The sequence below is a fragment of the Eupeodes corollae genome, chromosome 2 (assembly GCF_945859685.1).
Source record: "Eupeodes corollae chromosome 2, idEupCoro1.1, whole genome shotgun sequence".
Taxonomy (NCBI): domain Eukaryota; kingdom Metazoa; phylum Arthropoda; class Insecta; order Diptera; family Syrphidae; genus Eupeodes; species Eupeodes corollae.
Window position 1 is genome coordinate 84,649,409 of NC_079148.1, and position 144,179 is coordinate 84,793,587.

The following is a 144,179-nucleotide window of genomic DNA, read 5'->3' on the forward strand; positions in this document are numbered from 1 at the left end:
ATAATAAAAAAAAATTGAAATCTCTAATGGCCGGTTTTCAATTCGAAGTTTAATCAAAAAAAATCTTAACCCGTCTTCGATTTATTCGCAAATTTGGGATATACAATCCTCTTTTGTCACAATCAAGAATAAAACTTTAATCCCCACTTGTACCGCCCTCGCGAAAGAAATTTTGTGCGTATATATATCTGTAGGTATATTTGTGCATACAATTATAAAAATTAAAAATAAACTCACCCTTGTCCTTCTGTTCGTAGTGGCCACTGCTGCAGGAGAATAAGGAGGTATCACTTTTTTCTTCTTTTTTTTTTGTGCACGTTTTTCTGTGCCTTTGTTATACACACGATATATATATATATAAGTACAAATAAGTTAATCGCGGATTGAAAACTAACACACGGTTCGCGCAATTAAAATTTTTGATTAGATTTTTGAATTTGAATTTTTACTATGACCACTTCGAGAAAAATTTGAATTATTGAATTAATTAATTATAGATTGTAAAAACAAAAAAAAAACGAAAAATGAAATAAAAAAAATTTTTTGCATATCTAACTCGATTTGAACCGAACTCGATTTTTCAAACTGTTAAGTTTACCGGAGCCTTATCACCCACGGCTACCGGTTCGCTCCAATTCCGCTTTCTGCAACGCTCTTGGATATGCGGCTAGTTTCTTTTTTGGTTTTTATCTTAACTGGATTTTTTTTTCCAGACAGGGAACTTAAATCAATCCTCCTGTCTATGAACTCCTCAAACTCAAGCTCCTAGATTTTTTTACGACAAAAAAAAATTTTTAATTATCTATATCTATGTACACACATAATATATATATTTGTATACATAAGTAAATTGAAAAATTGTTCGTATATATTCTTTGTTTTCTTTACCTCTTTTGTCTCTACAGTGGAATTGCTTTTCTAAGTTATGTAGTTTCCTTTTTTTTTTTTATTTTTTTTTTGTGTGGTAAAAAAATTTAAAATTGGTCGATAGACACCCGTATCAACAGCTTATTTCAAAGCAAAAGGCCTTGTTTTGTGGCTGGTCGATTTCAAAAGAAAGAGATTTGAAATTTTCTTTTTCTTTCGGCCGACACTTTAACCGTCAACATTTTGTGCTAAATTAGCAAATACCATTCAGCCAACCAGTTCTCTGGATACATTTGATGCCCTATCATCCCCCATTCTCCCAAAAGAATATTTATCACTCAGATATCTCACTGAGATTTCTCATTGATTTCATTGTCCCCGTTCTCACTCTCTGAACCTATCCTTAGCTCTAAATCTGACCTGCATTACCGACTCCTAATATCGTAACCCTTGATGTCATTTATGTCAGTTTGACAAGTCAAGAATTACGATCATTTTTTTTTGTTTATATCGTCGGTCGTCATCGTCGTTGTCGTTGTTGTCGTAGTCTTTTGAGAATTTAATAATTTAATAAATAAAGAAGGTAAATAAATGGTCAATATGTAACAATATACTAGACTAGGGCTATGGTCGGTGCGGGCGTTGACGTTGAAGATGTCACCGTCGCTACAATTAATCAGATGCTTTTAATGCAACAACACCAGCACCAAAGACCTCACCAGAGTTACGAATTCAATTCCATATTAGCGAACATCCTCAGCTATGCCATCGACTTTGTGTGACTTTGTGAGATTCAAGTCAATATTACAAGTGACAGCTTCGACATTAATAGTCGACCGCCCAGTTTTGACTAAACAGCAACGACTGACCCATGCAGGCAACTCAGGTTAATTAATTAATTTACTTACGAGTAATGTAATCAATATTTTATTTATATATTTGGATTGAAACCTTCATAATGCAGAAAGTATTTACAAGTTTACTTCATTTAATAAAAAGTAAGTCAAATTGCAGTGAAGAGGTGTAAAACGAATCCATTCGTTTTGCTCCTAAGGATCGCACTGGCTTACCGGTGGCAATCATTCGGAGGCAAATGGGCTGGCCCGACAAGAATCCCCAACAGGCCAAACACATTCAGATCAGTCCCTCTGCAGCTACTGAATCCATCCATCGATTTTCACATTATTCACATAGAAAATCAACATCAAAAACAGTAAGTCAACTTCCATTTGAGATTTCCTTATATAATGAAAATTAATTTCTTTATAGTCACTACAATTCAACAGCGTCACGGCCAACCTGCCGATCAACCATTCACAGTGGATAACCTCTATCCGCAGCGGAAGTATTTATGGATCGAACACAATGTCATAAAGCCGGATTACCATCCGGGATCGGTCAAGTACCCCATACAATTGTTCGCTAACTACCTGCCAACCGAGGAAGAGGAACGGCGAATGATCGATTTTGAAAAACAGCAACATCGACTTTATCATTGAACACGAGTCTATCGAGGCAGACATCACTGACCGAGGAACCACGTTGTGTTAAGAGTCCCACCAACGCCATTCTACACATGTTGGATTCTTAGTTTGTACTAAATCAACGCGACGATTCAACGGAATTCGATGATGAAGTTCAAGTTCAGCGATAGAAACCAAAGTAAATAACAGAACAATCTAATTGGAAATTCCTATTCTATGTTGTTTCACAATTTTTTTTATAGATTCATCACTTGGAGAAAGTCCAATAAAGTAACAATCAAATTGAACTTTACACCTGAAGAAGGACTCAAACTAGGCGATTATGGTACTGTTGGTTTCTTGATGCAATATACTTATGTGAATACAGTCACGAAGACGCCCGAAAAGAAAGAACCTCAGGAACACGTATTATCATCGAAAGTTGTATTTTTTTTCAAAATTGTTTGTAATTTAGTATAATTTTTGTTTTTAAAATTCAATGCTATTATTTATTTTGAATAACAAAACAGAAAACTAGACTAGTTATTAAAAAACACATTAAATATTTCCCAAAAAAAAACACCTTATTTTTGGTTTTCCTAAATTGTATCTACTCAAGTCAAATATTAAATTAGTCAATAGCTAGGTACATGTAGTCAAACAAAGAAATACTCGCATTCAACATTATTTTTATATTTTTTTCAATATATTACAAGAACTTGATTTTATAATCTTAAGACTACAAATTCGTAATATCTACCCTTCTCATTCCTACAGTCGAGTCGGGTTAAAAATAAGAACATAAAATGCCATCGGAATAGAGCGATTTGATTTCCAGGAACATAATTTTGTCGACAAGTGTAATTTTAACTAAACAAATCAAAATAATATTCATATAATTTGAGTTTACAATTGACGTAACTAACACAATTACCTAGATTTGGTACCTCTTTGCTCAAGAATAAATAAGTCGGCTTCCTTCTCGGGAGATTACACTTTTCCTGTTGCAACATTCTTCTTGGTTTCTTCTTTATCTAAGTGAAAATTCATTATATATTTTTTATTTCAGTTAATTAATATTTTTAATATTAATATTTTATTTTATATTGTTTTACCTTCATTTGCATTTGCATTACTGGGAATGAATTATGTTTTGTTTACATTTTCGTCGAATTGTCAAAATACTCACCTCGCTGTTAATCTGTCAAAACTGGGCTTAACTCAAATTAGGCCACGTTTGCATTCCAGTATGGTGCGCCTATACTTTCTGCATTATTTGTTCTATTTTTATCGAAAATTTCCATAAAAATAATAGAATTTGTGTGCCAAAAGTAGTCAAATGTTATAGTAAAGTTTTCACCTAAAAGAAGTATCAAAATTCATTTTTCTTCAAATATTGAATTAATTTGTCAGTTTTAAAATCCAACGTATCTTTTTTTGAACGGCTGAGTTCACCTCACATTTTTTTCCGCTAAGTGTGCATACCGAGCCCCAAAAGCCCATACCAACTACATAGAATCTGGATTTTTCCATAATAAATGCACGGGACAACTAACACATGCTTATGCTAATGGGCAAATTGTGCTCAGTAGCATAGAGGAAATATATTATCTAGAGTCCCGACCGGTACCCGTCCTACCTGAAACACCCTCAAATTTTATTCGAGGTGAACTCTCCCAAATTCGAGGTGAACTCTCACAAATTCTCTATCTGTGAATACATGTGAGTGGAGAAAAAAAAGCAAAATGGGGGATTGGGCTAAAAAGAAACTTATGGAATTTTTGTGACCTGTCAAAAATGACAATCAATTTTGCAAAACAAAACAATGGGTTTCGGATTTTTAGAGTAAGGTTTTGTTAATTGTTTTGATTTTTAATATAATTTGATATTTTTCAGACCAAAATTCTTTATAATGCAGAGGGTATATACAAGTTCACTTCATTGAATAAAAATTAAGTCAAATTGCAGTGAAGGAGGTGCAACAATAATGGATTTATTTTATATTTTAGATAGTGCCAAAATGCAGGAAGCAATTTCCTTTAAGTAATTTGGAAAGCAAACCAAACAAGGCGCTGATTTGCAGGTAAGTTTTTTGTATATTATATTTCTCTTAACAAAATAATATCAATGTTTTTAACTACAGATACTGTCCATTGTTTTTGTATGTACTTCTCAACTGCAATAGCTGCCGCAGGTGTTGACGGCGGAGGTGTCACCATCAAAACCATTAGAAACAACACGACCAAGTCAATGATGCAAGTGGAAGTTTTGCCATGTAATAGTCGACCGCTGACGCCCTTCTCCATCAATTGTGTAAGTACGTAGCGAAACATTCATATCGTAGTCAACTAGCTTAATCTTCATCTTCTAGGTGTAAAGAGTACTACCAGTCTGCAGTTCTGCAAGAGACGCAAACAAAACAAGAATACAATCGCAGGAAGACTCCAAAAAATGTCCAACCCTGACTGTAAGTGAGTTCAAATTTTAAATCTACAACGAATAGATGCATTTTGCTCCTAAGGATCGCACTGGCTTAACGGTGTCAATCATTCGGAGGCAAATGAGCTGGCCCGACAAGAATCCCCCAAGAAGCCAAACAGATTCAGATCAGTCTCTCGGCAGCTACTGACAATGTCGGCGAATTAAATCCATCGATTTTCACACAGAAAATCAACATCAAAAAAAGTAAGTCAACTTCCATTTCAGATTTCCTTATATAATGAAAATTAATTTCTTTATAGTCACGACAATTCAGCTGCGTCATGGTCAACCTGCCGATCAACCATTCACAGTGAACAACCTCTATTCGTAGCAGAAGCGATCTCTGCGTTGTCGACAATGCGAACACAATGTCATCAAGCCGGAGTACCATCCAGGATCGATCAAGTATCGCATTCAATTGTTTGCTAACTACCATGTGCCAGACGTTCTGCTTGTGCGTTGTGAAAAGCCACTGAAGCCTGGCACGTCCACTGAATTGATCCTCAAGCTAACTAATCCAACGATGTACCATATGACCACAACCATTATGAAACTGCTAACCAAGGAAGAAGAACGGCGAATGATCGGCTTCGAATAAAAGTTCAACGAAAGGAACCAAAGTAAAAAACAAAACAAATCGAATTGGAAATTCTTATTCTATGTTGTTTTTCTTATTTTTTTTTATAGATTCACCACTTGGAGAAAGTCCAATAACGTAACAATTAAATTGAACTTCACACCTGAAGAAGGATTGAAACCAGGCGATGATGTTACCCTTAGTTTCTTGATGAAATATACTTTTGTGAATACATACACACGCCCGAAAAGAAAGAATGTCAAAAACACGCATTATCATCGAAAGTTTTTGTAAAAGTTGGTCAAATTGAAGCCTAGATTTATTTCTATGTATATCTAGAAAATAATCTTTTTTGCAAAAAACTTGTTTATTTATTTTGAGTATTTTGAGCTATACTGTAATTTTGTATATATTGTATATTCTATTGTTTCTTTGCTGACTAGGATCATTTTTATTGAAAATTATTTATGATTTACTTTACTTTAATAATAAAGGAATTTGTTTTGAATTCAAAGATGTTGGTGCTTTTTGCTTCAGAGGACTTACATAACTAAATGTTCGTTGGAAAAACGTATAAGCTGTATAAAGTATATTTTTCTTTATTGAGGAATACAAATTTAACATTTGTAATACTTATTCTTCTTATGTTTTGCTTCATCACGTTCGTGTGTATTCTTTCGCGATTCCATGTGGTTAACAGACTCATGAGTTTCATTTGATTCTACCTAAAGTATTGAATTGTAATACTTTTATGGTTTTAAAAAGTTCGTGAGTTTATTGTTGATGCTGATTACGAATACGAACTTCGATTTTAGCTAAAAAAAACTATTTTTCAACATTATTTTTGTCATTTTTCAATTTACTACAGGAACTTGATGTTTTATCCTAAGACTACAAATTCGTAATAAAAAGTACGAAACAAATTTGAACGAAATACTGAGGAAAAATTTTGTAGGTTTGAAAAAACATACATAACTAATTTTTTTGTTTTGAAAAAAGCTATTTCATGAATTTAGATTAAAAAGTCTACATGATTTAAATAATTCCTTATCACAGAAAAGAATACAATATTATTGTTAAGGACTTTTAACTAATGTGAATTTTATTTGTATAATCTAAACAAATTGTTTTTATTCATATACTCTTCCTTGCCAACAAAAATGGAACATTAACCATTTTGAACGGATCGATTCAAAATCGAAAACTATGAACAAAAGAAAACATAAGAAATTAACAACTTGAAAATCCAAAAAGCCAGAAGTTAAGCTGCAACAAAGCATTAACAGCACCAACAGTAAATAAATGAACGCTCATAGAATGAACTATGCCTTCAACGAACCATTAACTCGAAGTGTTAGAGAAATTAATAACTTATCAAATAATATTGACTTTAATTTTCATATTAATAGAAATACCTTCAAATATATGTATGCTTAGTTTATTTTTTTTAACTTTACATTCTTAGTTTATAATATAATATTTTAAATAAAACTTGTCATATTCATTAGTCTATTTGAGTATACTCTTAACTCTAATTGATGTAATAAATAAATAAAATACAAAACATATGAAAATGGGAACGGAACACATAAACTACATTTACTTTTGATTGATATAGAACCCTCCAGTTGTGATGATTCTGATCGCATCAGCTGAAAGAAGAATTTTAATTTTAAAATAAATTACCTGAAGCAAAAACTTAACACTTTTCACTTACTCTCAGTTGTAAAACATTTAGCTTTTAGTGCCAGATCAAGAATGGATAGTCCAGGCTCTGAAAAAATCTCAACGATCGGATTTCGTTGTAATTCAGTTCACCTAGTCCTTCAACATTTCCTTTATAGAGCGCCGCTGTGACTTTTTCGTCTTGTTTTAGACATACCTCTGGAATGAGAAAAACTTAAATAGCTAAAAGAAGTGATTTATTTGTTTATTAAAAATCACCTCCATAGACTTGAAGCGTCACATCTTCTTTGTGCTTTTCTCTTCTCTGGTAATTTTTTGTGTTCTTCAATGAGAAATGCAATTTCTTCTTTGTGGGATAAAAGTGAACAACTTGAGAAGCTTCTCGACTTCAGAATCTGGCATTTTCAAAAAGAACTGATAAAGAACAAATGGCGACTTTTTTCTTCGTCCAGCCAAATACCATTGCCAGCAGATTTTCCGAACTTGTCTTCTCCTTCGTTGATCACTATTGGAAGTGCCAATCCAAATACTGATTTCTTTTTTTCTACTCTGCTGATAGTTCGTGGCCAGTCATTAAGTTACCCATTTGTTCACTGCCTCCCATTTGAAAGCGACAATTGTATTTCTGAAGCAAATGCAACAAGTCATAACCCTGGAAAATTTGTTATGTGAATTCGGTAAAGCTCATTCTAGCTGCACTATTAATTCGCGACTGGACTGACGATATTGAGAGCAGTAATCCCATTCGAAAGTGTCTTCCCATATTGGCAACAAAGTCCTCTACATTCAGATTTTCTTACCATGATGCATTGTTGACGACTCTGAAAAAAGATTATCAAAACGATTGAGTTTTTAAAGCGCTTTAGGTTTCTATTATAGTTACCTAATTTGTCTCAATGACCGACAACCCTAGTTTATTTCGTTTTGTTTTGCCACTAGGATTACCGATAAGACCCGTATTCCAACTAACGCAATTGGATTGTGTCTTTCTCGATGCCATGCAGAAGTCCAATTATTACCAGGAGATTGCCAACGTTAGACTATCGGCAGCTTGATCAAAGCCGGCGTAGATTGATTGTTGTTTACCTGTGAAAAGTTTTGCCATTTCCGGACTACCGTTTTAAGAAGAACAGAATATAATTCATTACAATATACAACTTACCCAGCGGTGTCTGGAAAGAGATCCTGAAAGAATCCTCTATCAGCTAGAGCCAAGTTACGTAGGGAAATACTTCTTCGGATATGATGAAGTCACTTTTTAGATCGATGAATTAGTTGACTCTGGATCATTTTGTATAAAATTATTTATATAATATAGATAAAACATTTAATCAGCAGTACTATTAACAACTTTGTTTTATTAATTTTCACTATTGTTTTGATTTATTTGTTTTGATTTATTTAATTTAATTTTCGCTGTCAAAATACTTACCTCGCTTTTGATCTGTCAAAACTGGGTACAACTCAAATTGCGCCACGTTCGCATTGCAGTTCTAGGGTGCGCCTATACTTTCAGCATGATTTATTCTGTTTTTAGCTAAACTTTTCACAAAAATTATAGAATTTGTTTGCCAAAAGCAGATAAATATTATTTTTAGCACTGTTTTCACTAAAAAGGAGTTGCAAAATTAATTTTTCTTAAAATATTGCATTTATTTTTCAATTTTTGAATTCAACGGATCTCTTTTTTGAACGGCTAAGTTCACCTCAAAGTTTTTTCCCCCGTGGTCGAGCAATGTGGGCACAAATTCCATAACAACTACATTCATAATGGCTTGGTCCCATAAGAAATGCACGGGACCACTAACACATGCTTATCCTTATGGACAAAATCCTCCCAATTTAGCTTGTAGGCCGAAAGAGAGCAAACCCATTAAGTCGGGACTCTAGATAATATATTTCCTCTATGCTCAGTAGAGCGGTTGTAGGTCGAAAGAGAGCAAACCCCATAACCATAAGTCGGTTCTCTTTGTAGATATATTTCTCTATGGTTGAAACCAGAGAGAAAAAAACTAAACGAGAGAACCAACTTCGACGGTTGCTCTCTTTTTGCCTACAAGCTGCGATTTGCACATAAACTTGCATATGTATTAACTCCATATAAAAAAAATGTGGGGAACGAATACTTATGCAAGAAGATGTGCATACTCCCCACATTGCAAAAATTGGCGTCCATCTTTGAAAAATGGCGTCCACCTTTGAAAAATGGCGGATGCAGTCAGCTGTTCAGAGGTGTTCAAAGAATATTCAAAATTGTGGATGAACAATTTTGTGGTACTCTCATTGTGTTCGTTTGGGAGTAATATAACACATCTTTTCTCGTTTTGGTTGTTAATGCCATCTATCTGTAACTCAATGAAAGAGAAAAGAAAAACAAATTCACCTCAATCTTCCGTTTTAACGTTAACCGTAATTCATTGACAAACGAAAATTGTTTGCTAGAATTAATTTGTGAGAACCAGAGAGAGAAAGAAATATCAAATGTCTCGATTCTCTCTGCTCTTCGAGGTGAAAACATGTATACACCGATACGAATTCAACACGCTATAAAAAATGAGAGTAAGAGGTTCCAAAGGGACGGAGACGAGGAAATTTGGCTCTCTCATTTAGTTTTTTCTCTCTGGTTGAAACTGTGGTGTCTGTCATTGACACCAACTAAACGAAATCAAAATTCACCACAAAAACAAGTGATCAAAGCAAACACTGATATTTAATTCAACAATTTTATTAAATAGAATAACAATAGTAATTAAATGTCTAAGTTATTATTATATTAAATTTAAGTAAATGTGCGGTGGGACATAAGAAGAAACCAGTCCGAACTCAAAGAGAACAAAAAGAAGAATATTAAAAAGAATTCAAATTGTATCTGCTCACTGTTGGCAGTTTGTTTTTATACACTTAGAATCAAAAATTGTTCTGTTCTGGAATCTTCTATTTTAACTTCTTTATTAACAGGTAGAGGTGCCACCATCGTTACAGTGTCGCCACAGTCACTCCCCCTCGAGTGTCTTTTCAGCTGGATGATGAAATGTCACGGTTCTTTTCTGGTGGTAGGTACGTTGTGGTGGATCCATGGTGGAACCCCAAAGATGTGGCTGGATTCGTTGGTTTGTTGATTGTTGACTGTATGCAGGTGAGTCTTCAGTGTATTCGCTGTCGGTTTTGCTTATGTAGCAAGGTTTAAGTCGGTCTATAGAAACATGTTTTTCTTGATTATTAACAAGTATCTTATAGATTCTGTCCGAAGTTCGCTCGAGGATCTTGTAAGGACCTTGGTAAGGTGGTTCAAGTGGCGCTTTGACATGATCGCACCGCAACCAAACATGTGAACAGGTGTTCAGATCTTTCAAGATGAACATTCTTGATTTGGTGTGATGAGCTGTCGGAGTTGGTCGAATTCCACTCATATACTCGCGGTGTTTTATTATGAATGTTGACGAGTCTGGTAGTAGATCCGATGACACGAAGAATTCACCAGGTATCCTCAAACACGTTCCATATAGCATTTCTGCTGGAGTGGATTGGATGTCTTCCTTGAATGATGTCCTCAAACCAAGTAAGACTGTTGGCAGTATGTCGATCCAAGGTTTTGGTGAGCACATTAAAGCTGCCTTCAATGTTCTGTGCATTCGCTCGACCATTCCGTTGGATTGTGGATGGTATGGTGTTGTTCGGGTTTTCTTGCTTCCAACGAGATTGGTAAGAGCGTGAAAGAGCGCTGACTCGAACTGTGATCCTTGATCCGTTGTTATAGTAACAGGAGAACCAAAGTGAGCAATCCAATGGGTGAATAAATTTGTTGCGACAGTATCTGCGGTCATGTCCTTGATGGGAACTGCTACTGGCCACCTCGAAAAACGGTCTATCATGGTGAGGCAGTACTGGAACTCTTGGACCATTGGGAGAAAAATTATGTCGATGTGAAGATGGTTGAATCTGGAGTCTGGAACAACGATGTGGTCAGGTTGAATTTTGTTGTGACGATGTACTTTAGATCTCTGACATGCTATGCATTCTCGAGACCATTGTAAAGCATCTTTTCGAATTCCAGGCCAAATAAATTTTTCTCTCAGCAAACGTGATGTTGTTCTTCCACTGGGATGGGCGTTGTTGTGGATGATTTCGAACGCTGTTCTTCGAAGTGACAGAGGAATGTATGGTCTGACTATGCCAGTAGAAATGTCGCAGTATATTTTGACGTCTGGTTCTGCTTGCAGTTCATGTAGATGTAGAGTTGATGCACTTGTAACTAGATCATGAAGATGTTCGTCGTTGCGTTGTTCGTCTCTAATTGTTTGTGGAGACAGTATTGTTGGCATGTTGATAGTGTTGATCCGAGACAAAGCGTCTGCAACTACGTTGTCTTCACCCTTTACGTAGACTATGTCCGTTGTAAATTGTGAGATGTAGTCAAGTTGTCGGATTCTGCGCTCAGGTGCTTTCTCATGCTTCTGTTTGAAAGCATAAATCAGAGGTTTGTGGTCTGTTCTGATTTTGAAGGTGCGACACTCCAACATGTGGTGGAAAAATTGTATTGCGGCAAAGATGGCTAGCAGCTCGCGGTCATATGTGCAATACTTCTGCTCACAGGGACTGAGTTTTCTGGAGAAGAATCCAAGCGGCTCCCAGGTGTTTCCATTCTGCTGCTCAAGTTTGGCTCCAATAGCAGAAGATGATGCATCGGTGGTGAGTGTCAAAGCAGAATTTGTTGTAGGATGAGCGAGGAGTGTGACATTTGCTATCTTCTCTTTGCATTCTTCGAAGGCCTTTGTTGCCTCCTCAGTCCATTGAATCTTTGTTTTGTCGTTTTTTATTGAACGTTGGAGGTATGCATTGAGCGGAAGTTGTGATTGTGCAGCATTATGAATACAACGTCGGTAGTAGTTTGTCACTCCAAGGAATCGTCTAAGTTCTTGTATTGTCTCGGGTTTTTTGAATTTCAATATTGCATCTACTCGATCGCTTGATGGTGCATATCCCTGAGCGTTGATGTTATAGCTCAGGAAGTTGATTTCAGTTTGACCAAACATGCACTTTTTGATGTTGATGCTCAGTGAGAAGGCTTTCAAACGTTCAAAGACTGTCCGGAGGTGGTCGATGTGTTGGTTTTCGTCTTTGGACATTACGAGTATATCGTCAATGTAGACAAAGACGAAATCGAGGTCACGGAATATGGAGTCCATGAATCTTTGAAACGTTTGAGTTGCGTTTCTGAGACCGAATGGCATCACCAGATATTCATAAAGACCCCATGGTGTGATGATTGCCGTTTTGTGGATGTCTTCTGGATGCATAGGAACTTGATGGTAAGCTCTGTTCAGATCCAGTTTTGTGAAGACGTGGTTTCCATGGAGGCGAAGGAAGAGGTCTTGCACAAGTGGAGGCGCATACTTATCGCTTTCGGTGTTAGTGTTAAGCTGTCTGTAGTCCCCGCAGAGTCGCCAATCATTGTTTTTCTTTCTGGTGAGATGGATAGGACTCGCGTAAGGACTTCTTGATGGTCTAATGATGCCTTCTTCCAGCATCTCGGAGATTTGTGTCTTTGCGGCTGCTGCTTTTTCTCCTGCAAGTTTGTAAGCACGTGAAGATACTGGAGGACCTGTTGTTATAATGCGATGAGCGTACTGTACATTGGTGAGGTTTGGGCTATTGATCGGTTTGGTGATGGAAACGTATTCCTTGAGGAGCTTGGCGTATTGTTCGGGAAGTGATCCGTCGATCGTTGAAACATTGTAAGTTGCCGTCTCAAGTGTTTCACCTCTGGTTGAGAACGAAGTGAGTGGGTCGATCAGCCGTTGGTTCTTGAGATCGACGAGCAGGTTGAAGTGGCTCAAGAAGTCGGCGCCAATAATTGCAGTTGGTATGTCCGCAATTATGAACGGCCAAGAAAAACTTCTTCTGAGGTTTAGGTCTAGTTTTAGTGTTTTGAAGCCGTAAGTGGTTATAGGGGTTGAATTCGCTGCATAGAGGGTGAGCTGTTCTTGTTCCGGTCTATTGTTGAGGAAGTTGGATGGAATAATAGAGACCACCGAGCCTGAGTCGATGAGGAATTTTTGTTGGGTTGAGTGGTCGTGGATATGTAGACGGATTTCATGCAAAGGTGAAGTAGCTATGCTGTCACCAACTGCTCCAATTAGTGACAGCATTTCTAGTTTTCCTGCTTGGACGAACTAGGGGTATATTTGCATGGCTGAGTACATTGTCGAGCCTCATGACCCCACCTGTTGTGGTAGTAGCAAATACCATTGCGGTTGGGTGTAACGGACCTGCCTCTCGAACGACTTCTCTGTGCGTACTGACCTTGCTGCGTGTTTTGTCGTTGTGGCAGCGCTCCACTGGACGATGGCTGTTGGTGTCGAAGTTGCATCTCCAGTAGCTGGTTTTGGGTCTGTTGATGCGCCAGGTGTAAACCTTGAAGTTCGTTCTGGAACGATTTGACCGTGATGGTTAGGTCTTGAATTTGTCGTTCCAGTCGAAGGACATCATGTGAACTTGATGTTCGTGTTGTTGGCGAAGGCATGATGTCTCTTGAACTTACAGCCATGATCGAAGCACCACCCAATGCATCCATGATGCGATCAGCAGTCTCCGCTAGGGCTTTAAGGTCACTTAAATTGTCCGAAATGACGAGCAGAGGACGAATTTTTTCCGGCAGCCGTTCTGTCCAAAGCTGATGTAGCACTTCGTCACTCACTGCATTTTTTGCCAACTCTCGCATTTCTCTGAGAAGCTGAGAAGGTTTCTTGTTGCCGAGGACCTTCTCTCGGAGTAGCTTTTGAATTTGTTTTTGGCGTGATTCAGAGAAACGCTCGAGGATTGCAGTTTTAAGTGTCTTGTATTTGTCGTGTGCTGGAGTGTTGTTTACAATATCAATCAGCTGGCTGGCGATATGCAGTGGTAGGGCTTTAAGGAGCTGATTATATTTTTGAGCATCACTGCTTATTCTGTTTGCCGTGAAGTCAGCTTCTGCTATGGCGAACCAGAGGTCTGGGGTCTCCGGTGAAAATTGCGGAAGATGCAGATTGACGGCGTACACATACTCTTGCTGCACGTGGTTGTGGTACTGAGGCATAAACATTGCACCAGGCGGTATTAATGATTTAGGGTCAGAGTTTTGACGGGATCCGTTATATGTAGCACCAGACAACGGAGGATGCAAAGGACCACTACCAGAAGATGCGTGATTGAAGTTGTTAAGTAATGGATCGCTGTCTAAGTCAAGTAGGCTTTGATTTAAGTTTTCACCGGCTGGGGTCTTGTCTTCTTCAGCCGTTCCTTCTGACTCCAAATCTTTTGTTGGCGTTCGGGCAATCATTTTAAAATAAGGTTAAGATAAAATGACTTACGTGTTCTGGTTATTTTTGTATTGTTGTGTTTGCTGTTATTGCTGTGATGGTTGGTTGATGGTTACTGTTTTGTGATGGTTGGAACTCAGTCAAATCACGTCGGGGTCACCAATGTGGTGTCTGTCATTGACACCAACTAAACGAAATCAAAATTCACCACAAAAACAAGTGATCAAAGCAAACACTGATATTTAATTCAACAATTTTATTAAATAGAATAACAATAGTAATTAAATGTCTAAGTTATTATTATATTAAATTTAAGTAAATGTGCGGTGGGACATAAGAAGAAACCAGTCCGAACTCAAAGAGAACAAAAAGAAGAATATTAAAAAGAATTCAAATTGTATCTGCTCACTGTTGGCAGTTTGTTTTTATACACTTAGAATCAAAAATTGTTCTGTTCTGGAATCTTCTATTTTAACTTCTTTATTAACAGGTAGAGGTGCCACCATCGTTACAGTGTCGCCACAAAACTGTGGCGGTCCTGACATCTATGTGACAACTCTGATGACTAAACTCAAAGTCACCGCTCACTCACAGGAGGCTCTGCAATCGGTTGAAAGCAAAATTCAAATATTGTGACCAACGATTTTGTCTCAGACTGCAGCTGCCGATTTTATAATTATAGACATTCAATAAAACTTCGATGTCCAGAGTAGTTCAGTTTTTGTTATATTCCGAAAAATAAATATTTTAATTTGTAATTTATTACATCTTGTGTTTCATTGGTACAACACACCAAAGTGGTGACCCCGACGTGATCTCGTCATAATTAAGCACAAGTCTACAATTTATTTGCCTTTCCTTTTTTCTCTTTTTAATTTACGAGGACATGGTGGATCAGGATCCTGAAGCAGCTGGCCAAGCAGCAAACGCTGCTGCACGGGCACCATTGATAGCAGAAATCGCAGCATTGAAGAACCTCAAGATTCCACCATTTTGGAAGATAAACCCAGCCTTGTGGTTCGTGCAAATTGAGGCGCAATTCCACAACAATAGGATCTCTTCAGATAACAGCAAATTCAATGCTATCATCGCTGCCCTGGACCCTGAGATTTTAAATGAGGTTTCAGATCTGGTGCAGACACCACCAGCCGTCGACAAATATCTGGCTTTTAAGAGACAACTGATTGCGCGGTTTACTGAGTCCAAAGAGCGGCAACTGAACAAACTAATGACGTCACTCGAACTCGGCGACAAGCGTCCGTCAAGTCTCTTGAGAGAGATGAGAAGGCTGGCAGGAGAAAATGTGCCCGATGACATGCTCTCCACAATTTGGATGTCGAGGATGCCAAATCATGTCCGTGGAATTTTGTCTGCCAACCTAAACATTGACCTCGTCACCTTATCAGAGATAGCAGACAAGATAATGGACAACATGTCAGCAACAACATCAAACCAGGTCTTCGCTGCGAATGTCGATGAGTGCCAAAACAACTTAACTCTTGACCAACGCCTGACTGGGGTGGAAGCTACGTTGGCTAACTTGACTACGATGGTACAAAGCCTAAAAGCCGACCGAAACAGATCTAGAGGCAAGTCTAGAACCAGATCGTTTTCTAGAGACAGGAAGGCCTCGTCAAAAGGAGTATGCTTCTACCACAGTAAGTACGGCGAAGAAGCGAGGAGGTGTGACAAACCTTGCAGTTTCCCCCAAAAAAACTAGCAAGTCCGTTGTCACCCAAGGCGGTTGACAACAGCCCACAGATTTGCAAGGAAAGCCGCCTTTTCATTTTTGATAAGGAAACCCATCAAAAGTTCTTGCTCGACTCTGGCTCCACAATATGCGTTTTGCCTCGCTCCAATGATTGCTCAAACCAGAGAGGAGAAACAACACTTCTCGCGGCTAACAACTCGCCAATACATACTTACGGCAACAAAACCCTCACGCTCAACATCGGTCTTCGGAGAGCCATCACTTGGCCCTTCATAATTGCAGACGTCAAAACAGTAATCATTGGAGCAGATTTACTGGCACACTATGGCCTCTTGATCGATCTTAAGGCTAAACGCATCATCGACAGGACAACAACACTGACGGCGCTTGGGAGAATTGAGTCGACCGACGTCACCAGACTACTTTCCATTAATGGACCTGATACCTACATTAGTCTGGTGAACCAATTCATCCTTGCCAACAATAACAGTTCCAAACCGAAGGCCACTACGATGCAACACCATATAACAACCACAGGTCAGCCAAACGCCGAACGTCCGAGACGACTCTCTGGAGAAAAGTTGAAACAGGCCAAAACCGACATTGAGAACTTCGTAAAAAAGGATATTGTCGCGTATCCAGTAGTCCTTGGGCTAGTCCCATCCATCTCGTAGAGAAGAAAACCGGCGGATGGAGATGTTGTGGTGATTATCGCCGCTTAAATGCACAAACTCAGCCCGATAGATACCCGATACCACACATCATGGACTTCACCGAAAATCTGCACAACAAATCTTTTTTCTCAATTTTGGACATGGACAAGGCGTACTACCAGATTCCAATGGCACCTGAAGATATCGAAAAGACAGCGATCACAACTCCTTTTGGATTGTTTGAGTTTGTGGTAATGCCATTTGGACTGAAGAATGCGACTCAAACATTCCAAAGGTTTATGGATATGGTTCTTCGCAACTTGGACTTCGTTTTCTGTTACATAGACGATATTCTGAGCCTCAAACTCAGAAGAAGAGCACAAACAGCACGTCAGTCAAGTCTTGCAACGTCTCCAAGAGTATGGTTTGGTAATAAACATATCAAAATGCCAATTTGCGAAGTCTGAGGTCATATATCTTGGACAAACCATCAACAAATTTGGTTGCAAGCCACCAGAAGATCGAATTGACGCCATTTCCAACTATCCAAAGCCAAACACCATAGCCGAACTACGTCGCTTCCTGGGAATCATTAATTATTATCGTCTACATACCAAACTGCGCCCACATGCAAGCACCATTGAATGGACTCATCAAGGATTCAAAGAAGAACGACAAACGGCCTGTTCCTTGGAACCCTCTTGCTAAAAAGGCTTTCCAAGAGTGCAAAAACAGCATCAAAGAGACAACTCTGCTTACACACCTCAACCAAAATGCATCACTGGTACTCACAACGGATGCTTCAGACACCGCAATCGGTGCCAAGCTAGAGCAAAAAGATTCCGACCAGAACAAACCCATTGGATTCTTTTCCTCGAAGCTTTCGAGTGCTCAGACTCGGTATAGTACTTATGATCGGGAGTTACTTGCCGTCTACCTTGCCATACAATTCTTCAAGCACATACTGGATGGTCGTCGCTTCGTAGTGCAGACTGATCACAAGCCATTAACCTACGCTTTTCAACAACGCTCAGACAAAGCTCCTCAACGTCGATTGAGACAATTGGATTTTATATCACAGTTCTCTACCGATATAATTTACCTCCCCGGACAAGACAATACCGTAGCTGATGCGTTATCACGAGTGAATGCCATATCAATGCCTTCGCAGTTCGATCAACGGGAATTGCATCTTTCACAACTGCTCGACCCCGAACTACGCGAACTTCTAAGGTTTGGGAACACTTCCCTCAAACTGACCAAATTGACCTTGGAACCTGGTGTTAAAATCTACTGTGACATTTCGGACAACGCAATTCGACCCTACATACCATCCACTCTGCGTCGAAAAGCTTTCGAATCCATACACAACTTGTCTCATCCCAGCGGAAGATCAACCAGTCGACAACTCAGAGAAAAGTACATTTGGCCGAACATAAAAAAAGATGCACTGGAATGGTCTCGCACTTGCATCCAATGCCAACGATCGAAAGTGAGCCGACACACTAAGCTTTCACCTGAGTCAATCAACGTTCCAGACCAACGTTTCACACACGTACACATCGACCTGATTGTTCTTCCACTGTGCCAAGGAAACCGATACTGCCTAACGATGATCGACCGATTCAGCAGATGGCCGGAAGCCATACCCCTACAGGACATGAGTGCAGAGACAGTCGCAACAGCGTTCTACAACCATTGGGTTGCTCGATTTGGTTCACCAACTACTATCACAACCGACCAAGGCACCCAATTTGAGTCGGCCCTCTTCTCAGCACTGATGAAGATGATTGGAACAACGAGGATACGAACTTCACCTTACCATCCTGCCTCAAACGGACTAGTCGAACGATGGCATCGTTCCTTGAAGTCCGCGCTCATATGCCATGAGGAAACCAACTGGATACAAGCGCTTCCAACAGTGCTAATAGGTCTTCGAACAACGTACAAAGAAGACATCAAAGCGTCCGCAGCCGAAATGCTTTACGGAACGAATCTGACGATTCCTGGTGAGTTTTTCGTTGACCAAGACATTGTTTCTGACCCACAGGTATTCGTCCAAAAGCATCGTGAAGTCATGCGCAAGTTTCGTGCATCTGCGACATCAAATCACCACACGAACTTGAAGTTGTTCATTCCACCTGATCTTCAAAAATGTTCACACGTTTTCCTTCGATGCGATGCGGTGAAGAAGCCACTCGAACAACCATACACTGGCCCTCATCCAGTTTTAAAACGAATCAATGACCGTCTCTTCACTATCAACGCAAATGGAAGAATTTTAAATATCTCGACAGAACGTTTAAAACCAGCACACATTTTTCCCGAAAACTGCGCCAGAGAAGAACAACAAACACCATCATCATCAAGTATTGGTCATCAAACACGAATGGAACCACCACATACATACTTTAGTTGGTGGAATCTTTGGATATAAAATCTATAGTACTATTTTCGTGAATCTTAAGCTGGCGGCCCCTAGTGCCTTCTGCGCCGCGGCATTAGCTATTGCATTTTTTTTTGCTAGAGGTCTTTCTGATTGAAAGTTTTTAATTTCCTGAACAAGACATTGTGTATTATGTATAGAAAACTTTTTTTTATTTGGTAGATATGTGCAAATAAATAATAATTATAGCAATTCCATTTCTGCAATGACTCGCACACAGGAATGGCTAAGAGTTGTAAGTCACTAGGCCCTGGTTCTCTACGGACTGTTGTGTTTAGAGCGAGGAAACATTTATTTCTATTTTAAATTAATTTTCAAAGTTTACTTTTTCACATACAAAACACGCAAAAATGGCTGGTTTTGACATTTCTTATCTTATTTTGTTAAGTGTTGCCATACTTATTTTTTTTGTTGTTGGGGGTTCTTTGATTTAAGTCCTCAAATGTAAAATGTACTTCGCATATACTCGAACTCGCACCCACCCTAAATCCTATAGTAATCTCAAGCAGGGGGGTTGCATACCTAGCTGTTAGTACGCCGCGCCGCCGGCCGTGGTATCAAATTAAAAAAAAACTTGTTTTTTTGTATGACTCAAATGTGTTTCCTCGCCTTAATATTTGAAACATGTTCTATTGAGACCCCTACCTAACTGTAAACAAAAAATCAGAAGAAAATTCGTGCTGCGGTAATAGAAAGTCGCCCCAGTTTTAACAACTTCACTATAATTTTTGTTTTTCAAATTAAGAAAAAAAAGTTGATAATTGTTTTTTTTTTTGGTTTTTTTTTTGGTTTTTTTTTTTAAATTAAAATCAAACGAGAGAGAGACAAGGACGTGAGACAAGACAACAATTAACTCGATACACGACGAAGAACATGATTCTCCTCACTCGAGCTTTCACTTAAAACTGAATACAGGTCTGATACAGGATAGAGATAGATTCGCAGTTCCGCTAATCTACCACGTCAGATGATGAACCGGATAGGCGACTCCTGTGCAATCAGGACTACATGGCACAAGGCGGAGTAGAGCTCTTAACTGGATTGAACTGATAGGGTGAAGCAAAAGAACCAGTTTTGGTGGCTTCAATCGCTATTTTATAGTTGGTAGTCGGGATGGGGTTTTAAGCCTTGGTCGGCTTACATACTTGTTTTACAGTTTTAGATTTTACAATGAAAAAGGAAAAAAAAGAAAACAAAAAAATATTAGATAGTTAGATTTGTTGCTGTGGTTATTCCAGTTTTAAGTAGTTTATAGGTACAATAAGTAGTTTAAGTTAGTTGAACTTAATTTTAGTTTTCATTTTATGGACCTAATTTTAAGTATTTCATTTTAAGGACCTAATTTTAAGTATTTCTAAGTAAAAATAAAAAAAGATGTGGAAGTTAGTTTTTTTTAAATTAGAATTAAGTGCTTTTGTTTAACTTAGAGTGTCCGTATGGTACCAATAAGTTAGTTGTAAGTTATGGTTAATTAGGCTAGTCTTATGAATTTTTGTCTAACTTTAAGATAGGTTTGAGAATGAATTAATAAAAATGAATTTGAAAAAAATTGCGATGGACTGTCTTGCCAGAGGTCTTGGGTTCGATCCCTGTATGTGCGTGCCATCCAAGTTTTTTCATGGGTACTGGAATTGACATATCCTCCAAGAATAATTCTTGTCATGAAAAGTGTTTTATCAAATAAGCCGTTCGTAATCGGCTTAAAACTGTAGGTCACCTCTATCCCTGAAAACATTACTAGCACACAGTAATGATTGAGAGCTGTATGTTACTAGGCCCTTGTTTTCAAAGGACTGTTGCGCCACCTAATTCATTTATTTTTTACACCACTAGCTGAAATAAGAAAAGGCACATATTTGAACTGAATATAAGGATATTTGTGTTAAAAAAGTGGAGAAAGGCATATTGATAAGATATATAAAAGGGTATTTATAGATACATTTTTCCATAAATACAATAATATATAAATAAAAAAAAAACTAAGAAATCGATTTAAATTTTATAATATTTAATAAAACATACTCATCTTTTTAAAAAATATATTTGTACAGCAATAATTGAAAACAACAAAATATAAAAATGTACATATGCATGTAAATAGGTATGCAAATTAAAACAATGGATGATTAATTACAATGAATGTCTACTACAGAATGTTAATGTCTTTCCTTAAGTAAAATTAAAACTGTTTAATACCACACAATACATACTATATTTATAAAATTTTTGTGAACATAATGATTTTCGTATTAACTTTAAATAATGATAACATATCGCTTTTACCAAGCCTAGTAACATTAAAAAATTGAATTGGTAGTTACAAAGCCACAGATTTCAGTACAATTTGCAATAGCAATTGCATCAAATCGTGAGAGAGTGATATATAATTCGCTTATACGAGAAATTCATAACTCTTAACAAATGTACTCGTATGTACATACATGCATTTATATAATTGACTTTTTGCAATACTAGTTGTATAAAATATGAAATTCGAAACGTCACTAAAACTATCTTCGTCAATTGAAATTTTTTCGTCATGCTTTAATCAGTAATTATCAGAATAAAATTGGTTAATAATTTTTAAAAGAAAATTATAGTAGATTAATTGTTTAATGAAACAGAGTGTTGAGGAAATAATAATGTAAAGTTTACTTTTATAAAAATTTTACATGTTAGAGATTTAATAAATGCAAAGGTGATGATTTTCTTAAATGAAAATTTGAAAAATATTTTTCAAAAACGTCCTTTACAATAAAGCAGTTTATTTTATTTTCGGAACATATTGACACGTATTTATTGTTGCTAGCTGAACTCATGTTTAACAACAAAATTTTAAAACTAAACTTATAATCAAACTAAATCACGAATTCGTCAAAATTAATTATTGTTCAATAAAAAGATACATAAAATTGAAAGTGTACAGAAGTAGAAATATAAAAGTCCCATTTCATTAAAATTATTAATATGATTTGTATTAGTTTAAAAATACATGCATCCATAACAACGAATTAAATTTAAGAGCAGTGCGCGTGCTTTTCACAAATTTAAAACATATTCTTAAGCATTAAAATTATATCTTTAATAAATATTATTGATGGATTAGATTCACATAGGAGTGAGGAAACAAACAGTCCAAAACGCTAAGCATTTTAATGTTGGTGTATAAATATGTTCTATAAGATGATATGAAATGAAAGAAATAGCAGCATCTTTATTGATCTTTACATCATTTGTCCATTATTTTCTTTCGGTTGGGTGTTAATAACTTAAGCATTGTCACAACTGGGGCTTCAAACGATAATGATACAATGAACGAAAGAATCCAAGAGCACACGACAAGGCCAAAAAAGGTGACAATCTGAAAAAGACAATTTTTAAGGTGGTTTAAATTAAGATTGAGTTAAATAAGTATATGCACAGCATTATTATACAGTATTTTATTAACCATCCCTTACTTATACGATCAAAAAATATTAGCATGTAATCTTAAAAAATAGCAAAGATATGGAGTTAACGTCTTTCTTATCGAATAACGATAATATATGTATCGTTAAAAAGGTCTTTGTTGTAATCACTTTTAAAAAAAAGTTATAGACGAAAGAATGAAAAAAAGCTTATTTATATGAACAGCAGTTCACAATCCATTAAGTGCAGATTCTAATAATCTAAGTAGATAACATATAATGTTAAACCAAAATCAACTTTTAAAAAGAATCCTTTGTTTTATTTAAATGTTGATATGAAAAAGATCGTGGGTTGCTTCCGTCACGTGTAACTTGCCATTGGTGCTTACTTACTTACTTAAGGTGACGCTACAGTCTTTGTGGGAACTAACTAACCTCCGTGTCCTTTCCCTTCTGCGCTGTCCTGTGGACGTGGATTCTAAAACTTTTCGGGCTAGACGCTTTTGGAGGACGGGTTTCGATGTGTATAACGTAGTTTGGTGCATTATTTGGTAGGTTGAAACATCTTTTTACGAAAAAGCTTTGAATCTTTTTACATTGTACATAAATGATCTGGCGGCTGACTCATGGACTTTAAACTTTGCTGAATGAGGTACTAACTTATTTTTCTAGAACCTTTACCAGGTTGGGTTGATTGCATTTTTTGATATTGCGAGCATCTTTGTTAGATGTTCACACCAAGACATATTATGTGTAAAGACGAGGCCAAGATATTTATACAGGTTTGTTATTCTTACTTCCACACCTTTGAAATTCCAATTTTAACTTAATGCTCTTCGTCCTCCATTCCTGAAAATATTAATTAAAGATTTGTCAAGATTAACTTCAAGGCTCCATTTATCGCAATACCTGCTGAACTTGTTAATGTTTTTTTGAAGTAAAGCTGGACTCTCAGCCAAAATTACAACGTCATCAGCATACAAAGGAACATTCTTTCCACATGTTTTCTAATGGGGAGTTCAGAATGGAGGACATTTAAGAACAAGACAAAAAGCAGAGCGCTCAGAACGTTCAGAACGCAAGATTATTTAACGCCTTTCCTCTTTCAAACAAATTAGAGGTACTGCTTTCATCCCAGACGGCGAAAACTGTATCTTGGTATAGAAGTGTAATAATTTTAACTAATTTCGTCGAGATGCCCAATGTAATAAGTTTGTGAAAAAGAGCTTCTCTGTTAATATTGTCGAACGCAGCTTTTAAGTCTACGAACTAAGCATATAGTTTCTTTTTCTTCTTCTTCTTTTCTTTTGGTGTGGTAATACTAGAATTGACTAGAAAAGCCCTGGTAGTACGAATACTCATTTTCTTTACATAGGGTTTTAAACACCATAGTTTTTCCTGCTTGCATCGATATTATATTTTCGAGAGTTTTTTCACAGCAACTTCATCAATTCTGTTTATGTATTGAGCTTGTCCATGGTAAACTATTTTCGTATCTTCAAAAGTTGTAAAACCTTAAACTAGCGGTATGTAGTCCGAAAAGGTTTTACTATCAATTAGAAACTTTCAATCATTTCCAACGCAGCAGTGTCAATCACTATGGCAATGTCTAAACAAAATTTGTTAATGTAAATATTTGATCGAATGTGGGCTTCCCTGATGAAGAGATAAATAAGGACCTATCAGGTTGTTAAAGAAAGGCGCAATTAAGAGACTCGATCGAAGAAGGATAAGGCGATCGCTTGCGACTACATAGTGCTACCTTTGCTACAGCAAGGTAGTGGTCCAAGTCGATTTTAGCTCCTCAGAAAGTTCGGAAATCCATAATGCTGGAAGCGTGTCGCACTTCGATCTTTGCTTTGTGGATGTTGAGGTGCGGAAAACGCGTACTAGCTACTATGACTTTTCAGTCGAAAAACGATCAGTCTGAATCCGCTTTTGGAAATGTTATCGTGAAAGCTGTTTTTTTATATATTCCATCAAAGATGTCTTTCCTTCTTAGATTGGCATTAAAATCTCCCAAGACAATTTTAATGTCATATCTTAGACAATTCTCATATGGTTTGTCTAAGAGCTCGAAGAACATATACTTCTCTTCTGTGGGCGAGTGGGCATATTGTGCTAATATTGTCGAATTCAGCCTTGATGCGAATGGTCATGAGGTGCTTGTTGATGCACCTATCGCTCTAAAAGTGTTGTCTCAGAATGGCTCCAATGAAAAAACCGCACAGAGATAGGCGTTGTTGGTTTAGTCGGTGTCAGTCATTATAGTGTATGACGCAGTTTTTCTTCCCCTTTTTTCCGGTCCATCCTATCGCATTTCCTAGAAGACGGCGATATTTGCTCTATAGCAGTCTAGAGCCTCCGCTAATTGTTTGGCTGCCCTCGGTCTATTTATAGACCGAAGTTCGTTGTCCTAAAATTGTTTGCTTCGAAACCTGTTTCTTCTGTATGTGCCAGGAGGACACCCTGACGCACTGCTGTCTGGATAAAAGATGGGTTGTGTAAAAATACCAATCCTCCCTTTTTCCCGTTTGCTACTCCCAACAACTTTCCACTGGAGTTGCAACCCAATCTCCAGTTGAGATACTTAATTAATGAAGCCAATTTGTCGCTTTAAAATTGAAAGTTGTTTTGGGTCATGCTCAAAAATACTCCATTACAAACAAAAAAACAAAAACATATACGTAAAACTCATTAATTTGTTTTCATTATTAGCAGCATTTTCCAAACAATAATAAGTAAACTTGAACTTTGGTAACGAAACATTTTTAAGGAATGAATGAAAATTGTATTTTGCGTTAAACTGTGGGAATTCACTAAAAGATAGTTCTGTACGTCAACATTCATTTCGATTACATGATCTATTGAATGAGTTGTGCATGAATTTAGAACGATTTTTTGACGTTTTCATTTCGTGATAAACGTCAAAATTTGCATTTTATTTACTCTGCATTTATTCAACAAGTTTGCTATAATCGTTGTGATTATTTTTTTTAAATATTGGTGTTCCTTTGAATAATAATTTTTTTTGATAGCAAATACGTATGCTTCCACCAATCAAGTATGTTATGGATGAGGTATTTTTCGATTATAACACTTTTTTAAATTTAATATTTATTAATCAAAAGGGAATTGAAAAATAGTTAAATGCTTGAATCATTAAAAACAAACTATAAATATAATTCTATTAATTAAATTGATACAGATTTGCAAAAAAATATATGAATTCTTGATGATCTGAAGTTAATTATGAAATTAAAAAGTGCCGCTAGCCCACAGCATCGTTCAAAGTGCCGCTAGCCCACGGCATCGTTCAAAGTTCCGCTAGCTCACGGCATCGTTCTTTTGTTTTTTTTTCACATCTATTCATGGACTAATTGTCAAAATTACAAATATAACAATGTAAACAAACGGGTTTTGGAGAGTGAAACGTACGAAAGATTCCAATCTTGGTAAATGGAGTATTTTTGGTCATGCCATTCGGGCCGTTAGGTTGTTTTTTCGTATAAAAACTGTCAACTGTATACAAAAAATTTCAAATGTAGAATATTTTGTATAGAATTTTGAAATCAAAACAATGCTTTGTTTTCTAGGTAATTAAGTCTAAAATCATCTTTTACCTTTTCTTATTTTCCAATTTTTAACACACAATGATTGTTTTTATTTCAACGTACATAGACTAAATAAAAGGTTTTAAGTCTATGTGTTTTTTATTACATACATACATCAATAAGTGTGAAAATAAATAAGTTAATGTATTTTTACATTTTGAAGTATATAAAATCATTGATTTTGAAAAGACATTTGCCTAGAAAAGCCGGCTTAGAAAATACGTTTTTAAAGATCTTAAACACACAAAACTTGTGCAATGAAGAAGAAAAATTCATCTCATATGTACAAAATACGTATCATTATTATTTAATTAACTTCCCATAGGAAGTTATTGCCTTGGGTCCGATTTGTCAAATTGAAAATTTTGACATTTTTCGACGTTTCAAGGTCCTTAAAGTCGAAATAAAAGATTTTTTGAAAGATGTCTGTGCGTGTGTGTGTACGTACTACCGTACGTTCCTGATGTTTTTTTCGTTGTCCATACCTCAAGAACCAGAAAAGATATCTACTTCGAATAAATTTTGTTATACAGATAATAATGCAGAAAGATGCAGAAAGGCTCTTAAGAAAATTGCGTGGGTGGTTTTTTTTATCATACCATTTTGAAAAAAAGGTGAAGATTTTGGTTAACCATAAATATCTTACGAACCAAAAACGCTAGAGACTTGAATTAAATTTTATATTATATATTGTAACGTGATACCAAACAAGCACATTTAAAAAAAAAAAACAAAATAAAGATTTATAAATAAAAAAAAAAACTGAAAAAAAAATTTGTCACCTCGAAAATTTTACGAATACAAAATGATTTTATCTTCAAAACAATTTTGTGCCACGAAAAATAAAGTTTTTAACATATGGTAAAATTTTGAGAAAAAACGAGTTGAAAGTTTTTTTTTATAAAAAATAAAAACCTAAAAAAACATTACTCAAAGTTGGTAAAATTTGAATTTCGACTCAAATATCTTTTCAAAAATTTGAGATTATGGGTTTCAACTTATTGCATGTTTTAAGAAACATTGTCTTCAACATTCTGAAAAATTTGGAGAAAAATCGAATCGACAGTTTTTTTTACAAAAAATAAAAACCTTAACAAAAAAAATAATAAAAGTTGCTAAAAATTGATTTCGACTCAAATAATTTTTCAAAACTTTGAGATATTGGCTTTAAACTACTTTTATACTTTAAAAAGTATGGTTGTCGACACTCAGTTAAATTTTGAGAAAAATCTATTTTTTATAAAAAAATAAAAACGTAACAAAAAAAAACAATATTAAAACTCTCTACTTTCAACTCAAAAAACTTTCGAAAAAATAAAAATATTGTCTTCAAACCTTTTTAATTTGACAGGAAATTTTGTTTTCGTCGATATACAGCAGTTTTTTTTATAAAAATTAAACAGTCCGTTTTTTTCATAAAAGAATATCATCTATGAAAAATTGTACTTAAATTTGGTATAATTGATGTTTGGTTCTTGGTATCTCTCAAATTAATTTCATTCATCTAATTTGTAACAACTTAAGAAATGCTACTAAAATTTTTAAACAAATTTTGTTGAATAAAAATATTTTTAAAAAAACTAGATTTTCAAACTAAACTATTTCTTTTTATGAAAAATATTGTTGGTAATTTTAAAATTTAAGAATAATTCAACTAACAACTTTTTTAACCAAATACTAAAAGATACAAACTTTTAAGCTGGACAAATTGACAGACGGGATTGGAAGTTATCAGAGTGGGTCGCATCTCAGCTTCTTTTTATTACTAAGCTTTTGTGTATTGCAAGATATGAACAGTTTCTTCTTACTACAAATACAAAGACTTTATTTTTCGTTGGACTTTATTTTTTTTTACTATAATCTTAAGAAACAAAATTGAAACTACTTTAACTCTAGAACCCTAACCAGGGTGCTGTTTCACCCTTTTTTAACAAGTGCTAATACCCATATGTGGTAAGCTTCAAACTAAAATGTAAGCCAAATGTGTTGAATAGACGTTTTAATAAGAGTTTTGTTTTAAAAATGTAAAAAATACTATTTTCATATTGATTTGAATTGAAAATTTTGACATTTTTCGACGTTTCAAGGTCCCTAAAGTCGAAATAAAAGACATTTTGAAAGATGTCAGTGCGTGTGTGTGTACGTACTACCGTACGTTCCTGATGTTTTTTTCGTTGTCCATAACTCAAGAACCAGAAGAGATATCGACTTCAAATAAATTTTGTTATACAGATAATAAGGCAGAAAGGCTCTCAAGAAAATTGCGTGGGTGGTTTTTTTTTACCATAGCAATTAAAAAAAAGGTGAAGATTTTGGTTAACCATAAGTATCTTACGAACCAAAAACGCTAGAGACTTGAATTAAATTTTATATTATATATTGTAACGTGATACCAAACAAGCACATTTAAAAAAAAAAAAAAAAATAAAGATTTATAAATCAAAAAAAAAAACTGAAAAAAAAATTTGTCACTTCGAAAATTTTACGAATACAAAATGATTTTATCTTCAATTTTGTGCCACGAAAAATAAAGTTTTTAACATATGGTAAAATTTTGAGAAAAACCGAGTTGAAAGTTTTTTTTATAAAAAAATAAAAACCTAAAAAAACATTACTCAAAGTTGGTAAAAATTGAATTTCGACTCAAATATCTTTTTAAAAACTTGAGATTATGGCTTTCAACTTATTGTATGTTTTAAGAAACATTGTCTTCAACATTTTGAAAAATTTTGAGAAAAATCGAATTGACAGTTTTTTTTACAAAAAATAAAAACCTTAACAAAAAAATAATAAAAATTGCTAAAAATTTATTTCGACTCAAATAATTTTTCAAAACTTTGAGATATTGGCTTTATTATATTTTAAAAAGTATGGTTGTCGACACTCAGTTAAATTTTGAGAAAAATCTATTTTTTATAAAAAATAAAAACGTAACAACAAAAAAAAACTATATTAAAACTCGGTAAAAATGTACTTTCGACTCAAATAGCTTTCGAAAAAATAAAAATATTGTCTTCAAACCTTTTTAATTTGACAGGAAATTTTGTTTTGATATACAGTAGTTTTTTTTTATAAAAATCCAACAGTGGGTTTTTTCATAAAAAAATATCATCTATGAAAAATTGTACGTAAATTTGGTATAATTGATGTTTGGTTCTTGGTATCTCCCAAATTAATTTCATTCATCTAATTTACAAAAACTTAAGAAATGTATTTGAATATTAAAAATGCAAAAAAATACTATTTTCATATTCATTTGAAAAAAGGTATACATTATACATAAATGTGTATTTTATTTACTTACCATTGATTCTGCTCCAAGGTGCATTGGAGAATCGGAGCTGAGGGCCATTGCCCTTATCACAATCGGATGTACGAGATAAGCACAGTATGTTACTCTAGAAAATGGATAAAGGCAAGGTGCTGAGAGAATAGTGTTCACAAATCCACCATATCCAGTGGAACAAGCAATAGTTATCCAAGCCAGAGACATTGCCCAAGCTGAGTGGCTTAGAGAACTATACGCAGCTGCTGTCAGCCGCGAGAGCTCTGTGTTATGAAGACCAAAAACAAGAACCAACAAGTTTGTCATAGCTAACGTCCACGCTAGTGAAACTATTTTTTTTGAAAAACGAATTTTGCAATTTGTTTTAAATAGTATCCATCCCACCGACATGCCAATCAAGTAAGGTCCCAATCTCGTCCACGGTTTATCATATATTTTGTCAAAGAGAGCTAGAGGATCATCAGTATTGGGTCTGTGGTTATTTTTAAAGGCGATAACAGCTGTGGTTATCCAAGATGAGAATAAGAAGACAAACATAGTGCTAGCTGCTAGCTTGAAGTGACGGACGGCAACAATCAAGATAATAGCTCCAATAATGTAAAACTGCGTATCATTAGCAAGGTACCAACTCCAGAGCATGCACTACAAATATAAAGCAATAATTGAATACAGAAACGATTCATTTTTGCGTGAAATTAGTAAATAGATTAGGACTTTATTTTCTTCAATTTTGTGTAAAGAATTTCGAGATACAAAATAAATCATTAAACTTAATCATAATCAATCGGCCAATACCTCGCCGATGAGTTCTTTAAATTGTATTTTATATTAAAAAGTAAATCATAAATCCTATTATAAATTAAGGGGCTTCAGGTACTCTATCGTCTTAATTTTCGGAAAAAAATCCATTGATTTGTAGGGTTCATTGACTATGAATTTTTGTATTCATTCAAAAAAATACTTACCATTTGGTCAACAGGAAATAATGTGTTTATGTACAACAAGTTTCTCCACCAATAATTCGGGCACGTGACATGATCCATGGTTGGTGGTTCAAAGATTGAAAATGCATCTAAGTACTTCATTGTGACTTGAACAACGAAAAGTACATACATGTAAGGAGCAGTTAATCTAAAACAGTGTGAATAAAAATGTTCTTATCAGCAATGCTTCAAATACAAGTAACATTTAAAAATATAGGTGCAATTAATACAAAATTATATTGTTATCTTATCAAGTCATTTGAAGGAATCTTATGTAAGAAAAAAATTCAAAAGTGCCGTTCATTCCGCTGGAGATTTTATAAGGCTTATTATACCAGTTCTTCCTTTTCTGTGTTCGAAAAGCAGAACCTTACAGATAACATGAGTGACAAATAACTGCTGGAACAAAATGGTGACGGAGCCGGAGTCGTAACCGGAATACCTGTCAAAATATTAAAAGTACGCAAATGGAGATGCACGAACATAACTTGACGGAATTGGAATCGGAGCCGCAGCCGGAGTCGGAAGAGTTGACCAACTTTTAACTTTGACGTACGAAACTTTTAACGTCTATCATTTTTGGCACATCAAATTTGATTTCGTGGCTTGTGTTTGTGCATTGAATTAATAATTTTCATTGCGGTTGTTTGAATAAATAAAAAAAGTTAAATTAAATCAAATAAAAGTTAAAATTATCCAAGCGGTCAGTGAAAAGGACGTCCTTGACACTACAAAAACAATAAAATCAAAGCAAAGAATGGGAAGTAATTGCCCAACAGTTGAATATGCCAATTGTGTTTAATGTGCGATGTTGTTTGTTCGTCAAAAAGTCGTACGACACATTGTGTTCGTACTTTCTGTGAACGTACAACAAGCTGTGACAGCTATTCCGACTCCGGCTGCGGCTCCGATTTTTGCATTGTGTTCCAGCAGTAAATATGAAGAGTTCGTCGCGTATCATTTTGACCCAATAACATAGGCAGGGAGATTGGATTTTCATAACTGGTAATAATAGAATGAACAACAAATAAATATGATCATATTGACACAATAACAATAACAGATAGGTTGGATTTTAGTAACAGGTAATAGTATAACCGATATGTATATATCCAACATAAGCAATGATCCCCTTTCATATAAATTTGATACGGTTTTTAAACTACAATTGAATAAATACCCTTAACCTTTCTATACTCGCGCATTGGTCTCTCAGACCGACAAATCATTAATTCTTTGTTTACTTGAAAAATAACATCCGTGCATCTTTGAAGTTCTCAGTAGCTTCCTATATATGTATTCTCTTTCGATTAGCTGGGCGCAAGGACACTTGCCAGGTAGACGTGTTGTGTTTTTTACGTGTTTTCGGTCTGTCAGACCGACGCGAGTACAAGTGTTACAATTTTTGGGTAAGTAATTTTTTTTTATTTTAGAACATTGGTGGGTGAAAAATATTGTTTTACTTTAGGGATGTTTATATTTTACATATATAATATGGACATATACATATGGACACAAAAACAAGCCCCAGAAAGTTTATTGAAAAACTGTCATATGATCTAATAATGCCTCATCTAAAATACGGGCATTCATTTTGAGTCTGCCACGAACATTGAGACTGAGGATTTTAGAAGTGTGCAAACTTGATCAAACTAATCCAGGATCATCTGGAAATAATCAAACAGGGTGCTGTTCATTTAGCTCTTCAAAAAAAAAACCGAAAAACAAAATACAACTACATGAAATGCAAGAAATATTTTTTTCTCGAGTATGCATTTATGGTATTTTCGGATTGCTACGCCTTACAAAATTATAAAGACTGACTCTTTTTTTATACTTTTTTATAATTGATGTTATTTGTTTAAATGAATTATTAAGTTTTTGTTTGTTTTTATTGAAAAAAAATATTTATTTTTATTTTTTAAGCTAAGGTCCTAAAAAAACTAAATTTTTTGAGAAGCCTGTTTAAAATGAAATTGCTACCAAATAAAGTATAAAGTTCCTATGTTTTTCTATTTGTTTTATTTAACTTTATTACTTTCTTTAAAATAAACCGCAAAACTAATTGGAAAAAACATATTCGTGAACGTAGAGACGAGATAAAATCTCGGTCTGAGAGACCGTGCGCGAGTATATGTGTCTTGTCAAAATGCGCGAGTACAGGAAGGTTAAAAAATATAAAATAACTAGCCGACCAGTGCTAGCGTTGCTTCGTAAATTGTTACCACGAACATTTTTTTGAAAAAATTTCTACTGAGTATATTTTCTACAATAATATTAATTTTATTTGGTATGTATATACGTACCGTATCTAATTAGATTTCACACTTGAAAAAAAAAAGAGTTTGTTCATGTTTGTACATATTATAAATATTTTTTTATTTTAGCCTCCGGATATACAATATTTGCAGTTATATTACTGCGAGGAAAAAGTATGTATTGGTTGCTTTTTGAGCCTACCCTGAAAAAAGCAACATAAAGCTGTTCATAAGAGAAGACATTTTCCCTAAGGTCGACTCCAATAAATTTAAACGATTGACCCTGAACCTTGTTAACTGTCATACCAAAGCATGGTTAAATGGGAAATTGCACACGTTTAAATTGAAAACGGACATCTGTCCGGTAAGAATTTGGACTTGTATTTATTTTTTAATAGCTTTTTGATTTGGAGTCGTGTGCCATTGCACAGATTCGGAGGATTGAGATTTCTTATTAGAATAATTGGGTTACCAGTTTGTAAATTAAGTTGATATGGCGGCAGGCCTGCTGGGTTGAGTGAATTTGAAAACGTGTGCAATTTTCCATTTAACCATGCTTTTGTATGAGAAGTAACAAGGTTCAGAGTCAATCGTTTAAATTTATTGGAGTCGACCTTAGGGAAAATGTCTTCTCTTATGGACAGCTTTATGTTGCTCTTTTCAGGGTAGGCTTAAAAAGTAACCAATACATACTTCTTCCTCGCATAATATAACTGCAAATATTGTATATCCGGAGGCTTTAAAATAAAAAAATATTTATAATATGTACAAACATGAACAAACTCTTTTTTTTTTTCAAGTATGAAATCTAATTAGATACGGTACGTATGTATATACATATCAAATAAAATTAATATTATTGTAGAAAATATGCTCAGTAGAAATTTTTTAATATGCTAATACTAATATTCAAAAAATGTACGTGGTTACAAGCAACGCGAGCACGGGTCGGCTAGTAACTTTATATTTGCTTTAAACACATTTTGAGGGTGCTTCCGGCAATAGAGCTACCAGTCGGGTCTAGATACTTGGGTGTTACTACGTAATTAATGTTGTTGAAATTAACTCTTGTAGGGGAGTTACCTTTTCTTTATTTTGTATTTATACAATTATCTGCTTGAGAAGATCACCATACTGTTTCTTGTTGACATTGAATTGGAAACATGCTTATACTAAATAAATTGTCATTTTTTGACCTTTTGATGAACATTTCTGGTTTTGGGTTGCACCTATGCTATTTTAACAAAATTTCAAGATTTCTTTCACCAGTTAAAAATCAATTTGTTTCGAATTTGCTAAAGATTGTAGTTGAGTATAGCTTATCCTGTGTACCTATTTATTATCCGCTTAGCAATTTTTCTTCAGAAATAATAAATTTTACATTTTGAATAATTTTTTTTGTTATAACTTGAAACTGATGTTTGTACAAATTATATCAAAAATTCATGTATATACTTCATCAGGGCAAACGATTAACGAATTAAATTTCTAAGTATAAAAATGTAAAAACGACCATACCTGACAAAGCGATATCCAACCAACCCCGTAAAATGTACCAAGCCAGCAGTGAATTCATTTGCTCCCTTCGTCAAATTATTTAGGTTTCCTTTAGCATTCGTCCTAAAGTAAATATACGAAACCAAAACCCCACTCAAAAAAAAGAATGTATCCACACTAAAAGGTCCATTAGTGATTGCCTGGAAAAAGAAGTTCTTCTCGACTTCTTTTCGCATTTCCATGTTATCAGAATACTTAAATATCACAATACAAGTATGCCCCAATATAATCCAAGCCATCGAAAATGCTTTAAGGCCATGGAATGATGGGATGGTGTCCGGGCCTACATTGCGATCGCAAATGGCATTGAAATTTGTTGTCACTGAAAACGATAATAAAATTTCTGACCAAATGGAAAGTTTTTCTGGTTCATGAAGATGACCTTCAAGGTGTTCATCACAATTGTTGGTATTAACTGAAGGTACTGCGTTTGGGAGATTCAAAACGATTTTTAAATCCTTTAGATCTTTTTTTGGGTCATTCATGCCTGTTTCACTGTAATCGGAAGCCGCACATCCAATTCCTGATGATGTTTCACTGTTATTCATCATTTCTTTGTCTTGTTCCCGCAAGGCTATTTGAAGTTGTTTTGTCAAGTATGCTTCGTAGATTGTTCCAGTAATTATAAATACAAAAACTATAGTCGAAACAATACTGAAAAAAAAAATAATACAGAAGATATATCTATGTATTTTGTGATAAACCCCTGCTCAAAATGCTTTTCCAACTTTTAGAATACTTTGATTGCGATCATTTTTTAATGAAAAAAAGTAACAGCCTTTTAACCATAATAATGGAATGAAAATATAGGAGCGTCTAGTGCACGCAGCGTGATTATTTATGCCTTTAATAAAATACAGACATATATATCTTGTCATACATTTTGAGCAAGGGCGCACAATAAATTTATATTACGTTAGTATCCAAAATGTTCTGTCATGGAATAAGCTGTAAGTTTTAGCAGTTGGGTGTCGAATTTCAATTAATTTCACATTAAGATCTGACAATTCCGATTGAGAGCTTGTGACAATTGTATGCATGTCTGCTATGGAGCAGGTGGATGGAAAACAAACACCAATGTATATCGTTCGCATCTGAAAAATATTGGTCATTAATAAAATTTGTTTGGATGAATTAAGTAAAGTTAATAAAATATGTGGCTAGTTATTTTTTATTGAATTGAAACTAGGTGTTAAATTATGAAAAGTAACTGCAAGCATGCTAGTCCGTGCACTTTATTGCCATAACGAAAGCCACGGAAAGATATTATTAACTGAGGAGCTTATAAACAACAGGTGACAATTAAAAATTGAATTAGGGGGAAAATCCGTTAAGAACTAGTGCCTAGTGACTTACAACTCTCATCTCAGCCATTCCTGCGTGCGAGTACTGTTGTCAGAGATGGAGGGGACCAACTAATTTGAGACAGCTCTTTTCATGACAAGAATTACTTACTATTAAGATACGGGCAAAATGTGACCACTATACACAACTGACAAATTTTGAAATAATTTTAATGCGACGTGGCGTTGGTTATATTGATTATATTGTAGTTGTTCAGTATGATTTGAAATCGAGTGTGTATCCAATAGTGTGCTTTTACTTTTTGAGAGCGTTAACACCTACAAATCTCAGTTTTTTTTTTAGACGCCAATCAAAACAAAATGGTGCTCACATAATAATAACTGTATTGACATCTTAATCAAATTTCTTAAAAAGCAAAACGGGAGACCTTCTTAAAGCCAGTTTTTATGTAACTAGTCTTTAAGAGAGTCAATAATATGGGTGTACGAATTGTATTTTCTGATCTAAAGGTTCTAGTTTAACCAGGTAACATTAGATTTTTCATTGAGATATGCACTTCGAATAGAAATTTAAATATTAGTAACTGAGCCGTTCACTCTTAAGTCATGTAAAGAGTGTCCCAAAAGCAATGGCTACAACTGAAGCCATTAGATTTACATTTATGGGGTCACATGTCTATGTATGTATATATGTAAGTGTACAACCACGCGTGCATTTAAGGAGGATATTCAATGATCTTGGAACATTTCGACAAACAAGTGCAAATGTGTATGCAATGCCGTGGAAGCCGTTTTTCCAATGTGTTATTCCATAAATAATCCTATTCTTTGTACTTTATGATTCAATACAAAATTACAATTAAAAGATTTAAACCTGTGTTTTCTATTTAATTCAAATTTCGCGTTAATGTTGGTACACCATTTATATAATCTATATAATTGTGAGAGAAAGTCTACGGTTGAAATGTTTGCTTTGTATGTATGTTTTAGCAAAATGAATAAATTGCTTTAAGCTAAAGTTTTAAGCTCAATAACAATGAATACAAAAGTTGTCCAAAAAATAACAAATAGTGATCTTTTGGATCTTAGTGATTTTAAAATTGATTGGAATTCACTTAATGACATTTGAGGAAAATGTTAATTTACATAATAAGAATTCATTGGTCAACAAGCCTTGTTCCTGGCAATTAAATTGCACCGATGAGTTTTGATGGCCTTTAATCAAATCTCGGCAGGTTTTTCAGATATTAAATGTAGATTAAGATAACTTTATTCAAATCACTCTCAAACTTATTTATTCAACACTTTCAATTATTACTTTTCTTCACTTTATCGTATTTCACAATCAATTGACCCGCTTCGCTTCCGAGCGCCTATTTATATATCTCAAATCGGTTTAAGAAACTACTAGGTTCAATTGCAAGAACTTCAACAGCATTATTTTTAAATAAATTTGTTTTTTAAGCGATTTCTGGTAGTTCACATTCGCGGCTGCACACTGTACTTTACTTTTCACTATGCTGCCTACTTACTGTGTGTTCTAAAGTTTTTAAAGCTGCCCATTGATCTGAAAGCTTTTTGGCTCCTTGACCCATAATTTGATTTATCGCCGTTGAAAATAGTAAGACTTTTAAATGCTTCTAACATTTTGAACTCGTGTCTGCTGTCGTTTTGTTTTTTTTTCCTCCACATATACTTTTCACTGAGAAGGTATATTTTTACCTGCTTTGTTAATAGATAGTTCTTGTAACCGGCAACGCGAGTGTTTTGTTTACGCGAGATTTCACTTCTTGTTCTCGAGGTCCGCACGATTGAAGTTAAAAAGTATATTTAACCTCCTGGCAGGATCGCCAATGAACACATTTGTTTTGCACTTTTAAAATTAAAAGAATATTTTACTATTTTTCAAAGCTTTTAGCTATAAACTCTAACGAATTGATTCTGAAGCGAGCTACACGGTTGATAATGATAATGATTGTACTCATCAAAACAAGAGAAGCATCAAGGATCCCATAAAATGTTTCCTCATAAGATTTCAGTTTTGTCAGAAGCTAGAAGACATGAAGCCATTCCGTGTTTCGCTTACATTATGTGTTCGATTCAGAATTTAATTTATCCAATTTCAACACCAAAATATTGACTTCCTTAGAAGTTCTATATAAATTGGTATATAATAATCTGTCGTTCACTATGGTAAATTAATGGTCAGTATAAAAGGTCTTTTGTTGACCTTTTTGAAGATGCAAATTAAATTCGTCTCATTTTCAAACTCATTATTCATCTAATACAGTTTGATTCATATGTAGGAAGTACAGAGAAATAAACAATCCAGAACAATCTATTGTTATATTCAAGTATTGAAACCTGTATACAAATGGCATCCAACTATGGGGCTGTAGAAAGAAAACAGACATTAACCTATCCACAACAAAGTCGTTCGTGCAATAATAATTGCATACACAAAAAAGCGTTCTGCATCATGACTTTCAAATTAAAATGGTTAAAAAACAAAGTCATAGAAGCTCCTGTCTTAAAAGTGAAAAATTCTTTTGTCAAACTTAAATAGATTCGTTCTGTTTAACTTAGGTACTCGGTATCGATTTTTTCCGTGTGACTTTTAAAGATTTTCACCAGATAGGGAACACAAATATGAACCATACATACATTTTTAGTGCTTAAAGGATTCTTTTTATAATGCCGGCAGCCACTTTAACATAATTTTACATAACCATATACACTGTCTATCGGTTTTTTTAATCAGCACAGTGTAACAACTGTAAACTTACCACGGAAGTAATCATAGTGTTGTTCAAAAACATTTTCAAAATATAAAATCCCGGTTGAAATGGTGGATTTTCATGACGCACTGAACTGTAGAAATGCTGATGGGCGGCTGCAAATGGCAAGCCACTATTTTTCGATTTTGTTTTATTGTCCTCTCTATTGTCGACATTCTCCAAGTTGTGAATTGATTCACATAATGACATCGATCCCATCCAATAGTTGTTACCATACAAGAATCCCGATGTATAACGTCCAGACGCATCATCCACTAAAAACAAAAATATTATTATTGAAAAGTTGTATACAAAAGAAAATACAACATTATGAATAAGAAAGCTTAATGGAAGCTATATTTTACGACCAAATAATTTTCAACACAAAAAATGTGCTCATCTGCCTCAACTCAGTTATTAAGAAATAAAACGAACTCCAATAACATATTACACTACAGAAATACAAATTGCAAAAGTAGACAAAGGAACAACAAAATTAATATTATATTTTAGACACTGGTCTTTAACATTAAAGAAGTATTCGTTTATGTTTAAAAAAGTTTAGTCATGCGAATAAATAGGTCATGTATTAATTTTAATTGTAAACTTATGCAATTTAACAAATCAGGTGCATTAATTACACCAGTTAAAAATTGACGAGTAAAAACTATGGATATTAACTTTCCTTTGCAATATAGGCTGTATTTAAAGAAGCTTTTCCAATGTTCTTTTTAATTCATAAGGAAGAAGGTTGATATTTTATATTTTTGTAAATCTCAAAAATGGGATACTAAAATTCTTTACACCAACGTTTAACAAATCCTTCCAAAGAGTTGGGTTGGTTGGTGAAAGAACTTCTGAACTTAACCTATTTTAAAGAAAAGAAGAAATTCAAGTGATAAATTAAGGAGGAATCACAAATGCTTTCAGCCTAAATGTATTAATATGAAAAAGTTGGTCCTGTCCTTAAAAATACTGCAAATATGTCGAGAAGGGGAGATGCTACTACCGATTTACAATTTTTCAAGACTGGATGAATTCCATCATAATCATCTTTAAGTAAGATTTTATCTAACGTCATTTGAACATTATTAAAAGTAGGGCAATCTCGCGATTATAGAAAGATTTCTCATCTATTTTTAAGGGAGTGTCAATGAAAGTTATTAGCAAACGCGTTACAAATTCCTGGAGTAGTACCTAAATTATTTGTATTATAAGTAAGAAAGCCATCATATTTTCTTTTTGTATTGCCGAATGTTTGGAGCCAAGCTCAAGAGAACTTAGATATTTAAAGATATCAGAGGTATAAATAATTGGGGCAGGTTCTTCAAACTTTTCAATCCTTGTTTCTTTTGTTTCCAAGCATTTTAAGTTCTTTCGTATACCACTTCTTACAAAAACTGAAATATTTGTATATGATTTTTGCAGGGTTTCAATACATTGTAAAAGTATATAACTGTAACATCAACATCATTAAAAATTGGTATATTCTCAATATCAAGGCAGGTAAATGTGGAAAAGGTTGCCGAAAGTTACCTTTCCAAAAGTCAATAAATTATGACAGTCATGCGAATTAAAATTTTTAAAGAAGTAGCAACAAAACCTAAGTGTTGCATGGTATGTATCTATATATTTCACATAGCAGAGATTAATTGAACAACTGTCGTAATTATAGCGTCAGATAAAGGAACAGTTAACTTGTTATAAGCGTATGGAGATAATATAGTCTAATAACAGAAACTCCTGTTGAATAATAATAAAATATTATTATTATTATTATTGTTATTATTATTATTATTATTATTATTATTATTATTATTATTATTATTATTATTATTATTATTATTATTATTATTATTATTATTATTATTAGTATTATTATTATTATTATTATTATTATTATTATTATTATTATTATTATTATTATTATTATTATTATTATTATTATTATTATTATTATTATTATTATTATTATTATTATTATTATTATTATTATTATTATTATTATTATTATTATTATTATTATTATTATTATTATTATTATTATTATTATTATTATTATTATTATTATTATTATTATTATTATTATTATTATTATTATTATTATTATTATTATTATTATTATTATTATTATTATTATTATTATTATTATTATTATTTTTATTATTATTATTATTATTATTTTTATTATTATTATTATTATTATTATTATTATTATTATTATTATTATTATTATTATTATTATTATTATTCTTATTATTATTATTATTATTATTATTATTATTATTATTATTATTATTATTATTATTATTATTATTATTATTATTATTATTATTATTATTATTATTATTATTATTATTATTATTATTATTATTATTATTATTATTATTATTATTATTATTATTATTATTATTATTATTATTATTATTATTATTATTATTATTATTATTATTACTATTATTATTATTATTATTATTATTATTATTATTATTATTATTATTATTATTATTATTATTATTATTATTATTATTATTATTATTATTATTATTATTATTATTATTATTATTATTATTATTATTATTATTATTATTATTATTATTATTATTATTATTATTATTATTATTATTATTATTATTATTATTATTATTATTATTATTATTATTATTATTATTATTATTATTATTATTATTATTATTATTATTATTGTTATTATTATTTTTATTATTTCTAACATTAGGTAAAATTTAAAAAAAAGATCTAACTGATTTCTTTTTTTCAAAGGGGAGAGTAGATAACTCAGGGGAGAAGGTTTAATGACGGATTTGTATAGAACAGTTAAAAACAAGCAGTTTTTTTACTATAGGAAGGGAAAGGGTCTATCTCCCCCCCCCCCCCCCTTTAGGGGCACTTTAAATTAGTTTTTACCTTAAATAAAAAAAAAAATTAAATAACATTGGTAATACTAACAACTAAGTCTTATCAAATTTTTTTAAAGCCAAGACTTTTGTATATTAGCTTGTTTTTAAATCAAGTCGAAACTATGCACAGTTTTTGAAAAAATTGTTTTTAATTAAATATGTGTGCAAACAAAATTAAAAAAAAAGGTTTAAAGTGTAACTTTTTAAAACCTTAAGATTATCTTCTATTGTTTTTTTTCTTAGAATTTATTGCTCTCATTTGTTTTTGATCGTTAACTGAAAACTAGATAATTTTTTGTCTTCTAGTTCTTGAGAAAATTGAAAATTACCAAAATAAAATATTTTAATTAAATTACTTTTTCCTTGCTTAAGTATCTATACGTAGTCTTATTTTGATAGTTATAATTAAATATGGATTAAGATATACCTAGGCCAAATACATCTTTTTTAATTCCAGCTTATTTAAATGCAAAAGAAACTTTGCATGCACTACATCTTGCACCCACCGCACCTTGCATCCCGGCTTCTACCTTGCACCCACTCTACCTTGCACTCACCTCAAATCCTATAGTGTATCCAAACAGGGGGTTGCACATCCTATTTTTGCATACATTCGAACTCACACCTACCATTATAACTATCAAAATAAGACCACTCAAGCAAAACAAAAATAATTAAATTAAACTATTTTTTGTTGGTAATTTTCAATTTCCCTAAGAACTAGAAGACATAAAATCATCTAGTTTTCAGTTTTTGATCAAAAACAAATAAGAGCAATAAATTCTAAAATAAAAACAATAGATAATCTTCAAGTATTAAAATTACACTTTAAACCTTTTTTTTAAACTTTTTTTGTACTCTAATTTTAAGTTTAAATTTTTTTTGCAAAAAATATACATAGTTTTGACTTGGTTTAAAAACTGGCTGATATAACAGAATGTTGGCTTTAAGAAAATGTATTATTCTTATCGTTTTTTTAAAACTATTTTTTTCATTTTAAATAATATTTTTTTTTAATTACCTCTCCCGCCTAAACGGGGGGAATAGACACCCTCCCCACTCCCATAGTAGAAAATTCTTGTTTTTAATTGTTCTATACAAATCCGTTAAAACATCTTGTCGCCTAAATTATCGGACTCTTGCCTACTCTAAATTGCTCCAAATTATTATTTTATAGTAATTTGGTGGTTATAATACGACATTAAAATGAACTGAAATTGACGAGTGATGCAAAGTAATCAGATATTGGTACAATTATAGTAGAATAGTATGGTACCACGGAACAACTTCAATACAAACAGAAGAGTTCATCAAATTATGGGGGTATCTTTCATTACATATTGTTGGTAAATATTATGTTCACATATTTTTGTCGGTGCAAACCGACAGACACACATTAATCGTCTGTTTAACCATTCATTGCCTCGTGCTGTGCGCCATTCTGCGGAACACCACTGATTGTACTATGTGTTATGAATACCTTCCTATATTTCAAACAAAAAGTAATACCAAAATACCCACCATCAGTAAACAAGCTACACATGAACTGAACATATAGCAACTACAGAAAAGAGAAAGTATTTATATAAAAGTTTTGATTTTGAGCATATAACCGTTGTACTACGAAATCTTACATTATTTACATTCGTACTATATAACAATTGGACTCCAAGCCATTCCAAGCAAAGTATTACCACTTTATTTAATGTTTTAGTTTTATTTAAGTTCCTTCTTATTGAGACATTTGCAAAATATTTAATAAGTTACAATAAAGCGATTTTATTACGCTCTTATGGCCGGGCTAGAGATGCATCGCTATATGGTGGTGTGTTATGCGTTTGAGGAATAAGGTACAACTCTTTTATTGATTGTGTGATTAACTTATTTTTGTTTCCAAAATAATAATAACGCGGTAAAGTGTATGAGACTTTCACTCTTTCAAAGAATGCAGTCTTACTACATTTTTCGAAAAGTTTATTATTCATACATACATGCTTAAGCGCAGACATATTGTTGTTGTTAATTTGCTTTTTTGTTATGAGGTTGAGGTTCTTACGCAGTTCACTCAAAATTGTATTAAGATTGGTAAGGCTTAAAAGTTGCAAGTAACAACACTCAGCTTTTCCTAACATAGCACTGTTGGTGATAAATTCAGATCAGTGTTGCCGGATAGAAAATTTTGCAACAGCCTGATTTTTTTTAATTTATTAAAAATGAAACAAAAAACTCTTTTTTTTTGTAAAATAAATTATAAATTTATCAGCAAAAAACGCGGTTGAATCTACAACAATTACATCATTGCTTTCATTTCTTTTTAAATAAAAAAATTGCTTTTGATATATTTTTTTTACACTTTAGAATTTTAGAATTTTCAGAATTTGCAGAATTCTGAGATAGATAGATAGATAGATATTTTATTTGCATTTATCTATGAAAATAAAATATCTATCTATCTATCTATCTCAGAATTTGCTTATAGCAAACGTCAAATTACGATCAGAGGTTCATCATAAGTGCATTGTGTTAGTTGTTAGTAAAAAATAATAAATTATTATCTATTACAGAACAAAAAATAAAATAAGAACGTTTACGATGGTGGAGCACTGGTTCTAAACATTGATTTTAATCCTACCTTATTTAAATTTAAATCAATTTATAAACAGTTTAAGTTATGTATATAAAATGTTCATTCGAGTTAAATCTTCATTCTTTCGATAGTTATTTCTATGGAAGTCAATATGAATAAAGTCAAAAGTACGCAGGTGATGAGTTTTTTTTACACTTCAGAATTTCAGAAAGTAGTAAGCTTATAGCAAGCGTCAAACTACGATCAGAGGCTCATCATAAGTGCATGTGTTAGTTGTTAGTAAAAAATAATACAAATATAGCCTAACACACGCACAAAATACAAAACAAAATTAGCATTTAACTATTACAGAACAAAAAATTACGATAGTGGAGCACTGGTTCTAAACAATGATTTTAATCCCACCTTATTTAAATTTAAATCTATCGATGAACAGTTTAAGTTATATAAAATGCTCATTCGACTTAAAGCTTCATTCTTGCCATAGTTAGTTCTATGGAAGTCAATATGTAAAAAATCAAACGTGCGCAGGTGATGAGTTCCGCCCCGGTAATTCAAATGTACACAAGATAGCAAATAAGGTGCATCAATTTCACCATTGATGAGTTGATGAAAAAATACTAAGTCATTATTAACACGCCTTTGATGGAGAGATTGCATTTGAAGAAGTAGAATACGATGTTCATAGGGAGGCAGATCATAGGGATCTTCCCAAGGAAGACCTTTTAGAGCAAAGCGAATGAAATTATGTTGAATTGATTCAATACGTTTTCTATGAATTTCGTAATAGGGAGTCCATACCTGCGAAGCATATTCAAGATGAGGACGAACATGGCAATTATACAAAGAAAGGGTAACATAGGGATCATTGAACTCCTTTGCCCAGCGTTTTATAAAACCAAGCATAGAACTTGCCTTATTAACAATAACATTAATGTGATGTGTAAACTCTAAGTTGGAACAGAAATGTACACCTAAATCTTTAAATGTGGAGACACGACAGAGTTTTTGCTGTGATATACAGTAGTCAAATACGTTACTGATTAGTTTTTTAGTGAAAGTTATAGTCTGGCATTTTAAAGGGTTGAGTAAAAGGCTATTTTTCCCACACCAAAATGTGAAACTATCAATGTCGGCTTGTAAAAGAATACGATCATGGTTTGACTTTATTATTTTGAAAATCTTCATATCGTCAGCAAAAATAAGAAGTTCACTTGAGCGTAGACATGACGATACATCGTTAATAGACAGGATGAACAGAAAAGGGCCAAGATGGCTTCCCTGGGGAACACCAGATTGAGCAACAAAAGGTTCAGAATGACAATTTCTAAATTTTACCTCGTAGGATCTGTTTTCAAGGTATGACTTAATCCAAGCTAAGAAAAATGGTGGAAAACCAAGAGCCTTAAGTTTAAATAAAATAATTTCGTGGCTTAGTTGGTCAAAAGCTTTAGAAAAGTCAGTGTATACACAGTCAACTTCATAACCTTGTTCTAAAGCGTTTGAACATATGTTTGAGAATGTGAGGAGATTAGTAACGGTTGATCTTTTTTTCACAAAACCATGTTGCTGTTCGCAAATGATATTTTTACTAAAATATGCTACGCTTTCACAAACAACTTGTTCAAATACTTTAGGAATGCAAGAAAGCTTTGGAATGGGCCTGTAGTTGCTTATATCCGACTTGTTACCTTTCTTGAAAATTGGTGTAAGAAATGACTTCTTCCATATACTGGGAAATTTGCCTGTTTTTAGGGAAAGTTTGAATAAAAACGTAAGGGGTTCAACTAAAACATTACTACACTTTTTTAGTACTATCGGGGGAATACCATCAGGACCGGCTGAGCAGTCATCATTCAACGTAGATAAAAGATCAAGGACCGTACTCTGAAGCACAGGTATGTGGCTACAGCTAGTTTGCGAAAAAGTGTGATTATTATGAAAATATACTTCATCAACTTCTTGAGGGCTATTAACAAATGACTCACGGAAATTCGTTGCGAAAGCGTTACAGATATCAAAAGCTTTATCTAACGAAAGGTTCTTGTAATTGAAGATAACTGGAAAGCCATCCAAAATTTTTTAGGATTCTCTTTCAAAGAGGTGCCCATATCAGTAACATAACAAGCATATAAATAATTAGAAAGAGATTTAAATTGGTTAAAGAGTTCAACATAAAAAGAGAAGTTGACTGAAGACAGAGTTTTGAGATACGTTTTCCATGCCTTATTTCTTTTGTTACGCAGTAAACGCAATTCTTTCGTGTACCAAGGATGGCTAAAGTTTGTATTTCTTGATTTCTTTATCGGTACATTTTTTTCAAAACAACAATTAAGGATCCTATAAAAAGTTGAAACTGCTTCGTCAATGTTAGAAAATGCTAGTGTATCAGCAATTCCAGAAATGGTTAAATCTTCAGACAACTGCTGGAAATTGGCTCTTCTGAAATCAAAATTATATAAGCAATCAAAAGAATTACTGTGATTAGTAAGGTGATTACTTAAGTCAAAAAAAATGTCCAAAGGGGGGTGATATTTGTCAATATTAGTAATTCCTGATCTAGACTCTAGAACAAGAGTACTAATAGCGTCAGAAGAAAAGACTAAATCGAGAATTCGATTTTTTGAGTTTTTAATACAGCTTGTTTGCTGTAAGTCAGTAAGAAGGACTTGATCGAGAAGAGATAGTTCCATTTGTGAAGAAGAAGGAGAGGCTTCAAGGCAGGATTCGTCTTCGGATGGAATCCAGTCAATGTGTGGTAAATTAAAATCACCTAAAAGTAAGATATTGGTGTCAGAGCTGGACAAATTTATAAGATAGTCTAATGCCAAGGAGATATCGTTATAAACAGACTCCAAACTTTTTGGAGGAATGTAAACGTTTAAAATGAAAAAAGTCTTAGTCTGTACCATTAACTTTACACATACCAGTTCAATTGATAATACAAAAGGAAAAGATACAGAAGAAGAGAAATATGTATTTTTTACCGCTATGAGAACACCTCCACCTAAATCCTTTGCATTACCAACATGACGATCTTTTCTGTAAACTTCGAACTCTTGACTAAAAAGTTCTGTGTCGGAAAAGCTTGAATTAAGCCACGTTTCTGTCAAAACGAATACGTCGTGTGGAAATGATTGGGAGTTAAGAAAAATGTCAGTAGTCTTGCTACGAAGTCCCCTTACGTTTTGGTAGAAGAGCGTAAGCCTGTTAAGTTTTTTGATTTGTTTTTCAAAGAAACACCCTGTTTTTGAATTTGAGTAAATTCTTTGACTAAAGTCTCTTCGGGCCATATATTTGGGTTGCAAATAGAATCAAAGTAAGTGGGATTCGTTATTAATTTAAAAGAGGAAACAAAGCTTTTTGGTTTACTGATCTTAGTACACCTGATAGATGAGCTGGAAGGTATGCTCTTGGTAGATACTAAGTGGGAAGTTATATCTTCTGGCGTTGTAACTGGGTCCAGACGAGATATAAAAATTATTTTTGGTTTGGATACAGCTTTGATAGGGATGACGTTGTTTATTACAGTTCCTGTAACGGTGTCACTATTGGAAGCTATATCTGAGGCAAAAATTTGAGGTATATTGGGAGTTCCAGTGGGATCTGTAGGTATTGGAGTGATGTTGACATTTGTTCTTTTTGATGGTGGGGTAGAATTTCTAGCAGGTTCAGAGTTTTCTCGGCTTCTTTTCTTAGACTTTTTCTTTTGTTTCGCAGGTACACTTTCTGCGTTATTAACACCAGAACCTGATTGGGCGAGAATATCTTCACATGTAGAAGAGAAAGTAGTGGGAATAGGCTGTGCCAAATCATTAGTCGAAGTAGAACTATCGACCATGATATTGGTTACAGAGTATGCATTTAATTTGCAAACTGCAGTGTTGAAAGACTTCAGTAGCTCTTCAAAATCTTTAGAAAGTTTTAAAATGTCAGCCTTAAAAGAAGACATTTTAAAAGCTAGTTGAGATACAGAGAGCTTACGGCAGTCGTGACAGTACCAGTAAGCAAATTTCGAATTGGCTATTTTTTCAATGAAAGCGTTGGTTGAACCAACACATTTTGCATGGTAAAGATTACCACAGGGTCCGAAACAGGCAAATAGAGGATTATTATTAGCACCCTCTTGGCAGTTTTTATTGTAGCAATCCATATTTCCTAAGGAGTGTTAAAATAAGTAATAATACAAAAAAAAAATAGATACAATGGTATTTAAATTAAAAATAATAAAAAAAAAAAAATACCACGGGAAGCGGGAGTCGTACCTACGTGCTTCAAACAGAAGTCTCAATTAAACCAAGCTTTTACTTACTGGCCTACAAAAATATAATAATATTAAACTAATAAGGTGGAATCAATTTAGTCAAACAAAGAAAGTAGGGGAAAATCAAATATAAAATAATTGAAAACAAAAAGCACTCACACATGGACAAGGGAACACTTTGGAAAAAACAAAAATACTGAACACCTTACCGGGGAGAACTTTAGTTTTAAACAAAATAACACAAAATTTAAGAAAATTGAAATTGATTAAAATGCTAATGTAACACAATATTTGATAAAATTAATGAATAAAACAAAATTAAGTACACTTATTCAGTGAAATTTAAAACCACTATAAATATCTAAACACGATTTATATAAGAAAAAAAAGGAAAATATAGAGCCTATAAAAACACGACTAATAATAAGAACCAGTGCAACCACTTCTGTTCAGTTCCGACTCGGTTAATCAAAACACAAGTTAGCAAATGAGGTGCATTAATTTCACCATTAAGGAGTTGATGAAGAAATATTAAGACATTATTAACACGCCTTGGATGGAGAGATTGCATTTGAAGATTCAGAATACTATTTTCATAGGGAGGCAGATCATAAGGACCATCCCAAGAAAGCGAATGAAATTATGTTGAATTGATTCAATACGTTTTTTTTATGAATTTCGTAATAGGAAGTCCATACCTGCGAAGGTATGATTTGATCCAAGCTAAGAAAAATGGTTGAAAATCAAGAGCTTTAAGTTTAAACAAAATGATTCCACGGCTAAGTTGGTCAAAACCTTTAGAAGAGTCAGTGTATACACAATAAACTTCATAACATTTATCTAAAGTGTTTGAAAATATGTTTGAAAATTTGAGGAGATTTGTAACGGTTGATCTTTTTCTCAAAAATGATACACTATCACAAATAATTTAGGAATGCAAGAAAGCTTTGCAATGGGCCTGTAGTTTTTTATATCCACCCTTTTACCTTTCTTTAAATTGATGTTAGAAATTACTTCTTCCATACACTTAGAAATTTGCCTGTTTTTAGAGAAAGTTTGATAAGAAGGTAAGGGGTTCAACTAAAACATTATTACACTTTTTTAATACTATCTTTCAAAAATGTGTCGATATCAGTAACATACATAACATATACCTACAAAATTAGAAAGAGACTTCAACATAAAAAGAAAAGGATTGGAGACAGAGTTTTGAGAAAAGTTTTCTATGACTTATTTCTTTGTTACGCAGTAAACGAAATTCTTTCGCGTACTTACGATGTCAAAAGTTTGTATTTATTTATATCTTTAAAGGTGCATTTTTTTCTAAACAATTATTAGGGATCTTACAAAAATTTGCAATTGCTTTGTCAATATTAGAAAATGTTAAAGTATCAGTAATTCCAGAAATGGTTAAATCTTCAGACAACAAGTGGAAATTAGCTCTTCTGAAGACAAAATTATATAAGCCCAAGGAATTATTGTGTTCAGTTAGGTGATTACTTAAGTCAAGAAAAATGTCCAAGGGGAGTGATATTTATCAATATTAATAATTTCTGATCTAGATTCTAGAACAAGAGTGCTAATAACGTCTGAAAAAAAGACTAAATCGAGAATTCGATTTTTTGAGTTTTTAATACAGCTTTTTTGCTGGAAGTCAGCTAGAAGGACTTTATCTAGAAGAGATAGTTCCAATTGTGAAGAAGAAGAAGAGGCTTCAAGGCAGGATTTGTCTTCGGATAGAATCTAGTCATTGTGTGGTAAATTAAAATCATCTAGAAGTAAAGTATTGGTGTCAGAGCTGGACAAATTTATAAGATAGTCTAATTCCAAAGAGATGTACCAAACTTTTTGGAGGAATGTAGACTTTTAAAATGAAAATAGTCTTAGTCTGTACCATTATCTTTAAACATACTAATTCAATTGATAATTCAAATGGAAAAGATACAGAAGAAGAAAAATATGTATTTTTTACCGCTATGAGAACACCTTCACCGTGTAATACTGCGCAAAGACAATACGGGAATTGAAGTTGTTTGATGATACTTAGTCTGGTATTACACAGCGCATGTATTTAATGCGCAATAATCGGTTATTTTGTTTTGACGTGTCATTCGGTAATGCGCGCGTTATTACACGAAGACTTTTCGGATTTTTAAGTCTGTTCATTACGTTGAAAGATATCTTTTATTTTTACTTTCGTTGCTCGCTCGGTGTACCCAACCCACGATTGCCACATTGGTCATTACTTTTTCACTTGGTCAAATGGTCATTTTTTATTCCATTTTGTCATATTTTTCGAAAACGAAAAGAGATGTTCAACAATTTGAAAAAGTAATTTGGGTAAACACAAACAACGGTTAAGCTCATTTAAGCAACTTTGTGCAAATAAAAACTTTATTAAAAATATAAACTTATAATCTGAATTGGACTTTGGGAACAGCGAGAATTATCTACGCATTACACAAGTCGTAAAAATTCTCAAAATCAAACCTTACTACTTTTAATAAAATTATTGTAAAAAACATTAATTTAGGTACAAAAAATATATTTCCCATAAGCGCTTCCTAGATTTTGTGACCTTATGTATTTTTTATATCACATTGCCCAAATGTGTTCTTATGATAACTATTTCGAAGTTCTTAACCTTCATACGCAGCGTTTTTGAGATGAAGTAGACGAAAGATTTGTATAAAATTCCAGTAAAATAAGTGTTTCATCTCTAAATGATAGAAACAGTTAATAATTTGTATGGTTCGATGCTGTAATTTTTAGTGGAAGATTAGGCTACTGCGAAGATTAGGCTATTACGCGTTGAACTCTTCTTGCGCTCTAATCTAAACGGTGTACGGTATGAAAAAATATTCCGACTTATTGAATTTTATGCTTGACTACTTCAGTAAAAGTATTAAGACCATTGGATCTATAGAAATGGACATAACAACGAAACAGGTGTTTTCGCGACTTTTGAAAGTCTATAACTTACGACGCATATAAGAGAGCTTTTGGGAGTTTTTACACAATGTTAAGAACACCAATGAAGATAAGATAAGGAAGACTTTTAAATACCATTCCCCAAAGCAACGTTACAGCCGTCCAATTTATAGTTAAAAAATAACAGTAATACTTACAATTAAGTATTATACAACACTTGTGTCTATTTTCTTGTTTTTAAATCAAGAAAAACCTTAAATCATTAATCATTAAATTAGTCTGATAGCTCCCTACCTCATTGTTATTATATCGATATATAAACTACTCAAAACAAAATAGAGCCCACAAAGTTTTTTGGCTTTCGTTTGCAAAAAAAATAAGTGTTTAAATTGTTGTTTTTGGTTATTATGTTTCAGTTAAGTATTAAATTATAGTATACACACTTTTGCCACGGCCAAAAATTCTTTATTCAAGTTACACTAAAAAAAACATTTTTTATAGGAAAATTTACAAAAAATAAAAAGAAAATAAACTCTACATTTCACTATTTTTTGTTATGATTTTCGGCTTATTTCTTTTGCTTAGTAGCATGTAGGTTCTTGTTTACTCTGTATGCACTGTATATATAGGCTATCAATTAGATGCCTTAAATTTTCTTCGGGTATAAGATCCAAACAGGCTTTTAACTCGTTTATAAGCTCCTGTGCAGTCCTTTCACTATGGTGGCTTTTTTGTATGCTTCTTTTTAACTGGTCCTTTCATTGCGCGATCGGATTGATGTCTGGGCTCTGTATTGACGTCAGAAACAGCCGCTTGCGTATTACGTCTCATATGCGGGTGAGCATTGTTATAAATAACAACAAACCCATCGTCAATCTTTGTAAAAATGGGATCACAACACCATAACTATGTAACTGGCGGCGGTTACAGTGCCCTCATCTAAAATAATCAGCTCGGTTTTGATTGGCAAACTTTTTCAGCCCATACGATAATACTGGGGCCCCCAAATAAGCCACTTCCGTGAACGCACGGGTTGCTAAAATGTTCACCTGCTGTTGTGACAACAACAGAAATAATCTCACAGAGAAATCGTCGTTCTTCACACTCGTACTCGCTCATCATTACTCAAAAATTTGATTTTGCATTCGTGTGTGAAGAGTACAGACCTCAAGTTGTCTAAGGTTCCATCTATTTTCTCAAGGGCGGACCTTAAACGCGCTTCCCGATAGGCCAGTGTTAGTTTGGGCTAAATAGCACACGATCTAGAACGTTGAACATCTTAGTGCAGTCGACCACTCCAATCGAAAGACACCAAATGGCGAAAATATCCGATACGGTGAAAATATCGAATAGTGTGAACCGGCTGTTAGCAACACTCCTTGCTATTGCGTTTTCAGTATCCAAATGGCGTCTAAGACCGGGCATTGTAATCACGTTTATTCACGAAGAACAACAATTAAATAAAGACAAACTTACCAACAACACTAGAATCAGACTGAGAAAACATATGCAACAATTTTTGCATTGATTGTTTTTTCGAGAGACCGGCTTTTTTCCTTTCACGGGGTATTGGTAAAATTGTTATTCAAGGGCTTCGACAATTTTCACCAAATAAGTATTTTTTATGTTAATACAAAATAAATCTTGGGTGGGCCCTATTTTGTTTTGAGTAGTTTAGTTGTATAGCCTATCTAAATAAATCTGAGCATATATACAGTATTCTGTCTTATAACTAGAAATTTTGTTTTTCATGCTGGTTCCTCTACTATAAAACACACCCATAGGATAGCTATAACGCCAATTTCCAAAAAAAAAAAAATGTTTTAAAAAAATACTTTCACCTACGTGATCGAATCATTAAGAAGTAGAAGTATCTTAATTAATAAACTACATTGGTGGCGAAGATCAAAAAATAAAATAACATAAAATAAATGCTTTTAAACCAAAACTTTTACGTGATAAAAGGTGAAGGTAAACTTCTTATCGGATGTAATATGTACATAGAATAGACTTAATGTACTTCTTTCGCGAGATGTCATTGTAGAAATAAATAAGCCAGCAAAATGGATCTCTCCGGTATAATTGTTTATTCCATCGTTTGTATATTAATATGCGTCGTGCTAATAAAGCCATTGAACGAGAAAATTTCCCACTTCCTACAATAGAAGATTTGTTGCCACAGCTAGGAAAAGGGAAATCCTTTTCAGAGCTTGACGATAACGCATTGTATCAGGTTTAGTAGTGCTATAATAAAAAAAATGTATGGTTATCATTTTAATAATATATTGTTATATTTATACTTTTTTGTAATTATTAGAAAATTTAAATATTTATTTAATATACATAATGTAGGTACATAGTTTGAAACATTTTCTTTCAAAAATATTGTTATTATTTCACACTGGAAACAATATTTAAGTATTCTAAGAGAATATAGACTTAATTTTCTGGATTTTGATTTCATATTGATATTGGCAGATTCAAGAGAAATTACTACCTTTATTACTTGAAAGGCGTTATTTCGCTACGAGCAATTGATGTTTCGTAAAGTGTGTGCGCCTGAACTTTTCTAAAAAAACCACGAACAAAATATTGAGTGGATGTGATGTATGTTTGGTTCAAAATTTGTCCTGATGTTGAAAACAATATTTCTTATAAGTAAAAATTAGTTAGAAGCTATTATATAAAATTTTTGAAAAAATATTTGAGTCGAAAATCAATTTTTACCAACTTTTATTCATTTTCGTTTTAGGTTTTTATTTTTTGTAAAAAAACTATCAATTCGATTTTTTCAAAATATTAAATACAATATTTCTTATAAGTTAAAATAAGTTTGAAGCCTAAATTTCAAGTTTTTGAAAAGATATTTGAATCGATATTCAATTTTTACTAACTTTGAGTAATGTTTTTTTAGATTTTTATTTTTTATAAATTCGATTTTCTCAAAATTTTATGAGATGTCAAAAACATTATTCTTCGTTGTTTTGGAGATGAAATCATATTTAAGTCGTAAAATTTTGTAGGTGACAAATTTTTTTTTTCAGTTTTTTAATTTATAAAAAAAAAACCTTAAATGGATTTTTTCAAAAAATATATTTCTTTGATATCACGTTAAAATATATTATATAAAATTTAACTTAAGTCTGTAGCGTTTTTGGTTCGTAAGATATTTAGGGTTAACCAAAATGTTCACCTTTTTTTCAAACTGCTATGGTAAAAAAAGCACCCACGCAATTTTCTTGAGGGCCCTTTCTGCATCTTTTTGCTTATTATCTGTATAAAAAAATTTATTTGAAGTCAATATCTCTTCTGGTTCTTGAGCTATGGAGGACGAAAAAGACGTCGCGAACGTACGGACGTACAAACGTACGTACACACGCACGCACAGACATCTTTCTAAAAATCTTTTATTTAGACTCTAGGGACCTTGAAACGCCGAGAAATGTCAAAATTTTCAATTTGACAAATCGGACCCATTAAAATAACTTCCTATTTGAAGTTAAGAAGTGATGAATTCTAAATATATTGTAATACAACAAGATTCAGTTGTTAAATACTACTCCACTACTCCTTATTGGCCCGAGCACAGTGGTAAGTTGGAAAGACAACATAGGTCCATCGTCAATAGGCTATTTATCAGTCAAAACAGAGGCAGATATTGGATACATAATTTGAACGAACATTTACTGATGTATCGTTCAAACGCACATTCGATTACCCAGAAACCCCCATTATGCTCTTTGGATGTGTCCATAGAAACATGTAGGAATAATGGTAGGAATTTTCTAAATCAATTTTGGGAATGAATGGTGCAATATAAAATGGTTTGATTTTAAATATCACCGATTGTAAGGCAATGTGTTAGCGAGGTTCTAAATTTCAATCGAAATCGATTAACAATATAAAAAAAGTTCTAAAATTCACTTTCAAAAACTATGTTGCGACAGCATAATCTTTTCCAACCGAAATGTTAAATAACTGTATATCGCAAAAAACTGCAAATCCGCATCAAGGAAATGCAAATAATATAAATAATATGTATTGTATATTTATTTTATTGAAAAGCACAGAACAAATGAAAACATACGAAATACATAATGCAATTTATGATAATCAATAAAATTGTTTATTAACAGTGGCTATAATTTCACTTCAAGTGGTTTTGAAAACTATTCGTAGGTATGAAATCACTCGATTTTGGGAACCTTGCTGTAGATGCTAAATTCGTCGCGTTTGAATGTAGAATCCAGTTTATCTGACCTTAGTGTTGTACTAGACTCAAAATTAACGTTCACTGATCGATCTCTTTAATTATAATACTATATATAATATAATTTATAATTGTATCTACAAGTTTATTATTTATTGATAGCATAGAAAGTATCCAACGTAGATTTTTAAGATTTTGTCTTAGTTTCTACCCCTGGCCTGATAGAGTTTTATTACCTCCATACGCTCAAAGGCTTCCCTTGATAAATCTCCTATCTCTTTCTAAGCATAAAAAGTATTTGTAGTTCTGCTTTATATCTGACGTATTGAATGGAAAAATTTCATTCTTTGTCGATTATATTTCAATTTGGGTCAGGCTAGCTTAAGAAGCTATTTTTAGCAGATCTTAATAATTTAATCAGTAATAGAAGTCCGAAACTTTTGTAAAATTGTTTAACATATTTTCCATATTATGCAGATCTCAAAATCAATAACAAACTTATTTAAATTAGATTAACCCAAATAAAGGTACCAAAACATGAAAATAAAGTGTTTTAAGATGAGATTATAGTTTATTAGCTTAAGAAAATGTAAATATAAAAACCTAATTTTGGAAAATCTATTTTGGAGCTCAAAAGCTGGCAGATTATCAAAATTAAGTCAATTCCTTAATTTTCAAACTTAATTCTAAGAACATTCTCTTAGCGGCAGCTGAGCTATGGTAGAAGAGTCATCAAATTATAAACCAAATTATTTAAATTTCCGAAACAATACTCATTTAGACAATGTTTTAAAAAACTGACTTTTCAATAAAATTACCATCATTTTATCGTTAAGATTGTGATTTTTAGGCATCCTCCACTACTTCATCTTTGGGATAACCTTGAACCCATTTAGAAAAACAGTCAATAAAATATGATATTGAAATTTCGACTAAACATTTTTTAGAGTTATCATGGATTTCTTACATCATTATTACTGAGATGAAATCTTAATAGCTAGTGACAGTCGTTTTAAAAGCTCTAAATTCAAATTTAAAGGGTTTGTTTTTAAACTCATGTTATTAAAAGTAGTATGGCTCGATTTTTAGAATTCTTACGGCCTTGCTTCCAATATAAACATTTTTAATATTTAGATAATTCTATACCTTAATCAAATGAAGATCAAGAGTTAATATTTTTAATAAAGTTATTATTTACACAGATTTGCTTAAAATAAGTTTAACCGTTGTTGTTATAACGTGATTTTTTAAAAGCTCTAGGAAAAAAAAAACAAATACAATTCAGAAAAATGCATGAAATCTTTATTGGAATCGATAGAACGGTCCATATAATATAATGCTTGAAAATTATTTCATGCAAATGTTGACCTTGACTGCTCCTCAAATGTTTCATCCGCTTGGTCCAATTTTGGCATACTCTTTCCAACATCTCGGCCGGTATCTAAATAATAAATGCTTCAATGTTGTCACTGCGTCAATTGAAGCGGGCTTGTTTTTATAGACATGTGCATTAACATAGCCCCACAAAAAATAGTCTAAAGGTGTTAAATCGCAAGATCTAGGCGGCCAATTGACCGGTCTTGAACGTGAAATAAAATGTTCACCGCACTCGCACCGTCTTGTTGAAACCACATGTCATGCAAATCAAGCTCTTGCATTTTGGGCAAAAAAAGTTGGATATCATCTCACGGTAGCGCTCACCATTCACAGTTAAGTTACGATTCGCATCATCTTTAAAGAAGTACGGTCCAATGACGCCACCAGCCTGCTTATTTACGTACCAATTGAACCAAAAATGAGCTCGTCACTCGGTGGAAGAAGCGCGCGATAAACTTTCTAAACAGAGCATTTGTTTTGATAATAAAATTCAATAATTTACAAGCGTTGTTCGTTTGTAAGACGATTCATTGTTAAATTATAGACCAAACTGAAGATGTTTGATAGTGCAACAAAACACGAAACGTGTGTCTAAACCAGTGTTGTCAAAAAGATAAATGCTAAAGACAACCAAAACCGGGGTTTTAGGATAAGTTAATGCACACAATTTCATAACAATAATAAATAATAATGATTTTGTAAAATACAAATCTTTCTCGATACAGTTAATTTTATTATCTCACTATGTTTTCGTAATTATTAGTAGTTATAAGATTATTTATGAGTCTTTATTTGATTCTATCTGAAGTATTGAAAAACCTTTTATGTAATTCCCTTACGTTTTTGAATAATTCATTTTAGAGTAAATTTCTAGTGCTGATAACGAATTCAAACTCCAATTTAGGTATTACACTTCAGAATTTTGAGAAAGTAGTAAGCTTATCGCAAGCGCCAAACTACGATCAGTTGTTAGTAAAAAATAATACAATTATTAACTATTACAGAACAAAAAATAAAATGAGAGCGTTTACGATACTAGAGCACTAGTTCTAAACAATGATTTAATCCCACCTTATTTAAATTTGAATCAATCGATGAAAATGTTCATTCGACTTAAAGCTTCATTCTTTCCATAGTTAGTTCTATGGAAGTCAATATGTATAAAGCCAAAAGTACGCAGGTGATGAGTTCCGACTCGGTTAAACAAATGTACACATTGTTTTTTTTTTTGATTTTTAGTAAAAGTTATCGGATGACAATTTAAAGGGTTAAGGGCAAGGCTATTTTTCTCACACCAAAATGCGAAACTATCAATGTCGACTTGTAAAAGGATACGATCTTGGGTGGAGTTTAATATCTTGAAAATGTTCATGTCATCAGCAAAAATAATAAGAACCTCACTTGAGCGTAGACATGACGACACGTCGTTAATAGCTGAATAGAAAAGGGTCAAGATGGCTTTCCTGGGGAACACCAGAATGAGCAACAAAAGGTTCAGAATGACAATTTCTAGATTTTACCTCATAGGATCTGTTTTGAAGGTATGATTTGATCCGAGCTAAGAAAAATGGTGAAAGCAAGAGCTTTAAATTTAAATAAAATAATTTTATCGCTAAGTTCGTCAAAAGATTTAGAAAAAGTTAGTAAAGCGTGATTGTATTGAGACTTTTGTTGAAGCACGTACATATGTACGAGTCCCGCTTCTCGTGATTATTGTTTTTATTTAAATACATTTGTATCTATATTTTATTTTTATTATTTATTTTAACACTCCTTCGAAAATATGGATTGCTACAATAGAGCCAAGAGTGTGCTAATAATAATCCTCTTTTTGCCTGTTTCGGACCCTGTGGTAATATTTACCATGCAAAATGGTTTGGTTCAACCAACGCTTTCATTGAAAAAATAGCCAATTCGAAATTTGCTTACTGGTACTGTCACGACTGCCTTAAGCCCTCTGTATCTCAACTAGCTTTTAAAATGGTTTCTTTTAAGGCTGACATTTTAAAACTTTCTTAAGATTTTGAAGAGCTACTGAAGTTTTTCAGCACTGCAGTTTCCAAATTAAATGCATACTCTGTAACCAACATCATGGTCGATAGGTCTACTTCAACTAATGATTTGGCACAGCTTATTCCTACTACTTTCTCTTCTACGGGTGAAAATATTATCGCGCAATCAGGTTCTGGTGTTAATAACGCAGAAAATGTACCTGACAAGCAAAAGAAAATGTCTAAGAAGCCGAGAAAACTCTGATCTTGCTAGAAATTCTACCCCCCCTCAAAAAGAATAAATGTCAACATCGCCCCAATACCTACATATCCACCGGAACTCCCCATATACCTCAAATTGTTCACTCAAATTTACCTTCCAATAGTGATTCCGTTACAGGAACTGTAATTAACAACTCCATCCCTATCAAAGCTGTCTCGAAACCAAAAATAATTTGTATATCTCGACTGGACCCAGTTACAACGCCGGAAGATATAACTTCCCAATTAGTATCTACCAAGACCATACCTTCCAGCTCATCCATTAGGTGTACTAAGATCAGTAAACCAAAAAGCTTTGTTTCCTGTTTTAAATTAATAACGAATCCCACTTATTTTGATTCTATTTGCAACCCAAATATATGGACCGTAGAGGCTTTAGTCAAAGAATTTACTCAAAGTCAAAAACAAGGTGTTTCTCTGAGAACCAAGTCAAAAAACGTAACAGGCTTGCGCTCTTTTACCGGACATCATCATAATGAGCTGGAGTAGGACACACTCAGGCTCATTGTGATGCATATGTAGGTACAACATTATCAACAAAATTGTTGTTTTTAGATAATTTTGTTACCGTATAAAACAAAATGTTGACATCACATTGAATTAGGAAAGGACATTTGTCAAAAGGTTCATCAAGAATATAGGTCAGCATTTAAATCAACTTTTCTATCACACCTTAAGGCCAAATTTAATTGTCTCAAAGTTGCAGGCAAAGTTGGTATTCCTAGCTCCAAACTAATCTTATAACATTCCTCCTTTAAGACTGCATTACATAAATTCTGAAATTTTTTAGGCATATTAAATAATAATCCAATAAGCCAATTTATGAAACGTGTTCCAGGAAAATTATATACTCACTTCGAAAAAATGTGACAAAAGTAAACTTTGAAGGAGAGTTTTATTTTAACTTTTTAACATTTTTTAAAAAGTACGCTAAATTTTACGAAGAGGAAACAATGCGTCAGAGTTGCAAGGGATGATGTGCAGTTTTATATAAATGGATAAACATTGCAGGTGATTCTATGCAAAAAAAGTAGGTACTTTTATCTATAAAATTGTTAGATTTGAGGAAAAAATGTGGAAATATTAAAATGATTAAAACGTGATCAAAATATAGATTTAAGAACCCTTCAAGTACGAGTATGTTACTAAGTTAAATGGATGATTTTAGTTATTAGAAATGATTTTATGACTTTACAATCCTTAAATATTTTATTAAAGTTTAAGTTAAAAAGTTGTCAAAAATTATCAATGTACTAATATGGCTTTCGAATTTCTTATATTCCGGTCCTTTTAATGGTCTGTTCAGCAGATTTAGGTTTGGTTGCTGTTTTTTTCTAACAACTATCATTGTTTGGATGATTACATGCATTGGTTAGACAATGGAATGAGTTTTATTACTATACATAAACACAATGATAATTAGAAAATTGTTAAGATTAGTAAAATGGGAAGATTTGATCATGTTGGAAAGTACTGAATCTGAGACCTCAAAGGCACCTTTTAGTGAGATGGAGGTCAACTTTATTCGAAAACATTTCTACTTACTTTAGGTAGCCAAAAATTAAATTTATAGAAATCCAGTCCAAAGCTTTTAAAATTTCCTAATATTGATGTTTAATGCAATATTTACTGCACACATACCATCAATGCCTTAGTATTATAGGTTACGTCTTGTTAAAAAGACCACAAAATTATAAACATAGTGTGAGTTTGAACCTTAATTATAAAAGGTTTTTTTCAATCATTTTAAAATTTTGATTAACTCCGAGTAATCAATTTTTCACTTTGAGTTTAAGTCAGGGTTATTCTGTGGTAGTTTGTATATTTAGTACATAAACAATTGATTTTTGCCGACGATTTGCAAGAGATAGTTTTTATTTAGCCATCCTACTTTAAACTTAAACAAAAACTTGAGCTGACTACTTACTTTTAATGGCCCATATCTTTCTTGCATTTAATGCATTTAAAAAACTCCAAACATCTTTCGTGCAGTTTTGTGAAATTTCAGCTAAAACAATTTTATTCCAATTCATTGCAATGTTTTGTAAATCGAATATTTCCAACGTATCTTTCAATCGAAGAGTATTTGATAAATTTATTTGCTCACTCATATTACTTTCACTCCCGAAGTTATGAGATAAGCCTGCTATAGGTTCGAATTTTGATTCATTTATATGAATTTTACCTTCATCGATTTTAAAAACAACTTCGGCATTGATTACTTCTCCCCGAGTATATAGTAGTAATATGGAAAAAAACATCCACAGAATCTTAAGAGACCTATCCATATTTAAAAACTTAACGAACAATAATGTTTAAAATCGTATTTGTGTGGTTGATTGGTTATTAAAAGTATTTACTTTTGAAACCACGATCTCAAAAATACTATTGCATAATTCACCACTTCACTCTTAACATTTCAATTGAACAAAATAAAACAGTCGCGTCAAAAACGGATACACAAAACAGTTCCGCTGTTAATTTAAGTTCCAATAAGAGGAAGCGTTTTTCTGTAGATAACTTTTACTTTCTTTAAGTCTTCAGAAGATAACAAAGAAAATACACCTAACAGGTTAATCTTAACCACCGTCACGTCTCGGTCAACACGTATTGCTTTCCATCGACTATACAAACGAAAAAGTGATGACAACAAAAAACCAATGAGGAACAGTTTCAAATATTACAAAATATGTATATATGTACATAAAGAGTGACTTAACTACTTCACAAACGAAAGTGAACTGAAAATTTACTTCTTTGACCAAGAAATTGGAAACAGTGCCTTGTGTTGAAATACAAGTTTGGTTGAATTGGTGGGGCAGGAAAAAATAGGTAGAGTTCAAGCCGTAGTCACAAATAAATTTTGAGGGGGTCTTATTTTTGGCAGATTTGATTAAAAAAGCAATTGAATGATTTATTATAAATGTCTATATATTTATAACGTGTGTAAGTAATTGGTTAGTTTTTTTAAAAATATAAATTAGGCCAGTATTTTTGTTAAGAAATTAGGAAACTTGTTGGAATTTGACAGGTAACCTTTCTTTCTATGTATGCACGGTTATGGCTTTGGTTTAAAATAATCGCTAAGCATTTTTTCCTGATTCGATATTCGATATTTAAAAAAATGCAAACATAAAGATTTTATATTCAATTGCTTTAATTATAGTTTTAATTTGAATATTTAAATTCTACATATAAAGTAATATAATTTTCTTATTAATCCCCCTTACTTATACAAACAAGGGTGTTTTTTAAAGTTATATATATTGAAATTTGAAATTTATTTTACTAATTCTAAAGATATTAAAAATTAAAATAGAGCAAGAAAATAGTCGCGCTTTAAAACATATTTTTGTAAGTATGTATTGGTTTTATTTCAAAAGGCTTGAAATGGTAGTAAAAGACAGTTATAAATTGAAATGTCAAATAGTAACAGATAAACTCGGACTATGTTCAGAGCTCTATTATGAGTTAAAAAAGAAAAACGCCTATTGTGTTATAAATTCAATCAGTTTTCGTTTTCCATTTTCAAAAGTTAGTTTAATAATTGTTCTTGAAAGATATTTTGCAATATAAAATATTTTTTACAAACAAAATAACGTCATATTTTCTTTATTTGTGACTTATAGGAACTATATTGCAATTCGTAAAAAAATCGAATTTTAATCAAACTTGACATTACGATTGTCGATAAGTCGAAAAAATGGGTCTTCCTATTTCGTCCGTCTGTCTGTATGTCCTTGTCCTTACAGTACAAAATTGGGGGACGAATTGGTTAAAACTTTGACGTTAAGGTTTAAAGCAGATTCGCGTTACGCGTTTTTTTAAATTTTTTTAAGCAACTGTAGTCCTGTAGTAAAATTCGAATTTTCTCAAAAACAAACCGATTGATTTTTTATTACAATTTCTTCTTTGAATAAAACAAATATTTTTGCATTGTTAAGTGGCTTCCGGAAATTACGCCAGAATTTTTTTGGAAAAAACGCCAAAAAATTCTTCATACAAAATTCTGGCTTTTTATCCTAGGAAAAAATTATAAATTTTTCTGGCAAAATTTCGGAATTTCAGGCATTTTTTCCTACAAATTTTCTGGCGTATTTTGTATAAATTGTTGTAATAAATAAACAGTTTTACTACACATTCTTTGTCTCTGTCATCTATTGCAAGAACTATTGTTTAGTTGCTTTCGCGAATTCATCATTGACACTTGACGTTGTGAAAAAAAATATGCAAAGTTATGCACTTTTCTAGATTCTAATGATGTTGACACTAACGTTTACTCTGACGAGGAAGAAGAAGCTGAGGAACATCCTGAAGACGTAAAAGAAGCGGATGTAATATTATGTATTATATGTCAGGTCCTTCCACCAAACGTTGTGTTGTTGCCGTGCAGACATATGAAAATATGCTCAGAGTGCAACTTAAAGTTGCAATCTCAAGCAGTTGCAGATTCAAACGAAAATAACCAATGTCCATGCTGCCGGGAAATCGTAGCAGACACTTTGCAAGTTTACATTTAGTAAAAATATTTTGTTCTTTCCTATTTTGTTCAATAAATTGTTACAAATACAAAAAATTATTGAAAACTTTAGTAATTTTTTGCGTGGCAGCCACGCCGCGCCGCCGTAACCCCGGCGGCGGCCCGCACCGCGTCCGCAACGCCATGGCCAAGTGCGGCGGGCCGCGCCCGTGCCCGCACTGACATGGCAGCACCGCGCCCGCGACCGCCACCCACTCCGCGAGTGCATGTCAGGGGCTGTTTTTTCCTGTTGTGATAAAATGTCTACAATATTGACCAAGTAGCGACTTTTAAAATGCAAAACATTTTCTGGCTTTTTTTCCAAATTGGTATTTGGAAATTAGGCCAGAATATATCAATTGGTTTTCTGGCCTAATTTCCATTTTGGTTTCTGTTTTTTTTTTCCATTTCTGTCTGGTACAATTTCCAATGTTTCTGGCTTATTTTCCACAATAAGCCTATCTCTTGTTCTATCCATTTAGAAGCTTTTATAAAGCCTAATATTCGGTATAGATATAGTGGTGGACATTAGAGCCTGTTCACATGTCATTGGTGGTAAGCCGCATTTTATTTTAATGGTAACCCAACAAGTTGTGACCTGTTAAAAAACATACTCAAAAGCAATTCTAGACATTTTTTGGTTTAGATGCATAATCGAACGCTATCTATTTTTATTGATTTTGGGCCATAATTTCCTTTCTGTAGAACGGGTTTTGATACTTTCCCATCTTTCATTGGTTTTTTGAAGTATCTTGTTTAAGTTAGGTGAAGTCCATTTTCAACTTGTGCGCGCCACCTGACCCGCGGTCTTCTTCTACTGCGCTGTCCTGTGGGTGTGGATTCGAAGACTTTCCGGGCCGGTTTCCATGCCCTCTACGTGACCCAGCCATCTAAGTCGTTGGACTATTACCCTTCTGGCTAAGTCTAGGTCGCTGTACAGCTCTTCGTTCCATCTTCCCATCCACTCCCCTTCTATGCATACGGGACCGTAGATCACACGAAGAACTTTTCTCTCGGAACGACCCAAGGTGCTTTCATCCGCTTTTATCATAGTCGATGCTTCTGCACCGTATAGCAGGACGCTATGATGAGGACCTTATATAGCAACACTTTAGTCACTCGGGAGAAGGTTTTGCTACTCAATTGCTTTCTTAACGGAATGGTAAAATAACGAATGAGTAATAAAGAAATGTAAAAAATGAGTCGTGCAAAATTTGAGCCGCGACTAATCTAATAAATTCTCTTCTATTCCATTTTTTCGAATTTTGTATCTCACTTGCACCAACGTAGTTCGAGACGAGTCGCGACTCAAAATATAATATCAGGGAGGGGTTGCGATTTACATTAAAAAATAAATAAATTGGGTGGCGCAACAGTCCGTTGAGAACTATTGCCAAGTAACTTACAACTCTCAACCATTCCTGTGTATGAGTACTGTTGTCAGAGTTGGAGGGGACCTAAAGTTTTAAGCCGAATCCGAACGGCTAATAAGAAAGCACATTTCATGGCAAGAATTACTCTTAGAGAATTTGTCAATTCCTCGCAAGAAGCAGCATCCGCGAAAAAAATTTTAGATGGCATAGGTAGGTATCGAGCCCAAGACCTCTGTAATGACAGTCCAACGCACTAACCATCATGAAACGGGTACTATCGTCCAAATAAACACGTTGATTTCTCACCCATGTTTACAGTATTAGAGAGCATTAAACTTTAACTGTAAGGTGCTAAACAAAGTAACGTCAAAATCATTTATTGAATGAATGCAGCCTAAACTTATATACAAATAATTTTAGTAATGCAACTTATTTAAATAATGATAACGCAACATTCTTAGACTTATTCTTTACCCATAAATCGAAAACTTCTTGATCTACGACCAGCTTTCCGCATCCGCCATTTCGAAACATGATTTAATTTTTACTATATTTTTTATATTTTATTCGTTAAGAATGTGAAGCTCAAAACAAAGGTGGCCAAGCACAAGCACAATTTGTGGTTTTCTCTTGAAATTAAGGAACTGATGAAGCAAAGAAATTAAAAATTAAATCTAAAGCCATATGGTTTGATAAAATCCTCCCCTCGTTTATTAAAATATTACTTCCTCACATACTTCCCACCCTAACGAATATTTTCAATACAATCATTACTTTAAGTTGTTTTCCTCATACCTGGAAAGTTGCATAAGTAATTCCTGAGATCAAGAAACCTGCTACTCGCTTAACATCTCCCAAATACAGACCAATTTTGATTCTTCTATTTATTCCAAAAGTGTTAGAAAAAAATGTATATAGCCAGATCTCGAATTATTTAAAAAAAAACTATCTTTTGTGTGTTAATCAATCCGGTTTTAGAATAAATCACAGTTTTGTCTCTGCTATCATTAAAGTAACTGATGATCTAAGTTGTGCTATTGACCATAATCAAGTATCATTTTTAGGAAGTACTAGAAAAAAGTAATCCAAAGCTTGTAAATAAGAAAACAAACTGGAATGATTTTAGAGAAAGGCTTTTAAGTTTTATACAATTAAGATCTCCCATGGATACAATCGAGCAAATTCACCATGAAGTGGGACAAATTATTGCTAATGTGCAACAGGCCGCTGAGGAAAGTACTCCAACATTTTCTTATAGAAGACAAAATGCAATAAAATATCCTTTAGGGATAAGAGAGTTGATAATAGAGAAAAGAAGAGCTCGAAGAAAATGGCAAAATACTAGATTTCCAGATGATAAAACAACGTTTAACCGTATAAGCAACAATCTTAAAAAACAAATTTACAAATTCAAAAATGATTCACTCAGTACATTCCTAAGGAATTTACCGACCGATGCTTCAACCGAGCAGCCAAGCGCCTGAAAAGACCGCAGTTACAAAACTCGGCCTTGAAATCTCAAGATGGGAAATGGATCGGTAACCCGAAAGAAAAAGCTAACCTTTTCGCTAAACATCTTGCGAATGTTTTTAAGCCTTACTCATCAAACGCGACTGAAAATAACTTACAGTTTGTTGATAAGATAGATGAAAGTGAAATACCAATTGTTAGACTTAAAGAAATAAAAATATGTGTTTACATCAACTACCAAATAAAAAATCACCATGTTACGATCTAATTACTGCTTAGGTTATGAAAGAAATGCCATTTAAAGCCTTTATAAAACTCCAATATATAATAATTGAATGCCTTAAACACCGGTATGTCCCGCACCATTGGAAAATTGCTGAAGTAATTGTCATACCAAAGCAAGGTAACCCACCTACAGAAGTGACGGCTTACAGACCAATATCGCTTATACCAGTTATGGCAAAAGTTTTTGAAAAATTGCTTCTGAAGAGACTTAGCAAAATCATAGAAGAAAGAAGGTTAATCCCAAACCATCAGTTTGGCTTTAGAAATAAACATTCCACGATAGACCAAGTTCATAGAATATCGGATGTAATAGAAAAAGCATTAGAAGAAAACAAGTATGTTCAGCTATTTTCTTAGATGTTGCTCAAGCTTTGGCATGAGGGACTTGAGTACAAACTGCAAAGGGATCTTCCCAGGCAGTACTTTGAAATATTAAAATCGTACATCTCAGACCGATTGTTTAGAGTACGATCAAGAATACTCGGAATTGAAGAAAATAGAAGCCGGTGTACCACAAGGAAGTGTCCTAGGTCCTACCCTGTATTTACTATACACAAGGGATATTCCAGTTGGTAATCACACCATAATGGACATTTTGGTACCCGACAAATGTGTCTCTAAGGCACCAAATCAAAAATCAAATGGGGTGGCGCAACAGTCCGTTGTGAACCAGGGCCTAGTGACTTACAACTCTCAACCATTCCTGTGTGCGAGTACTATTGTCAGGAATGGAAGGGACCTACAATTTTATGCCGAATCCGAACGGCTAGTTTGAGAAAGCACTTTTTCATGACAAGAATTACTCTTGAAGGATTTGTCATTTCCTCGCAAGAGGCAGTACCCGCGAAAATTATTTTTTTTAAATTAAGGTGGCACAGGCAGGGATTGAACCCAAGACCCCTTGCATGACAGTCCAACGCACTAACCATCATGCCACGGGTACTCTAAGGCAGCAGTAAAACTAAAAAATGCCGTCGACACAGTGAGAGCTTGGACCGAAAAATGGCGTATCAAACTCAATGAAACAAAATCTTCACATATAAACTTTACAAATAAAAAGATAAACAATATTCCAATAATCATTAATAATCAAGCTGTACCTTACGCCAATACGGCCAAATACCTTGAAATGACTTTGGATGCAAAGCTTAAGTGGAAAGAGCACATCAAAAAAAAGAGAAGAACTAAACTTGAAATATGGAAACATTTACTGGTTGCTTGGTAACAACTCTGTTTCCTGTTTCGACCTACGGAATTCAATTATGGGGCTGTACAAAGAAAACAAATACTGAAATCATCCAAAAATTCCAAAACAAAGTCCTTTGTGGAATAGTTAATACACCATAAGAAATACCGATCTACATCGTGACTTACAAACAGAAATGGTTACAGAAGTTTGTTAAAAAATACGCTGTATCGCACAACCAGAGACTGCAAAGTCATACTAATTCTGAAATGGAGTCCTTCTTGAATATAAGAAACCATGTTCGGAGATTAAGAAGAACCAAGCCTCATGAGCTTATGGTCCAAAAAAACACATGGGAAAGTATTAAAAAAAAATTTTAGGATCACTTGATTTCTCGAAAGCCTTTGATACGATTAATCACAGCGTTCTTATTTCCAAAATGAACAGGCTGTTCCGATTCAAAGATTCAGCTTCCGATTTAAAGTTTTCTTACCTCTCTGGGAGAAAACAAGTTGTCGTTGTAGATAAACATGATTTAGTATTGCTGGATCTTTATTTCGGAAATTCACAGGGATCAATACTAGGACCATTGCTATTTTGCATGTGTATTAATGATCTTCCAACCCAGATGCATTATTCGTCCATTCATTTGTATGCATACAATGTCCAGATTAGCCTAAGTTGTGTATTGGACATGATTCGAAACGATGATTGGAATGAAGACTTGTATAGAATTTATCGTTTTGGAGTCATAGCTCAGAATCTAAAAGAAACCTAAATGTTGCCTTCAACAACATAATTCGATACGTGTACAATCTTAAGTGTTATGATCATGTTTACGCGTATAAGATAAATTTACTTGGTTGTACATTAAACGCATATCTAAGTTACAATACTTTAAAGACTTTAAATGGCATCGGTTCAAAGAAGCAGCCATCTTATGTTTATAGAAAAAAATGTGTTCTCTGCTTTCATCCGATCTTTTGTATTTATTCAACCAATATTCACCCTTTTATTTTTTGTATAATTTTTTAAAACTTAATTCTTTTAATCCATATTAATGTTATTAAAAATTTAAAAAAGGTTTAAATGTAATTTAATTAATTCTTAAAATTGAATCTATTAATAGATATAAATATAATTGTTCGTAGTTTTTTTTATATAATGCTCTTAGTTGAAACAATTTAAATCTAAATTTGGATAAGCTTGTTATAGTGTAACTATAGTATATAATAAATGTAACTTTTGCTTCTATAGACTTAATTCTACTATAAAAGATGAATGAAATAAATTAAATGAAATGAAATTAAATAAGGTTATCGTCTTTGCTTTAAACAAATTTTCTTTTAAAAGAACAATTCTCTTCAACACAGACAGGATATTATTTAACACTTTTAGGATCCCGCACAACCAGGGATGTCTTCTTATTAAAAGTTTTAGGTGGTGCATTTATTTTCCAAAAGTAGTTCAGTAATTCATCGTTAAAACATATAATAATAATGTAACTTGTGTAACTTCATAAAATCATTTTATATTGTAATACACAAATAATTTATTTGTTGGTACTTTGTGTCTAACTTCTTACCTACATTTATAATTGATCATAAGTATCTCATACTTAAAACACTCCATATTTCTTTTATACGGCTGTCTAACAGAATAAATAAAACCAATGAACACAGATAAGTGATGATACTAAATCCAATAAACATAGTAAACTGTAAAAAAGGATTGAAGTTAAACATTTGTATATAATTGACAGCTACGTATTCACGTACCATTATTCCCTTGTTTGCATTGAAAGGAATTTCACCAGCTAACACAAATGTCCTTATTACAAATGGTGCAACTATAAGCGGTGTATTCGATAGTTTTCCAATTACGTTAATAAAATGATGTGAAAATAGTTTTCGGAGAAATGCTGGAAGAAAAGAATTAATTGCTTTGTTTATTTACCCAAATATATTATATATACCCAAATCCAAGAAAACATACGAGTTATTCAAATTAGTCAGCTAAAATAACCTATAAAAATAACTGCAAATACTTTATTGGAACGTTTCAAAATATTTTGCACCCAATTATATTCAGGCATCCCAGTTTCTTTGTTAAAATTTCTGTCTGATTGCTGAACAATACGTTCAATTGCTGCGAACGAAGAAAAATCGTTTAATTCGGATTATCTTCAACGATTGCACCTCAGCAGTAATATTTTTTACTAAGTGTGAATTCCTCACAACATGAACAAGGAATCCGTTTTTTTCCACACTGCTGTTGTTATTATTATACTTCAATTATCATATTATTGTTTAAGTATATTTCAATCGTTTTATCATTTCATTAGGAAAAATTTCATAAAATAAAATAAATAAATAAAATAATATTGAGAGCAGCATTGATAGATAATGCTAATTTCATGGATTTAAACAATAATAAAGGAACTGTTTTTTTTCCTTTTGTTTTGCAGTTAGCAAATGCACTATAAAGTGAATAATTGCTGATTGTCCAATAATTATTACCAACTTTGCAAAACAAGCTTAGCGTAAATTCTACTATTTGTATGCAAATTTAAATTTACAATCGTCCCTGGTGTATTTTTTTTATTTTTAAATCCAGTTAATCCCATTTTTGCATATTCCTTGACTAAAATATCCACTTTGGTGGGTTAACTAAGTAGCAGATATTTATTTTATTAATTTGGCTGTAAATTTAGACTTCAAATCTTATAAATACATGTATTTATATTCGCAAGCAAAAATATAAACATGTTTTACATTTCTTGCAGTGTAAAGAAGAAGTTATTTTTTATATTTGAATACATTTTCTTCCTTATTTTAAAAGGAACAATTAAAATATTATAAAATATGTTTTGACCATTACGGTAAAATCTCTAATTTTTGCAGTACCGGTTTTGAAAAAATTCTCTTATTCTTTGTATATACCCGCTATCTCTTTTGGCTCATTTTGGACGGTAAAATCCTCTGATTTGACATCATCCAATCTCTTGAGATTTATACACAATATTATTGATTGTTTGTGTATAAGTATATGATTCACCACTTGTATTCTAAATTTTAAATAACAGAGTTTTGGGATATCTTAAGCAAATTTAAAATAATACCATACAATTTAGTTTCTCACTCTTTTTTAGCTAAAAGATATTTTTAAAACTAAAATTCAGATAGCTTACTTTTAAAACTACATAATTTTTAATCATTGATTAAGCTTACACCTTTGTGGGTTATTTACAAACAAGTATATTTTATATTAAAATATTCTTTTCTTCCAAAAAAGTCTTAAATGTACTTTAGGTAAGCTGTTAAGATATAATTATTAAATGAGTTTTTGTATCTTACCTCCATATTGTGTAGTGCTTGCTATAATAATCCAAAATATAATCATTATCCACATGATGTGACCCGAAATTATTAAGCATGCCCTTGCCACGGGAGTAGATCGGAATAGAATGAACTGATATCCAAATAGGAAGAAAGATATTATAAGTAGACATGCTATCCAACCTAAGGATGAACATTATGTTTACTTAAAACTCCATGTTCCTGATTTTAAATTGAAAACTTACCAAAAATAAAAATAATTACATTTATTCGAATTTTTCCGTTTGTTTTGTGAAGAATATATCCCAAACACATTCCAAGAATGTATAATGGAATTCTCAGTGAAACTTGATCATAGATTAAATTGAACGTTATCAAATCATCTTTCTTTAGTGTTTTTATACTATATAATAAATAAATAAAAATAATTGATTTGTATATCTTAGATAGAAGATAAACCAAATGTGTATAAGAATTGTGAAATGAACGTGCATGAACAAAAAAGTACTAAGAAGAAGGTTAGCGTGCGTTAGTTTTTATTTAGTTTAAACATTTTAGAAAAATTGCATGTAAGGATTTTAAGATAGTTGAGATTAAGATACAAATTTTAGTAACAAATAAAAACATCACACAAATCTTTGAGTATAGTTTTTGTACCTCGTTATCGATTTCTAGTTGTATAGTTTGTCCTTCTGAGTACAGGAATGCTTTTTTTTATGTGTTTCTTTTCATTACACACATAATGGCCGCATTAATTTGCAAGATGCAAATCAAAACCGTCTGTAAATTTTGAACCAAGAAAAGGTGAAAGCCATTCTACTCCAACTAACATTCAATAGTTAGAGCCTGTCATAGGTTTGTTAAAAGGTTAGGTTAGGTTAGGTTGGAGTGGCTGTCCAGATATCATTGACACACGTAGACCTCAAGGGTCCATTGTGATACCACTAATGAGGTTACTCATGGGAGAGTAATGAATTTAAACAAACCATTTTGTACTTTTAATAAAGTTAGAGAGACGTTTTGTGTCAATCGTTGCCAGTTCACTGGTATTATCGAAGAAGGGTTTACCGAGAAAGTAATTCCTTCTAATGGAGAGTGCTGGACATGTACATAGAAGGTGTTGGACTGTTTCCTTTTCCTCCTCGTCCATGCAGCTTCTACAGAAGTCATTTGTGTAGACCCCTAGCCTCAGAGCATGTCTACCTATGAGGCAGTGTCCCGTTATTACTCCAATTGTAGAGCTTATACTTTGTCTGCTTAGTGATATCCAGCCTTTTGACCGTTTTAAGTCAATACTTGGCCATATTTGCTTGGTTGCCAGGCAGGTGGTACTTTGTGACCATCTAGTATTTGTTGTTTCTAAAGCATATTGCTTGAGACGATATTTGCATGTAGCAAGTGGTGTTCCTATGTTATGTCTTTGTCTAACATAAGGCAGAAGTGTTCCGTTTTTGGCGAGCTCATCGGCTTTGCAATTTCCCGGAATGTCTCTGTGGCCCGGCACCCAAATGAGGTGAATGTTAAACTGTTCCGTCATCTCCTTCAGAGATGATTGACAATCGTGGACTGTTCGAGAGTTTGTGGAGAGAGACGCGAGAGATTTAAGAGCGGCTTGGCTGTCCGAGAAGATTCGTATATCCTTACAAGATATAACGTTTTCTTTGAGCCAGGATAGTGCTTCTTTAATCGCCATTACTTCTGCCTGGAATACACTACATTGATTGGGAAGTCAATAGGATAGACTGAGATTCAGTTGTTCTGAAAAGATACCACTTCCAACTCCGTGATCGGTCTTTGAACCGTCAGTATAGAAGTGTACCGCATCGTCTTCCAGGGGTCCCTCTTCTTCCCAGGAGGATCTTGAAGGGATGGACACATGGAATCTTTTACCAAATACCATTTTTGGGGTGGTATAGTCTAATCGATCTGGGATAGATCTGAAATTGTCTAGAATAGTTGTATGTCCAGTATTGTTACTGGTCCAATGAGAGGTGGCTCTAAGCCTTACACATGAGTTGGCAGCCACCTTTTTAGAGAAGATGTCAAGTGGTGTTAGGTTTAAAAGCACTTCCAATACTGCGGTTGGTGTTGTGCGAAGTGCTCTTGTGATGCACATACCTGCTGACCGCTGGACTTTAATGAGTTTATTTAGATTTACCATCTTATCCAGTGCGGTCCACCATACGACGGCTCCATAAATAAGTATCGGCCTGATTACCGAAGTGTATAGCCAGTGGGTTATTTTTGGGGAGAAGCCCCATTTTGATCCTATGGCCTTTTTACAAGTAAAAAGCGCTACAGTAGCCTTTTTGACTCTTTCATCAATATTTGCTTCCAATTTAGTTTTTTGTCTAAAATGAGGCCCAAATATTTAGCTTGGTCGGAAAAGCTTAATGGTATTCCTTTAATCTTGGGTGGGCTAATTTGAGGAATTTTATATCTTCTCGAGAAGAGTATTAATTCTGTTTTGTGTGGGTTGACGTCCAATCCACATTGATTAGCCCATTTAGTTAGCCTGCTTAGGGCATTTTGTAGGAGTTCCGAGAGAACTTGGGGGTGCTTCCCAGATACGGATATCGCAACGTCGTCAGCATAGGCAATCACCTTGAAACCTTCTGTTTCCAATGTTGTAAGTAAGTCGTTTACTACCATGTTCCATAAAAGAGGCGAAAGGACTCCACCTTGGGGAGTGCCTCGATTCACCGATCTAGTGGTAGTAAAACTTCTCATGTTAGAAATTATTGTCCTGCTTTTGAGCATGAGACTTATAAGATCTATGAGTGACTTCTCTAATTTCAGCTTATCCATTGCTGTTGTGATCGCCTGGTAACTGACGTTGTTGAAAGCTCCTTCAATATCTAGGAACGCTACCAGGTTATATTCTTTGTATTCGAGGGAATGTTCAATAGTACGTACCAGTGAGTGAAGTGCTGATTCTACTGATTTTCCCTTAGAGTAAGCATGTTGAGCTGTGGAAATGAGACATGGTTTTAAATTATGTCTGATATAAATTTCAATCAATCTTTCCAAGGTTTTAAGAAGGAAGGATGATAGGCTGATTGGTCGTAGATCTTTAGGGTTAACGTGTGAGGGTTTCCCTGCTTTGGGAATGAAGACTACTTTTGCCATTCTCCAGGCTTTGGGAATATATCTCAACCTTACACAGCTTGTCAGAATGATTTCCAATGGTGGAATAATCATGTTTGAGCATTTTTGTAGTTCGGCCGGAATGATTCCATCTGGTCCTGGAGATTTATATGGATCAAAGCTGTCTATGGCCCATTGCAGTTTTTCCCGCGTTATTAGATCAACTAAATCGCTTGTAGAAGCTTGAGACTCTGATGTTAAGTCGTTGAGTATGTTAGAACTACCTGGAAAGTGGGTGTCTAATAACAGATTAAGAGATTCTTCATCTGTGATAGTCCACGTCCCTGCTTCTGTCTTTAAAGCACTAGGTATTGTTGGATTTTTTGAGAGAATTTTCCTGAGTCTTGAGGCTTCTGAAGTATTTTCTATTTTACCACAAAAATTTCTCCAAGAAGACCTTTTACTCTTTCTTAATTCTTTTTTATATTGCTTTAGAGCTTGTTTGTATAAGTCCCAGTCAGAAGGAGATCTAGTGTACTTAGATCTGTTGAAGAGTTTACGACAGCTCTTTCTGAATGGTTCTAATTCTTTATGCCACCAATAAGGTTTCTTTTTACCCTTTAAAATGGTTACAGGGCATGAAGATCTCATTGATTCATTTAAGACTTCGGTGAGATGATTTACAGAAAGGTCTAGTTCATCTTTACGCTGTAATTGGGGAGTAAAAATATGTTTAAGTCATTTTTTACTAACATGCATGACCTTGGTTCACCTTTCTCCGATGCATACAATATTTTATAGCCAGGAGTCCTGAGACCTCTGATGATCGAGTTGGAGACCCACGGCTCCTGTATTAAGACGATGTCTTCCTTGTTCATATGCAGTCGGAGTATCAGGTTGTTCGTGGACATGATGGCGTGATGGAGATTAATCTGTACTAATCGCAGCATTGCTACTATTAGTCAGATCAACCTCCACCACTGTTTTGTCGGCGTTTTCCTCGTCTGAGGAGGACCTAAGCAGGTCTTCCTCACTCTGGGTGATGCCTAAGGTGGCGTCTTCAGTCTCCATGTCGGAGTTACTGTCGACTTTAGTTTTAGCCTCCACGTCGGATGGCTTATTTGGGGCAGTGGATGTCGATGGTTCCACTTTTGGTGTTGCATCGACCTCCATTTTCGTTGCCAATGAATCGCTTCCCTCCGCTGAAGAGGCTTCTGTGGGGGTCGTGTTTAGCGTATCTTCATCTTTTTTGTATATACGCATCATGATTTCATCGAAACCATACCTAATCACACCTTTGGTCGCGGCCAGTGGAGCCAGTGATTCCCTATTGATTAGCACGAGAGCCGATCTATAGTGACCCACTGTCTCCTTCTCAACCTTTGGTACTTTCCAGTCGTGAGTAGGCAGGTCCGGATTACTTGTTTTGATCAGTTTCATGATCATGTCTGGACAGTTGTGAAGAGCCGGGACCATTATACGTGCTCTTGGCCGGCAAGGAATATTCTCCCTTGCAACAACCTCGAGCTTGGCACCCGGCCAGACTTCTGGCAAGCCATTGACAGCAGCCCTGTATAGATCGAAAGATCTCTGATCACCACAGGCGATGAGTTTGATACGATTTTGGTACCATCCTGCATCGGCTGTGTCTGGGAGAGGCCCCGGATTTTCCTCGATTACAGATAAAAATCTGAAACCGAGGTGAGCCTTGACCTCTGCCCAATGATCATGAGAGATGTTACCATCCACATGACTCCTGTCAATGACCGCGGCAATGATCTTACCTTTGAGCGCGTCGCTGAAGGAAAGATCTTTGTTGACGGCTGATGTGCTGTTGGAAAGCACCTTCTGCCTTTTTGGTTCGGGCTTGTCACCCTCGAAAGACCTATCTCGCTTTGACGTTGAGTCGCCGCAGGTCGGTTTAGCTTTTTTGCTAAGAAAGCCACTAGCCCACTCGAGTTTACGCGTTTGCTCTGGGGTTCTTTCCGCCGCCGGTATGACACCGACTGCGGCTAGAATCCTTTCGGCATTGCGTTGGTCTCGATTGGCCTGTGACTTCTTGGACTTCTTTTTGGCCGGCCCAGAGCTATGTCCGTGTGTCACAGATGTGGGTCCACCTCCAGATTTAATCGCTACCGATGCCAATCCGGGTGTGCCCTCACCCTTTGAGTCAATTCCACATGTCGCTTGCGACGTCCTAGCAGGAGCGGGGAAGAGGTGGGGTGTGGAATTTCCGCCATTGGGACTGCCGAGCGTCACAGCTGTTCCACTGACGGGTAATTCCTTCAAGTATATGTTGCGGCTAGTAGAGGGAGAAGGACTCTCGCCACTAGTAGCAACCACAGGGTTGACAACACGTTCACACACCTGATTTGGCTCGACAGCCTTTTCAGGTGATGTGACCGCATTGGCAGCCTTGGTGCGATTTTTTTGTTTTATGATAGTTTTGTTTGTTTGTTTATTTTTAAAATTTTTCATTTTATTCCCACGAGTAAAGCGGAAAGACGGTCAGCCCCGGCAGAGCCGCTTGCCGGGGTAAGGCAGAAATATGACGGACCTTGCCACAGCATCCGAAAGAGCTCGTTAACGGCTGGTTTATCCCCCAGCCTTTCATTCTTCGGCACGGTTTTCGTACTAGTACGCTCACACCACCACTGAAATTAGGAACCTCTAAACTATGATTAAATTGGGTTTCCGAACGTTGCACTATTGAGGAGTTACAACAATTCAGCGATCCAACTCAACCTTAGCTAATCACCATCCTGCCAAAAACGCATAGGACTACTGTGGTGATCATTGCCCGCCTGGCACCCACTTGGAGGGTTTGAATGAGGATTTTGCCGGGTTTGTTAAAAATTTATCATAAATTTCTTCCTAACATATAACAATCAGTTAAATTCTCCCAAACATTAAAGTAAACATTAAAATGATCAGTCAAATGAGAAACTGATTGAAAGCAATGTGGAATAGTCCTTAGTCGTTTGGATTTTCAAATTTTTAGCAACTGTCGTACAAGGGGTAAAAAAGCCAGTGTTTTTCGCTTCATGCACTATGAGTGTATCCGACGGAACTATTCTCATTTAAATAAAGAAGACCTCGGAGTGGTTTTCGCGATAAGAAAATTTAATAGTACAGTTACAGCCATACATTTGTTTTGTGTACTAATATTGACTATCAAGGAAATTTTTAGTCCTTGCCAACATTATTCTGCGGTGCAGCCATTTATATTTTCTTTGATGTCATCCTTTGAATAGACTTACTAACGAGCAGCGCCTGCAAATCATTGAATTTTATTACCAAAATCAGTGTTCGGTTCGAAATGTGTTTCGCGCTTTACGTCCGATTTATGGTCTACATAATCGAACAAGTGAGCAAACAATTAATGCGATTGTGACCAAGTTTCGCACTCAGTTTACTTTATTGGACATTAAACCAACCACACGAATGCGTACAGTGCGTACAGAAGAGAATATTGCGTCTGTTTCTGAGAGTGTTGCTGAAGACCGTGAAATGTCGATTCGTCGCCGTTCGCAGCAATTGGGTTTGTGTTATTCGACCACATGGAAGATTTTACGCAAAGATCTTGGTGTAAAACCGTATAAAATACAGCTCGTGCAAGAACTGAAGCCGAACGATCTGCCACAACGTCGAATTTTCAGTGAATGGGCCCTAGAAAAGTTGGCAGAAAATCCGCTTTTTTATCGACAAATTTTGTTCAGCGATGATGCTCATTTCTGGTTGAATGGCTACGTAAATAAGCAAAATTGCCGCATTTGGAGCAACCAGAAGCCGTTCAAGAATTGCCCATGCATCCCGAAAAATGCACTGTTTGGTGTGGTTTGTACGCTGGTGGAATCATTGGACCGTATTTTTTCAAAGATGCTGTTGGACGCAACGTTACGGTGAATGGCGATCGCTATCGTTCAATGCTAACAAAATTTTTGTTGCCAAAAATGGAAGAACTGAACTTGGTTGACATGTGGTTTCAACAAGATGGCGCTACATGCCACATAGCTCGCGATTCTATGGCCATTTTGAGAGAAAACTTCGGAGAACAATTCATCTCAAGGAATGGACCGGTAAGTTGGCCACCAAGATCATGCGATTTGACGCCTTTAGACTATTTTTTGTGGGGCTACGTCAAGTCTAAAGTCTACAAAAATAAGCCAGCAACTATTCCAGCTTTGAAAGACAACATTTCCGAAGAAATTCGGGCTATTCCGGCCGAAATGCTCGAAAAAGTTACCCAAAATTGGACTTTCCGAATGGACCACCTAAGACGCAGCCGCGGTCAACATTTAAATGAAATTATCTTCAAAAAGTAAATGTCATAGACCAATCTAACATTTCAAATAAAGAATCGATGAGATTTTGCAAATTGTATGCGTTTTTTTTTTAAAGTTCTTAAACTCTTAAAAAATCACCGTTTAGATCAAGTTTCTATTATTTATTTGGGTTGAGGAAATTTAATCGATTTTACATTAGTTCAAGAAGAAACCCTCAAAGATGCATGCTTGCATTGTGTTCAGCCAAAAGTAATTAAAGAAGTACTTCGCTTATTGTTTTTGAAACGCGGTCAACTTTGTGTTTAGAAGGCAAGTGTGTTTTTGTAGTTATCAATAACAATTTTAGCATCGTGTACAATTTTTAAAAGAATCGAATCGGCAGTTTTCTTACAAAAAAAAAACAAACCCTACCCGGTACTAATAAAAGTTGGTAAGCATTGATGTTAGAACCGAGTATCTTGGCAACAATTAAAGATGTTGCCTTCAAACTAATTTTATATTACAAAAATATTGTTTTTAACAAAAAAAATCTATATAAAAACTAGCTGACCCAACACACGTTGTTTTGTCATAAAAATTGCTAGAATTAATTAACTTATTGTAAGTGTGTAAGGATGTGGTATATAAGTGGGAGAGATTTAGAGCACTGTAAACGGTAACAAAATATTAAAATAAAAAATTACCAAAATTAATTAATTTTGAATTATTAATTAATTCTTTAAAATTATATACATATTGCTAATTATGAAAATACTACAAAAAAACAATATCAATTTCTTAATGCAACAAAGTGTACACTATTTTTTGTGATCCCATCTTTCCCCAATACAAACAAACTGGGTGGTGTGCCCACTCGAGAGCACGCCACGTATAATTGTCCGTTTGAAAAACATGAAGTGCTCAAATCTAATTCCCATGACAGGAACAGTTTGGCCTTAGTCCTTGCAAATGCCAATCTAATTGGAAATTAAAACCTTTTGAATTGAAGATTTAACTTCAGTTGTAAATTATGCGGTGGCATGACCTGAAATCCAATGAGTTCAAAAACTCAGTTGGATAATTTACAGCGTCATCGGTGGCATCACAAATTGTATCAATATATTTGTATGACACCAAGTCTCCTGGTAACAAATGTTGTATCTTGAGATTTTTACATTTTTGCTGCTGAAATTGCTCTTTCTGCCCGCCACTAATGATTTGTATATTGTCTGTGTACATCGGGAAATATCTGGTCAATGTGAGCACCTTGTGAATCAATAATCGTGCAGAAATCGACCGGTAATTTTATGCATCCAGTTTCATCTGTAGTAACTTTTCTGTCGCCTTTATCTAACAGTTGTTTTGAGAATGTTTCAGCGGATGGATCTTGAAGCATTTGAACACGCATATTTACTTTCAGTTGTACTTTTTCAACATTACGCAACAGTGGCGATGATTATAATCACGCGTTGATCTTATCAGTTTTTGTTTATATACTTCAATGTCCTGTTCAACGGCTCAAGCGAATGTTTGCGTGCCATAGTGCATTCATTTCAGATGATAATTTTACACTGTTTCAGCACTGTGGCCATAGATGATTGGTTTTTTGTATATTGCACACCGCGTCTGTGTTATTTTGAATATTTTGGCAGTTTAAATATTGAATGAGAAGTTCTGCCTCCATCCAAATCCAAAAAAGTTGCCGCAATGACAGAAGAAGCAACAGCCAATGCGATGGCATTATTTAATAGTATTTAAGCAAGAATTATCGAAATAAGAAATGTTTTGCCAGTTCCACCTGGTGCATTTAAAAAAAAGAATACTGCTTGTCCTGATAGAACTACGGCGAGCATGATTTGGTCATAAATGGTTTATGTTCTTAATTCATTAGTGGGACATTGCGAGCAACAATCTGCCATTTCTACAGTTTTGTATTGTAGTTTACGATTCAATTTTGAGTCTATTAAATCAGATGCATTTCGATTTGGTGAATACCAAAATGACTGAGTATTAAGTTGGCAATGGTAATGCAAAGATGCTCAATAGCAATCAATGGTACATTGTACATAGCGTCACTGAATACTATCGTAAGATCGTTGCACCGTGTACGATTCTGATGCAATTAAACAATAGCACTTGGGAATATAAAAAATAGTTAAAAACATATTTTTAGGCCTACCCAAATTATGTGCAAAGTTTCATTGAAATTGGCTAAGCCGTTTCGGAGGAGTATGGCAACTAACATTGTGACAGGGGAATTTTATGTAGTAGATATTACGTACATAATATTGTTGAAAACTGATGTTCGACACAAATGAATCAAAAATAAACAAAGGCATGGACATCAAAATATCATTACATGCAAAGTATTGTTGTTAACATACGGTAATTTTCTTAGAAAAATTCATTCGGGGAAGGCCGGGACGGCCACTAATAATATTATTATTTGTCTTCGTTTGTTAAAAACAAGATATGATTTTGTAATATAAGGTGCAATGTAGGTGTATGACAATTTAGTGAGCTACCCGTTTTGTATTTGGTTTTTATGACAAGTCTAAAATAATTTAAAAAAAGCGTGCTATATATTGCAATGATTTAGTTTCTTTCTTTATTTCAAGTACCTGTAGGGTTTTGAGTATTGCTTAATTTCCAAATATGTAGACGCAGCAAGAGATGTTAAAAACAGCACTGAACATATTATGACTGCATATTTAGGATGAATCCGCGCCAAAAGTAGAACCAAACACCCAGCAACGAAAAAATGTACTTGAACTGAAATAAACCATGTCCAAGGCATACACTAAAAAAATAAGAAAATAATGAATTTTGAATCCATAAAGTTACAAATGTTTATTATCCAAAACTGATTTCATCGGGGTCTTTTAACGTTTCGGTATATTTTAAATCACTTTTTAGACCCATAAAAAAAAACATAATACATGCATATATTTAGAATGTATCAATATTTTTTTTAATTTTGAATTTAATTGTCATATTACCAAGAACTGAATCCTCTCAGCTGGATAATAAAAATCAAAGTTATGAGAACTTACCCTTTGCTCTAAAGGAAGAAAAGTATCTAGGTACAAAATGTTTTTCCATTTGTTTGTTTCGCATGCTTGGAAATCATATGAAGGAACTTCTAATACTGTATTAAAGTGAAAATACTTCGATGTTACTTCAAGAGCAATCAAAACAATTGCGTACGACACAGAACCACTAACATAAAGCAGTATAAAAAGAATTGATTAGTCAAATTAAAGTGCTGCCTTCAAGAATAAATACAAACAAAATTAATCGAAAATGACAGTGTGAACTAGGGGACTTATGAAAAATTCGACAGAATATAATTTAAAAAATGGTACAAAGCTGTGATTGGAAATTTTATTTAAATACTATATTGGTTTTATATTAAGGGTTTAAGGGGCCACAAAGATCGTGACATTTGGCCTAGTTAAACTTTTAAGTTTTATTAATCCACTTATGCATACATGTCTTTGCCAAAAAAAACTAGCAGTGCTCCGAAAGCCATCATAATCAACCCAATTTGCCGATTTCAACCTAATTTAAAAAATTTGCTGGAGTTTTAACAAAAGCGTTCCAGTTAATTCAGAAAATGTATATATTTTAATGAGCTCAAAATTGAAATATGTTGTATTAATCGTCCAATAATCAATTATCAGCTCAATAATCACCATTAACGAATTTTTCCTACATATGCTTGCACTATGCACAAACAATTTTTATTATTTAGTACTTTATTGAATCCTTTTGATGGTTAAGAAGAATGTCTATATCAATTATTATAAATATTTTAGAATTGTGTATCATTGATTAATATTCTTTAGCTAAGAGTGATGTGGATATAGGAAGCAGTTTTAATCCAATTTGTACTATCGTCAAGTATTTTTACCAGCTTAAATTCTTATTTGGCTGACTACATAGTAATTCCTTTAAGACGGGACAGGAGCCAAGAAGGGCCACAGATTAGTGCAACATCTTCACGATGGTGCTTGAGCAGTTCTCGTCCCACTCGAATTTACCATAAATATTTTGCATGTTACACTTCCAAGCTCTTTTATGATGACACAGGAATATCTTTAAAAACATTTGATTTCGGTTGTAGGGACCTTGAAACGTCGATAAATGTCAAAATTTCCAATTAGACGAACGCGACCGATTAAAATAACTTACTACGGGAACTTAAAACAAGTGAAACATTTGGTTGTCCCCAAATATCTTTTGAAGCAATAACTAAATAATAATAAAATACAAATACTTTGCGAAAAAGTGAAAGTTTATTTACAAATAAAGCAAAACCTACAAAAAGTTGTCAATTATTGATTTTCGAATTGAATATCTTATCAACAATTAAAGATATCACTTTAAACTAATTGTTTATTATACAAAATATTATTTCGTAAAAGTCTTAGAAAAATCCACATTTCAATACTTACATTAGTAATACAAATCTAATTAAAAAAAATACAAATTGGTAAAAACTGATGTTCAACTCAAATAAATGAATAAATGAAGTTATGGGCTTCAACATTTTAATCAAATTTGAGTTTCATTTAAATAATATAAATGGAAACCACATAACTATATACATATACAATACATACAACAGTAACAGAAGCTAGAAAAAAAGATGAAGAAAGATGTACATACATACATATGTACATATGAACAGAGTTATTTTTTAAAGAAAGAAGAAATATTTCTCACCTTAAAAATTTGTCTGCAAACATAGTCATTAAATGAACAAGCTGCTCGAAAACATTCCAACTTCCATGAGGTATTTTTTTAAAAAACTCATAAGTCAAAAATGAACCACTAAATAAAATAAATACAAAATTCAAAGTAGTAAATGTACATAAATGTATCACTAACACCATACCTTATAAAAAAGTAAACATCAAATAAATAAGTTGCGTGATTTTGAATAAACGTCTGAAAACTTGTGGTATCTCCCAAAAAATCGTTTCGGTTGTTGGAAATGAAGTTTATCTCACTACAAGTATTAATATAAATTAATACAATAGTAAGTATTGCCATAACCCCCCTCATAGATTGTTGTGAATCATTTTCTCTTTTCAAAAGTTCAAAGGCAATATTTCGAAAAGATATTGCTTTGTTAAGAATTTGTATAAAGTTAATTTTATCTAAATAATTCAAATAAATACTTTTATAGATTAAAGTTACATACTTTATTTGTATAACTAACCTGTTTCGTTGATATGTCTGTTTGTTTCTATGTTGGTGGCGACAATGGGATTTTGAACTGTTGGCTTTTGGGTAAACGTCGCTCGATTGATACGTCCACGATCATCAAATTGATGGACATTCAAGTTGATATTTTTGCGTAGTTTTTCGTATTCTTCTAAAGTTTTTAAATTAATATTGAAGTTATTAGATTCGGAAATACTTTCTTCAGATTTATCCCACATTGGCCAACATTTTGAGAAGTGTGAAATTAGAAAAGTTACTAAAGATAATCCAATTACGATTCTAAAACAAAATATAGCTGATATAAGTGAAATATTTTTGAAAATGACCAGTTCACATTTCTAGGATCTCTGTTTTCTCTAGAATACAATCAAAAGGAGGATGGGCAACAATATATGAGACCAGGTCCGACGATAAGTGTCTTATGAAAATGGTTTCATGGTCTTATGAAATGGTACTGAATAGTCTACCAACTTATAATTTTATACGCATGTTTATCATGAATTATGTAGATCGTTCATATTGTCTGCTTAGTGTATGAATGTTTTTGATTTTGGGCCAAACATAAACACCGCAAAGTAGATGTAACGTACCTACTATATGAACGTTCTGCGAAACACGAATGTGTTATAGGGTACATGAACGATGAACAATTTGTTTTATTTAACATACATAAGCTTTTTAAATTGCACAAGTAAATATTCCACACTGTTAAGAGAATTATAATTCACCAACCATGATGTTAAGCGCTATTATTGATCATTGGTATAGTAGGTACAAAAATTAATTTATTTTGAGGTCTATTCAGTTCATTTAATTAAAGTAACCAATCCTTTCATTTCAAAAGTAAACTATTGCAATAATTTTTTTGTTTCTTATTGTATCCTTTGATAACTTATCATGTCTTAACACCATGGTTTACAGCTTTGAGCCCACACAAAAAAGGATTTATGTACAATGGCTTCACTTTTCAACGATAAAATGAAAAGTGTTTCAATTGAAAAAAAATCAAATTTTTTTATTTCTCAAATTTAAGTTACATTTAAGCATCCGGTTTCCTGTTTTTATTTAAAATAATTTTGACAACAGAAATTTAAATTAGTTCCATAAAATGTTGGAATTTTGAGTTTAAAAATCTATTTTTCAAACTATCCATATCCACTCAAACTTTTTTTAATAAAAATGTTGAGTTTTTTTTTAAATTTAAAAAATAAAATTCAATAATGGGTTTCTGGCTTTTCAAAATGCGTAGCGTTACCGGTACTTCTTACAAACGTGTGACTTCCGCCGATACGGGGTGAAATAGAACACCAACTCCCATACAATTTTTATCTTGTCTTAAACCAACCTACGCGCTCTAGGCTTTTAGCACAGATAATAAATTAAATTCTCATCCCTGCAGAAAAAAATTAAACATGTTTTTCTCTTAACAGACAAGAGCTTTTAAAAATAAAGCTGAGAAAGCTCTTTTTGCCTTGCATATTTTTTTTCTTTCTAGAAACTTTTCTCTTCTCATTTTTCATTTTGTTTGCCAATGAATACAAAAACAAAGTTTGGTCCGTTGCAAACAAATGTATATCTTTTTTTTTATGCGCGTTTTGGTGTGTAAAAGAAGAAAGAAAAATATTATTCAAAAAATTGAATTTCGACTCAAATATCTTTTCAAAACTTTGAGATATTGTCTTTAACCTACTTTTTAATTTAAAAAAATGTTGTTGTTAACATTCAGTAAAATTTTGATAAAAATCGAATTGATAGTTTTTTTTCACAAAAAATAAAAATTTAAAAGACAATTCACCAAAGTTGTTAAATTTGATTTTCGACTCAAATATCTTTTCTTGATTTTCTAAAAATATAAATATAAATTTATTATCTATAAATTTACTATCTGTGCTTTTAGTTAACCTTATACAAATCATCCTGTACATCTCATTTGTAAGCAATAGGAAGACTTCTTTTTTCTCAGTTAAATTTTGTTTGCAAAACAAATAATTGGGACTGAATTTATTCAAACTGATTTTTACAATTTTGTATTGGAATTAGTAAAACCAGGAATAAAGACAAATTCGGTTCATATATGCTTCTCTTTTATGAAAATGTGAGATTACTTAAAATTATAAACTGGCCACTTAAATAAATAATAATATAACAAAAAACACAAATTTAAGGCTTACATTATAGTTAAGAAACCTGCATCTTGAAGTATATAAAAGTCTTCCTTGACAATACGATGTTTGATGAATGATATATTTTTTACAATTTGATTACTTTGGAACATAAAAACGTCTAGCAATTGCAATAAATCCGGATCCTTACATGATTTTGGAAGGCAAACCATTTGTTGAATTTCTATACTCTGTAAATGTAAATAAATCAGCATTTACTAAGTTTAAAAATAATAACAGCTCAACTATGAATTCTACATCAATGTATATATGCATGTATATGTGCTGGGCTTTAGAACAACATTTGTGCGATCTTATCTGTTAACTTAAATAGGTATTTGGGAAACGAAATAATAGTAACAAAAATTTTTAGAAATAGAGCATAATGAAACTATTGTTTCATTGTTTATCCCTTAAATCTAGAAAACCCAAAATCTAGAATAAAAAAAGTCAAAGATTGAGCAAGTTTTTTGTATCAGGCTTATTCTGCTATTCATCGGGGGGAATTTTACTTAAATTTTCGCTAATCATTATCCTGCTATTAATTCGAAGTGAATCTTTGTATGTCAGTAAAACTGCCCGGTATTCTTCTCTTCACGTGAAAGCATTCATTGCAAACAATTGAGATCCGCATATAAAATGCAGCGGATTTTTCATTTGATGTCTGGTTTGTTAATTTTTGTAAGCAAAATGTAAGCTAAAACTAATTTATTGCTAAATTTAGAATATTTGTTTTACAAATCAAAGAATATTTATGTTTTTAGGGGAAGGAAGAGGATTCTCTTATTCCTCTACTTAAAATTGGAATAAAAAGTCCAATACCGCCCATTTCCAAAAATTACACAAATTATTCTGTTTAGGTGGATTGATTAAACTTAATTTTTGTATGAATCAAAACAATTTATCCAACATCCCCAAGATTTTTATATGAACAGCTGTTTATTTGAATGTCAAATTAATTTGGGATAATGTATAGTTTACCCAATGCATACCAGAATGCAAAGGCAGTGTGAATGGGAATCGATTGGGTGAATCGAATATAATATGTACGATCCACGTGAATATCAGAATAGGACTGATAATTTTCGGATTTCCTTTTCGGAATTAATTTATTGGTTTAAAAGCTAGTTCGCTTTATCGTCGCTTTTAAATTAATCTTGCACTTTACTGAATTAAATCTAAAATCCAAAAAAATATGATAAGTAAGACTATCCACACGTTAATAATGTTTTCTAATTATTGTAAGAACCTAATTTAAATTGTGTTGTTCATATGGGCATAGTTCAATCATCATAGAGTCGAAATTGTTTTTCTACAGATAATTGGATGCTTTTGGTGCCTAGAATGTGTTTTCATTGAATATTGTACTGTTGTTATGAATTTTTATTAAAAACGTCGTAATTGTTGAGTGGAACTATACATCATGACATTTTTCTCATTTTTAGTAGATGTAGTATTTAATCTTCTTAATGGATTAGAAATAGTTATATACAATTTCATAAAATGTGGAAATTGCCTGATTTACAATTTTTAGAATTTTCTTAAGACCATATGTATGGTTTTATTCTTTTTTAAAATGTTAGATTAGGTTATAGTGGCTGTCCAAGATGGACACACTTAGGCCAGTTTAATGTGATACCACATGAATCTTGAGGCTTCCTCCTAAGCTCAATGGAACCAGCTTGAGTCCCTTATGAACCGTAAGAGGCTGATTATACCGATATGATTTAGATCGTTAAAGAAGAATTCTCCGAGCTAGAGCAGGGCATGTGCAGAGAAGATGAAGAACCGTTTCTTCCTCGTCCATATAGCTTCTGCAGAAGTCATTTGAGAATACGCCTAGTCTCGGGGCGTGCTTTCCTATTAGACAGTGCCCGGTTATGACACCTATTATCGAGCTTATATGCGATCTGCTTAGAGAGAGCAAGAACCTTGAACGTTTTAAATCCAGTGTTGGCCAGATGTTTTTTGTGACTTGACAAGTGGTGATGATGTTCCACCTGGTGCCTGCCCTCCTCACAGTGTCTTGCATTAGCAGCAGTTTACAAGTAGCGATTGGTATGCCAGTACTTGCCAAACGTGGTAGGATGGGCTGTACTGTACCGTTCCTGGCGAGTTCATCTGCCTTACAGTTACCTGGAATGTATCTATGGCCCTGCACCCAGTAAAGGTGAATGTTAAACTGTTGCGCCATCTCCATTAGAGATGATCGACAGTTTTGGACTGTTATAGAGTTTTTAAAATGCTGCTTTGCAGCAAATGAATAGGTAAGATATGGAGGAATGCATGAAATTATTACTATTGCTTTTGTGTACTCATTTTCAGGTTCAATTGTCGTCATCTGTCTCTGATTTTTTTGGTGAAAACCTCATTCATTATCTCGAATTATTGGATTTACCGAGCTGGATCTCATCATCTTCGTATATTTGAATTTCTATACGTGTTGACATTCAACTAATGATCTTCATAATCAAACAGGTGTTTAATTGATTTCCACAGGAATTCGAAAATTAATTGAGAATTTCTTAATGAACTGTGATATTTCTGACAACCCATTGGTAGTGCAATTAAACATTTAAAAATGTATTTATTTATTTTTGTTATTTATTACTTATTTATTTATTTATATTTATTGAAATTATTTATTTTTAGTTACTTATTTCCTACTATTGATGGTTATTTATTGTTTATTATTTATTATTTGTTATTTATTATTTGTTATTTAATATTTGTTATTTGTTATTTATTACTTATTATTTATTAATTATTTAATTTTGTTTTTAGATTTTTTATGCTTAATAAAATGCTTGTTGTACTTAAATGAAGGTTTTTGTCCTATTTTCCTTTAAAATATAATTTTTTTTTGAATTTGTAATTATAATGTTGTAAAAATATCGTATTCAGTAGAAAGGTATATTTTTGATATCAAATCTCTGTGTGAACTGAGCGGTAGCAAACCATATAATATTTTAAGAAAGAAATAAAATATCTATCCATCTATCTATACGACAAGAATGAAGTTCTCAATTGTATGAGAATGCTAAATTAATTTTTCAAGCATTTTTTTTTAATAAAGAAAAATATATTTCATTTAAAAATGCAACTTATTACTAGTTTAACAAGTATTGATGTTTATAGTTGCGGGGTTGGAATCGGCCTGTGTGAATGGCAACATGATGTTCATGACAGCGGCCATTAATTTTAAATTATCTAAAGGAATAGAGTAGAAATGTTTAACTTACCCGTTTTTTTTTTACTTTTATATAATGGAGTTTTTTTTCCAAATTTTGATCAAAAGATCATATGCTAACATTTCCTCAGATCGTTTGGGTAATACTTTACTACTGCAAATATTATGAGAATTATTTGTATATTGTGAACTAGGGTCATTTTTTGATATTCAAGGGTGCCCTCATCCTTCAATTAGCGCTCGCACTCTTTGTAGGTTACAACCCCTTTAATGCGTGGAAATTATTAAAAATGAAAATACCATATCCGAAATGGAGATTGTTGTGAATGTAAGCGACAATATTCGGAAATTAATAATATAACCGATTCCCATGGCCCGATGGTTTAAAAGCTATGGGAAAGAGATTTAAGTTTGAAAACAAAAGTTATTTATAAACTTTGTAAGAAACAAACACTTTGAGGATTTGTATCCAATAAATAAATATGTCCATTTAATATATATACATATTTATTTGCAATTTTTTTTTTAAGTACCTAGGAATCAAAAGATCTTATAATACTTTATTATAAATAAATCGTAAAAAATTCGTGATACTATTGGTATTACCTGGTAGAAATTTGAATTCATCATTTCGATAGTATAAGTTGCAACGATAATAACAACTGAGAACGGAACTACCGTTGTATTAAATCGCACATTCCAATGCTTTCCAACCATATCCATGTATTCCGATTGTAAGTTGCGGCACAATTCAGGATTATAAATTCTAAACATATTTCCACCGTAAGCCCCACCTCCGTAGTAGCTGGTTGCATCGTAAACTTAAAAAGAAGAAAACAAAAACGATATACATATGTACATACATTCACATATTTAAAGTTTAGAATTATATTCCAAGATGACGCAAGTTTGGACCTCGAATTTTAGTATTAATTTTATTTTTAATGGTATTTAGTCTGCATTTTGTATGTTTCGAGTTCAAAAGAATCCATGGTTTAAAAGAGATGCCTGTTTGTGTGTGTTCATAATACCTTTTTTGGACCTCCATTTCCCGAGAGCTAACTAAATTTTATATATTTATAAACAAATAATAATATCATAATGTGTTAAAAGGTCTTTTAAATACATTTTTTAAGTTTTTTTTTATAATACTAAAATAACTACAAAAAAGTGTCAAATTTCAAAATAAAACTTTTTAGAAAAAACTGCTAACGTACATTTTTATAGTTTTGAATGAAGCTAGGCTACGATCATCATAACCTAACAGTTCGAACTACAAAACAACTAAATGAAAGTCATTTAATCCGATGAGACCGATTAGGTCTCATCTATATATATAAAAATCAATGCCACTATTCGTTGTAATGTTATAACTCAACAATACCTTTACCGATTTGGCTAATTTTGGTCCTGAATTATTTGTGGAAGTCCAGAGAAGGTTTGTACGTAGAGAAAATTAAAAAAAATGTAAAATCAACATCTTTCTATACTCCCATATACAAATAATTTTTACTAATAGGCACCAAATCGTGAGATACATAATTTTTTTGATCGTGAATTGCAACGTGAGAAGGAGTTCAATTCTAATGATTTACGTTTATTTGTACAATTAAATATAGCTAAATTGAATATTCAACAAAATCATGTGTATGACACAATCTTGACCTGGTGGTACAGGCAAAACTTTCGGTGTATCATTGATTTTAGCGACTATTCGATCAGAACAGAAAATTGTATTGGCACTTGCATCTTCGGGAATTGCTGCTACATTATTAGAAGGTGGTCGGACCGCACACTCTGCATTAAAATTGCCATTGAATGTACGGGTGATTAAAACTCCAACTTGCAATATTTCGAGAAATTTTGCTATGGCAAAAGTTCTGCGATTAACGTCAATTATTTTACGGGATGAGTGCACAAGAGCGAATAAGAAAACAAATGAAGCATTTAATCGAACAATTCAAGATTTACGCGGTAATCAACAGCTGTTTTGGTGCTGCTCTGATATTGCTGTCAAAAGACTTTCGCCAAACGTTGCCTGTCATTCCTCGATCAACTTGAATTTTTAAATTCATTGGACCCAGCTGGTATACCACCGCATTGCTTGAATATGAAAATTGGTTCTTTGATTATATTATTGCGAAACATTAATCCACCAAAACTGTGTAATGGCACCAGATTAGCAGTGAAAAAGTTATTGCCAAATTTGATTGAAGCTACAATCTAAACTGGTAAATCAAAAGGAGAAGTGTGTTTGATACCGAGTATCCCTATGATTCCAACTGATATTCCATTTGAATTCAAAAGATTACAATATCCTGTGCGTTTATCATTTGCGATGTTCATAAGTAAGGCCCAAGGGCAAACACTTCACGTTTGTGGTGTCAATTTGGAGGAATCATGTTTTTCATATGGCCAACTTTATGTTGCCTGTTCCAAAGTCCGTACACCCAACTGTTTATTTATTCATGCTCAAAATGGAAAAAATAAAACTATTGTTTATCTAACTGTTTTAGACTAACCCATATAGACCCACCATAGTAAGAGTACAGAAATCTTTTTTTATTTTTTAGTTTTTACTCTTTGCTGATAAATATAATATAAACAATATATCAGTTGGGTTATTTGGACTTTTAAATAGCTAGCAATGTAAAATATTTTTTTGTTTGACTAAATGAACTTAATTATTTTTTTTTATTCCTATGCCTTATACGTAGCGAAGCACGTACCGAGTCGCTAGTATTCTTTAAATAATCAAAAATGTGCCCATTTGTTTGTTATTTTTTTTAAAATATTCAGCTCTATCCCAAATTCCATCGTAATCAAAAATATGCTACGTTTCTCGATTGAAGTATCACAAATTCTATCGTAGCAGATTCGGAGTGAAAAAATCATTTACGATTTTCGAAGTTCGTATAAATTGGTATCACTGAATTCGAATGGAATGGAATGAAAACAACTTTTTCCCCGTTAAATAATTTGTGTGGGACGCTGAAAGAAAACGTTTATTTTAAGGAAAAATGTAAGTAATTTTACAAATTCTATTGTTTATAAATAATTATTTGATTTTAAAGGGCAAAAACGACAAACAAGGCGCAATATGAAAGGCTCTATGAGCTAATGAGCGAAAGAGCAGATCTGGCGCAAGGCTACACAAAACTGCCAAAAGAAGAAGTACAAAACTTCTGGGAAAAAGTCAAAGGCGAACTGAATAGTCTTGGGCCACCTCTAAAAGATGCCTCAATATGGAGAAAAATAAGTGGAACATTCAAATGCATTAACCACGTAAAATAATATTGCATTTTATATATAAGGTATGGTTTGATTGGAAGTCCTATATTAAAAGGAAGCTCGTGGACAACAAAAAAGAAACAAAAGCAACTGGTGGTGGGGAGTATAGGCAGCATTCCTTCTCAAAACTTGAAGAAGCTGTTATAGAGCTCACGGGACTAAAAACATCAACAGCAGGAATCAAGAACACTCATTCTTTTGGAACTGAGATCACTCGCCAGTGTCCCGAGGTTGAAACCAATACGCAAACGGAGAAGCAAAGTCCTGATAATACGGCCGAGCTCATAGATGTTTCTATGACATCCGATGGAGGAGTACATCGGGAAAACGTCCCTCGAAAAGTTGAGGATTCGGCAAATCTTTTGAGGCAGCAGATAGAACTCCAAAAAAGTTTTTATGCAAAAACTGAAAAGTTTTATGAAAACCAATCAAAATTGGCAGAAGATGTGGTGTATAACACTAAACGGATGTATAGAGCTCTGGATAAGCTTTCTGATATAAAAGAGAGACAAGTTGCCGAAACAATCAGACACAATAAAGTGCAAGAAAAGCTCCTTGAGCAAAAATTCGATGTCAACCTAGATGATTTAGACTAAAAAAACACGGAGAAAATATTTTTAAGAAAAGTTCTATTTATTTATTGTTACTTGCATAAATTACTTAATTGAATTCGATTTGTGTACTGTTTTTTTGTTTTAAATAAATTAAGTTATCGTATGTGTGGTTTTCTTTTTATTTTTCATAATTTATTGAACAAATGTATTTTTAATGTTATCTCTCATAATTTGTGCTGCATTCCGGCGAGTATTTGTCTCTTCTCCGTTTGTATTCTCTGGAACAACTTCCTGCTCTTCCAACTCAGGTAGATTAATGTTTGTATAGTCTTCTACTCGATATGTAATGCAAATGTTATGTAACGCACAAACAACGTTTATAATCTGCGCAGCTTTGCTTGGACTATAATGAAGTTGACGTGCACCCTAGATGCACCTAAATCTATTTTTTAAAACTCCAATAGTCCTTTCTACAGCGTTGCGAGTTTGCTGTGTCTTGTGTTGTAATTGCTTTTAGCACTTTCGGCTTCGGCAGACCGATATGGCGTCATAAGCCAAGGTTCCAGCGGGTAGCCAGCATCACCTTAGTATAACACATACAATTTTAGCTTCACAAAACCTTGTAATAATTAAATAAATACCTAGAAGCCAAGAATTCCTATCGCCTTCCTGATATTTTCTTTGGAAATATGTTTTTGCGCTGCTCAAATTCCATATGTGGGAATCGTGGTTTGATCCTGGATATCGAGCGTCAACGCACCTTATTTTCAAATTGTCGTCACAAATCTAAAACAAACCAAAGGAATACCTAAACCTATGTATACAGTTTTCTTTGTTTAAAATAGTTTACCAACATAGCATTAATACTAAATTGACCTTTACGGTTATAGTATAATCCCTTTTCTTCTGATGGAGCAACAATATTAATGTGGGTCCCATCAACACACATAATCACACCCGGAAAACTTGCCCTAAAATAGAATTCCCTTTTTGCTTGTCGCTTTTCTGTCTCGGTCATCTCAAGCTGAATCCACAAATGACATAGACGTCTTTCGAGAGCCTTCAAAACGTTTGTCAAATTTTAGGAAAAAGTGGACTGTGCCATACCAACTTCGTAATCATTTCCAACACCAAGTTGATATCCACCTTCTCCCAAGAATCTTAGGACAGCTGCGAGCCGACAAATCAGGGATATTGAAGAAGAGAAAACCCCAGGGTCATACTCCTGTTTCAACAGATCCAAAATATACTTGAATGCTGCTTTATTTAGACGAAAATTTCTTTGAAATCTGTAAGGCATTCAAATTAGACTTTGAAATATATATAGGTACATATAGGTTCACATATTTAACTTACATTTGGTCGTTTAACTCAAATGGATTACAAGCATCTCTGAGAATTTTTCTTTGAACTTTTAGTTTTTTCTTTTTTAATGTAGCTTCTTCAGTGATGGCAATAATTGCAAAGGCCAATGAATCCATTTTGTTAGAAATATGATTAAGTTTATGTTAATTTATATACTAAAGAAGTTTATTTTGAGTTTTAGCACCATATATTTGTTATCTTTATTGAAAATCCAAATAGCGACGGTTTTGTAATTAGAATTGAATTCAATTTGTTATTTGTTTCATTTCATTTTGACATAAAACAGCTGATTTCGAAAATCAAAATGAACGCGTTCAATGCGAAAATACTTGTTTTGAATCCACTCGGATTTTGTGAAGGCAGTTTGTCGTAGATCGGGGCGGAGCTGTCCGTACGGGGAATTATTACAATGGAATTTGTGATAGGGCTGATTAGATTTTTTTTTGTGATATCGAAAAACGGTCAATATTTTTGGTGAGGAAATTAAAAATGGATATAAATATATTATTAACTACATGTAGGACGACGTGCAAAAAGTGGGTATTCAAAAGTGTCAATTCGAAATTTCTAACAGACGCCAATTCTCTAAGAAAGAGGCCATTATGAAAGGAGGAAAGTTTTTTGTTTGCATAATAACAAGATCGTCGCTTCAAAAGCAAACTGACATACATAGGTCAAAATTCTTGAATTTTCAGAAAAGCTTTTTGAATTTTTGTTACTTAAAAAACTAATTTTAGTTATGAATTTCAATAAAAACCAAAAAGTTTTAGAGTAAAAAAGTATTGTCATTTTAGACTTATGGAATTTAGCATCAAAACATCTAATAAATTTGAAATCAAAATCAGAAAATGTATTTTAAATGAAACCAGCAATGTTTATAGTCAACAAATATATTGTTTATTTAATAACTTAAAATAAGTTTAATTTTATTTAATTAATAACAAGGAACACATAACGTTTATGTTAAACTTAAAAAAACTGTTCAACAGTCATCTACATTCAAAATAAATTAAGTGTTTTACAAACAATATTAAATTTAATTTATGAAAACTATGTGCACGGTTTTTGTACGAGTTTTTTTCAACACCTATCGAACTTAATAACTTTTTAATTTCAGGTAAAAATCTTTATAAAATCCTGGAATTTGATTTTTTCAAAGAGTTTTAAAAGCCCTTCTTTCTTCTTTGAAAATATAACTTTATCAGAATTTTGTAATGTCTCTAAAAGGATGTTAGGAAGGGGTTGCAAGACCTGGTGTTTAATCTCGTTTTGACATAATAAATCATAGGTGAATCTTTTTCAAATCGCATTATTTCAATATCTGTCATTTAATTTTTTTTTTGGTCATCCATACTGTAGTTTGATATAAATCGCAAAGATAAGGCTTTTAAGTGAGAGAAAGATGCCTGGTTCCAGCTTTCCAGTTTTCTTTGCTGTGAGAATAATGATAATGTATTGATCAGGAGTGTAAATCGATACAGATTATAAATTTTTTTTACGGCACGCTCAATGACAGAATTAGGAAATATTTTAACAGCATTAGCATACAATGCAATCATAAATATAATTTTTTTGCTACCCACAACAATTTTCCAAGTAAAACACGACATCAAAAGATTGGGTGGAGTTTTCTTGGATGCTGTTGAGATACATGAAAACACAAGAACCGATGGTAGAGTTCAAATTGTTAGGCTTCGATACGTAATACAAATTACTTTAATCTCCTTTGGAACACTAGAGAACAGCCTGCAGGTCATAAACACCCACGATATTGGTTTCATTAGCCGATTCATTGTCCCTTTCTTTTTTCTCCAAAGAAAGTACTTTCTCTGCCAAGTGTTCATCATACTTTTCTTGCAGATGTTCTTTATTTTCGCTTTTTTCAAAACCAATGCAATCCTCACATTGGTCTTTCTTAGGATGGTGAGAAGCTATATTGTAGTTATTCCCGAACACATGATGGAATATTTTATACTTTCCAAAAGGGAACTTTTTAGCATTCACTGTTCAACGTAGTTTCGGTGTATCTCCACAACACTCATACTTCCATCAACCTACTCTTTATTTGAGTTTGCTCTGCAATAATGTCTTGGAATGCGTGGTATTTGGTCAATATGATCCTTAATTCCTTTAAGGATACTGTCATCAGTTGTGCTTACCCTTTGAATCAGATTCGATCATATTATTGACATATTGGTCTTTTTTATCTAGCATTTTTCCTATAGGCCTGTCGTTAATTCCCAGAGTTGATTTAAGACATTTTTGCAGATTCTAATTCTTGAGTCTTCAACGTTTAAATAAAATTCATTGTTGTTTTGTCGATGCTTTCAAATTGAAGGCTTTTGTATTTTTAATTAAAAGATATGAAACGTACATAATGTATCTTAATTAGTCATTAGTTTAAGGAAAGTTTCACTTGCTCGACCTCGAAAGTTTTTTTTTTATTTTTTAGATACCCCATTTCTAAAGAAAAAGCCTAACACTCTTTATGTGTGTCAAAAAATGAGATGGAATCAAAGACGAGTTTTAGAAATTAAGAGGTAACTTCAGTTTGTGTTAAGTAAATAAAAATCTGTAATCTCTAAATGAAATCTTTTCTTATACAACTAAACTGATAAGCTTTATGGCTTGATAACCCTCCTGGATCGTCCATTGCTTAAAATTTGATGAATTTGTGCGCTAGGATTGGAATAGGGCTGAATTATCGATTCATATTGTACTCTTGATCCAGTTTTGAGTTAAAGTTACACTTTTTGCAACAAAGCACTAAAATACAAATTTTATTTGTACGTGTAAGAAATACATAATTTAAAATATAAGGTCGATCATATCGATCAACGCAATAAGAATTGTTTTAAATTCAAAGGAATTCCTACAATCACCTATACGACGCTTCTGTATCCGCTATTGGTGGGTACGCTGTTTTTGTGTTTTTGTACATAAGCAATAAGCTAGTCGGACTTTAAGCATTATCAGCATTTATATCCTTTTAAATAATAAGGGAATGAACCCATTAAATTTTAGCCAGTAAAAGAACTATGTTACCATTCATTTTTAAAAAGTGTCCTTCATAGGTAAAAGCACAGTTAAGAAACTACACAGATGTCTCATCCCCAAATAATATAGAGGCTGGAATGCAAACCGCACTGATAACTTAAAATCCGCTCCCGTCTGTCGAGTTTTCATAAACTCTACGAAAATATTAATACCAATTTTTTTAATATGAGACAAACTCTTGAAGTCAATATCTTTTTTTGTCCTCATAATACTTGAGTTGAAAACCATTTCTTAACGGTTGTTTGTTGTTTTTGTAGGTTTTCGTCTTTTGGTAAAAAAAAGTTGTCGATTGGATTTTTGCATATTAAATAATAAGTTTGATTTTAATATCTGTTTTTGTTCCCCATATTTTAAATCGAGAAATAATTTGTATCAATTTTAAGAGCATTTTTTGGAAGTTTTTATTTCTTATAAAAAAAAACACATTGTTCTAAGAACACTATCTTACATTAACAAAAACCATTTTCAAGCTAATCATTTTTCATTCATCTATTCTAGAAATATTTGAATCGAACACGAGTTTTTACTAATTTACACATTTTTGGTTTCACGTGACGTCACATTATATAATATAAAATTAAATTAAAATCGTTAGCGTTATTGATTCGAAAAATATTTGGGGTCAACCACAATTTTAACTTTTTTTAACAGCTATAATAAAAAAAACACGCACTGAATTTATTTGAAAGTCCTTACTGCATCCTTCGATGTTATTATCTGTAAAACAAAATTTATTTAAAGTGGTTGTCTTTCATATCTGGATCTTCAGATATGGAAGGAGAAAAATGGTATCCCAAACGTACGAACACACGCATACGCAGACATCTTAAAACCTTTGATTTAGATTCTATAGACCTTGAAACGACAATATTTAAATTAGGAACTGTCTTATATATTTTTCCACTGCTTATTGGCTATAAATCGACAAAACTTTCTTATCAAGCACTAAAAAATGTTTTTGATTTCACTTTCAAAACTATTAGTCTTACTATAACAAAAAAAACTGCGAAGATTATTTTTCTCTCAATTCACTATCTATAGATAGAGAGACAAAGAAAAACACCTGAATGCATTTGATGCAACCTTTAGCTTGTTGTATGTAACTATGGTAAGGTTACAAGTATAAGTTAAATACAACATTGGTTTTAAGTGATTGAAGTGGTTTAAAGTACGGATACGATTTGTCTGTTTAAAGTTTAAATAAATCGATTTCGATATTTGTGTCAGTAGTGGATGTTGAATTGACATTAGTAAAATTTTCAAACATAAACAAAACAAAAATGTTTCATTAAAATTAAATTTCGAAATGGACTTGGACGATAATAGAAAGTATAAATATCTTGGAAAATATGGCCGAAGCAAGAAGGCAAAAAGTATATAAAGACAAAATAAACCAAATTCAAAATATGACGATACAAAGTTTCATCGGCGCTACGGGTAAATATTTTTTTCAGCATAAACTTGAAAAACAGACTCGTAATCACAATTATATATTGAAACAAGTATTAGCAGACAACAATCACAACAAATCTCAACTCTTGTGACCTGAAAAGTATTTTTTGCGTCTGCTGTCAAAACGGCAGTGCAAACCATAAAGTTTAAATTAACTGTCCGTTTATAGTTGAGTCTCAAAACAATAAATTTAACTGGGCGTAAGTCCTTAACCTAACTATTAAAATGTTTATTGGTATGGCAAAATATTTAAAACGAAGTTGAACATTGAAGTGAGCTTTAATTTTGATTATTGGTAATTCCCAAAGTCTTGTATCCTTAAAAACTAGTAACATAATTATTGTATTTTCTAGTGCTTCGTTTTCCATGTTGAAACTGGACGGTTTGGACGTTAGTTTTTGTATTTTTTTAAAACTTGCTTATTCTTTATTACAATGTATTACAATTAAATTAGGTGGCGCACAGTCCGTTGAGAACTAAGGTCTAATGACCAACAATAGGTGCCGTGAAAGGCTCAAATATATTAAGAGCTATTTCTGATGTTGGACTGTTTCCTGGGCATTATGTGCCACCAACTTCCTATTTCACCTTCTAACGTAGAACCAGTCCCACCTTCAATCACAGTTGCTGCGACTGATAATTTTTCAACCGACAACACAATACAGCGTTTTGGTGTATCATGGATTCTCGAAGATTGACCAAACGAATTGAAAAATGTAATATTAAAAAAGAAACCCAAACGTGGAGTTAACTTTAAATATAAGCTCCTTAATAAAATGTAAATTCCAATCAGCTCCAAAACAGTTTAAAATTAAAGTAGACCTATAAGACTTAAGCTAGCTACGGATTTTTACTAACCCGGGTCACCTGTTAAGGTTGAAAAACTTATTTTTAAAATTTGAATTACTAATAGCCTAATATTCGAAATTACTGGAATTTTAAAACTAATATTTTCCCGAATTTTTACCCGTCTTTAAATCCCAAGTGTGGCTTCCATACGAATTCCGCAACGAACCCGTTTTCAAACCGAAATAAGCGTGTATGGTTCAACTTGGAACCTTCATCAAAACCCCTTCTTCCGACCAAATCTATCTATTCCAATCATCCGAGCTTCATTCATTCTTATACCCTAAACCCAGCTGCATTAACTTTCACACCATTTCAACCTCCCTGGTATAGTAAAATTCTACGAACCCTACGAAATTTCAGAGTTTCATTTTGGAAAAAATATTTGAAAACCAGTTCCGGTGTTGACTTCTTAAACTCACATCTCTTTGTGAATTCCTATATCTAGAACATATTTACTTGATGCGACAAAAATTGTTTAGAACTCACTTCATGACATTCACCCGTAAGCGAACGATGTTACCATTCATTCTGTCTGTTCTATTCGCGATCAAGAAGTTATTTGCGACACTCAGTTAAATTTTATAGCCCATTTTGATTATTTTATCAACAAGGTCAACCCTTGGCTAATTCTCGAACCCCAATATCAATAAATCCCTATATGCGACACACAAAATATACAACTAAAAAAAGACAAAAAATAAGTTTAGCTTTTAGACCTTTTTGTTCGTATCTTGGTTAAACGTAAGTAAAATATTCTATTTTAATTAAAGATGTTTAAATTAATTTTTGATTCCATAAAAAAAAGTTGAAATAGATTAAATAGAATTTGTATTACTACATATGTACATAAAGTAAGTATAAGCAATTAGGCAGGTAGGTACCTACCTACCTACAAACACTTACGTTTTATTGCCCATATGGATCCCTTTCGTAAACCTTCTAAATAATTATAAGTATCTTTTAAACACTTTTCACTAATATTCCAACCTTTATCATTAAACTCAAAGAAGCGTACCATCGAGTATGGGCTAAAACCCTCAAACACATAATTAACACTCGTTATAATTGCAGTATCAGCATGCAATATAACATTGCTTAGTGCCAAACTATACACCAAAATTTGCACTATAAAGACATTGCTTTTAGAACACCAACAGTTGAGATACATTTGTGCTGTAAGACTATCAATTTAACACTGCAAGTCTCATGTGCACTTAAGTTCTTTTGTTTTCTATTTTCTGCTATTGAAATATGCAGCGGATATTAGATACGTGATGAAGTGCTACATAAATGAACCAAATGGTAGAAATCATAATCTAGTTTAAAAGTCAGAGAGTAGAGATTAAATATTGGCAGTGTAAGTTTTCATTGAAAATTGCACTAAATTTAAAACTTCTCTTCGTATTTTGTTGTTTTGTTTTTTTTTTTTGTAGGTTAACATACAATTCCTGTCTCACATGAATTTGCTTATCTTATATCACATCACAGCATAAGTGCATGTGTTAGTTGTTTGTTAGTAAAAAAAAAAATTACAATTATAGCCTAACAGACACACAAAATACAAAACATAATTAGCACTACCCTATAAAACCGAGCATAGAACTTGCTTTATTAACAATAAAATTAATGTGATGTGTAAATACTAAGTTGGAACAGAAATCAACACCTACATCTTTGAATGTGAAGACGCGACAGAGTTTTTGCTGTGATATATAATACTCAAATACACTACCGATTTGTTTTTTAATAAAAGTTATCGGATGATGTTAAGGGTTAAGGGCAAGTCTATTTTTATCACACTAAAATGTGAAACTATCAAACGGTTTGTAAAAGAATACGATCATGGGGGACTTTACGAGTATTATTTTTAAAATCTTGATTTCATCAACAAAAATGAGAACTTCACTTGAGCGTAGGCATGACGATACATCGTTAATAGACAGGAAGAACAAAAAAGAGCTACAATGTGTAACCGACTTATTTGCCATCGGTTCGGTTTGCCGGGAAAATGCCCTATTGGCTAGCTCTGCCATGGGTTCTTGAACCTCAGTCGATTACAAAAGAAATTTACTTCCGGCTCAAGTGTTAAAGATGTTGATTGACGAGCGAGAATGTCGCCTCGACCCACCCTACCATGGTTGTCTCCCTCGCCAGGACAACCCCTTTACCAGACTTCTTCACAACGTCATCTTTTCACTCTTCTTGCCTCATCCTTCCCATCCTCTCTTTATTGAAAGAAATTAGTCCACCATAATTATTTTACAATTTATTTCAAAAGTTATCCAGATATAACTTAATTTTAAATAATATCATTAGTATCAGGATTTGAAATGGTAAGTTTGACTTAATTAAATTTTACGCTTAAGAACAAACAATTAAAAATTAAATGCTCTGGTGGCAACTTCGCGGTTCTAATTTCAAAATTTTATCACAAAAAAATCTTGACCACGTCTTCGATTTATTACCAAATTTGGGACAATTGAAAAAAAAACTTTATATTATAATTCTTTTATCCCCACCTTTATATATGTAAACCTACCAGCCAAAATATACATAACTATATCCAAACGTATAACTACCCCTATATTCTTCTTCTTTACAAAGATCTGCAATACAAAAATCGCATCGATTGCTTTGTAAACATTATACAAAGCATATTGTGCATATATGTATGTATAAAGATCGTACACAAGGAGAACCAGCCTTATGAATGTAAATAAAAACAAAAATCGGTAAAAGATCCTTAACAAGTGATGTAAGCGGACTGGCTGCTGTAATGCAGATTCCGAACGAACGCGTGGAGTTGGAGGAATACGTTGCAACACATTCTTACAATTACAATAAGATGCGTTGGCCTCGTTTCACCAACGCCTTAGCGAGAGAACTTCGTTCGAGTGACATAGCCCCACCAAACAACAGAAACCTGACAAATACAGAAATTGACCAACATTTACAACAGATGGACGAAACAATAAAACGAACAATGGAAAGGACAATTCCAAAGTACAAAGAACGGGACCAAATTTACGCTTACAGAAACGCGACTATTGACGCACTACGTAGGCACAAGAGTGGCTTACTGGCAACACTCAAAAACTTGTACAGACGACTTACAGACCCACGCGACTTGGAGGTTAGGACACTGAAATCGTCAATAAAAAATGTCAATCTGTTGATTAAGGAGAACTACAGGTTATCAATTAACAAGTACTGGGACTGCAAGATCCGGCCAGTTAATTCGAGTGACCCTAGTATGTTCCCCAAAATCAACAAGATATTCAGGAAGAAAAACGATAATGACCTTCCGTGTCTTAAACTCCAAAGAACTGAAGAGAACAGAGACGTACTCATGACTGCGCAAATAGAGCCAGAGGAAGCCATCTTTGACGATGACTTTTACATAATTGAAGATCCGAAGGAAAAAGTGGAGGAGGTGGGAGCTGCTTTCCAGCAAGTGTACAAGGTGAATGTTAGCATTCGCCCCAACCACGACCTGGAAAACAGAGCCCTACTTAATCACTTTTACCTCCGTAATGATATCACACATTGGCGATCTGAGAACCGCGGTTTCATGCGGTTCAATGACGATTCCTTGGCAAATGCCATAATCGCCGAGCAAACGGGACCAAGTCCCTTGTTAGTGACGAAGGTTGAGCTTCAGCTCATCTTCAACTCAATAAAAAACAAAAAGTCAGCAGGTGTCGATGGTATATCTAACGTTGTACTAAGACATTTACCGACGGAAGCAATTGACATTTACACCACACTCTTCAACAATGCACTGAATAATGCATATTATCCAGTGCATTGTGGTTCATCCTCTCCCGAAAAAGGGAAAGGACAACTCCAACCCGTCAAATCTTCGGTCGATAAGTCTTCTTCCGAGCATCAGCAAAGTTTTCGAAAAGATCATTAATAGAGCTCTGACTAAGTGGGCTGCGGACAACAAAATAATTCCGGATAAACAGTTCGGGTTCAAGGCGGGTCATGACACAATTCATGCTGCGTCTAAACTCGTTTCTGATATCCAATGGAATAAATCAAAACAACAATGCACAGGTGCTGTTCTGGTTGATTTGGAAAAGGCCTTTGACACCGTATGGTTAGAGGGTCTTTACCTAAAACTGAGCAGGCTTGGCATAAGCAAGCCATTGTTGTATATACTTTATGATATGCTTAACGGTAGAAAGTTTGTTGTCAAAAGTGGCAATGCAACTTCTACCACAATATTCTCAATTAAAAATGGTCTTCAACAGGGAGCGGTGAATTCGCCGATTCTCTTCAGCATTTACACCAGCGATCTGATAGGTAGTCTTACAAAGGCAATTGCGTACGCCGACGATCTAATTGCGTACAGAACGGCCCGAAAGGTTGAGGTTATTAGAATTCTCTTGCAGCGTGATTTCGACAAGATATTTATATTTCGACAGACATATAAATGCTGCTCTGACCAGGGCCAGAGGAGCCTTCGCTCTGACGAAACGACTGTTTTTTAGCAGTCGGCTTGACCCCAGAGTGAAGGTAATTTGCTACATGGCCCTCATACGGCCAATGATCGTTTATGGTTGTCCTGTGTGGTTCAACGTTGCCCCTTCCCAGATGGAGAAGTTTCGGGTGTTCGAGCGGCAGTGTTTACGACGCTGTACCGGCTTATATCGAACAGCCGAATCTTCTTATGTGCATTACTATTCAAACGAGGTCCTATACAACGGGGCTCGAATCAACAGAATTGACAATTTCGTGATAAAACTCGTTCGAGGTCACATTGCAAGAGCTATGTCTTCGACCAACAATTTAATTTTCGGGGTGTTCTATCCGAACGACGAGTATTTTGAAAGTGCACGCTTGAGCGGGTTCATTCCACCAGAGGCATTCCTCTTTTTAGACAAATGCGGTCTGATACATGATAGATTGGCAGTCCCGTTAATCTACCACGTCAGACGAAGAACCGTGGATAGGCGACTCCTGTACAATCGGGACGTCATGGCACAAGGCGGAGCAGAGCTCCTTCGCCTTACACCCTAACTGATAGGGTGAAGCAGGAGAACCAGTTTTGGTGGCTTCAATCGGCACTTGATAATGGGTAGTCGGGATGGGGTTTTTAAGCCTTGGCCGGCTTAAATACTTGTTTTATAGTTTTAGGGTTTAGTTTTAAGTAGAATAGGCATGGTGGCACAAAAAAAAATACAAAAACAAATTAAAAAATAAAAACAAAAAAAAAATTTAAACAAAAACAAAAAAAATCAAAGAAAAAAAAATAACATGGAATAAAAAAAAAAAAAAAAAACATACAAAAAAGAAAGTAAAATATAAAAACAAAAAACGTTAGATTTGCTGCTGTGGTTGTTCTAGTTTTAAGTAGTTTATAGGTAGAATAGGTAGTTTAAGTTAGTTTTAAGTTTTATTTAAGGACCTTATTTTAAGTAGTTTGTAAGTAAAAATAAATAAAAAAGGTTATTGATATTAGTTTTTTTTTCAAAATTTTCTAATAAAAACAAAATAAAAAAAATTTAAATTGAAGTAAAATAGATCTTAAGGCCGAAAGGCATTAGTAATTAGTGTTATAGTTTAGCTTAGAGTGTCCGTATGGGACCATTAAGTTAGTTGTAAGTTATTTATAATTAGGCTAGTTTTATGAATTTTTGTCTAGCTTTAAGATAGGTTTAAGAATGAATTAATAAAAATGAATTTAAAAAAAAAAGTGATGTGAGCATACAAAAATTTCATTCATCCTCTTATTAGACACGATGTTGAGCCATTTTTGTTTTACTCTACCGTTTTTCATATAAAAGTGCATTGATATAAAGAAAAAACAAATTCATCGGCCTTCATATGGAAGCTTTGTATATGAAAACATATACAGGGATAGACTCAAATAGAATGAAGGAAATTGTGTAGACATTTTGGGTGGAAAAATAATTATCTCCCTTATTCTGCTGGCTGCTTATGGAAATGGAAATAATATTTTTCTCTTGCTCCCCCGAAATGTCTCCACTTTCGATACTAGCGCCAATGGCTCGGCATCCGGTCGCCCTAAAAAGTTTAGGTCATGAGAGTACTATAGTTTTCATATACAAAGTCCCCACTCGCAACCACCCTCGCAAAAGTAATTTTAGGTATATATATTGATATATGTATGTGAATACATATTTGCATATATATATCGAAAAAATAAGATTAAAGGCAACAAACAAACTGACCCTAGTTCTTCCTATTGGCCACTGCTGAAGGAAAATAAGATGGTAAAACTTTTTCTTTTGGTATGCGCACTTTCCTGTGCCTTTGATTTGTATATACACTTAATGTATCTGTAAATATATATATAATTGCCACATTCATTTGTATGTATAATTTTTTTTTTGAATTAAATTAATGATAAAAAAAGGAAATACAAACAAATTAATTTTAAAGGATATGAACTTTGTGCCTTCAACGTCACTTTTACAATTAGCGGAGCCTGGACACCCACGGCTACCGGTTTGCTTCGGTTCCTCTGCTCTGGGACCGTTTTGTTTCTTGCTGGTCTATGTTTCTAGATTTGTGTTTGTTGAAATAAATGATTTAAACAAAAAAAAACTCCTCTTGAGTTTTTATTCTTTGGACAATCACCTAGATTTTTATAATACAAAAAATAAATTTATTTTATATATTATAAATATGTAGGTATAATCATTTACGAATGTGATTTAACAAAAAAAATGATTTCCTTCTTCCTTTATTACTTTTCCATTACCTTTTATGAATTTGTTTTCCGCACCTTTTTTCCTGGTTTTGTTCTTATACTTACAAAAAACTTATTTCCGGTTAGTTAATTAATTAAACTTTCTTTTTCTTTCGGCTAATACTTTTTCATCAACATTTTGTGCTGAATTAGCAAACAAATTCAGCCAAACAGCTAAAGAAATGTTCTATGGATAGATTTATAACAAATAATATCCATTCTCCCAACAGAATCCCCATCACTCAGTTATCTCATTGAGATTTCTCATTGTTTCCAGTGTCCTCATTCCTACTCTCCGAACCTATCCTTAGCTCAAAACTCTACCTACATTACCGACTCGTAATATCGTAACACTTGATATCGCTTATGTCATTTTGACAAGTCAAGAATTAAAAATCATTTTTTTTTATTATCGTCGGTCGTCGTCGTCGATTCCTTCAATATTTAACTCGTCGTCTTTTGAGTGTTTAATAAATAAATAAATAAAGTTGAAATGTAACAGATGGCTTCCCTGGGGAAAAACCCGTAACAGTTGATCTTTATTTCGCAAAACCGTGTTGCTGTTCGCAAATGATATTCTTACTAAAAAAAATGCTACACTTTCACAAACAACTTGTTCAATCAGTTTAAGAATGCAAGAAGGCTTTGCAATGGGCCTGTAGTTGGTTATATCCGCCTTGTTATCTTTCTTGAAAATTAGCCTGTTTTTTAAGAAAGCTTAAATAAGAATGTAAGGGGTTTAACTAAAGCATTACTGCACTTTTTTAATACTATCACAGGAATGCCATATAGATCAGCTGAACATTCATCATTAAAAGCTGATAAAAGATCAAGCACAGGTATGTGACTAAAGCTAGTTTTCGAAAACGAGTGAAGATTATGAAAATATACTTCATCAACTTCTTCACGGCTATTCACAAATGACTCACAGATATCAATAGTTTTAATGTTAATGAACGGTTCTTGTAAGTGAAATTAACTGGAAAGCCATCTGATTTTTTCTTTAAGTTTACAAGTTTCCAAAATTGTTTAGAAGTCTCTTTTTAAGAGGTGCCCATATCAGTAACATAGTTAGCATATATAAATTAGAAAGAGACTTAAATTCGTTAAGGAGTTCAACATAAAAAGAGAAGTTGATTCGAGAAAGAGTTTTGAGACAAGTTTTCCATTCCTTATTTCTTTTGGTTTGCAGTAAACGCAATTCTCTCCTGTACAAAGAGTGGCTAAAGTTTGTATTTCTTTATTTCCTTAAAGTTACATTTTTTTCCAAACAATAATTATAACAATTTGAAACTGCTTACGAAAACTTTTCATAACCCAGGGTTGGTTGCCTGCATTTAAAATGTTAAGTGTTGTTTAATCACTTTTTGTTTGAAATGAAAGAGCAAAATATTCGTTTTATAGCATAGGCTTGCCCTATAGAGAAATATATATACCAAAAGAACCGACTTATGAGGTTTGCTCTCTTTCGACCTACAATCTTTACTGAGCACATTTTTCCCGTTAGCATAAACATGTGTTAGTTGTACCGTGCATTTCTTATGGAAAAATCCAGACGCTATGTAGTTGTTATGGGCTTTTGGGCTCAGTATGCACAGTTAGGATGAAAACAGCCGTTCAAAAAAGAGATCCATTGAATTCAAAAATTGAAATATTATTGCAATATTTTGAGAAAAATGAATTGTGCATCTTCTTTTCAGTGAAAACTGTGCTAAAAATAATATTTGACTGGCTTTGGCATACAAATTCTATGATTTTTATTAAAAGTTTCGCTAAAAACAGAAAAAATCATGCAGAAAGTATAGGCGCACCCAAGAATACGAACATGACCCAATTTGAGTTAAGTCCAGTTTTGACAGAATAAGAGCGAGGTGAATATATTTTGACAATTCTACGAAAATGCAAATGCAAGTAAAGGAAAAACAATTTCAATAACAAATACTCATTTATTTTAATAATAATATATTGTAATATGTATACACTCTTTATCTCTTTTAATATCGTGTTATAGTAGAATCAAATAAGGGGCAACATATAGTGCTTCGTTAAGCATCTAATAATTAAGAGGAGAACTCGTTTCGTTAAGCATCGAGAAACATCTAGTGATTAAGAGGAGAACTAACTTCAAGAACATTCTGCGCATACAAGAACCTCCAAGGGGCAACATCTAGTGATTAAGAGGAGAACTAGCTTTGTTAAGCATCGAGAACAACCTAGTAGTTTCTCGAACCGATTTGATGTATATAAATAAGCGCTCATAAGCGAAGCGGGATTATTATTGGTTGTGAACTGCGATAAAGTAAAGACTGTGTATAAAAAGTAATAATTGAGTAAAGACTGTGTTTGAAAAGTATTAATTGAAAGTGTTCAATAAATAAGTATGCAACAATTTAAATAAAGTAACAATTGTGTTTTATTTGCAAGTGTGAATAATTTTCAACTGTCGGACCAAGCCGAATATTACAATATAATGAATTTGCACTGAATGTAACCCCCCTCAACTAAAGAAGAAACTAAGGAGGATGTTGCATCAGAAAAAGTGGAATCCCCCGAGAAGAAAGCCACCAACGCCGAAATATTTATTCTAGAGCGAAAAATCATCAGCCACGAAGAGGTATAAATTCAAGGTAAGTGCGTCCGTCACATTTATTTTAAACTCATATATCATATTATATGTATATTGATTACACTTGTCAACTAGATTTTGTTCCTGGAAATCAAATCGCTCTATTCCGATGGGTTCTTATTTCCTTATTTTTAACCCCACTTGACTGTAGTAATGAGAAGGGCCGATTGCAGCTAAGGGATCGATATTACTGAAAAGCTTCGCTATGAAACCTATCTGACATGCTTCATATGTCGAGAGGGATATACATGTCAAAAGTGGCTATGATGTTAAGGAATCTCTTTACTCGTTAACATTGTCCTTGGCCATTCATACTCAAGCCAATTTGAACAAATACAAGTTGAATCAATTGCAGCGTTTGATAGCAGTAGCACATTCCCATCATATGTCACCCATCTGTGCAATGCAAAACACTTCTTTCAGCCAGCTACCGATAGGCGAAAGTGTATGCAAGCCCATCCTCATGATGTGAACAATCGCTGATTTAATCTACAGTTAGTTTTTCAAGACAGTACTTACCACCGAGGATTTGTCAATTAATCTGTTTCATATCTTCTCAAGCGTGATGAAGTAATGCTCGGGGATACCGATAAAAATTGGCAGATTTTCAGAGTTCAATATCTTCCTTGTACATGTTTTGGTGAACTCTGGGATGTAGCTGGGGGAGGATATTTGTATAAGTAATGAAATAATAACTATTTTAATGTTTTCTTTTTCGAATTTCAATTATAGGTTTTTATAATTTAATTTAAACACCTTTCATCATTCATGATATGTTGCTTTGGATGCCGTCAACATCTTTGATTCAATTCAAACCCGACTCCAGAATTACTCTATCAATTTAGGTTTTTGAGATATTATTTTTTTGTAATTCGAAAGCACTTATATACATACATACATATAAAGCTTTTCCAAGCTATTATTTTCATGAAATAGTTTTTTTTTTTCATAAAAAATAGGTGATGATTATACACATCTACAATATCTGCCTTCAATACTTTCTTCCTTTACAACATTTTACCATTTCCTATAGCGAATTTGTAGTCTTAAGATTAAAACATCAAGTTCGATATGACCTTACTATAGGAGAGTTTTGTTTCTTATATGACTTTTTGTTATTTTAGCTGGTAAATTGATTATCTCCCTAACAAAAAAAAGAATTAAAACCACATTCTTCGAGAAATGCGGAATGTGGTCACCCTAAAAGTTTTTCTCGTGTACTATGATTTTATATACAAAGATATACTTAAGCTTTTAATCTTATGGCTATTCCCCGACAGAGGTCGTTGGTATTCACTTGAGTGACTTTACCAATTAAGACTTCTCATTAAACTTTCAGTTATAAGACAAGTGAAAATTAATGAAATGTTAACAGTGATTTGATAAAAATATGAATTTTTCGAAGAACCAATCGATAGCGAAGATTTTTCAAAAGATTTTGATAATAAAGTATTGTTATAAAATCATCAGAAATTTCTGAGGTGTTATTGTTTTTGTGGCTTATCATATTGTCATAAAACAAATCAAATTATTTTTGTCTTTAAATTTATTTTACATTTTATGTACAAAATTGCTTCAACTATATACCCAGTATAACCAATAAATAAATAAACGAGTCACATCAATAGAAATAGAACAGAAGGTATGTTTATCACGAACAATTTCACTATATATATGTATACTCTGCCCGTTTCAAAACAGCCCTTATTTCAAGGATAGGTTCCAGTTACAGCAGTAAAAATTGAATTAGGAAGAATTACTAACGAGTGTTTATGCCAATTAATTAAATCGCATTATTGAATTGCATCTTCTCTGAACACATGTGCATTGTACATATATGTATGTATATGTAAAATAGCCAACGCAAATAACCGTCAGATTAATAAATTAACTTTTGGTTGGTATTACAAAATGTTACTTAATTAATGCATTACATAATATATACTGTAAAGCTATAGAAATAATTATAGCTTTATTTTAACAAAATTAGATGTAAAAGTGTTAGGTACAATATTGATAAATTATTAAAATGATGAATTCATGTAAAGCGACTTAGACCACTGTGTGCTGTTTAACTTTTTGAGTAAAATAATAAGACTGGACGAGGTCGTAAACTTACAATCGAGTTTGGAAGAGAGCGCTGCATGAATGTATTCATTAACTCAATTCAAATGGGTACACCACTTCAGTGGACTCTATTCACTAGAACTCACAAGAAACAAAACGACAATAATACTCATTCAATGTAAACAGTATCTTGCATCTTGTATCTTGTAGATACTAGAAGAAAATAAAATAAGTCTACTTAAATAAATAAATTAGGCGGCGCATAAGTCCGTATAGAACTAGGGCCTAGTGACTTACAACGCTCAACCATTCTTGAGTGCCGGTAATTTCAGGGATAAATTAAACCTACAGTTTTTATGCCCATTCTTAACGGCTAATTTGAGAAAGTAGATTTCATGTCAAGAATCACTCTCTCTTAGGGGTTTTGTCTATTTCTCGCAAGAGACCGTACCCGTAAAAAAAATTGCATGGCAGTCCTGCACACCAAACTATCGCGCCACAGGTGCAATCTTTTCTCTCAATATTCAATATTTTGAAATGGAAGATCTTTTGAATGTCTTGCTTATTTTACCTATTTGCAACAAATACCAGTTTACCAGTTTCAACTGTTTAAATTTGTAACGGTCCTGTTGGCTTTGTTTTTTTTTTTGCATGAAGCTTGTAATATGACATGTGTGTGTCAATCAGTACAAAGCGATCGGTCGTGCAGGTTAAGGTTAAAGAAATTTTGTTGTGTAAAACCAAAAAAGCGATGGTTAGAAAAGAACTAACGGTAAATGAGCGTCAAATTATTATTAATTGCCATGAGCAAGGTAAAAGTTATGCGGATATTAATAAAATTGTTGGACGACCCAAATCTACCATACAAAATGTGATTAACCGTTACAATAAAGAAAACCGAATCGAAAATAAAGTCAGGTCTGGTCGTCCGCTCAAGCTTACAGAAAGAGATGAACGAAAAATCGCGAGTATAATAAAAAAAAGATCCATTCAAAAGTGCTCTAAAGATTGCTACCGATATACAGATTAGTTTATATAAAACAGTTTCTCCGTGGACAGTTGCAAGATCGCTCCAGAGATCTGGGTCTAAGTCGTGCACACCTCGTAAAAAGCCGTTTGTAAGTGAAGTAAATAAAAAGAAAAGACTGGACTTTGCAAAGGATTATAAAAATAAATCAAAGGAATTGTGGGATAACGTAATATTCTCCGATGAGTCGAAATTCAACATTTTTGGCTCAGATGGGAGGATTAGAGTGCGGAAAAAGCGGGAATTTGACAATAATTGATGGAATTATGAATAAGAAAGTTTATTTGAACATCTTAAAACAAAACTAACAACAAAGTGCAGAGAAACTTGGGATCGTAGACACATATCACTTAAAACAGGATAACGATCCCAAGCATACGGCTACAAATGTAAAGTTTGCATCGCCTACAACACGCCCCACATGCTAGTTACACCCCCCCAAATCTTAACCCAATCGAACATTAATGGGATGTCTTAGAGAAATGACTTCGAAAACACAATATAACGAGCAAAACCCACCTTATAGAGCTCCCGGTATCAGAATGGGAATTAATAGGGTCAGATGTCACTCAAAAAATGGTGAACTCTATGTCAAATCGTTTAAAAGAGGTTATTAGGCTCAAAGGTTTTCCCACAAAATATTAGGTAATTATATTCTTAACATAAAACATTCAAAACCGAATTAAATTCGTTTGTCCTTCTAGGGTACCAAGACTTTTGCACTATTGTTGTTAGGGACTAATACTTTTATTTTAACTTTTTTAAGATCCTTGAAGGATATTTTTATGTTTTTCTTGTGTTAATTTGTTAAATAAACTTAAACTTGAATAAATCAAAACATAAATTGAAAATTGTGTCTTAATATCATTTACACAACTCATTTATCAAGAAAACCCACACGGGTACCAAGACTTTTGCTCGACACTGTATAAGATTATTTGCATAGTCGAAAAAAAAAATTCGATACAATCAACAACAGTTTTTACTAGCTTTTCTCTCTTTGACACCTTAATATTAAAGATCAAATCATTAGATTTTAAGCTTTGGCTTTTTATCAATTTAAAACACTTCATAGGTGTATCCATACAGTAGATAACTCTTTTGGCGATGGACCAAACAGAGTGTACTTAAATTATTTTTGTATACCAAAATATATTATGCATACCCAATCATTTGTAAGTGGACCATTTGCTATTGAGGTATTAAGTGAAAAAAATTTTTTTTTTTTATTTTTTGCTGTTGTTTGCATCAATATTTTGTTTTAAAATACCATCGGAACAGCAAGGCATTAGCAGCCAGGACAGAAACAAAACTGCCTGCTTTAGACATTATGACACCATCTCAGTTTCACGGACAAGAAAAAAATAGAAAAATTAAGAGAAATTTGCTAAGGCAAGATTGGTAGACTAGACTAGACTCTAGGTCATATGAGTTCTCTTTGGTCTACAGCAGACATGTCAAAATCGCGGCCCGCGGGCCGCATGCAGCCCACATCAAATATTTTTGCGGCCCAAATTTAAATTTACAACTCGCAGGTATTTTCCAATTTTGCACATTCAAAAATACATTAATGAACACACTTAAAACAAACCGGGAATCCCATGAAAATGTTTTTAATTTCTTCATTTCAAGACGGTAAACGCATGCACACACGCAATTAAAGAATGAGATAGACAGATTTCGTTTGATTTTAAGTGATGATTTTTGGGAAAACTTCTGTGAGGTTTGAGTTGTGATGAACATCGAAATTTTCAAGAAAATTGGGAACTAGAATACTTTTGTTGTAAAGTGAATAATAAAATAATTTGTTTAATATGCAATTACCACATTAGTGTTCCAAATGTATACAACATAAAGCGTCACAATGAACAACATAAATCTAAATATGAAAGCTATGAAGGAATTATAAGGCAACAAAAATTGAAAGAGTTAAAGTTAGAACTGAAAAAACAACAGCACATGTTTACTAAGGTTTTTCAAGAAAGCGAAGCGGCGGTACATGCAAGTTACGTTTTGTCGGAGTGTACAGATAAACACTCGAAACCTTTTACAGAAGCTGATTTCATCAAGGAATGTATGATAAAAGCGTCCAGAAAGTGTAAAGGCTTTTCAAGGAATCTCTTTATCACGAAATACAGTTGCGGAAAGAGTTACCGATTTGGCTAGCAATATAACAGATCAGATCAAAGAAAAGTCAACAAGCTTTGAAGCTTATTCGATTGCCTGTGACGAAAGTCAGTACGGATATTGGAGGCAAAGCTCAATAAGCTGTGTTTCTTCGTGCTTGCGATACGAATTTCAATGTTTTTAAGGAGTTATTGGAATTAGTACCGATGCATGGGGCTACAACAGGGAAAGACATATTTAAATGTGTTTATGAACTTCTCCAAACATACAATCTTCCCCTGTCCAAATTGATTTCTGTTGCAACAGATGGTGCTCCTTCAATGACTGGAAAAAAACAACGGTTTTGTAGCAATATTACATAGCAAAATCCGTGAATCTTATCACGAATCAAACATTCATCACACGCATTGTAATATCCACTAGGAGGTTTTGTGCACAAAAGTAATGAACATGGAACATGTGTGAAACCTCCAAACAAAATTATAAATTTTATAAAATCGCGTGGCTTAAATCAGCGTCAGTTTTCGGATTGCTTAAGTGAACTAGGAAGTGAATATTCCGGCTTAACATACTATACTGAAGTACGTTGGCTATCTTGCTCAAAGGTTCTTCAACGGTTCTGGGACTTGAAAGCGGAAATATGTCAATTTTTGATAAGTAAAAATGAAGACACACGGACGTTTCATGATTCTGACTGGTTGCAGGATCTTTTATGGTAGATCTTTTATGGTAGATATAACAAATCATCTATCCGACTTAAACTTGAAACTACAAGGAACAGATCAGATCATTACGAAAATGTGTGACCATGTTAAAGCATTCAAATGCAAGCTACGAGTAGATCTTTGGGAAACAAACTTGAGAGAAGAGAATTTGACGCATTTTCTTATATGCAATATGTATAAACTTAGTTTAGGTGGAACAGTGCGCTATTGCAAATACGCAGAGAAAATTTTAAGCCTTAGAAATAAATTTGAAAAAGGTTTCGCAGATTTTAAATCTGTGAAAGACAAGTTTTCTTTATTGTCATCGTTTTTTTCTATAAATATACAGTCAATACCTAACCAAATGCAAATGAAGGTAATCGAAATCCAATGTGACTCCGATCTAGGATCTAAGTTAAATGAAGTTGGGATACTTGAATTTTACTAGTACTTGCCAGTCAGATTTGAGAAGACTCGAAGATTGGCTTATGAAATCATTTGTATGTTTGGAAGCACCTATCGATGCGAGCAGTTATTTTCACTGATGAAAGGAAATAAGTCACCTGTAAGATCCAGAATAACTGATTAACATTTGGGGTCTGTTCTTAAAGTAATAACAGCCAACAAAATTTCACCACAAGTTGAGAAGATGGTAACAGAAAAGAGATGACAAAAATAATATTGCTATTGTTCTTCTTCATTTGTTTCATACAAAAATCTTTTCTTTTTTTTTGCGGCCCATACAAATTTAGATCCTGCTATTTTGGCCCGTTATAACCATTGAGTTTGACATGCTTGGTCTACAGACACTAATCACTAATACAAATAGGAGGGAAGGGTTGTTAGAACAAATTATCAAATAAGATTGACGTTAGTATAAACAATCAATGGAATTGTAGCAAGAAGAGAAGGGAAAATATGTAGAGAGGGAATCTTGAAAAGAAATAAAATGCACGACTCGGTTGCACGAACTTGCTCCTGTATGCAAAGAGTCTGTTTAAAAAAGTACCTATATGAGATGTAAAAATATACCTGTTAAATAAGCTAGTCTTCAAAGGTATAAATGCCATTTGACTAGTCAAAAAACCGCGCGATTCATCCCAAGACACATTTCATCTTACCTTATCTATTTTTACCTTGGTCTATTTTAAAACTACGTGCATATTTTTCTAGAAACTACAAGGAACAGATCAGATCATTACGAAAATGTGTGACCATGTTAAAGCATTCAAATGCAAGCTACGAGTTGATCTTTGGGAAACAAACTTGAGAGAAGAGAATTTGACGCATTTTCTTATATGCAATATGTATAAACTTAGTTTAGGTGGAACAGTGCGCTATTGCAAATACGCAGAGAAAATTTTAAGCCTTAGAAATAAATTTGAAAAAGGTTTCGCAGATTTTAAATCTGTGAAAGACAAGTTTTCTTTATTGTCATCGTTTTTTTCTATAAATATACAGTCAATACCTAACCAAATGCAAATGAAGGTAATCGAAATCCAATGTGACTCCGATCTAGGATCTAAGTTAAATGAAGTTGGGATACTTGAATTTTACTAGTACTTGCCAGTCAGATTTGAGAAGACTCGAAGATTGGCTTATGAAATCATTTGTATGTTTGGAAGCACCTATCGATGCGAGCAGTTATTTTCACTGATGAAAGGAAATAAGTCACCTGTAAGATCCAGAATAACTGATTAACATTTGGGGTCTGTTCTTAAAGTAATAACAGCCAACAAAATTTCACCACAAGTTGAGAAGATGGTAACAGAAAAGAGATGACAAAAATAATATTGCTATTGTTCTTCTTCATTTGTTTCATACAAAAATCTTTTCTTTTTTTTTGCGGCCCATACAAATTTAGATCCTGCTATTTTGGCCCGTTATAACCATTGAGTTTGACATGCTTGGTCTACAGACACTAATCACTAATACAAATAGGAGGGAAGGGTTGTTAGAACAAATTATCAAATAAGATTGACGTTAGTATAAACAATCAATGGAATTGTAGCAAGAAGAGAAGGGAAAATATGTAGAGAGGGAATCTTGAAAAGAAATAAAATGCACGACTCGGTTGCACGAACTTGCTCCTGTATGCAAAGAGTCTGTTTAAAAAAGTACCTATATGAGATGTAAAAATATACCTGTTAAATAAGCTAGTCTTCAAAGGTATAAATGCCATTTGACTAGTCAAAAAACCGCGCGATTCATCCCAAGACACAACTCATCTTAGGACAACTCATCTCGGAAATGAAAAATTCTTGTAAGCATAGTTAACGAGAACAATTGTTTTTTTATTCAACTAGTTTGCTCAAAGCTTTTTCCTTTGGACAGCTTTATTTTAATATGATATTAGTAGAACCAGGATGGAAAATAAATTATCTGAAAATAAGAAAGAGGCAGACCAAGTATGTTTAAATTGTAAAGTGATCGCCTATTGGTTATAGTTCATTGGCGTTCTCAGCTTTATGCAGAAGAAATGTTATTGGTAGGTAGAAGGTACCTACTACAATCCAATTACATTCCTTCTTTATTACAAGTTTTCAATGCAAACATTTAGTTATGACGTTCAGTTTATTTTTTTCGTAAAAGTTTAAAAAAAAGGTCATAAAAATAGGAACAAGAAATTGCTATTCATGTGTTGTTTACAGTCAGGCTCTTGGATTTTAGTTATGAAGTGGCACGTAAGCAGTAGTTGCAGAGGTTGTACGTAATACAATATATGGGTGTATGTTGAAAAATTGATTCTAATGGCTGTTTCTTTAACTTGTACTAAGTATTTATTCTTTTGATTTAGGCGAAGGCAAGTATAATAAGTGTGAAACAACCTTATTCTTAAAGATTAATATTTCAAAATCATATATACAAAGGTACCAAGATATATCATACTCGTTAATCCGATGCAGTGGCGCTAGACGGCCATAGTTGGTATCTACAATAGTTATAGTTATAAAAATACATAAATGTGTACCAAATGCATCAATTTGGATAAAATACGGAATGTAATTAAAATTTTGTCAAAATAATGCGCTCTTGCAAAGGATTTGATCTGGTGAGATGGGAGGGGGATACATTTAACACAGCTAAAGTAATTTAAAAAAAAAACTGTTTTAAGATTCAATATTTCAACTGAAAAATAAGTTTTTCTTCAAAAATTTAAATGCCATTCTAAGATCAAAAAACCCTAGATTTTTAGTTTTTTTTATTTGCAAATCATTCAAGCTGTTTTTTTTTAATTGAATTGTACCTCTCTTTCGATTTTAACTTGTTTTCTTAAGCACATTGTGAATGAAGCACACTGCATTTGTTTTATAATTTGCTGCTTACAGCTTCATTTTGTTCTCTTCACTACAAAATGTGTGTGCACAACATATAATATGTATGTAGGAAAACATAAAAGTCTGTACTCTTGCCTTGCAACATTGATAGTTCTACGATTTACATAGAGCTACACAAGACACAACCCTCTTGCATCCCAGCATCCTTTTCAAAGAGGATATAGGACTACAGGAATTGTTTCATATTTATGTTGCGTAGGTACGTTGTACGTACGAGTATGCATTCAGCGATTCTTCAACATTTATAGCAACCAAATACTTAACTAGGAGAAATCGAGGGGAAAGATATACATACATACAAATATTACCACTTACCACATTACTTTGAAGCGAGCGTAGCGGAAGACTTCCTTGTTGGGTGATTTTAATTCTTTTTTCAGAAATGTGACATAAACTTCAAGCTCGTTATTACCTTGGTCTATTTTAAAACTACGTGCATATTTTTCTAGATACCTACATATACATACCTACGTTTTTTATAATTTTTTTTTTAAACAGTTGGTTTGCACACTGTTTTTTGGCTCAACTTTCCATTTCACGAATTTCGACTCGTGTTTTTTTTTATTTGATAGATATGTGCAAATAAATACCAACTATAGCAATTTTAGAGCAAGGAAACATTTATTTCTAAAACACGCAAAAATGTTTGATTTTAAATTTGTCTTCCCTTTTTTTTGTTTAGTGTTGTCATACTTGCTTTTTTTGTTGGGGATTTCTTTGATTTTAGTGCTCAAATGCAAAAAGTACTTTGAACATTACCAAACTCGCACCTACCACAATCCACAATAGTGATCCCAAGCAGGAGGGTTGCAGCCTTACCTAGCTCTTAGTACGCCGCCGTGCTATCAATTAAAAAAAAAACTTGCTTAAGCTCAAAAAATTAAATACAAAAAAAGTAGGGTTAGGTCCGACAAAGAAAATATTTTTTTCTATGACTTAAAGGTGTTTTCTCGCCTATTGAGACCCCTACCTAACTGTAAAAAAATCAGATTAAAACTCATGCTGCGGTAATGGAAAGGTGACCCGTATGCGAATATTATGTCTTATTTTAAATTGATTTTTCAAATGCAAAATGCTATTCTAATTTTTGGGAGATGTTTCACCCTCTCAAGGCCCCCTAAGGTTACGCACTTTGTGTAAGCTTTAAGAATTGTTTGAGCAGACAAGCTGGCGTTGATGTACGACTGTTTCTGTAAGATTTTGTTTTTTGTATATAAACACATTCCATATACAAAGTTTTGTTTGAAACAAAGTCTTAAAATAAACGAAAGTTTACAGCGAGGTACAGGAACAGGCGTACAGGTACTGGCAATGAAACAACAGTCTGCAAAAAATGAACAGAAAAGAGCCGATCAGAGCGATTTGCCTCTCGCAACTTGACAATAGAAATAATAATTTAAATTCAGTTCTCTCCAAGGTTCCATCTCGTGTGTTCGCGTTCGATTGGTGTGTTAATTTTTTTTTTTAATAGTTTTCTCTTTTTTAATATAAAAAATAAATTCTGATTTTTTATTTTTTCATTTATTGTTCTTTTTGAGACTAGATACATTTTAAGCAAAGGAAGATTGATTAAAATATAAATGTTTTTCTTTTCAAGTGTCGTAACGACTTGACCGGCTTTCAAATTTTCCATGTTAAAGATGTAGATTTTTCGAGATTATATAATATTAGGTATCTATGAGTTGAAGAAACGAAAAAATTTTACCATGACAGGGAGCTACGAAGCTTATATTAAGATTCAACATTTTTTTTAATTTTCTGCACCAAAATACACGTGTACATACGTATGTATATCTAATTGCAAAACCAAATAGATATGTGTGCCTTTCTGGTCAGATTGTTAAGTGAAACTATTCATACAGTCGTTTTTTTTTTAATTTCATTGCCGGTGTATTCATTAAAATCATTGGTCTGCGGTTCCCTTAGTCATGAACGGGGTCGACAAAAATTAACAGAACAGAGAACGTCAATTTTATTTTTTCCTCCACGTTGTGTAGAAATTTGATTTGTTTAACTTTTAGCACTATGTGTTTTTTCAAATTCCAAATAGGCCCAAGTGCAAAATTTAATTTCTTAGGAATTTCATTTGATATATTATCTACCAAGAAATAGTAGATGTCCAACTGATGTGAAAGTAATCTTTATTCCATTTTATCCAGAAAAACGACAAATAAAATTTGGTAGTTTTATACAACCAATTTATATCACATACAAACATTATATAATTAAAAATAAATTATCCACCTGGAAAATACAAAAAAGAACCTTTTGTAAAAGGGAGGATAATTTTAAAATTGTTGTATAACTTGCAAAAGAACAACAAAACATAAACGACAGAGACGACAAACTACACTCAGATAGAGAGAGATATAAAGAGAGGAACTCTTTAAGTCCTAAATCAGACTCCAGGAAGAAAAAAAAACGTGTTTGAAATTTTTGTCAGATTACAAATTTGTGTCTTGTGTTATTAAACAATTTATAAAAAATCCGCCGAACATTTTAAAAACATAAAAAAGGAACACAGAAACGGTCTGTTGTGTAATGGCGTTTTTGCGTTCTCTCCGTCATCGTACAACTAATTTTGTATATAGCAATAGTAAACGCAATATAACCAATAATGGCAACAATCCTACTGTCTGCGTAACATTGAAGTGGAAATTAATAGAACTTGAAAATCCTATTATTCGGCCCAAATCTCATTCAAGCAATAACAGTTACATCAATTTAAATAATCAATCTACAACACTTTTACGTCGGGACGTGCTGGGTAATATTTTATATCGCAATGTTCATTCGGATGCTCGCAAGCAATGCCCTGAATGCCCATCTGATGACCAAAAGCTCACAAGGAATCAAGGAAAAGACAGATCAATTAAACCACAACGAGATCCTTTGGACGTGAGCTTCAATGATTCTATTGCTGCTTTTAAGAGTAAGACTACGGGGGAGCTTATTCGAGCTTTGGTCGTGTACATCTTATGTTCCAGCCATTACCTCGTTGAGCATAACATGCAGGTAAGCCTAACGTTTTTATTCAAAAACCTTTCTAGAAAACAAAAACGTTAAGTTTTTAAGCATTAACTTACGCTCTCTATATTCTTTTGTAGTCACAAGGAATAATTTTACTTTGCTGAAGGATTACATAGGTGTAATTTTTGTACTCGAAAATTGCCTAAATCGATTTTTCAAAAGTTGAGTTTACTGCGCAGGTTTTGCTCTCGTCCTCGTCATAAATGTATATTATAAGGAAGTATAGTATGTACCTATTGTATACAGGGCTGACACTTTATTTTAAATGGCAGAACTTTATGAAAAGTAATTTTTACCTGCAATGTGACCAGTTTATACCTATTTCTAATATTACGACAATTTTGTAATCCCAGATATATAAATCTATATTTCGCACACATATTTCTCGTTTTTACTGTCAAAATCTGAGGATAGATTTTTTGGGTACATTTTTACAATAAAGGAGCTTAGGATTTAAAGTTTTTTATATTTTTTTGGTGCACAACTAAGTCATTATTCTATAGATTGTCATGAAAAGTCATGGTCACATTTCTAAAAATGTATCAAATCTACCACACATTTTTAGCCGTATTATGTCAAAAAGCCTTTTTAACTATCTGAACAAACTTGTTTTTATTATTATCTTCTACATAAATATGTACATATGTATGTATGTAATTCTTTTTTTTATTAAAAGTATTTGAATCGTATTTTAAATAAATATGTGTTATATTATATATATAATATATATATTATACTATAAATCTTATACTATAAATATGCACAATTATAAGGGAACAAATCAGTCTTTAATGTTTGAATTTCTCGTAGCGAACATTCAATATTAAAGCAAATAAATTGATCTGCATCTTTTGTTTTCCATTATTAAAACTTGCTAATGGGGTACTTAGGTACAAAAAAAAGAAAATCAAATTTAACTCCTAATTGCGTTAAAATTAATTCTGTTAATATTTGTTTCGGTTATTTATCCGTGGTTAAGGTTTAAAGAGGCAATGGAGAGAAGTTAAAGTTGCTTTTATACCCAAAGTCTATAATGATTCCTTCTTAAGACCTTAGAAAGATTGATTGATATCCATTTAAGGGCATGTATTGATACAAGACATCTGTCTACGTCTCAACATGTCTACTGTAATAATAAATCGGTGGAAACGGGGTTATACACACTAGTACGCACCATCGAATATTTGCTCCATCATATAGAGTTCACTATGATTGCTTTCCTTAACATCGAAGGTGCTAATAACAACGTAAACACATCTGCAATCACAACAACTGCACCAACATCTCTAGACGTAGAGCGTTTTCTTGGGGAGTTAATTAATTTAATGGTGATTAGCAGAGTAATTAACTCAAAACTGGGCAACTCTTCTGCTAGAAGATTCGTTAGTAGAGGTTCACCGAAAGGTGTCCCCTCTACTGTGGAACATAGTGGTAAATGAAATCCTGATTTGTCTGGATACGGAGGGTTTCGGAGTGATTGCCTATGCGGATAAAGTTGCTATAGCGGTTTCAGAAAAGCACTTAACACTTTTAAAGAACGCTTATAAAATGCTCTTGATAGACTTATACTTTGGGCTGATCGGTGCGGACTGGGTGTTAACAAAAAAAATGAACTAGCCGCTATTGTCGAGGAAATACAAAATTTCATTTGTTAACCCTTCCTACATTCAATTATTTGAATTAAACTTCTCAGACGAGAAAAAATACAAGAGCCTTATTTTAGACAAAAAACTCAATTACAAGAAACAGTCAAAAAAGCTGCTGAAGTTCTATTTTAATAAATGGAATCACGCATTGGCTATACACATCGGTAATCAGAGCAATTATAATGTACGGTGTGGCAGGATGGTATACTGCTTTAGAAAAATCTATAAACCGCGACAAAATAAATAAAGCTTGCCTAAGCGGCTAGCTTAGCACGACCCCATCTGCGGCAATACCCTAATCTACGTAACACCTCCTTGATATGTTAAGCATACAAATAGCTGTCTTAAAGCTTTGATTAACAACATTAGCCACTCCGTAATTCTTAGATATTTAGAATGAATTCCAAAGCACACAGACTTCACCATACCCCAACTGCTATTCGACAGAAACTTCCAAATTTGTATACGTTCCAGATCTTTTTGGGAAGGTAGGGCATAAAAGAAGTCTTCTCCTGGCTTAAAGAAAACGCGTATCCGTATTTCCTCAGATAGCCAGGCTGCTATCAAATCTCTGGATTCTGTCTCTACAAACTCTATAACAGTCCATAACTGTCGATCATCGCTAACAACAGTTTAATATTCACCTTTGCTGGTTGCCGGGCCATGCAGACATTCCAAGAAACTGTAAGGCAGATGAACTTGCCAGGAAAGTTACAGTACAACCCATTCAACCACGTTTAGCAAATGATGGTATACCAATTGCTACATGTGAACTAATGCAGGACGCTATAAAGAAGCAAAGACCAAGTGGAATAGCCTCACCACGTGTCAGGCTTCAAAGAAATCTGGCCTACACTAGATTTAAAGCGATCAAGGTGCTTGCTATTTCTATGTAGATCGCATATAAGCTCCCTAATCGGTGTCATAATGGGATTCTATTAGTAAAGAACGCTACGCGGCTAGGCGTATTCTCAAATGACTTTTGCAGAAGCCGTATGGATTATTAACATCCGATATTGACCCGATAGCAATTTTACTCTTGGCATTATCGTTGGTGAGCTTCTTACCCTAATTTACCGCCAAAATCAATTTACATTTATGTATTTAATCTTAAATAAGAAATACATTTGGTTGCGCGATAGTCCGTACAGAACTAGGGCCTAGAGACTTACAACTCTCAACCATTCTTGTGAGTTTGTATGCCAAAACCGAACGGTTAATTTGAGAAAGAACTTTTCATGACAAGAAATACTCTTAAGGGGTTTGTCAATTTGTGGCGTAATTGTTAAAATACGATAAAAACTATTTATGGGGGCAAACCATTTGACATTTATTTCCTCTTTTTTTTGTCAAATATGACATGTCACGCGGTTGTTTAGCTGCTTTGAACAAAATAAACCACCAAGAGTGGAGATGGCGATGTTGATGTACCACTGTTGTAAACTTATTCTTTATGGTTTGTTCCTAACAACAGCAAAGTAGAAATATTGTGACTACAAATTAACACAATTTTTGCATTTTTTATTTATCATTGGATGTTATTTGATTTGTTCTAAATTAAAAAATAAAATACAATTAGCGAAACAAAAAAACAATAAATTTCTTTCGAAAAATGTTCTGTCAAAATTTAATAGCTAATGAAAGTGGCTCAAACGTTGCTTGGCACAAAGTTATTTACCAAAATGATGCAAGCAACATTTTACGGACATTTTGTTGCCGGTGAAGACGAAGTAAAAATTGTCCCTACTCTAGAAAGGTAAATATTGAATATTTTGAACTATATTACTTAAGATTTGTTTTCTTTTTTTCTTTCTTTATATGTTAATTTCTGCCTTTAAAACCCGTAAATTGCTTTTTTGCTTACTCAATGCAATACATACATATGTGAAAAATTGACTTCTTACAAATATAATAAAATTAAGCTATTGAAAATCACCCGAGCACTATTGGGTGGGAAACTGTTTGAGCTACTCATGAAGTCAACATTTTATGGACATTTTGTTGCCGGAGAAAATCGCCATACAATTGTTCCCACATTGGAAAGGTTTTATTATTTATCCATGTTTTTCTGTTATCTGTTTCACTTTCATTTCAAATCAACTCAAACATTTTGTATGTTTTTATGTACATATGTCTTAATTTACTTTCATATCATTACAAAAATTTGCACTAAACTAAGGCTGTAATTTGTTATTATTTATATGGTGATTAACTAATCAATACATCCAACATATTAAAGTTAGAATTTCTAGTAATTTAAATTCTTACGGTGGTTTGTTTGTTGATGATCTTCAAGAAAGTCATCTAAAGGTGTGCTCATATCAAAGGCACATTTTTAAACATTAACAATTTGGTCTGGATGCTGACGAAACATTTCTAAAACGTTTATTTTTCTCATTTTTAATGGGTAACTTTATTTGTTTTCCAGTCATTAACATAGAAGGTAGAAAGTGCGTGGGTGGTTATTAATAAAAATATAATTTGTGTTAATTAACGATATATTTGTAATTATAAAATTTACGAAAATGTTAGAATTAACGTCAAACAGTATTTGATAAAGTCATATACAATCTATATTTTCACGCACAAAACTGTATAAATAAATTGGAAACAAATAAACATATCAGAAATATTCCTCAAAGTGTTCACAAAAAAAAAAAAAACCGAAAAACTGTCTGAAATGTTTTTTTGTTTCCAATTTATTTACCAAGCTTTGTACGTGAACATGGCTTTTGAAGAAGTAGCCCTGATTGCGTAGTTTTTATGTTTATCTTTTTTTGAACAAAGCTTGCAGGAATGATTCTTTGGTGTGAACACCTTAATGTAAGCACAATGAGATTTTTTTTTAATTTTTCACGCTTCAGAAACTTAATAGCGACAATTGTATTAAGTTACATAACAAGAAATGATTTAAAAATGTTTCCAATAATTTTCTATAATAATAAAAAGTGAACAATATTTGTTCATACTTCTTGAAAATCCAATTTATACCTATTTACTTTTTTATTATAATCATTTACGAAATTAAAAAACAAAACCCAACTACCTAAACCATGCATAAGAAGCTTTACTTATCTAGGCATAATTTTTAGTATTTTTCTTCTAAAGTGATGACTCATAGACTACAGAAATAAACTCAAAATAAGGAACACGTTGGCAAAACACTCTTGTCAAAGCATTTCCTTATGAACAATAAATCACTTTTTCGGAAAAAGTCCAAACCTTATGAAGTGCTAGTTTTTTTTTTATTTTTAGAAATAAGTTCCACAGTTTTAATTCAATTCACTTTTTCAGTTGCCTTGCTTCATTCTTTTTCTTTCTTTTTTTAAACCATGTTAAAAATGAATTGTTGAATCAGCTTTTTTATTTGTTAGCTTACTTATTGAAAACACAAATAGATCATGTCTCAAGGAATTACCAAATATACGACAAATAATAAGATCATGCTTTTTTATTTATTTTAACTTAGATTTTATGTGTTAGTTAATTTTAAAAAATTTGAACAACAAATGAGTGTACGTATTTGTCTTTATAATTTCCGCTACAGTGACAATTTGCTTCACTATTAAGGAACATTAGCCTTCAATGATACTTTACTGTCTGATAATTGTTCGTTGAGTGATGAAGTAGTTGTGACCAATGCAATGTTTCCTATATTTTTCTTAAAAGAAAAATGAGGCCCATAAATCCATAGAAATTTTATATTGAAAACAAGTCGTTTTTGAATAAATGTAATATTTTTTACTTGGTAACTTTATACCTATATGTTGTTTGATGCAAATTATTTAATTTTATGGCCAAAAATTTAGATAAGAGTATAACATTATGTTTTGAAAATGATTTTGAGGCCACCCGAGAGCTTTTCATGCGAATTACCATGGGCCACTTAGTACCACACAAATCGATCAATTAGTTCGCGATGCATCCTCAATCAAGGATTATTCCAATTGGTAATTATAGATAGTTTTTGTTCATTCAATTCAATATAGTTTGCTCATGCTTAATTCACACACTTGCATGGTAAACATTCAAAAAATACGCTAATTAGATACACCCTTGTCGCCTTTTTTGTTTTTTCGTGACGTCATTCACAACAGACTTTTATTATTGTTTTCAATCTTAAATGAAGGCATTTTTGCATTTACATTTTTATTTTAGCATTTGAAGAAACTGTTTTATGCATAAGCATCGTCAAAACATCTGAAAACGGCCTAGTTACTGATAAAGCATCGGTTCCCACCGATCACCAAAATCAAAGCATCAGTGAACGCGGTTAGTAGCCAGATGAGGGACCATCTCGGAACCTATCGCGTGCTGTGTCATTTGTTCTTTCTCCTCTGTCCTTCTGCCTTGTATTAATGTCTTGTTTTGTTATCACCTTATATAGTCTAGATGCTCAAGGTGCTGTGTCTCTACTCTGTACACTAATGTGCTGTGTAGTATGTAATGTAAATGTAAATGCTGTATAAATATCAAATAATAATCGGAACAAGAAACAGTTTCAATTAATAATTGCTTATAAATGTGTTTTGATTGATGTTCCGTTAGACAAAACTCCGAGCTTTTGATGCTTTTTTCTTTTTTAACTAAAGAGAAAAAATTATGTTATTGTTTACAATTACCACAGATTCTTTATTATGAATAAAAAGGAATCCGTGATAGTAAAATTGCAGATTTAACTCCCTGTGAGCTTGCCTTAATTATTTTTAATCTTTTCGAAAATAAAAATGTAAACAATACATATAATCACCATTGTATAAATATTTTGTATATAGTACTAGCTAAGTGACCCTATACATTATGGGAAGGGATTAATTGATAATTTTGGTCGCGACAAAATGTATAAATGAAGGTTTCTCACCAAACTTTAAAGTCGCCAAAATTAAAAAAGTGTCCTCTCTGAATACCGAAACAAAAATAGATTCCGGATTGCCAAATAAAAACGACAGTAGAAGTATCTTTATCTTAAGTAAATAAATGAAAAATGTCGATTAGTATATTTATAAACAGACACTTTACGACACTCTTAGGTTATTTATTGTAAAGTGTTATTAAATAACTGATTAGCGGGCATTGTGAACCTTTTATCAATATGGACCCAACTAGTACGCCTTTTACCTAATACTAAATCAAAATTCGTCCTTGGAAAGTTTCCATAAAGAATCGATTTAAATTGATTTGAAGGACAAAAGCGAAATAACCTCTTAAGTGCTCTAGATTTTATAGGTTCTCCATGTTGGCGAATCTGGTGCAAGATACCTTACCTATCTGGTAAAACGGTTTATGGACTTTAAAATATTACTAAATAAACAGTTTTTTTGGTTGTATTTTTTTTTTGAATAATATAGTCATGAGATGACCATTGAACAGTAAAATTTGTAACTAATCTCATTTTTCATTTGTTTGATTTTTGTTCTATAAAAAGTGTGATACTCAAACATCAGTAATTTTCTACAAGGAAGGCCTATAATAAAATTATTTTCTGTCACTAGGCTACGATCTTTTGGAGTGAAACCAATTTTGGACTATTCAGTTGAAGAGGACATATCACAGGAAGAAGCGGAAAAACGTGAAGTTGAGTAAGTTTAAAAAGTCAATCAAATAAAGTTTAGATAAAAGTGTGATGCAGTAAATTCTAGAATATGGATTGTTAAATCAAAAATCAGTAAGTTTATAAAATTTACAATACATTTTACAATGATGATAAAAACCTTCGCTAACCTTTTCCCAAAACAAAATTCACAGTTAATTTACCAAAAGAATGTTACAAAAATTGTACATAATTGACAATACTAATACCTTTGTAATAATAATTTTTTTTTAAATAGCTTTTAAAATTAATATTTTCCCTCTTTTTAGATCATCGGTGTCAAGTGTAGGTGATGTTCACGAAGAAGGCGCTTTACCTCAATATCACGTGGACAAATCATTTGCTGATAGGCGATACAAAGTGAGCAGTGCTCGAACATACTTCTATCTTAATGAGGCTACTTGCGAACGAAATATGGAAGTTTTCATAAAATGCCTTGAAGCTGTATCAGGTAAATTCCAATTTTCTAAATAAGCTTCAACACTTACTAATTTGGTAAAACCTGTAGAGGAAGAGCCTCATTAAATCATTTTTATTCTAAAAATAACAATTGCAATGGAGATAATTGGTCTTTCAGTTAGAGAACTGTTTGTGTACCTATTTCTTGCATCAATAGCATCAATTTAGTTTTGAATATTAAGTAAGGTTTGTCTTATTTTTTTTTCGATAAAGTTTATTCAACTCTCAAAGAATTTTCATATCAACAACTACAAATCTAATAGCGTTCAATAAAGAAAATATTCTTCTTTAAATTTTTAATTAGAACATCAGTTTCACTTAAAAAATATGCATTCTTTGAAACCAAAAGTGAATGAAAATTTCAGGCGTTGTTTGCGCCCACTTGAGCAGTGTTTCATACGTAAGTAGACGTTTTTTTTTGTGCCAACTGAACAGGTAGGTACAACGATAGCTCAATCAATTATGAGTGTTTTTAAGTATAGGATAGTTTCAATTAACACTTAATTTTTTAAGTGAAACAAAATTTTGGATCTAAAATTGTTAGACCAATTGAAAGATCTGCATGAATTAGAAGTGTTTCAAAAGCTTAAATCGACTTGGTTAGACATTAAGACCTTACCGGTTATGCAGTAGCTGATAAAATTGGTAGCTCTTGTTCTTACTTAAATTATAAAGATTCGGATAGATAAATCATAAAGAGAGGTAACAAGAACTGAAAAAACAGCAGCTTGAAGACGACCGATTTTTAAGGTGTGCATCTTATTCGTGTAATTCCGAGGAAAAAAAAACACATTCTAATTCGAACCATCTTAAACGAGTTAAGGTTAAGAAAAGGCCGCTACTTGACTAACAACGTTAAAAGTTATGCTATTAGAGTTTTTCATAACTCAAATAATTTGGAAAAATTATGTCATGACGTTGAATTTTCAGACGAAAAATCTATTTTTGAAGCGAAGTGTACGTACCTACTTTAGATTCAGTGTTTATATAAGTATTTCATACAATAATAATTAAATAATATTACGTAATGAAATATAAAATATATTATATAAATACTAAATTACATTTTCAATAACATTCTGAATTTTATTATTATCAAGAGTGTTTAGAACAGATAGAATGTTAGAAATTTCCTATTTAAAAATAATATTTTCAGGTGCAACATTTGGAACTGGAATAACAGCTATTAAGTTAACAGCACTTGGACGTCCTCAGCTACTTGTAAGTATAGTTATATATTGTAAAAGTGAAAATTCTTATTTTTGGGGAGGAATCAGTTAAAATATAATTGGTATATAGAGACTAAAACTGTTATATAATCAAAGGTTCTGCTATAAAATTTTAAATCACATTTCCAAGCAGTAACGAGTTTTTTCCTGACATTACTCGCAAGCAGGATGGTTGAGCGCTTTAGGTCTGTAGGCCCTGGTTCTCAGTGAGCCGTTGCTCTAACTAATTTATTTATTTTATTATGTCATCTAAGTTGAATTTAAAATGAAATATTATTTGTTAACGCATAAAACTCCAAAGTACTATTTCCGAAATTAACTGTTTTTAATTTTATAAAAATAATCTGAGAAAATAAGCAATTATTTCATAAAAGTAATTTATTACGTCCTCTATTAGACTGTCGTGTCATCGTTGTGCCAATTGGTCTCCATAACGCTACATACTATGGTGAATAGAATTTCAGACATTTTGTCTTACATTCTACTGTGCAATACGAACTGAAGTATATTAACCTTACAGCAATACTTTTAATAAACGAGTTAGATTCGAAGACAGTTCTACATAGCTTTGTAGGGGTTGTAGAAATTAGGATTTTGGAATGGAATATACGTCCGACAGGTTCTTTTCTCAGAGTTTGGAGAATTGGTATAATGAAACATGCTATATGCCAGGATATCAAAAAAATCATATTACAGATATGTATATAAGAGTCAGACATATAATCTTAGCTATTCCCCTGCTACAAGCTCCCAAAAGTTGTACAAATCACTTAATGTAATTTGTATAACCAAAATGTAGTGTGCCAACTAAACTTTTTTTGTAAGAGAAAGCATGCTCGTACTGCTATGAGAAGGACTCATCTATTAAGAAGTTTAAAAATACAATTTTCCTCTAAAAAATATTCTTAACTAATTCTGAAAAAAAAACGTAAAATGTTTATATTTCTTTTTTTATAAGATTTTTTCTTTTTATAGCTACAAGTATCAGAAGTAATTATGCGCACACGTAAATATATGGAAGACCTAGTTGGCGGTCATGGAAATGTCCTTACTCATCATAAGACCATTAAGGATTTAGAAAAATACTACTCCAGTTTGGGTGACAACAAAAACGTCCAAGATTTCCTTAAAAATGTAACCTCTGATAAAGAAGGGTAAAAATAAAATATGTTTTCCTTTTTTTGTACATATACATATATAACTATTAATCCAAACCATTTTTATTTGTCCAAATAATTTTTCCAAATTTGACTTTGAGTTACATTTGACATTATGAAAATAAGTAGGTTATAATGATGGTATATTTAAATTTATTTACAAATTTATCTATAGCAAAGTTGAAAAATCTCTTATTTTTCCTCTATTACTTGCGCAAATGAAATCTATTCAAGTTGTTTTATTTTCTTTGTTTATATAATTGGTATACTGTCTCCTTTCTAATGTTTTTTTAAAGTAAAAACTCAATCTTTCATAAAGCTTAGTTTTATATGTAGAAAAACTTACTGCTCTGCAAACCAATTAAATATTTTAACACCAATCAATTTTTATGGAACAGTCAGAATATACAAATCATTATCAGAATATAATTATTAAACTGAAAATAAACGAAAAAAAGACAATCGATTGAAAAAATAAGGAACGAAACATTTTACCTACATAAATCATCGAATACATGTTCTTCAATAAAATGTATATTTCAATCAATGTGCAAGTTCAAACGACTAATAAGAGATTTGGTAAAGCGAATTTCTAGTATCTAATTGGCTAGCTAACACAAAATGTCCTTCTTTTTATTTAAGGTTACTTGTCAAATTGAAAAAAAAGAAAAAGAGACTGGGGTAGAACCCAAACTGATGACTCACCATCCGTCCCCGTCTGTCGATCTTTCTGTTTGTACGTACACATGTACAAACAGGTATATCTCTAAAAATCTTTTATTCAGATTCTAGGGACCTTGAAACGGCGAGAAATTTCATTTTCAATTCGACAAATTTCCTATGGAAAGTAAATAAGTTCTGTTTCACTATCCTTCAAAATCCAAACGCATTTGAAGCTTGTAAAAGGAATTTTCCTATTGATAATAATATTTAAGTAGTATCTATACTGAAGGTAGATGATAGTGAAGTTTATTTCCAAGTGTGAAATTAAATACTTAAGAACTCCCTAGTTCAAAAACGGAGTTGACTCCATATAAAGTCTCTTATGTTGCCTGAACCTGCCAATCTTTCCCATACATAAAAACACTTAATTTATACTTATTCTGAGTGAAACAACGATTTGTAACGTGAAGAAAACAAATTTAACACTAAGATATAAGAATTGTTTAGAAAAATACAATTGTTTGTATGTCAATCGACCTTTTGTTTTCAGACGGCATTGAATTTATGTTGTGTACAGAAAAACCTTTAAAGGACCATGGCCAAATTTGTTTGATAGTTGGGCGTAAAACCAACATAATTGAATGAAGTTCATAAATAAAATCTTAGAAATCTTATCATTATTAAACAAATTTGTTAAAAGAAAATTAACCTAATTCTTGCAAACATTAGTTGATTACAAAAAGCTCTACTAAAAAAAGTTTCTCTGTTAACTTTTATTGGAACGGCTATTACAGAAAGTCCAATTTTATAATTAAGAATACAATTTAATTTAACATATTATAAAGTATATATATACACAAATTGTTAATAATATATATACTTACAAAAGTGAGGAAAATACCTAATTTTGTTACCATAACTTGATATTTGTTATATAAAACCACACTTTATTCAAACCCATCTAACGGTCCAATGGACCATATCCTCTTTTAGTCTTAAAAATCAATTTTTACCGTTTTACTTTTCTTTATTGTCTCATAGTATTCTCCACTTATTTCCTTGGTCGGGTATTGTCGACGAAAATTCTCAGCTGAGCGATACATTCAGGGTACCTGATCCAAAAACCGGACAAATGCGTCGATTGATCTCACAGATTCCACCTAAAGAGGAGGAAATGTTTAGAAATATGATACGCCGACTCAACACTATTGTCAAGGTACGTTTAAAATAATATACTTTAAAACTCTAATTTATTTGATGAAAAAAATTGAATAAATGCCGATAATGCGGTGGTAGATCCTTCAAGGCTTCGTTTGATCAAATAGAACATTTGAAAGCTTAGGGGACTTCCAATAATTGTACCAGATTTTACAATTTCAGTTGTTGCACCGTGAAGATTTTTTGCATTTTTATTGTTATATAACCTGAATGTCAATAACGAATGTTGTTGACCCATTGTTAATAATCAGTCATAAATGAAAAACTCAAAATTGTGAGCAACAACGTGCTGGTTATACATATGTATGTACATATATAAAATGCAAAAACACAAATTAAGAAACAGAAGTTAAAAAAATAAAAGTGACATCCACCAGCGCGCGGTGGCCACAACTAAGCTCTAATGGCAACTGAGCGGATTTTATTCAAAATTTTAACAAGAAAATTGTAATTACGTCATCGTTTTATTTAAAAATTTGGGATATCCGCATCCTCTTTTTTTTCAGAATTAAAAAACTTGATTTAAAACTTTAACTCCCATTGTAACCGCCCGCCCTCGCGAAAGTGATTTTATGCGTACATTTATATATACATATGTGATAGATATATATGTATATCCAATAAAAAGTAATATATAAAAAAAAAACAATAAAATTCACCCCAGTCACCCCTCTAAGTAGTGGCCACTGCTGCAGGAGAATGAGGAGGTAGAACCTTTTTCTTGTAAGGGTGCACACTTTCCTGTGCCTTTGTTTGATATATCTGTACACATTCTATATATATATGTATAATTTACACTATCGTCGCGAATTAAAACATCTCACACGGTTCGCGAGATTAAAATTCTTGTCTAAAAATTTTGAATTCGACCAACAATCGGGTCACAGGTTGGTCACTTCGAGGAACAATTTTAATTTATTAATTATATTATTTTGAGAATAATAAAAAAAAATTAAATAAAAAAATGTTCAATTTAATCGACCATGTTTGAACCTTCGTCTTTAACACAACTGTTGCATTTACCGGAGCCTTTTTTTTAATTCATTTTTATTAATTTACTCTTAAAACTATCTTAAAGCTAGACAAAAATTCATAAAACTAGCCTAACTAACCATAACTTACTGGTCCCATACGGACACTCTAAGTTCAAATATAACACTTAATACTAATGCCTTTCGGCCCTAAGATCTATTTTAACTTCAATTCAATTTTATTTTTTTGTTTTTTATTGAGTTGAAGATAAGCTGAAGCTCAACCTTCTACACTAACAAGGGACTTGGTACCGTTTGCTCGTCGATGATGGCATTTGCCAAGAAATCGTCATTGAACCGCATAAAACCGTGGTTCTCAGATCGCCTTTGTGTCATATCATTTCGAAAGTAAAAGTGATTAAGTAAGGCTCTGTTTTCCAGGTCGTGGTTGGGGTGAATGCTAACAATCATCTTGTACACTTGTTTGAAAGCAGCTCCCAACGCCTCCACTTTTTGCTTCGGATCTTCAATTATGTAAAAATCATCGTCAAAGATGGCTTCTTCTGAATCTATAGCCCATCGAACTAAACATCATGCCACTGGTACTACCCTTTAATTATATTGCTTTTCTAAATAATTTTCATTGGACGTTCCTCTTCCTCAAGAAAAATAAAACAAATGTCTGTGAACACACATTTCACAATGGGATAACATTTTATTAATTCACTTTTGCAATCGTATTACCGATTTTGATAAAGCACTTAAATTAAAGTTGATCTTTGCAATAAGGGTTTATGTTTTTGATGACACTAAATAGGTGTTTATAAAAAATTGTCATTTAAAATCAAATCTCATATGAAATCAAATCTATTGAAGGTAGTAACAAGGTTAACAATTATTAAACAACAAAAATTGTTATTTTTTTTACGAAATAGGTCTATTTTTAATGTTTTTATTCTGTTAATATCATTTTAAATGAGGGAAACAAGACGAAAACGGATAACGTGATTCTAATGACTTATTATATAATGATTCTAGACTGCCGCCGATTTAGATGTCCGCATTATGATTGATGCCGAACAAACTTATTTCCAACCAGCAATTTCTCGCATCACACTGGAAATGATGAGAAAATATAATAAAGAAAAGGCAATTGTTTTTAACACTTACCAGTGTTATTTGACTGAAGCTTATAAAGAGGTGAGTTCAATTAAAATGTGTTATAATTTTATTGCAGATTTTTTTTGTCAGGTGTGCACTGATTTAGAGCAAGCTAAACGACAAAACTTCTACTTTGGAGCAAAACTTGTTCGAGGGGCTTATATTGAACAAGAAAGAGCCAGAGCCGCAGCTCTTAGCTATCCTGATCCAATTAATCCCAGTTATGAAGCAACAACTGACATGTACCATAAAGTTTTGACTGAATGTCTGAGGAGAATTAAGGTAAATAAACTTAAAACTCGAAAATTTAAACATAACCCAAGTTGAGGGATAACTACAGTATTATAATCTTATGCACTTATACAATTCCTAAAAGATTTGTTTTATAATTACACTTTTAGCAATCAAAATGTTATGGCCGATTTTGTTGAAAATTAATGAATGCTTTGAGACTTGAATCGAACCACATTTTGCGCTTTACTGCTTGAACAGAATGAGATGCAGCTGTAGCTAAAAAAATCGCTGTAGTATAAGCTGTCAATAAAAACGCTCACTAATGTAGCAAAGGTCGCCCACAATGGTGTAGCGCAGGAAATTTATTGTTCAACGCATATGAAATTTATATTTGAACTGAATTTGAATGGTAGCATACTATACAAAAGTTACAAAACCAGAAAAAATTCTCAAATGCATTGAACGCTCCCAAAAAAAAAGTGAAAAGTCAAAGAATGAAATGGGTTTCCCCATCTGTCATCTCAAATGTAGCTTGAAGCGTCGCCAAAAGTTAAAGTTGAGTCAACTTGCGCTGCAGCTACTGCTACAGCTACAGCTACAGCTTCTCATTGTGTCGATGTATACTATTTTCGTATCTTTTAACTTTGACAGTCCTACAGGCAACAGCTACAGCTACACCATTCTGTTCAAGCAGTTAATCTTAAAATCAGGTGTTTCTCAAAAAATTTCAATGAAAAAGTCGTAAGTCAATAATCCTTATGATTCGAGGTAAACAAGTTACCAAATTCTGAAAAGTCATAACCTGGTCTATAACCATATTGAGTTTTTGCTATAACTAACTGGAAACTCTGCATATGTGATGGCAAGGTAAATAAAAAGACTACTAAAAGTTTGGTGGTGTTTTTAAAAATTTTATTAAAACAGCTGATACTTGAAAACCGTAGTGATTCGGTATAATTAACTTACCAAATTCTGAAAACCTAGCCTATCATCTTATTCAGCTGGGACCATCCTTAAATGGACACCCTGTATACATTCCCATGGTGGCAAAAAAAAACAAATTTTATGATAGTTACGTACAAAATTATAATAATTTAAAGCTTGTAACCGAATAGACTAGACCAGAAGGACAGAAATTTAGGGATCCATTTTTTTCGAACAAGCTGTACTCAAAATGATGTTATTCTTGTTCGCCTTTTAATTTTATATTACCTTTTCGTTGACCTTTTAATTTTATATTACCTTGAAAGTATCGCCACAATTGAAACCATGAAACTTTTCCTTCTAGTTACTCAAGGACAATAACGAAGATGCTAATCGGATTGGAATCATGGTTGCTTCTCACAATGAAGACACCGTTCGTTTTGCAATTCAGAAGATGGACGAAATCGGAATTGAACCGGAAGATAAAGTCATATGCTTTGGTCAATTATTGGGCATGTGTGATTTTATTACTTTTCCTTTAGGTAAGACTTAATCATTTTATAAAACAATATTAATATTAAGAATATCTAAAAAGCAAAATAAGGGTTAAATGTTGAGTTCTACTCTTGTTTTTATCAACCATACAAAATCAGATTTGTGTCTTGCAAGCATTATAATATCTTAATATAATAATTTGAATCGTTATATTTTTACAATATTGACGCATTTTAAGATTATACCATGCTTAATAATACGTTTTCTGATTTTAAAATTAATGCATCTATATTTTAAATATCTTACTACCATAAATGCAATACATGAGTAGGTTACTGATTTAGGCATTTTTTATTGAAGTTAAGTTAGCAAGTGGCATAAGTATAATCAAGCAACAAAATATTTCATTTAAATTATAATTTATTTAATATGTATATTTATAAAATAACAAATAATACGTTTTTCAGTAAAATGTATATAACACGTTGTGTATCAAAGACTTAGGACATTAATGCGATTAGTTTTTGTTTTTTATTGACTAACGGACTTTTTTTTAATTACAGGTCAAGCCGGTTACTCTGCTTATAAGTATATCCCTTACGGACCCGTGCACGAAGTATTACCTTATTTGTCCCGTCGTGCTACCGAAAACATTGGAGTGTTGAAAAAAATTGAAAAGGAAAAAAAGTTGTTGACTAAAGAAATTTGTCGAAGAATAATGAGAGGTCAACTATTTTATAAACCCAGAGGCAATTATGTTCCAATATAAATTGATGTGAATTAATTAAATGCCATTATTATGAGACACAAAATAATCAATTGAAAACAAAACAACTTTTCAGAGTCATCTAAAATTAACATACGTAATACAATGTGCGCCCGAAAATTTTATTTGTATTATTCCTTACATTATAGGTCCTTTGTTACCTTAATAGTAAGTAAAATTCTCCATGTAGTCCGCCCAAATGAATCATTTACTAGTAAAAGACAGTAATTTTTGTATGTCATTCCCTTAAGATTCGATATTTTGTATGTAATTTGAAGATTTGTTCATATATTTAGAAAGAGAAGCGATTGTATGATGTTTTAAGGCCAATAGACACTGAGAAATATTCATATATTTATTTAATTTTACATGATTTAAAATCTCATTATTTTTCACATCAGTTCAGTTCATCAGATTTCATAGCATATATTTTATTCCAGTTACTTAAAAGTTAAAATAAAAAGCTTTTTATTAGGTATTGCAAATATTTGCCTTTTTGAATATCGGCTAATTGATTTATGATAATTACTTTAACACAAACCAATGGATTGATTTTATGATAAAAAAATGTGTTTATTTTCCTTACGAATTTGCATAATGAAAATATTTAAAATAGATAAACGCAAATAATCGATCAGTTTCATAAATTAATTTTTAAATTCTAAAATTCTAAACGAATCTTCAAAAAATATTAAAATACAATTATAGGAGCACGCATAAAATACAATACATGCAAAAATGTTAATTTCTACGTGATTAGTTGTAAATGTAAAATCACATAAAAATACTGTTTTTCAGCCAAATATTAATTGATGTAGCTGTGAAGAAGTATTGCAAAGGAAAACTTATTATGTACTACACGGATTAAACTTCAGTTGTGAAAAAAGTACGTAGCTTTCAAAAATCGCTTTGAGCAACCAAAAAGAATACTCATTTTCGTACTCCCAAAAATGTTATATACTGTAAATCATAGATCATGCACATATATTACCCTTTAATCCAAAACTTTTTACCTAAATGCAAACGAATTTTTTGGGGTTTCCATGGGTAAATTCAGATTTTCTTCAAATATTGTTTTTTTTTTGTGCTTTGACTTTTTTTCTGCGAGAGAGCTGCCAAATTCGCAGCTAAACAAATTGCATCAGTATTGTTGAAAAGAGGGGTAAATTTGCAGAAATATTTGGTCTTAAATCAAACATAATCAATTTATTTTGCCTCATAGAATGCAAATAAAGAGAAAATTGTTTTTTGACAGATCTAGATCAAAAATAAGTTGATTTATTTTACCTATGGAAAATCCAATTACAGCGTCTTACGTCAACTGTAGTAAATGGTGCATTTTTCAAAGAATATATTTCATCAGTTCAAAAGTTTTCAATATAATCATGAGTTTTGAATTTTAGGGGATTATGGTAAATTTAACTTCTTTAAGGCCTGAAACGTGGGAATAATATCTAAACATTTTGTATAACGTCGCACGGTGTTATGATTATTTTTAATGGTTAGATTGGAAAATAAATAAATTACTAATCAAATTCATAGGCAAAATTAAACTTAAGAATATGCTCTTAATTTAAAATGATAACAATTGTCAGCAAATGTTTTCTCATAATTATAACTTTAAATTATTACCATAAAAGCTGAAATTACAAATTTTAAGAAAGTTAAGAGACCCTACGCTAGAGTATTTTGTGTAAGTTAATTAATACGTGTAAATGTTATATTTTAGGCTGCATTTTAAATTATCTTTTTGGGCATAATTAAATTTTAAGATTTTTGCGTTTTAAAATTTAAACAATAATTGTTGCTTTTTTTAAAACTATAATTTAAAACAAAGAAAATGAAAGAAATAAGAAAAATAACATGACTTCTAAAATGATATTTTATTTTTATTTGGTGTACATGAAAGACATTTTTTGAGAGTGTAAAAAGGAATTTAAAATAGTAAGGATATGTTTTTAGTAATTTTTAGTTTTTAATAAAGAATTTTGCTGCTTTAAAAATTATTTTTATAGGTAGACCAATTTTAAATGAGCTTAAAAACGTTCAATTCATTTTCTTTTCTCAAGGCATGTATGTGCATACTTTAAGTTTAAAAGGTTTATCGTTTGTAACTCGAAAAACATCAATTTAAAAAAGACAATAAATTAAAAGCAAGATTTCGAACCCTATTAGACTTGAACCTTGAACTTAAAGTTTGATGTAAACAAATCATTAATTATAGAAATACTATAATTAATGATTTGTCTAGATTAAAGTACTTGTCAAATTTGGCTAAAAGAAAATCAAGTAATTTTCTATCCTTTGTTGCGAATAGGTGATCGTATGTACATAGAAATAGTATGTGTATACCAGCCCTCGATCTGAACATTGATGCTCCTCTAAAGCTATTAGCTAAAAAACTACCAATGCATACATATATACACATATTCAAGCACAAATCTAAATTTTGCATTCTAAATTTGCAAACCTTGCATATTATACATATTTCTTTGGAACACCTTTTGGTTACAAACATATAATAATAGGGATTTCTATTAGCAATTATTTTTTTAAGCTGGTGTCCCTTAGTCATGGACCTGAAAAGGTTCAATAACTTGCAGTACTGCATTATAAAGGTTTTCGTCTAGTAGATGTTTTAATAAAATTTTGAAAAAGTTCCTAGCTTTTAATGGGTTTGTTTACTAACCCTGTCCATAAATTATTTTTTAATTTAAAGTATTTGGAATTTTTAATAACCTCTCCTTTTGATTTTGAATGTAGACAGTATGATCGATCATTACACGAGTTTCACTGTGCTATCAGCAATTGTAAAATAGTTCAGCTTTGACTTCTTTCTTGTTTTCAAACATACATTTTATTAGACGTTTCACAAACAAACGGCCCCTTTCGCATGCTGTTTTTATAATTTCAAAAAGACCCTATCTCTGAAACGGTTGAGTATATAGAAAACTGTTTAAGACACAAATTTGTTACTTTTCATCAAAGATAAAGATTGATTATATCAGACTTTATTTTTCAGTTTAAAAATGGAGATGTTTTATTTTAAAAGACACAATCTAAGGCGCAGTAATGCTTTATCTACAAGTTAAAAGCGAACAACGAATTAAAAAAATTATGAAGTTCCAGGTCTGCACTTAATTTCTTTTATGAACGATAGGACAAGCCCAACATTTATTTAATTTAATTATTGTTTAAGCATAATTAAGCTTTAATTTTCAGGATTTTAAAATTTGTATGCATATAATGTTCTTACTGTTAGTAGTTATAATAATTGACAATGCTTATACTTTAGGTGTATAGTCGAAACTATTTCAAATGACAATAATATACTTGTATGTGGAATTATTACAAACTAAATACATTTAAATTTCTTTTTTTTCCAAAGTATTAATATAATTATGCATGTATATTGTATATGTATACATACAAATGATTTATTAAATGTACAATATTTATAAACAAAATAAAGCCATGTTTTAAGAATAGTGACTAAATTATTTCAATAACTGAATTTATTCAATAAGATTCTCAATTGATAGATATTTATTAATTAATGAAATATGTACATACTATTTCGGAAGCAAAAGCATCATAGACATCTTCTTCATATAAATTATAATGAAATACAATGACTTTGAGCCAATTTTTGTGTTATTATCGGAAGATAATTCTTAGTATGGTAATGGGCTAGGTCTACAGTGTATCTGCTCTACACGAATTTTTATGTGCGGCGTATTATAAAATGTTATTCTTCATACGAATATTTACTAGATATAGATTGCTATTAGTTAATGTAACGGTGGCAATTGTTTGGTTTTAATGAATCGTTTATTTTTAGTTCAAGACTTTAAAAAAGTGTTAAATTCTTTTTATAGATGTTTTAATTCTATAGCATGGTGCTTTTATTAATACATACAATGATTAAAAATATTCTACATTCTTAACTATTAGTATGACGAACGAAGTGAAACTACATATGTACAAAAATATCATTAAGCCACCACAGCAAGTGGTTTGAACTATCGCATTTCGATGATAATAAAAAAACAGAAAACACAAAAAAATAGAGCATCTAAATAAAAGTTTCAGTTAATATAAAGAACGGAAGAATTTATTACAGAAAGCTCATACATCGACACCATTATGGCCGGAAGGTGGTGGCAGTAGTTTTTGAATGATTGTATGAGTTCGTAATTGTAAAACTTCGGCAAGTAAATAAACAGCCAATTTGAGGTTAAGTTGGCATTTGTTATGATTAAGTTACTGAGCTTGGACGAAAATGGCAAAGGAGCCTGTGAGTATTTGATGGTTATTTTCGGGTTCCGCCTACACATTCGGAAAAGGATTGTTCTTAAGCATGCAAAAATATCCATTAGGTGTAGTCATCTGTTGAATTTGTCCATTTGATATACCTAAGTCTAAGCTTGATGTGATGTTTAAGTAATTTGAATAAACAGCTAACTTCTCTTAATAAATAAATAAATTGGGTGGCGCAACAGTCCGTTGGGAACCAGGGCCTATTGACTTACAACTCTCACCCATTCATGTGTGGGAGTACTGTTGTCAGGAATGGAAGGGACCTACAATTTTAGGCCGAATCCGAACGGCTAATAGAAAGCACTTTTTCATGAAAAGAATTACACTTTAAGGATTTGTCAATTCCTCGCAAGAGGCAGTATTCGCGAAAATTAATTTTTATAATTTAAGGTGGCACAGGCAGGGATTGAACCCAAGCCAAGACCCCTTGTATGACAGTCCGACGCACTTTTTTTTTTTTTTTTTTTCAAATTCATTTTTATTTATTCAATCTTAAACCTATCTTAAAGCTAGACAAAAATTCATAAAACTAGCCTAATTATCCATAACTTACAACTAACTTAATGGTCCCATACGGACACTCTAAGCTAAACTATAACACTAATTACTAATGCCTTTCAGCCTTAAGATCAATTTTACTTCAATTTAAATTTTATTTGTTTTGTTTTTATTAGAAAATTTTGAAAAAAACTAATATCAATAACCTTTTTTAATTTATTTTTACTTACAAACTACTTAAAATAAGGTCCTTAAATAAAACTTAAAAACTAACTTAAACTACCTATTCTACCTACTACTTAAAACTAGAACAACCACAGCAGCAAATCTAACTATCTAACATTTTTGGTTTTCATATTTCGTTGTCTTTTTTTTTTTTTTTTTTTTATTTATTTTTTTTAATGTTTTTTTTTTTTTATTTTTTTTTTTGTTTTTTTATTTTTTTTTTCGTGCCACCATGCCTATTCTACTTAAAACTAAACCCTAAACATAAAACAAGTATGTAAGCCGGCCAAGGCTTAAAACCCCATCCCGACTACCCAATATCAAGTGCCGATTGAAGCCACCAAAACTGGTTCTCCTGCTTCACCCTATCAGTTCGGTCCCGTTCGGACACAGCCCTACTGAACCGAAGGAGCTCTGCTCCGCCTTGTGCCATGACGTCCCGATTGTACAGGAGTCGCCTATCCACGGTTCTTCGTCTGACGTGGTAGATTAACGGAACTGCCAATCTATCCTGTATCAGACCGCATCTGTCTAAAAAGAGGAATACCTCTGGGGGAATGAAGCCGCTCAAGCGTGCACTCTCAAAATACTCGTCGTTCGGATAGAACGCCCCGAAAATTAAATTGTTGGTCGAAGACATAGCTCTTGCAATGTGACCTCGAACGAGTTTTATCGCGAAATTGTCAATTCTGTTGATTCGAGCCCCGTTGTATAGGACCTCGTTTGAATAGTAATGCACATAAGAAGATTCGGCTGTTCGATATAAGCCGGTACAGCGTCTTAAACACTGCCGCTCGAACACCCGAAACTTCTCCATCTGGGAAGGGGCAACGTTGAACCACACAGGACAACCATAAACGATCATTGGCCGTATGAGGGCCATGTAGCAAATTACCTTCACTCTGGGGTCAAGCCGACTGCTAAAAAACAGTTGTTTCGTCAGAGCGAAGGCTCCTCTGGCCCTGGTCAGAGCAGCATTTATATGTCTGTCGAAATATAAATACTGATCTAACCAGATACCAAGGTACTTCACTACACTTTTGCTCGCCAATGGCTGCCCGTGAAGATCAACGATGACCATCTTGCGCCAATTCTTACACGTATCCCCCGTGGCCCCAGCCAACGGAGTCCGGAACAGAATTGTCTCTGACTTCTGGACATTTATTTTCAGTTTCCAGTCGTCGCAATATCGCTGAATCTTGTCGAAATCACGCTGCAAGAGAATTCTAATAACCTCAACCTTTTGGGCCGTTCTGTACGCAATTAGATCGTCGGCGTACGCAATTGCCTTTGTAAGACTACCTATCAGATCGCTGGTGTAAATGCTGAAGAGAATCGGCGAATTCACCGCTCCCTGTTGAAGACCATTTTTAATTGAGA

The 144,179-nt window shown here is 33.0% G+C and overlaps 4 protein-coding genes and 2 long non-coding RNA genes across 11 annotated transcripts; 2 read left to right on the forward strand and 4 right to left on the reverse strand.

The window, feature by feature from the left end:
- Positions 1-3,007: 3,007 nt before the first annotated feature.
- LOC129944312 (uncharacterized) lies at positions 3,008-3,561 on the reverse strand. Its single transcript, XR_008781414.1, has 3 exons — positions 3,446-3,561; positions 3,265-3,364; positions 3,008-3,200 (listed from the first exon to the last, which is right to left on the reverse strand). It is a non-coding gene; the product is annotated as an uncharacterized LOC129944312 (long non-coding RNA).
- A 367-nt stretch (positions 3,562-3,928) lies between these two features.
- LOC129946859 (uncharacterized) lies at positions 3,929-5,763 on the forward strand. Of its 2 annotated transcripts, none has more exons than XR_008781656.1 (5): positions 3,929-4,647; positions 4,702-4,797; positions 4,852-5,015; positions 5,072-5,431; positions 5,499-5,763. It is a non-coding gene; the product is annotated as an uncharacterized LOC129946859 (long non-coding RNA). The 2 variants fall into 2 exon arrangements; XR_008781655.1 differs by having other exon boundaries at positions 3,930-4,643.
- A 15,470-nt stretch (positions 5,764-21,233) lies between these two features.
- Positions 21,234-61,643, reverse strand: LOC129947735 (nose resistant to fluoxetine protein 6). Its single transcript, XM_056058403.1, has 7 exons — positions 60,856-61,643; positions 38,378-38,643; positions 35,203-35,381; positions 34,249-34,941; positions 30,455-30,620; positions 29,508-30,131; positions 21,234-22,543 (listed from the first exon to the last, which is right to left on the reverse strand). The coding sequence occupies exons 1-7, from the start codon at positions 61,214-61,216 to the stop codon at positions 22,412-22,414; spliced, it is 2,421 nt and encodes an 806-aa protein (XP_055914378.1). The 5' UTR covers positions 61,217-61,643; the 3' UTR covers positions 21,234-22,411.
- A 7,267-nt stretch (positions 61,644-68,910) lies between these two features.
- Positions 68,911-100,687, reverse strand: LOC129948272 (nose resistant to fluoxetine protein 6-like). The gene is made up of 12 exons (XM_056059205.1): positions 100,507-100,687; positions 89,642-89,856; positions 85,855-86,036; positions 83,679-83,962; positions 83,352-83,616; positions 83,180-83,287; positions 81,505-81,670; positions 81,073-81,251; positions 71,345-71,502; positions 71,118-71,282; positions 69,540-69,682; positions 68,911-69,479 (listed from the first exon to the last, which is right to left on the reverse strand). The coding sequence occupies exons 1-12, from the start codon at positions 100,619-100,621 to the stop codon at positions 69,363-69,365; spliced, it is 2,097 nt and encodes a 698-aa protein (XP_055915180.1). The 5' UTR covers positions 100,622-100,687; the 3' UTR covers positions 68,911-69,362.
- Positions 93,664-94,629, reverse strand: LOC129948273 (uncharacterized). The gene is made up of 2 exons (XM_056059206.1): positions 94,237-94,629; positions 93,664-94,169 (listed from the first exon to the last, which is right to left on the reverse strand). The coding sequence occupies exons 1-2, from the start codon at positions 94,359-94,361 to the stop codon at positions 93,962-93,964; spliced, it is 333 nt and encodes a 110-aa protein (XP_055915181.1). The 5' UTR covers positions 94,362-94,629; the 3' UTR covers positions 93,664-93,961.
- Positions 100,688-119,527: 18,840 nt separating the features above from the next.
- On the forward strand, positions 119,528-141,242 carry LOC129948540 (proline dehydrogenase 1, mitochondrial). Of its 5 annotated transcripts, none has more exons than XM_056059583.1 (12): positions 119,528-119,659; positions 120,373-121,228; positions 124,524-124,645; positions 128,382-128,468; positions 128,749-128,930; positions 130,095-130,159; positions 131,143-131,321; positions 133,029-133,203; positions 135,215-135,376; positions 135,428-135,619; positions 136,860-137,037; positions 137,554-141,242. In XM_056059583.1, exons 2-12 carry the CDS (start codon positions 120,755-120,757, stop codon positions 137,757-137,759), a joined length of 2,022 nt encoding a protein of 673 aa, XP_055915558.1. In that variant the 5' UTR covers positions 119,528-119,659; positions 120,373-120,754; the 3' UTR covers positions 137,760-141,242. The 5 variants fall into 5 exon arrangements, with proteins under 5 accessions (XP_055915558.1, XP_055915559.1, XP_055915557.1 ...); XM_056059584.1 differs by lacking the exon at positions 119,528-119,659 and adding an exon at positions 119,726-119,884; XM_056059582.1 differs by lacking the exons at positions 119,528-119,659; positions 124,524-124,645 and adding an exon at positions 124,812-124,933 and having other exon boundaries at positions 120,022-121,228.
- Positions 141,243-144,179: the final 2,937 nt, after the last annotated feature.

Bases quoted from the DNA above. Each gene is read 5' to 3' on its own strand.
- LOC129947735 (XM_056058403.1), bottom strand. From the start codon at position 61,216: ATGGATAGGTCTCTTAAGATTCTGTGGATGTTTTTTTCCATATTACTA. The intron at 35,382-38,377 runs GTAAGTTTACAG...AATATTTTTCAG, and splicing joins ACACTATGATTACTTCCGTG to ATGCGAACGATATACATTGG. The intron at 22,544-29,507 runs GTAAGTAAATAA...TGTCTTTTTCAG, and splicing joins ACCTTGGAGCAGAATCAATG to ATTGTCACCTTTTTTGGCCT.
- LOC129948273 (XM_056059206.1), bottom strand. From the start codon at position 94,361: ATGGATTCATTGGCCTTTGCAATTATTGCCATCACTGAAGAAGCTACA. The intron at 94,170-94,236 runs GTAAGTTAAATA...AATGCCTTACAG, and splicing joins TTTGAGTTAAACGACCAAAT to ATTTCAAAGAAATTTTCGTC.
- LOC129948272 (XM_056059205.1), bottom strand. From the start codon at position 100,621: ATGGTACGCTTCTTTGAGTTTAATGATAAAGGTTGGAATATTAGTGAA. The intron at 83,617-83,678 runs GTTAGTTATACA...TGAATTATTTAG, and splicing joins CAGACATATCAACGAAACAG to ATAAAATTAACTTTATACAA. The intron at 71,283-71,344 runs GTAAGTTTTCAA...GTTCATCCTTAG, and splicing joins TGTAATTATTTTTATTTTTG to GTTGGATAGCATGTCTACTT.
- LOC129948540 (XM_056059583.1), top strand. From the start codon at position 120,755: ATGGCGTTTTTGCGTTCTCTCCGTCATCGTACAACTAATTTTGTATAT. The intron at 121,229-124,523 runs GTAAGCCTAACG...AAAATTTAATAG, and splicing joins TCGTTGAGCATAACATGCAG to CTAATGAAAGTGGCTCAAAC. The intron at 128,931-130,094 runs GTAAATTCCAAT...TAATATTTTCAG, and splicing joins ATGCCTTGAAGCTGTATCAG to GTGCAACATTTGGAACTGGA.